The sequence below is a fragment of the Phalangium opilio genome, unplaced genomic scaffold (assembly GCF_054372755.1).
Source record: "Phalangium opilio isolate 3A_F unplaced genomic scaffold, DU_Popi_V2 ptg000077l_1, whole genome shotgun sequence".
Taxonomy (NCBI): domain Eukaryota; kingdom Metazoa; phylum Arthropoda; class Arachnida; order Opiliones; family Phalangiidae; genus Phalangium; species Phalangium opilio.
The window spans coordinates 11,288,131-11,410,026 of NW_028324185.1; the positions used below are offsets into that span (position 1 = coordinate 11,288,131).

The following is a 121,896-nucleotide window of genomic DNA, read 5'->3' on the forward strand; positions in this document are numbered from 1 at the left end:
TATTTAGTCTAATTCAGTCCGTAGACCTTTAAACTACGATCAGTTCAAATCCGTAGATAAGCAATTTCCTTTATTTCAATCCGTAGATGTTATGCTTTATGTTCATGTATCTTTTTCTCCCTCGTGGTGATGTAAGCCTTGGCCACATCGTTATCACCTCCAGGTTGTAAAGTCCGTAGGCTCTCCTTGCCCGCAAGTTCGATTCGTTGGTAAGCCTTGGCTCGCGTTACCCGTAGGTTATACGTAAACCAACTAACCTCACGCTAAAATGGTGTATCTCGCCTCCGTCGCCATTGTAATGTTCTTTTGTCGGTTTAATAATGAGTCAAGATTAAACAGGAACATATTTAATAATACTTGAATGATAGTTAGTAAGAAAGGTACATGGTAATTAATAAACAGTCTGATCACGAGCCTCGCCTTGAGAGGTCTGTCGATAAAGTCCCTAGTCCCAGTCTTGTCCCCTTAGCGCCCCCAAGCAGCTACAGTTCACAATGTTTATTTGCTTCACCTACTGTAGTTTTATATATAAAGGGAACATGAAGTTTTGAAGCAAGTTAATTTCATTTGATATAGAATAATGAAAATCTGGAATTAATTCAACTCTTGATTTTAAAGCCAAATCTGACCTGCACTCACATTGGACATAGGTAATTGTACTGATCATGCTCTCCTGAAAATGGAGCTGTGGATTTTAAGTTAACCTTGTGGAGACTACTAATGGTTCATATTCACCAGAGCACCATAATTAGGTTTAATTATGGTCTAGGAGAACGCCGGTTAGATATGGCTTAAAACCGAGAGTAAAAATTAAATCAAACTTGTTTCAACAGTTCGTGGTCCCATTAAGAAACCGCTCCCCGAGAAGCAAATATCCTGCAAATATAATATTTGGGTGAAGGGGCTGTCATTTTGTTCAAAGTTTCAGCCGTTTGTACTATGATTAAAGGAAACCCAATAACTTTTATTTATTTGTTTTAATTGTAGTTACTTTGTCAAATAAATTAGTGTAGGACGATTATTTCTACTTCTATTTATGTGAGATCAGGAGTTCATATAGAAAGTTGCAATAAAAATATTTCCTACCGAATCTCCAAGATAAGGAAATGCATTAATCAGTTTTGCTGACACATGGGCGTGAGATGGTGGATATCTAAACATGTGTAATACATTTTTAGAATATTTTTACATAAAATCATAAGATAGGTTCCGTAAATTTGTAACTGGTAGACCTTGTCATGAAGTGACGTAGGTCATAGATTATCGTTAAGCGACACCTGGTGAGGTGCTGTCAAAGGGTTAGTACAGACTAAATAGGAAGATGGACTGCAAAACAGAGTTAAGTTAATTCTCGCTTCGTTCTCGAACTAGCTCCCAGTAAGTCTCTAGCATTACGAAGTATAGGAAGTGTCATACTTATGGAAATATACACTTATGATAAAATCAAGAACAAGGTTATAGTTTGTTATGTTAATATTGCAAAACTATGAGAGGATGATCACTTCAGGTTAATCGGTGTACATTATAAAGCTTGAAACGAGCGAAGGGCTTTTAAAAATTATGCGTTATCTCTTTAATAAAGTGGTAAAGCGTGTACACAGATTACGTCAATCGAGGGGCACATCACTTCCATGTTTAACGACACACCCTCACCTTACTTCCACTGAGTATTGATTAAATCACGTTTATTTGTTTAGATTCGTTAAATACCGATTCAGATTGACCCACCGTAGAGCCAAGTGAATTGTCCCTAGTAAGCTAGATCAAGCCTCATACCAGGCAAAGGATAAACATTTAGTAGAAATGTACTTACACTGAATTAAACGTGTTAATCAAATCATGGTATAAAATGTTGACTATTTCCCTGTTAGTTCGCTTCTTCTCTTGTTCAGTTGAAGCCACATATTTTTCTTTTTGAATTAAAACCATTGGAAATTCGGGAAGCTTGTATTGCAAGGAAAATGTCGCTCTGCTTATTTTTGTGGTTTCCTCAAGGTTATACCTTTCAGCATTCATAACACTAAAAAGATTTACGCAAGGTGTTTGAAAAAGGTTTTACTTTTTAATTTGGGACAAAATTGACTGGAGACAACATCAGTACTAATTATTTTAATATTTACCATGTTTCTTTATTTTCGGTACTTGAATTACCCACCGTTGATTGTAGAGTTTTATTTTCTTTCTATTTTATTATATTTTTGAATTAAGGAGACTATACGATGAATGTCACTAACGCGGTTCCCCCCCCCCCACTCTCTCAGCTTTAACTTCAGTGCACCCAAAACTACTATAGCCTTTCTCGCTGCAGTCTATAGAGCTATCTCAGTTGTGACGTGAGTGCCTAGGTAAAACGTCATGAGACCAGCTTTGCCAGTGGGCGGCCATGTTTGATTCCGCTTAGGTTCTATGGGCAAATAGCATGGGTGACTTCACACTAAGGTGTCTGAGATAGCTTTATTGACTCACCAACACTTTGGGATTGGCAAAAAACCCGTTAGTGAAAAGTATGTATAAAAAGAGAGAATTCTTACCACAATTTCAATAACATCATTGGTGATTGAATCTATTTCTATTGTTTTCATCATTTTAGCAGCTGGAGGTGTACAATCTAGTTCCTATAGGCAAAAATTAATTATAAGCATGCAGTATAACGTCTAAAAATTAAAGACGGTTTCAAACCATGTTGCTTTTTCTAATAACTTTAATTAGCATTTTATCTTCAATTTTTGACTGGTTATTTAAATCCACAATTTGGTTAAAGTCAGGGTCGTACGCCTTGAAAAATCAACTAATTTGGACTATTAAAAAATAAAAATACATTACATTTTTACAGTAAAAGTAAATGATTATTGACTTTAAAACAGGACAGTATACATAGTTTACAGACTAGAAGGATTCATACCATTTTCACTGGGATGCCAGGATTCGGGTGTTACACAAGGAGTCCTGACTCACTGGGTGAGTCTAAATCCAGACCTCCTTGTGTAAATGGTATGAATCCTCCTGGTTTGTTGGTCCCCTGGATTCCGCCCACTGTAGAAGACCGTTACCCAGTAAAACCATGGATAAAGACTGCGCGTGAGGATTTTGTTTTCACTCTATAGGATAGACAACTCCCTATCTCGAACGACAGGTTAATCTGTATATACTCTGTTACGACATCGGCTGGCAGCACGCGAAAAGCTAGGCCTCTATGTAACCTAGCTTTGTGCGTGCTGACAAGGTACGAAAAACTTCAGGACTTCAGGGTTTAAAATATCCACGCGTTTTTTTTATCTCGAGTGCACGGACCTCTAGGCCTTAGTTTCAAATTCGTGTGAGATTTCCTTCAGCCTACTACACGTATTTGAAACAAAAGCCCAGAGGTCCGTGCACTTGAGATAAAAAACTCGGGGATATTTTAAATCCTGAAAGTCCCGAAGTTTTTCGTCCCTTAAAAGCTAAGTTACATAGAGACCTAGCTTTGCGCGTGCTGACAACCGATGTTGTAACAGAGTATATACAAAATAAGCTGTCGTTCGAGATAGGGAGTTGCCCATCCTATAGCGTGAAAACAAATTTTCTCACGCGCATTCTTTATCCATGGTAGAACCAAGGGTACCGACCCTATTGTTACTACCCCTCTAGACCTCCTCGATAAAAAATAATTCCAAATAATGCATAGCTAATTTATAGAAAGGAGTGGCTAATCTGACATGAGCATTTTACTAAACTAACTAAGATAATATTTATAGAGTAGACAAATATTAGCATTCGGTGTTTTCGCATGAGATAATAATTAAATTCATAGAATCTAAACAAAGGCATCGGAAGTACAGTGAGACCTCACGGGGCAGTTACTCATTACGGGTTACGCGTAATCATTATAGTACAGTCAATAGTACAGCTTGTATATCGATTACGCTGAATGACTGCCCCTCGGTGAACTCAAGTAAATAAAAAATGTATTGAAACATTTAATCTTACCTGGAAATTAAAATCTCCATCTTTGATATCCGAGAAGAAAGAATTAGATTGAATCATTTCCTTTAAATCCCATAACGTTGGATTTGGCACTTTGAGAATCTTTTTTCTTTTGCTTTCGCCATAGCAAATTAAGCAAAGAACATTTGAAGTTGAACTCATAATAATGGCTAAAAAACGCGTTATACCGTCGGTGACTTTCCTAATCACGAAAAACCAAAAGCCGAAAGTACATGTTTAGCAGTTCTGCAGCCTGCCGGGTTTAAAGTATTGTTGACCTAACCAGTGTACACGTACAGCGTCGATTCAATCCCCAAAGGCCAAAGCTTAAGGTGTGGAAAATTTTAGGAATGAATAGCGGAATTCCCCGAAAACTCTCTTTCTATATCTTCTTCAATGGGGTGGTCTTTCAACCCGTTGTTAATTCTAGAGAGCCGGTAGGCCCGAACCCACACCCTCCCGTAATCTTATCTCTAAAGTAGAGTGGGATATAGACCGAGTGGGGAAAGGTGAAGCCCCGCCCATTGACATGCGCGGTAACCACTGGATGTTTTACTTCCAACAGCAACACGTAGATGGCGGGAAAATCTACACTTTGGCGCGAAATTTAAAATGCTTCGTTTTACAACATTGGTGTTGATATAGATAATGTTAGTTCAAATCTTAATAAAAAGGTGAATATTTGTGTTAAAATATAGATTTTAAAATATATTTCCCACCATGTTTTAAACACAACATACATATTGTTTATTACTAAACAATAAAAGTAAATATGTTTAAGTTCATGAGTTTTGCAATATTAAATGTATAATTATGGAAGTAGTTTCTCTGTAGGATTTAAAATTATTTGTTAAATAAACATGGGTTGTAAATGCCCATTTTCGAGTTTCAGAAACACAGAAATGAATGCATATTTCCCAAATAATCCCAACGTCAGGAAATTTATCAGTGGACCGAGCAATGATGCCTTAAAAAGAAAGTACCGGCACTTCCGTCTTTGCATGGTAATGTTTTTTTCTATCAATGAGAGAAAAATAGTTTTCTTATAACCAATTCGTTTGAATGTCGCTGAACTCCTACTTAATTGACTCCTAACACATCCGCACAGCAATTCAACTAAAGATTTGGGTACTGTATTCAACGCTATGTTACATTTTTGTAGGAACGTCAGCAAGACTATTAGCTTATGTCGTCGTTTCTTAGAGATTTCGTTTAAGTTTTGTGGTCAGTTGAAATCTCTGCGTCATTTCCGCATCTTATATTTAAGCCTAGCCAGGGGACCCCTGGCCTAGCTCGTTCCAGGTTGCTGTTTGGTTGGGTTGCCTGTAGCCAATTTCTCCTAAAAAAAGTAGAAGCAGTACAGCGTAATTTTATAGAGTTCGGGCATAAATACTTTTTACCTAAAGCTATATATATAAATATGGACTATTATTGGCAATCCTTTATCTCCTCATAACTAATGACTGAATCATGTTACTTTTATTCACAAGTTAGTTCATAACATTCTCCAGCCCTCAACTCTATTAAATGCTCTTAATTTTTCTGTTCCTAAACATTTGCGCAGCCCAAAATACATTTTACAATAGCAGTATTACAATTAGGATACAAATGCAATTCCTTAACTAGCGTTTTTGATCTTTTTTCGAACAACGTATCTGATGTACATAAAATAATTCGACTTCAACTTATTGAAGGTTACTGAATGTTAAAAGAAGAGAGGGAGGAAAAAATCACTGATTTACTACTTTCTTTTTTCAAATTTAAATTTGTACTATTTCATTTATGCGTAATTCTCTTGATATTTTGTATTGAAAATGTGTATAGGTCCATTGGAAAAGATGCAAAGCAATTAATCAGAATTTGTTTAAAAAAACATCGATTAGAACCTAGATTTGTACTGTAAAATGAATATAAAGTATTCTCTGTACGGCAATTATATGCAAAAACCATTTTAATTAATATTTTTAAAGTGAAAAACTATCAATTTATTTAAAAACGAGAAAAACTCCTGGCTAATAGCAAAAGGATTTAATGAAATAAACAATTACATAGATAACTAAATATGCAGTTAAATATATAAATTATTGTAATTAATATAACTAATGAAACTACGAAAATTAACTATAATATAACAACGAGTATAAGAAATGTAAAAAAAATATTAAATCTGAATACGGTCGCTTTAAATGGCGTAGTAAATTATGGATCTTAAAAGCATTATGATACTGTTTCTTTGGAGCAAAAATGTAAATTATTTTACGTAAGTCGAAAAAATCTTCTAAATTGGTTGCAGAGTGGTAATATCTAACTAACAACAGAAAATTCATTGCGCGACTTTAAAAGTACTGAAATATTTATTACCTCCCAGGCATTCACAAGATTCGTTCCATTTTTTTAAGTTCATACTTTTCGTTATAAACAGCGTTAGCTTCTGAATATCCGTTTACATCTCGAGCTGAACAAGTTTCTCTCATTCGTCCAATGGAATTTTAAGCCAGCCTTCGAAGCTTAGTCAAAACAAACATGGTTTAATTAGAAATGTATATTGGATGCCAAGGGATACATAAACGAGTCTCTATGCAAGTTACACTAGTTACAATGTAAATGTACAATAACAATGACAAAATACAAAAACTTCTCTTTGAAAATCACTTCTACTTATTTTGTATGTTACGCTCTATCGTGCTTTCAAGTAATGATGATGCTCGTGCGTAAACTAACCTACGCTTAGCAAAGTTTTCGTAAACTAGAAGTGTCTGACGATCCCGATTTGAAAAATATTATTTGAAATTTTTTTACCTCTCAGAGTGACGATGACGTCACGGAGAGGTATTACACTATGCGTGTGTGTGTGTCTGTCACCGCGTTCGCAGTTGGCAAATCGGAGCAAACTAGTTCGCAGAAAGCAATTTTTGGCGGTAAATCGGCTAGGTTAACGAGACACGTCTAGCTTCCCAATGGCACGGCTTCAACCAAAGGTTCACGCAATTGCTGATTTTTTTATAATTTATTGTTAATCAATCGCTTTATGTACCCTAAATTTACAAAAATTGTTAAAAAGGCATTCGCTTCAATTAAAAAGTCAACAATAGCTATACTTAAAATTATTTCAGGAATAAAGTTTCATAAAACGATTTCCCACAAACTATGGTAAATTAATGAAGATTAAAGTAGTTAATATCAATTAAATGTATTTAATTATTTATCAAAAACCTCTTAATTACATCTCAACTCGGAGAGGTTTATTTTGTTTTCTCAACTTGTCTTCTTTACGACATTCCATGAAGACTGTTTTATTCTGCTGCCGTTCAATCTCAAGTATTAGATGTCAAACATGTGCTTTAAAACGTAGGACAGTCAAGCGTCCCTTTCTGACCCAAATTATTTTTTCTTCGTCAATTTTTACTCTACGACTGACGATGACGTCAAGGAGCGGTATAATACTGGACGTGTCTGTCTGTGTATTAGTCACCGCGTTCCCAGTTGGCTAAAAAATGGAGAAAAATAAAAACTTTGTTCACAAATTCCAGACCGCGTTCGCTGTTCACAGAAATTCGGAAAATATTATACTAAAATACGATATCTATCTCACTTACACTCCACTTACTAACTAGCCATTGCATGGGCAAGCTATTCTCCAATTTTTTCACCTAATATTTATAATTTATCCTACATACACATCAATATGTACCTATTAACTTGATTCGGCATTACGATTCTTTTCATAGTTTTGTAGCTATAAAGCTCTGTTTCATTTCTATAATTCAAGAACATCTTTTGATATTAATATTTCCAATGCGGTGTTTACGTTTTAATTTAGATTTACTACATTTATATGTAATCTAAATGTAGACTTAAACTAAGCTAGATGCAATGGAAATTAATGCTTTATTGTAATCCTTCCATGGCTGTTATATTGGTTCGGATTAGATTTAGAATTGAAGGCGCACCCTCAGGCCGAAACTAGAAATGGCTTTGTTTCGTCCAATCTTTAGTGAAGCCTAAAGGGTCCAGAGTGAAACGAAAGTTAAATTCACAACTAAATAATAATACTATGTCCTCAATAAAACCATAGAGTATATACGGTAGAGGAGCAGACAATATTACTCGGAGTTATATTGAGACAAATTTAACCACGTATCAACCAAGAAACTGCGTGCCGGAAGCAGTTTCAAAAAATGTAAAGAGAACTGAACTCAACATCTGTTTAAGGTTCAATTGTATATTCTATACGATAGAACCACGTGATAGAACCAGAGTCGTGGCCGCAATTAGATTGCCGCGGGTAAGCCTCCATTTTTTGTTGCACGTTCCCTTTTGAGCGTTTAGAGATAATTTATCTTTAATATTAAGAAACGTTAACAATCATGATGAATTACTAAGAATATTGTTGAGGAGTAACGAGAGGGTAGTGTTTACAGACCAATTGATTTTAGTTTTCAGAAATTCAAGTGGGTATATAGCCCTTGTCTCGTCTCGGAGAGATTCATTTTTGTTTTCCAACTTATTTTTTACTAAATGTATTTGTGGGAAAATAAATAATTACTAAATGTATTTGTGACAAAATAAATAATTACTAAATGTATTTGTGGGAAAATAAATAATTACTAAATGTATTTGTGACAAAATAAATAATTACTAAATGTATTTGTGACAAAATAAATAATTACTAAATGTATTCGTGGGAAAATAAATAATTACTAATTGTATTTGTGGTAAAATAAATAATTACTAAACGTCCTTGTTGGAAAATAAGTAATTACAGTTACCTATATTATTTTTATTTGATTGTTAATGTTTCTAATTAGTCGTTTATTTGGATCTTAGACTAGCTTGTCACTCGCCTTATTCTTTTGTTTTAGAAAAAACTGGAGTTTTTTGTCGACAAATAAAATCGTCTGGATAAAAGTGTGAAATTAAATGTGTAATCGTGTTAGCCCGGGGTTTAACATGATAGATTATCCGGGTTTCTGTTGGAAATCACGAAATTCGATATAGCTAATGAAGATCTTACATCTTTTGTCGGCCTCATCGCTTTGTCTAGGTACTTACCTCTAGTGTTTGTTTTGTAATTTCTTCGCACCTCCTCTGACAGCTCGATCTTTCGCGCAGATAGGATATCCGCAAAATTAATCACGCCTCGATGTCTCCTACTAAAGGGAGCATCAAACGCTTTCGAGTCATTCCGTTTGCTCAATTACTCGGGCCCTGATTGATACCTCTCCGAGTGACGATGACGTCACGGAGTGGTATTGTCCGTCTGTCACCGCGTTCGCAGTTGGCAAGTCATAGTAAACGTGTATGCTATATCAGGAACGCGTTGCAATGAGATAGAATACATGTATTAAACCTAAAGTCACAACGTGCTGGGATCTCGAGATCTACGTTTCGCGATACACTTTTTGTAATTTGCATGAATCTTTATCAAATACGGGTGGCGCCACCTGTTAATAACTCGAAGAACTCTTTTATTACCGTCTGCTGCTATAATCCGCATAACAAGCTGCCAAGATAGTTTTTAAACGTGTTAAATAAAATACGCGAGTTAAATAATAAAAACTCGTCGTTTTTAATCTAATAAATAGATGCAATAAAAATCCTAACGATGTTTCTTATTGCAAATAAGCGAGTAAACGTTGTAATTGGTTCCACTAGAGGCTCACAGATAGCGCCGTCACGTTTTGATAAACGTCCTTGACGAAAACAATGTGTTTCGTAGTAAGCCAATTTGAATTGTAACTCTGTCTATCTAATGGCACGTTCCCACTATCCAACTTAAGTCAGCTGACAACGCCAATTTGACAAGTCGGGCCGACTGGTCAGGTAGTGTGAACGCCACCCCTGACTTGACTATTGACTGTTTCGAGACACGATTTTTGTCGGGGAAGTACCCGATCGGAGTCAGGCCGACATTTGTCTTGGAGTTAAATAGCCAATAAAATCGCGAGGTGTACTCACGTGGTTAAGGACGTCCTTTCGAGATATTTTCCTCTCTTGGATGCTAAATTTATTGCGACGGCCGCGGCCATAAGGAGATCCGAGTCTTAAGTTTAATAGCGTGTGCCAAGTATAAAATATATTTTGTGCGTAAAAATAGCAGGTAACCATATAGGCTAAGCCTAGTCGTGGCTTCAAAAAAGAACACTGAGGTAAAAAACTCGTCTCAAAAATATGCCTTGTCTGTACATTATTTGAAAAGTTAAATGGTGATTTAATAAATGTTTGTTTAGAAATTTAATTGGACCTCGGTTAAAACAAGGAAATTAATTGATTATGTGAAGGAAAAAGAACATATACATAACCCCAAACATAATGACTACAAGAAAAGTGGGCCCAGAGAAAAAGCCTTTCAGGAATTTGCAGAAAGCATTGGGTGTTCAGGTAATTTATGTCATCTACTCAATAAATAAGCAGCGTTTGATGCTTGTTGCATTATAAATAGCGTAATTAATATTAGCGGCTGGTCTGAAATTATGCCTTCGAATGTTTAGTTTCTGATGTGAAGTCTAGATGGGAGGGAAGGGCTCAGGACACATTTTCAACGGGACTTCGCCAAAGTATCGCAATCAAAAACCAGCGGTGCTGGCACTGATAATATTTATACTCCGAAATGGGAGTTTTTTTGAGACATGGAATTTTTGAAAAGTTCAACCCAGCCTCGAAAAGGGCGTACAAATTTGGATTTAGAAGTTCCCGAAGAGGTATGTAATATATTCCAAGGGCTCAAATGGATCAAGACGCATAAAGAAGCTCTTTTTGAAATTTACAGATCACAAAAGACATAGATGCACCCTCTACGTCAGGTGTATTTTTTCATGATGAAATTATTGAACCAACTGAGGATGATGAGTCTTCAGTTATAGATGAGTTGAAGTGTGCGTCTCGTTCCTCGGGAACTAGCACAAGCTCAGGTGGCGGTAAACCAAAAACAACTCCAAGAAGAAAACGAAAGAATGATTAAGGCCCACAATTGAAACAAAATATGAACATGATATGTTTGCAGCCTTTTTAGCTTCAAAACTAAGGATTTTAACGCCACAAGATTCTGATGAAACTTAAATTAAAATTTATGCAACTTATTTTTGAAAAAAAACATCAAAGAAGTGATCTCAATCAATAAAATTATATTTCGTTAATCATTAATTGAATAAACATTTTGTTTTAATTACATGTAATTTATGACTAATAATCATATAATCGGTTCCATTGTTTTTCGAAAGCTCCTTCATTACAGAAAAACTCCATAAATTCATTTCTTATGGCTTTCGCAGCGTCAGATGCGTGAGATCCTTGGTGATCTAGCGGCGTTAATTTCGTCCCATTATTTATTTCCTTTTTGTTTTCGTTATCTTCATCGTCATCATTACCATCGTTCTCCGAATTTGACTGATCTCTCAAAATAAAGGACATCGGCTTCATTTGGGTGCCCTTTTACGATGTGAAAACAAGGAGCAGTTTCAAAAACAGTACGAGAAATATCGTAGAAAATGGTCGCAGCATTTTTTGCCATAGGCCGAAACGTTTTTGAGAGTTGACCTGAAAAATAATGCGATTGCGGTGCAGTTCAAACGTTTTCCTGCGTTTCAATCAAACACTCCAACAAATAATTTAAGCGAATCGTTCCATAGTGTACTAAAATCAAGTACTAAAGAAAGGAACTTGATTTTTCTGAGTCATTTGGAGCATTCTGCTTTGAACTCGTTCAGCAAAGCATACAAGAATATTCAGGAAGACCACCCAGTGAAAGAGCGCGTTAAAGATTGCAACTATGAACTGAAATTGAATTTCCGCTCAGAGTAGGAGATAATCCAAGAGGTTAAATCTAAATTAACCTCCTATATCGAAGTCAAACTAGAACATAGAGGTTGTACTAGGTTTTTGGCAGAAATGTGTTTAGAAAATGGACTAGTTGAGTTTTTTCAGCATTTGTTAGTTTACAAAGTCGGAGATCCTTGTAGCGCAATTAAGTTCATATCGCCGGTCCCTGGTTCTACCGAAATTATTTTTATGTGGGAAACGATGGTAACGGACTGAAACATTACCAACGCCAGCTCTCCTTTGAAGTGTATGTTTAGGTTAAATAAAGCACACTTTTGCTCTGCACATAATTACTTTTATTAAGCTCGGTTCTTGTTTAATTGTTATTTTGAACTAATTTGCTCTTAGACTTTTTAGTTAATGCTCGCACGTTACATTTATTTTATTTAGCTCGCTCTTCCTATTTTTAGTTCTTAACAGCTCGGACGCTCGATGCTCAATGTTCGAATACTTATTCTATTCTAAAGGTTTCCCTCTTTTTTTTGTTTTTCTTGGAATCATGCTGGCTTCCATGCAGCACCGATTTTAACCCTTCCTTGCCCTTAGGGCAGTAAGCTCAGCCCGTGACACGTTATCACCTCTTTTTATCTATTTAGACAAGCCCCGACGCCACAAAGTCGGTGGCCGCACCTGGATTTCTATATAGCTCTAAAAGGTTTCTTTTTGTTACAATTTTTACAAGTTTGCATGGCCATGCACAAGAGAATTTAAATACAAAAATAGATTAAACAGAAATTATATACAACAATTATTAAACCAAAGTTATGCACAGAAATTATATACATTTAACACACTATTTTAATTAATTAAAGTTTATAAGCACATTATTTTACAATCCTTTTCATGAGAACAGAATAAACGTTGTTAATTCCAATGATATTGAGCCATCTAGCACGTGCAAGTGGGGAAAGAATCAGTGTTTCCACATTTTAGATGTTCAAGTGCTTTGCCAAAGAACAGCTCCGACCGAGGGGTCGGACGCTTGTCAAAATCCCGTACAGTTCGTTTGAAATCTATTAAAATCTCTCTCGAAAGTCTCGAAATCCCGAAATCTTACCCTTGAAATCTCAAAATCCTGAAATCTTACCCTTAAAATCTCAAAATCCTGAAATTTCTTGTCAAAATCTAGAAATCCCAAAATCTCACGTCAAAATGTGAAAATCCCAAAATCCCTACCTCAAAATCTGAAAATCCCGAAATCCCTACCTTAAAATCTGAAAATCCCGAAATCTTCACCTAAAATCCAGAAATCCCACATTGAAATATATAAATCCCGAAATGTTAACGTAAAATCCCGAAATCTCACCCTAAAATATCAAAATCTGAAAACCCCCACGCTTACAATACACGTTTTGAATCTATTTAAGAGGGGAAGACACGAGGGTAAATCTCTGCCTTCCATCTCTCTTTTTGGCACCTGCGCTATGTAAGAGTTCTGTATTAAAAACTAGACTATTTTTCTTGATTTTTCTCCAGTATTCATTACGGTAATTTAAAACAAATTTAAAGTCTAAAACCTAAACCTATATTTCAAAATCTCGAACTATTCTTTGAACACCGGAAGTTAATAGTAAATCTTGATATCCCCTGCAAATACCCAAAATTTCATCAAAAATCCGAAAATCTCCTCGAAATCTGAAAATCTCCTCGAAACCTGAAAATCTCCTTCAAAATCTGAAAATCTCCCTCAAAATCCCGAAATCACCTTCAAAATCTGAAAATCCTGAACAAAACCCCGAAATCTCCTTCAAAATCTGAAAATCCTGAACAAAATCCCGAAATCTCCTTCAAAATCTGGAAATCGCGTTCAAAATCTGAAAATTTCATTAAAAATTCCGAAATCTTAAAATCTTGGAGTAGATTTCAAGATTTCTAAAATCTCAGTCAGAATCTCAAAATCTGGGGAAAATCTCAAAATCTTGGTCAAAATCTTGAAATCTCAAAATCCCGTACACTAAAATGACGAACGTCCGACCCCTCGGCTCCGAAAATGAGAAATCCGAATTCTAAATTAAGTGATCGGTACAATGGAACAACCACGGGGAAGCGTGGAAGGAAAGGTTGTTATCCTCAATTGCTTGATTACAGTATTTTCGATGCTCCAGATTGTATTAATGCAAGATGTAACGTAACGGATGATTTTTTTTCAGAAACGCCGAAAGGTTTTCTAACCATCTTGTCTCGAAAATCAAATTAAATTTTCAATTAATCACTAAATTAATAACGAAATGCCCTAAAATTAAACTTAAACCTATCCCTTTAAAATAAGCTGTAAAGAAAGTTCTTTCGTACAATAGAAAAGGAACTAGCCCATCAATGTTGACTCAGAACTTTCTAGAACTATCCTATAGCCCTATATCCACAGTCATGAGTGAATCATATACTAGCTCCCTATAAGTTACTCAGCCACACTGGCCTAATGTATCCAGCATTTTCTTCCCGCCAAAAATGTGTTACCTATATGCGACCCCCAGCGAGAGAAAATAACACTACTCTCGGCGCTTACGAATTTCCGGCAAAAAAACCGGAAAAGGGGATCAACCAATGAATCTTTGAACTGAAAGGTAGTATAAGCAGACGATGTTTTAGAAATGTTGTGATTGCTTGCGGACGGTTCACAGTCGTATTTTATCTTTGAAATTATTTTAATGGATTAGGGTTGGCGCAAAGTTTTATTTTTTCGCATTAAAATGGCAGAATTTTGGATATTTTTTGACAAAGCCTAAATGAATTCAGAGCGTTGCCTACGTTCAGAGGCAGGAACTATTTATGGTGAGAGAACGAAACTTTATCTAAAAATAAGAAAAACAACAACTTAATAGTTATCTCGAAAACCTTAATAAACTTTTTAATAATGCGTCTAAAGAACTAATAGAAAAACTTAAAGAAAGGCCCAACCCATTTTTAACGAAGCCTGTTGTGAAACCAAAATTATTTTTCAATAAGCAAAAGAATGAATGTGACGCAAAGAAACCAAAACCGTTAATACCATTTGGAACTATCGTCACTTTCAAGTTCTCGATACATTAATTTCAAAGCCCTAAGAGAGGGCGCCGTCTACTATCACTTTCACCCGCCTCCCCTCCTCTCGACTACTATTCGGAAGAAAATGCTGGATACATTAGGCCAGTGTGACTGAGTAACTTATAGGGAGCTAGTATATGATTCACTCATGCCACACTGCAAAAGAGAAATACCTAGCTACTAAAGTATTTTCCAAGAACCCAGAGAAATGTCTCGCCTATTTAGACCCGAAGCAACAAGACCTTGATTCGCTATCCTGGTACCTGGCCCGAGAAACTTCTAGAACATTTTTTTAAACCCTTAAACTGACCAATCCGTATTGGGTCCCAGACTTAAAAGTTTTGCCTATTCGTTGATAACATGAATCCGCCCGGCTACGTCATAAATTGACAAAGCGTGTAACGGCGAGTAACGGTTCAAGCTTTAGGTCAAGGTACAATTCTGCGTTTATTCAGAGTAACATTGAACTGTAGTAGTAATAAAGTATTACTTGACGTTTATAAACTTGAAAGGACGGCAGTAACATTGTTGAATTGGACATGCTTTGTTGTCTGCGTAGTAGTTTACATTAGTTTTGTTACGGCGAGGCTTAGCGGAGTATAGTCAATCGGTTGGAAGAGCGCCTCTGTGGGCACCCAGAGGTAAAGGCGCCACCTTTTGACTATAGGGTTTATAGAAAGACGCGGTAACCAGAGTGTAAATAGAAAACTTTAACTTAGATCGCCGTGACTCCGATTATATAAAATGCCTATTTCCAAAAAATATAACAAGCCGGGTAAGGAAGACGGGTGTAAACAACTGTAATACGTGCGGCGTTGTAGATTGTCCGAAAAATAAAGGGACAAAGAAACCGAGTTCATGGATTCGGTGTATTTTGTGTGATGATTGGCACCATATAGAATGTGTCGGAATAGAAATCTCAATGATACAATCAGTCAAAGGCTCATTCCTATGCCCTACATGAAACACGCCAACAAAAAAACAAGGATCAAATAGTCACACTGCTGGGGAATGTTCCCCGATCAAGAGGCAGCTTGCTCTGGAGAGGTAACAGCCTCGACTGGTACAGAAATTAACTCCTATATCTTATTCACAGGTGGGCAGCAAAATGCCCCCAGGACATTTCGAGGTGGGACCCACCTAATATAGAACCTGCTCATTGTCAGGGAACACTTACATTGGCCAACCTTACCATGGCCCTTGAAAGCATTATAGACCGGCAATTAGTGGCTCAACAGACCCATATTATGGGCAGATTGGACCAATTAGCACAGATGGATACAACATTGAAGGAGAATCTGGAGCTGGGGCTACAACACATGCAGCTTAGTTTAGCGGCTGAACTGGCTAAAAGAGAAGCCGCGACAAATGGCCGGTTTAAGAGCTTAGATGAGGTTCAGGTGAAGCAGGGAGCGATGACTAGTTCACTGAAGGAGGCTGTAGAATCTCTGCAATCAGATGTGGGGAAGCTTAAAACAGAACTGGTGCAGGCTCCATGTGTTCAGAAGTCTTCTGAGAATTTGAATGTGATAATATTTGGGGCTGCTATGGTGTGTATGGAATCTCCGGAACAGGCGGAAGCGTGGCTTCGTACAAATTTGCTTTTGAAAGCTGAGATCCAGTTCAAAGTGACTCGTTGTGAACGATTTGGCCGAGCAGAGCGTCTGGAAGATAAACCTATCAGAATTACCTTTGATAGTTTAGAAAGTAAAGGTTATATTTTGGGCAAGGTCAAGAACCTACAAAAAAGTGACTCTGAAGTGGTTCGAAAAATGGCCATCCTTCCTGATCTCACGGTAGAAGAACGTGTGGTGAAGTGGTTCAAACGCAGACGGTTCTCTCAAAGAGGGCGACCTAATAAGGGTAGAGGAAGAGGCCACGGAGACGCGGGGAACCATACAACCCCGGAAAACTAGAGCTGGGGCCTGGTTAACACCAAACAGGCCCCGGTAACCCTTTTGTAAATAAATTGTTTGTAAATAGTTCCATCAATGACTGTCATTATGTTGTTAACTCTGTCATAAGTAATGGAGAGCGAGTCAAAACTAATGCCAACGCAATTCCTAGTCCACATTGCTCAAATAAATGCATTTTCCCTGCACCAGACGATAACCTTTCACGGGCTAATTTGAATAGCAGGAGTTTCAGAGGTAATAAGAAACGTAAACGAGAAGATGTCAGAAGAATAAAACTCCGGGATCTCTTAAGTTTGCACGCCTTAATATGCAAGGTGGACGTACAAGCCATAAATGGAAGGAATTAGCAAAAATTATGTGCGAAAGGGGTTTGGTATTTTTTGGCCTAGCTGAGACGCATCTTAGAGATGGTGAAGAACCCACACTTCCATCAGGAATGAAATGGTTTGGCCTAAATCGGCAAGGGAACGATAAGAAGGGTGGTGGCCTGGGCTTCCTGGTACCTAGTAGCGAGGTTATTATTAACCGTAAAGAGTGTAAGGAGCATATGTGGTTCAGCTTGGCTGCTTACCCACAAGTAAGCTTTGCGGTAGTTTACTGTGCCACTGGGTCCACCAAGACCACGGACGCGTGGAATGCCAAGACTTATGACTGTTTGGACAGAGACTGCGCAGAGATGACGGAGTTGGGGAGACAAGTTGTAATTTTCGGGGACTTTAACGGCCATTTTGCCGAGTTTGGGAATGAAGATGTAAATGGGAAACTGTTAAAGTCATTCGCGGACAAGCATGCTTTGGTGATTGGTAACTTATTGCCGGTTTGTCAGAGCCGTTATACTTGGCATGGCCCATCTGCGAGATCAACTATTGATTATTTTCTGTTCAGCGGCCCCCTAGTTGAAACAGTACAGCCAGTCCACATTGATGAATTAGGTGATATCAGTCTAGGGAGTGACCATAATGCACTAGTGGTTGACTGCCTTGTTCCCCAGAATATTAGGCCTCCACCGCAACTTCCAAGCAAGTCGACCTCAAAGGTTTTCTATGACTTCCACTACGATGACGCTTTAGCGAAGTTTAAAAATAAAATGGAATTGGAAGTGCAGGGCGCGATTTACACATATGATGAGTTTGCTGATGCTATTCGTAGGGTGATGGACTTGACCTTGGAGAAATTTAGGGTCTCCAAAAGATTACCTAATGGCCTGAAACCTAAAAAGTGGTGGGATGAGTAGGTTGCTGAAGCTATAATAGCCCGCCAGGCTTTGGCCAGGAAGGAACCTTTAGAAGTAGTGAAGAGGTTATGGTTAGACCTGCTAAAAGCTAAATCTCAAACTAGGTCGTTAATACAGCGGAAAATACGACAGCTAAACTTTAAAGTGGAGAAAGACATTGAACAAGCTGGTAAGGAGAAGGGCAAAAAGTTCGGGCGATTTGTCAAAAAGCTCCACAAAGAGGGACACGAACTAGTCCGAAATACCCTTAGCGTTAAATCAAAAACTGGCGCATTGCTCATGGATAAACAGGCTATAGCAGATAGGATAACCGAATATATCTTAGATGTAGAAGATGAGTTGTTAGGATTGCGAGCTAATACTCCGCCAAACAGTGAATTAATGGCTGTGGGTCCTATGGGTCTTATCCAGAATACAATGGGAGATGGGAAGTTGGTCAATTACTTCACGCAGGAGGAGGTGGACCAGGCTATTCATCGACTTCGTACTGGTAAGGCGGCTGGCAATGACGGGATTTACGCTGAGGGCTTGAAACACCTCGGTCCTAATGCACCGTCCTGTCTAAGAGTGGTTTTAAATGACATAAGGCGTACAGAGCGCAGTCCCGAAAGCTGCCATGTGACGAGGGTATCATTAATTTACAAAGGAAAAGCAAAGGACGAAACAGACCTGAACTCATACAGGCCGGTTGCGGTTACCTCTGTCCTTTATAAGCTGTACACAATGTTGCTTAAGGAAAGGCTCGGGGCTTTCATGGAGGAAAATAACATCCTAAGTGAAGCTCAGGGTGGGTTCCGTAGAGATCGCAGGCTAGCCGACTACATTTTTACATTGGCGCATCTCATTGAATTCTCTCGCAAAGAGAAAAGACCACTGAAAATCGCATTTCTAGACCTTAAAAATGCGTATGACAGCGTACATCGACAGAAGCTCTGGGTTTGCTTACGTAATTTGAAACTCCCCGAGGTGGAGATCAGTTCTATTTTTACGTTGTATGTATGGTCACTGCAGTTATACATACAGTGTTGGAGAGACGGTGACAAAACCAATACTAAGCAACGTGGGTCTCTGCCAAGGATGCCCTTTATCGCCGATATTATTTATAATATTTCTGGACGGTCTGTCTATGGAACTAAATAAAGTTGGGCTAGGTGCGATCCTAAAGTGTAAACATAATCACCCACGAATGAGAATAGATTGTCTGCAGTACGCGAAAGATATTGTTTTGACGGCGAACTCCTCAAGTAACATGCAGAGGATGCTGGATATATGTTCTACATTCGCTACGCGCAGAGGCCTGTCTTTCGGCATGGAAAAATCTAACTGTATGTCTCTGGGCTCCGGTCGCGTGCAGGGGTACACATTACAAGGACAGCCAATGACATGGATTGACTCCTACACCTATCTTGGAGTTACTCTAAGCGCTGATGACAATTATCTGGGAAAAATGGAAGAACTAGTGCTTAGAAAGAGCAGAAAGCTTCGTTGGGCAGTGGAGAACCTTGCAAAAAACTCTTGAGGTCGTCAGTTACTCGAAACGCACAGTTGAGCTTTCGGACCGGGCCCAACGCGACGATGGAAAGGCGGCGTTAAGCGCTGGCCCGTACGCGGCGGATTTGGCCGTACGAGGGGAAATGGGTTGGTCTCTTATGGTTACGAGAGAAGCAAGGAGCAAACTTACTTGGGGCGCCTTAAATTTATCCCTGAGGAACGGATGGTGGCGCGCATGTTTAGTTTTATGCGTGCTAATGGTTATGACTCAAATTGGTCTCGACGGATAACCCAACTAGACCGTACATACGCGATCGGAACTGAACGACATACATCGCAGTCATATAACGTCTGGGCCCAATGGGCCCAATATGTGGACAGAGAAGTTATGGCTGCTGAGCAGCAAAGATGGAGGCTAGCGGTAACGAAAAAACGCAGTCTTAGCATGTACGCGGTGAAGGAGGCACCGCCTAAAGAAGGGTGTTATACGGGAACGGTCAGATGTGGCCTTCTGTTCAGAGCCCGAACCGGCACTCTACTTTCGGGTGAGAGACAAGCGGCTATATTAGGAACATCCCCGGAATGTAAACTATGCGGTTATGCCATTGAAAACCTCGAGCATATTTTATTGGAATAACCTGTTGTGGAGCGTGAGTCGCGTGAGTCGCGTGAGATGAGAAACTGGAGAGGCGACAAGTGGGGCACCCCGGTGTCAGAATTAATAGGATTAAACAAGGAGCAGGCTAACTGGGACCCTAATATGATCCGGTGGATCTTAGGGAATTGGGAACAGGAGAAGAAACTATGGAGGAAGGCCAACCTGCATTCAGATGCCCCCAACTAACTAGCTACTTTTTTTTACGCTGAGCTCCTTTGGGAGACGCCCTGTTTCAAAAGGGTGTATATTTGTTATACGGCATCTATAAACCTGTAAACCTGGTCCACTATTCGCCTAACCAAAGTCAATCAACAAACGTCATTGTCCCAGAGATACTTCGGAGAAACTACAAGTTATATATACGAAGTCCCTCCTGTCCCACCCTCAGTCGATACCTGCTGTCGGCTCATCCTTAAGAAATCGTTAGACGTACGGAGTAAATTTTAAATCGAAACTTTTATTTTATTCATTTTGATACCTTTATGTTCAATCTATTTGAATCCTTAATTTTTCGGAAAAGAAACTCGGAGATATTTTTTTAAAACCCTTAATTTTAAGAAGAGAAGGAGCGTGAGTGCGCAAAATATTAAAAGAAAAAAAATAATAATTAACACTTAAATCGAGAAAGAAGAAAAAAGAACCCTTAACCCTTAAAAAGATTATGGAAGAGGAGCAGCTTGTCGTAAGAAATAAAAAACTTGAAACTATTTTGATAAACTGACTTGAAGTTGCAACTATGGTAAAAGAACTTAGATTATGGTTGACGGATTGATTCAATTTTAAAAATCTTATTTTTTTATTTTTGAACATTATTATTTTAGTGCATAAATATAATTTTTTAACCTTAATACCCCTAAAATTTAAATTCAAAACATAAAAGGAGACATTGCAGTCGGCAGGATACGATCCTTGGAATCTTTTTAATACGATGGATTTTGACATGTCTTGAAGAGAGTGAAAGTTGGTTCAATTGTAAAAACCCCAATATTATTTTTGAGAAAATATTGAAAATAATCGAGCAATAACCATGAGTCAAATTGACACATCAGATGTCCTAATATACGTTTTGATTATTTTAATAATCATATTGTCTTATGACAAATTAATTCTACTCTTGAAAAAATTATTTTGTGACGTGGTTAGTTCAATCCAAAGACCAAATTTAGTGACCCATAATCTTAAGGATGAAATGATATTAAAACTAGTACAACAAAATGCTGAGTCACAACAAATGTTTAAAGCAACTCTAGAGACCCTTAATAAGAGTTAAAGAGAAACATTAGAAGCCCATAGAGGTTCCCCTCCCCAATCTTCGAGATCTAATGCAAGTTCGAGTTCGGAATTAATACGAAACGTACTCATATAAAAGATATACAAAAGTCACCCGAAGAAAATACTATTAATAGAGATGAAAGCCTTAGAAGAGTCGAAAAGTCTAGAAAAGAGGAAGAGAGATTGAACACCATATTTATATCAACCCCTTAAAACCAAAAAGGAACAATCAAGAAAGAATCCCTCCCTACACTATATTAAAGTGAGTCAACAATCCTTTTATAAAGGTAAAAAAGTTAAGTTTATTTTTACAAGTGAATTTGTTCCTTCCGAGTCGCGTTTCGGATTGCAAAAGTGCTGGTTATTCGAGGGCTTTGGTCCCTCGAAACCCGATCTATTGCCCCCTATTGGGCTAACATTTATTTTGAGTTTGTTCAACTTGTAGGCCTAACTGGCAGGTATAAAGGAATGAAAACAAGCTGGGTTTATCCAAATGCTGGTCATCAGCTCGCACCACTCTCCCGCCCCCTAAGTAATCCATTGATGAAAGAGAGATATGAGCGAGGGAAATTCTTTACACAACCCTTGACATCGTACCACCCCTATCATCTCCACGAAAAATATTAAGTAAAGAAGTAGGGTTATATAACGTAAAATAAGCATGGTTTAGAGAACTATTTTTAACACGCGCCTTTCTAAAAGTCTTTCCAATATTACAAAAAAATACTTAATACAGCAATATTACAATTTTTACAAATCTGGGTGCACGGCAGTGCACTCGCCAAGTTGTCGTGCACTACCAGCAATCCTTTACCCGAAACATTTCAGCCTCATTTTGACCCCCTCTTAACTCGGTACTGGAGAATAGTACACCACTCATATTTGCACCTCAAGGGCACAGTGTTAATCCTAGGAAGTCCTCCAACTTCCAGCTTTCTAACTGATTTGGTTTCTGTGATAATCCTATGTGAAAATGACACATTATGAGACTGACTGACTGACTGACTGACACATCGTCAAAACCTCTAGGGCATTTCCGGTGGTGCTAGAATGATGAAATTTGGCATACTTGTACCACTAAGCATACAAGCAAAGGGAAAAGTCCCAAAAGCGGGAGTTTCCCCCTTTTAGCCCCTGAAATGGGGGTTTAAAATTAGAGTCATCATCTAAACCTCTAGGGCATTTCCGGTGGTGCTAGAATGATGAAATTTGGCATACTTGTACCACTAAGCATACAAGCAAAGGGAAAAGTCCCAAAAACGGGAGTTTCCGCCTTTTAGCCCCTGAAATGGGGGTTTAGAATTAGAGTCATCATCTTAACCTCTAGGGCACTTCCGGTGTTGCAGGAATGATAAAATTTGGCATACAAATAGGACTTAGCATACAAAGAAAGGAAAAAGTCCAAAAGCGGGAATTTTCCCCTGTTAGCCCCTGAAATGCGGGTTTTATAATTTATATCCCCTCGTAAGAGGACATTATAATTTAATTTTTTCGTCTTTTAATATTAATATTTTTTACTAATATGATTCTTTCGTATTATTGCAAAATTTATGTTTTTTACATAATGTTTTAGTAATTAAATTTTTTACTCATTTCCTTTTCATTTCGTCTGAAATGGTTCTAAGCGTGTTTTGATTCATTTAGTTTTTCTTAAATCTATTCTGTTGATTAAAAGTGTTACTTGCCACAATATTGTGTTCTTCGAATAGAAATACGCTTAACAATTATCACAGCCTGAGAAAAATAAAGAAAGTTGAATGCCAAAAAGTTGAAAAAGGCAAAGCTAAGTAAAACTCTTGGAAAGAACAAATAAAAATCTAAAAGTACAAATGTTTATTTCACTTCATAATCCTACTTCTATAAATCTACAAGAACATGCACGTACAAAAAGGAGTGAAATCTCACCAAAAACATCTCTGTAAAAATATGCCAAGTTGTTTGGCCGTAAAAAGAAGTGAGATCTAAAATACGGCCAAGTTATTATCTCCAGGTGAACCAACATTTTATTCGACTTAAGTTAAAACTTCTCAAGAATGTTTTTCTGACTTGGCCATTAGCATTCCAAACTTGCATCCTTCTTCTTTGCACCCGTGAAGGTTAATAACGGAAATTACAAGTTTAACCACAAAGGCTTATCAAGAATATTTAACCAATTTGATTTAATATTTTAATTTCGATCCATATCTGGAATTAAACGAACCCTTGATATGCAAATGGCCAAGTCAGAAAAACATTCTTGAGAAGTTCTAAGTCGAATAAAATGTTGGTTCACCTGGAGATAATAACTTGGCCGTATTTTAGATCTCACTTCTTTTTACGGCCAAACAACTTGGCATATTTTTACAGAGATGTTTTTGGTGAGATTTAAAACTTAACTGATATATCTCTTCCAAATTAAAAAAAAATTTCTTATAAATAAATACGTTATCATTTTGTTATTGTAGCGTGTTATATGTAATTAAGAGGACCCTACACGCTCAAAAATTTGCACAGAAAAACGTGGGGCCCGTTGTTTAAGTTACAAAGTAAAAGTAAAACCTAATACAGACTAACATTTGCGCAAAGTTCAAATATAATGCCACAATATTTTTTAGGAAATGGAACCCCATTCGCGGTTATTTTTAAAAAATATTTGCGTAATAAAGTGAAAATATACATTGAATAAGTCTTTTTATTGCTCATAATGTTATTCAAACAATTGAACAATATTTCGCATTCGAATAACATTAAAGTCTGTTTTTTTCGACGCGTTTAGGCTATAAAATTTTACCCGGTCGATGGATTCAATATCAACATTTTAATGTGACCAAAATATATTCAATATACTTGACTAAATCATGTGGAATTTTATCAATGTATTTATGCAATAAAGTTCTAGGGTTTTTTTCTTCTAAATATTGGGCATTTAACATCATGTTGGATTTTGATTTGCACAATTAGTGAAAGGTTTTGGGAATAATCTGTAAGACCAAGAATTTTAAAGATGTCCCCCATTTAATTTGTGCAAAGGGTTACCCCATTTCACCCAATTTAATTCCATAATACCCATTTACCCAAACCTCATTCATCCCAATTGCCATTTTTCATATTCCAATTAACCCAAAATAGCATACCCAAAAAGACTGAAATAGAGTAGAATTTGATGCCTTTATTTATTTTTTCATTCCATAAGGGATACATTTTAATCCATTTTAAAGCCCCATTTGATAATTTCTAGGAACACTTCGGCGGTTTTGGTTCCGTTTTCTAGTTGCATACGCGCGTCGTGTCACTTCTTCACTAATATCAAAGGTATCCTGAACCAAACCAAACCAAACATAACCCAACCAAAACCAAATCTAACCTAACCCCATCTCAGAAAAAGGTATTTAAATATATCTTACGTACTTTGTTAACAGAATCCAGTGGCTTTGAAATAACTCTATCCTTCATAATTAACTTGCATTCCGCTAACGGACAGGCTCGTTCTTCTTCATTCTCATTGCCTTGAGGTTGCGCTACCTCCAACGGTCCCCCTTTTATCGGAATTGTATAATATAATTGTAAATTTTAACCTTTAAGCAATAAATGAATTTTTATACCACGGACTTGTCCTCCGTACCGACATGATCTAAGACGGGCCCGGCCGCCCCGGCCGATACCACGACCTCGGCGTTGTATATTGTCGTCACCATCACCACGGTCTTGTGGGGGCCTTCCACGGCTGCCCCGCCCGATACCACTACCGCCCCGGCCGATACCACTACCGCCCCGGCCGATACCACGGCCGCCCCGGCCGATACCACGGCCGCCCCGGCCGATACCACGGCCGCCCCGGCCGATACCACGGCCGCCCCGGCCGATACCACGGCCGCCCCGGCCGATACCACGGCCGCCCCGGCCGATACCACGGCCGCCCCGGGCAATACCACGGCCTCGTGGTTGTATAATTTCACCATCACCACGGTCTTGTGGATTTGCAATAGGACGGCCCGGGGGCCTTCCACGTGGCCTTCGACGTGGTGGGGGTATCGCCCCAGGGCCTTGGGGCGGTTCTGGGGGTGCTACGGGGCCAGGGACTTGGGGCCCTTCCGCTGGTGGTATGGGGCCAGGGACTTGGGGCCCTTCCGCTGGTGGTATGGGGCCAGGGACTTGGGGCCTTCCAGGTCGACGACCAGGACCTCGGCCGCCCCTACCGCGCCCTCTTCCTCTTACCGCTTCATTCCCGTAATACACTTGCACCGTCACCGTTGTGTTTTCGGTAAATATAAATTGCCGAGACATATTGGCCACTAGATTTTGAAGTAAAGACATTTATTATTATGGTACTAACCTATGTTTTACTCGAGGACTATTTTCACATTAATGGAAGCTTATTTTAATAGTAAAAAATATTAAAGGGACTGAAAAACAGACTGGAGAAAAGGGGTGCATTGGATTAATCTTAAAACATTAATTTCTTGAATTAATCGAACTTAGTTTCTTGAAACCCTGGTTATCTTAATTACGGGCCTGTACCGTACTTTTAATAATTTTTCCCCACCAGCAAACCGGCCCTCTTTTTACTTCTCTTAAGCCTTAGCTGCAGCCTTGAAACTTGAAAGAATCAAAGAAAGCAGCTCTCATTAACCGAGGCTTAAGTTCTATCATAAGAAAATAATATATAGCTCCCTATAAGTATGAAACTCTACATTTAAGCCATGTAAACAGCATTTTTTCCATTGAAATTTGTTAAAAGTTTCTAATGCCACCTATTAAGAGTTTTTGGCGTTAAAAAAGATGAAATATTTGTTTAGAAAATTTTCAAATTTTATATTGTAATTAAATAGTTAAAGGTCTAGACGTTATTATTATGATAATTATAACTGATTAAGTACATGTCAAAATTATCATAATAAATTAATAGATGGCGCGAGATTTTGACGAACGAGGCTCGCGCCTACACTAGGCTGGTACGAGGTAAGGAGTATCTTGTGTCTCTACGGGCGCGGCGATATTTCCCCGGCCCATCGTGCCTTTCGCGGAGACCTTAGGTGGCGGCGGCGGTTTCGCGCCCCTTTTACTCGTAGTACCGAAACTTCTCCTGCGGGGCGTAAAAGCGTAAGCGCGCCAAATTTGGAAGCAAATGCTGTAGTATGAAAATGTATTACGTTTCATCACGGAGAGGAAACTCGGTCTCTTCCCCCTCGCTCTTAGCGTACCTCGGTTCTGCGCACCGTTTTCATTCCTCGCGCGCACCCTGAGCCTATGTAAACAGAGTCTGACGTAATTTTCTTGTCGCAAGGAAGTTGGAACGCGACGCCTGCTGCTTGTAGACAAGGCTTACGCGACCGCCGTTGAAAGTTTGAAGACGTTGAACGTGGTCGTGTAGCTCCGTTGTGCTCTGAACAAATCCAGATTATATTAAGCTCCGTGATTATGTTGAAAATAAAGGTTTTGTGACTATACAAATGGAGACAAAAGCCTCTCTCCCTGCTAAGACTGAAAAGCTACGGTATAAACTTTAATTCCTGGCCATAAAAGGACAATTTATATCGTGAATCGCTTCTACAGCTTCCGTAAACACATTTCTTCTTCTTCCCCTTTTTACAAACTAACTGATTGTAATCGCAATCCATTTAATTTTTAAAATTGTACCAATTATTATTAAAGCAATTAAACATTAAAAAGTCCAAGGCTTATGTCTTTCTACGAAAGAGTGAAGGCGGCCATCTTTGTTGTTTACATAGGCTCCCCTTTTTTACCAGTGAAAACCGAGGGGGGGGGGGTTAAAAATGTGCCCCTTTTTATGGACAAATAGTGTCTACGTTTCCTAAGGGCCTTTACAGTACTTGAGGGGAAGGAAGTTTCCTCTCCCTGTTAATAGAAGCTCCGTGGTTTCATACTTATAGGGAGCTATATATTATTTTCTTATGCTAAGACTAATATTTGAATTTTTTCCCAATAGATCCATGAATTTATCCTTATATTCCCAAACGGGAAGACCAATTCTCTTTCTGAAATGCTCAGATAATGGTTATCCCATTATCTGACTGACCGCCGCCAAAGAGTTGTCCTACAGGGTCAGCACTCTCCCTGGGCCCCCATTGAGAAAGGTGTCCCCCAGGGTTCAGTTTTAGGTCCACTACTTTTCAAAGTATTTATCAACTCCGTCCCTAGTGTTGTTAAATTTTCGCGAGTTTTGCTATTTGCAGACGACACGAAGCTCTCATCCCGTATAAAATCCCCATCTGACTCTCTAAACCTTCAAACTGACCTGGATTCCGTAGAAGCATGGGCCTCTGACCATGGCCTCAGCTTCAATATTAATAAACGCGCTGTACTTCACCTAGGATCCTCTAACCCGCGGTATACTTATCGTCTCTACGGTCAACCCATTCGTGCCACCCTATCTGAATCTGACCTGGGTGTTACAATGGACCCAACCCTTAAATTTACCTCCCACACACCAATAAAGTCTCTAAAAGGATTTATTCCCTATCAGGTTTAATTCGACGAAATTTTAACAACCGCTCCCCAGCCCTCGTTAAAACCCTTTATAATGCTTTGGCCCTGCCTATTTTTGACTATGCCTCCCCTATTTGGACACCATCTTCCTCCCTTGGTATTACTGCCCTACAGAAAGCCCAAAACAAATTTACTAAACTAACCCATAAATTAGATAAACTCCCAGCCCCTTCTCGATTAGAAAAACTTAAAATTGATCCCGTCATTATCCGCCATAAAATTAACAACCTATGTTTACTTCATGACTTCTTTAATAACAAATTGGCACTTAACGTTGAAACTTTTTTCCACCCTGCACCGTATCCCTCTACCCGCGGGCACTCCCTCCCTAAAACTTGCAAAACCACGCGCCCTGACGTCTGTAAAGTCAGAAGCCAAATTAAGAAATCAACTAAATGTCAGTTTTTGGCGGTGTAGCGTGTTTTGCCTCATGGAATGAGAGTCTGACTAGATGTTCTCACATTCGATTCTCAAAACTTGATGAATCGCTGGCTTTTGTTTGCTTTCTTGGCCGGATTGCAACTAACTGTAAAGTTGGTTGGAATTTGGAAGGGTATTAAAGCTGCAAAACGCGCAAGAGTTCAAATTGTAGTGGTTTTCTTTCATCTTGGAAATGTTTATGAATTTGGAAAGTTTATGAAGAGTGGACGTAATAACCCGCCAATGTTTTTCTGTGGTGAATCCAAGAGTAAAAGTAGCATCGCAACGACCTTGACGACAAGTGGCCATTATCAGTTTAGTTTTTGATTAAGCGTTGTAATTAGTGGAGGGCCATACCAGCGCCCTCGAATCGCTTTTTACTCTCTGTCCATCGGGCGCAATACAGCAGTCTCATATGGTTCCAGTAATGTAACCGCGGCAATCAGAAGCAATGCAGGAAGCTTGGAATGAACCAAAGCATTTCCTTGGCGAGGGCGAAGTGGTCGAGCATACCTCTCGCGGATTCTTATTCATCAATCGTTCTAGGCTCAAAAAGCGTTTAACTAAAACTTGCTTTTAAAAAAAGCGGGTTGGTTTCGTTCACTGTCTGCGCTGTTCAAAATCTAATTTGAAATTAGGCTTAAGAATTGTTGGGAAGATCGTAGTCACGAGACTTTAGCACAGTAAAAGGCTGCACGTGCCATTACAAAATTTTTAAATGTTGGCGCGCTTTTGTTTTCGAATTTAATTAATTTTAAGGGGTCATCCGTAAATGATCCTTATCATAACTTCTAAACGGTGGCCTGGATGACAAAATGCCATAGAAAATTTTCGACTTAAAATCGCTCATAGAACCCGCAGTAGTTCGGTTATACCACCATTTTAGAATCACCCGTATAAATACTCTACTTTTCAATGCTAGGTCGTTTTCGGGGAATTGCGCATAACTCATGCAATTTAAAGGTACGTGTAGGAAAATTCACCCCCGTCATAATGAATAACTTATCGCGGTACGTGAAATATTTTTTACCGCGTAACTTACGTACATAAACAGTTATTGTTTGTTTTAGCTACGATGCTTATCTTATTATGCAGAGAATTGGATTGATTAAAGAAGAGAACATTTCTTGTTTTCCGGCAAACACTGAAACATGTATTAGTTTCACTTTAGGACGCCCTCGTTTTATTGATTCTTTTCGCTTTATGCCAGCCAGTCTCGAAACCCTAATCACTAATTTGGCCATGGGTGGACCTGATAAATTTCCCATACTGAGTGCATTTAATCCTGCTCATCAAGTTCCTTATCAGTTAAAAAAAACGAATCTATCCATACGACTATATGAGTTGCGTAGAGAAATTTGAAGAAACCGTACTCCCCTTTCCGAGACTCCTTTGTCATCTGCTCCTGATGAAGCCAATATAGAGGCTAGATTTTTTATTTCACCGAGTGATGATTGTTTTGGAAACGTTCTGTTCTCGACTTATTCATCAGTCTGTGTGTTTGTTGGTCTGTCTGCCTGTTGTTACACCCCAGGGGATCGCGTTCGCAGTTTCATAATCTGAACAAAAGGGTTCTCAATTTCGGATCGTATTCACAGTTGACGGGTATCTGAAAAACTGTACTGACCACTATTCTATTAACTGTCATCAACAATCTAACTACACCATTTTAAGGTCTTTCAGACACTCGCGAAAGAGGCATACTCTAGGAAAAACGTCTCTTAAAACGATACAACTAGAAGTATAATAAGTAACTTCAGATAAAAATAATTAATAACATATAATTTTAATAAATTATTTGAGAAAAACTTCTCTTAACTGAAAAATCTGTAGTCAAAGTTAGTAAAGGACGAGTAACGAAGATTGGGTAAGAAGTCGATAGACTGGATTCAGTTAATAGTTTGTATAAAGCGAAAAATTGAGACATTACTCCACTGTATCATGAAACTCTTTCCAAAGCTAATATAGGATGAGTATTGATATCGTTAGTTAATAAAAACGGAATAGAGAAGTCGTTTTCAACTAAATGATCAAAATATGTTTCGAGTGTGACCTTCTGAAATATAGTTGGCGGTAGGGACGAGTGGATTTTTACTTCTCCTGAGAGACAGGCTTTGTACCTGACGTGTCTGTCTGTGTTTTGTTTCAACTTGTGCAATTGTTCATCAATAAAGAGAAATGATTGCATATCTAGGTAAATAGGTATGTTGGTGATCCTCAAATATTATTTCACTTCCCCTTTTTACTTTAACCCTTTTATATTACACTAACCCCTCTTTGTTCGAGTCTAGGGCGTTTATGTTGAGATAATATGGATGGGTTTCGAAGACATCCATTTTCGAATTAAATCCAGCATTATATATTATCCCCCTCTGATGTTACACATTAATTGTTGTTGCTTTTATCGTCATTTCGACGATACGGTAAGCGGTATCACGAGATCCCTATGGCGAAAATATCACAGATAGAGTCCACTAACGTAATAACTATGGCTTTTTGGAATTGGGTTTTATCGAAAAGATTGTAACAATAATTGAGTTTGGCTATCTGATCATAAATAACTGATACGGAGATAAGCGTATACATGTTAAATTCTAATAAAAAATATTAGTGACAATATTCCAGATGAAAGTCTACTTCAAAAAAATGATTTGCATATTTTTTACAAAGCTTAAATTACAAAATATTACGCTAAAAGTTAGACTTCAAAGCAAGTGGATTTTATAACATAAAATATTTTTAATTTAACCGAACGTAGAGTACGACCCTTTTCTCTACATAATTTATTTTCGAAAAATTTTGTCCATTGCATACATTTGTCGTTTAAAATCTTACTAAGATTATTCAATCTCAAAAAATATCATCTAAAATTGTTGTATTGTTTAAACGAATAAACTTCTGAATAGTTTTCGATTATTTGTAGTTAATCGTATTTTCCGAAAAAATCGACCAAAAACCCCGAGCCCTAGCCCGTACTTCGTAACGAAAAAACTATCCAAACATTGTATTTATGGGATTATTTCATTTATGTTGAATAAAAGATCTGTAAAAATAAATACCGAGTTTGCCGGGACTCGAACCTGCAATCTTCTGCTCCGTAGGCAGACGCGTTATCCTATGCGCCACAAACCCTATGGAGGCTGAACAAAATATATGTCCGTAATAAAATAAATGGAACGGTTTTACCATGATTTATAAATTAAATAAAATAAAATAATTAGACTTAATTGTTCTTAATCAAACTTCAGAAGTTCAACGTTCTATAGTTGCTTGATAATTCAAAAGTGTTCCGAACCCTAACTTCGCAGTAGTTTCTGAGTTATTCGATGGAGTGGACCACCAAAAATCCCATGCTTTTTCTATGGGACGCTAAGCCTAAAATCTGTGAATTATTTCTTTAACATTACGGGCGGGTGTGGGTTCTTATCTAGAAGGGCCTACCGGCCCTCTAGAATAAATAAAGAAAACTAAACTTAACATTTCGATACAGTCTGCATTCTTAGCGTAGTTTGAATTAATAAACCTATGAAAAACATTAACATGTACAAAAATGGACCAAGCCTCGCTTCGTGCCCTCTCCGCCGTAAAACGTTCTGAGATTCCATGTAGAGCCAAGTCTGTCTTTTGTTCTCATTCAATCGCTAATTGATCAATTATGTTATAAATTAAGTCCTTTACCTAATTAATAACCAATATTCTTTGACTCTATCATTATTAGACATCTTTGTTCGTATCAAAAATATCGTGACTTGTCAATCGCAGGTAAGTAATATTAAAAGGAAGTCGAGGGGATATTCACTAAATCGTTGCCGATTTTAAAATAATAGAAGGGATATTCACTAAATCGTTTATGGTCGAGGGGATATGTACAAGTTTATAAGATAAGTCATGCACACCCCATGTACAAATTTTATGGTGACTTATGCATAACCCTATTTACAAGTTTATAAGGCGAGTTATGCATAACCTTATGTACACGTTTATAAGGTTCTTTAGCTTTTGATAGGGTTTTGATTTTCAAGAGGCCAAATTCTTTCTCCTTCTCATCAAACACGAACCCGTCAGAAGAGGCTCCTAAGACTGGTTAACCTGGATTGATAACTAATCCTACGTTGAAAACCTGCACTTCTTGGTTCTTGTAGTTGCAGTATTTGATTTTTGCCTTCTCTTCATTTTCAATTCCTTCTTTGACATACTTCATGCGACTTATATCAGCGCCACTCCTCAAACTATTGAGAAATTTGTTAGTTACTTTAGCACGCCGCTTGATGATTTGTCCAAAATGTGACGCTGTCAGCCTTTCGCGTCTTTCAGCTTTCCACAATTGTGATGCAGCTTGATCTCTCGTTTTTTCCTCAATTAACTGACAGTCATCCGTAGAAACCATTAATGATTCGGGAAATGTTATTTCTTCATTTTCTAACTTCGCTTAGATTATTTGGACCGGTAATGAAATTCTACCAAAATCACATGATGATTGCTCTTCAGGAGGAACTTCGATGCTATTTGTGTACTTTATTGGTTTGAAATCCAACGGAGTATATTGCGTCTCCATTAATATTTGTTGCCACATTGGCCTTCTTTTCATGGATTTAAATTCTTCCGCCAAACGTTTAATTTGCGCCTTATCGCCAGCCACGTTTGATCCCCGAGTTACTGATATATAATTACAAACGCACATCTTTCTAGCGCTCCTGGTACTTTTCTTCTCCCCAGGGTTGTGTTATAAGAAATGTAAAATGCTGAAACGTGTCGTAGACAACGTTTTTTTAACGTTTAACTTACCCCATTTCTGGGCAACATCAGTGGGGGAGACGTCATTTGGTACGAATGTTAAGCGTTCTAAAGTACAATCCAGGATAAACCACAGAGTCGCAGCTACATGGCAACATACACCACATCTTCCCGATTTACAATCACAACATCCAGCCTTGACATCTCCACTCTTTGCATTTAACGCAACATGTACATTGTATATTTTATGCGCTTTGAACGAAGCATGTACTTTTGATTTCACATGTGTAATGTTTTTCGAGCTTTCAAGTGAAATAAACACATTCGCTTTAAACATGCGATACCCTTTAATTTTGTGTTTGCTACTTTTCCTCGCAATATGGTGATCATGGATAATCTTATCACTAAAGCTGAGTGGAATGGCTTTTATTAGCTTCGTCCAATTACCTTTTTTGGCCTAACTAACAATATTTTAAATCGAAATAACATTTCTCAAAGAAATGGTTTTCTTCCTTACCTCTCACCGGGGATTTTTTCGTCCATATTTTCTCGTTCACAACATTAAGTAAATCTATATATAAGTCAAGTCACCTTAAAAATATAATTAATTTGATGTTTTACCGTAATATTTACCACCTCGATTCCATCGAAGTAAAGGTTGTCTGCACAAATTCCCACAAACCCACCATCAAGCATCAACCAAAGACAAAAAACAGTGCTGTGTTATGTTCAGCACTGAATATTGTAACCTGCGTTCAGGAATATTAACCATAAATGTCAACGCCGTATACTATAAGACTTCGGTTTTATCGGTTACAGTTGACTGAACGCAGTTTAAGGAACCAATCAGGTTCGTCATACGGGTTGTCTTTTCCCAGCAAGCTCTGCGGCTACTGGAAAAACCGTTGGGATTTTTGAACGATTAGTTTTAAGCGCGTATTTGGTCTCTCCGAGCCTACTTATACGGACTATGGCTCGGCCATGGGAACTTTAACATTCTTCAGAGGGAAAGGAGGAGAGAAGGTAGGGGAGGGACCCAGCCCATGTTTAAAAATAAAATCTTGAGGGGGTGAGGCTTACGCTAGGGGGAGTGACGACCTTCGACTAAAAATGAAATAGGTACTTATAGTGACATCAGTAGTGAGTTTTTGAACAAGAACCAAAATTATGTTTTAATTCAATATCTCCTCTAATTTCAAATATTTTATCATCAAATTAATTCAGCGGCCGTATTCTGCAGAAAAGTTAAGCTCCTCTTTCTGCCCTTGGCTCGCTGGTTGGACCGTCAACCATTGCCCTTGGCCTTTTAATTGGCTACGTCTACCGATGACGTTCCATGCCTTGGCTCAGTGATTGGAGGTTCAACCGGCATAAATAAGCCTTTGAATTCAGTTCAGTTTGAGTTTCAAGTTGAACCAAATTTCGGTGTAAGGTCAGTGTACAGTGTAAATTTGTCGCCAAAGGTCAGTGCTACAACCTTTCACCCGAAACGTTTAAGCTATTAACGCCACCTATCATATGAACTGAATAGTAATTTCGTGCCGTCTGCTCTTTTTTAATTTTAAATGACGTCAACGTATTTGAGACAGCCGCTTGTTAAGGTAACATCGTTTAACGTTGAGTAAGTTATATATTTTCACGTAAATAATGTGCTTGACATATTTGTATAAAAAATTAAAAATCAATTGTAATTGCTGAATAAAGTATTAAACGTCAAATCTTTCCATGTTGTTACTTTGATAATATCGAACCACAACTACCTAAGCGTAATGAAGGCATATCGTGAAGGGCAAACAGATTTTTGTGTCAGTAGTTTTATTGGTAATGGTGATTGGTGAAACAGTAATTTTTTCTTTCCTGTGTAATTTATCATCAACTTTTGAAGTTGCAATTACATGTATATTTATATGTTCTAACATTGGTAAGATTTATTTGTAGTTATTGTATTGAATTATACATAATAATGAAACATGTTTAAAAAACTGAAAAAGGTGCCGCATTCCCTCTATGAGTTGTTGGTCATCAGTGACTTAGGTAACACGTCCAAAGAGAGGACAAAGATGTGATAACATATCACAAAGCAGGAAAATGATGTCCACCGCCAACAGAGAACCCTTTCCCGAGGTGACATTCCTCAACAATATTACACTTGTTATAGAAGAACGTGAAGCTCTGCGTATTGCAAATTTGGTAAGTTCTCGTAATGTATTAACCATGTTATTAACATTATTTTTTGTTGCAGGTGGGTGCAAGCTTCTAGAATAGCCTTCCTTCAGTTTTTGCTGAAGATTCCTCAAAGAGCCTTCTGCTTTCCATGAACAAGGTGCTCATCCAATTCCACTGAAGAACACAGAAATGTCATAAGAATGGTTTCTATTCGACGTAGGGTATAATAGTCCACCTTCTGAAAACATTTGGACATTTTTTTGAGATAGAGGGTTGCTGCAAAGTCAGTTAACCATTAAGAGTTACTGCGGTGTCCTTTTAATTTTATTCTTCACTTCAACATTTCATTGTCCTTTTTTCCATCATTCCTTGCTATTGTTTCTGCATGCATGGCCTTCCTTTATTGTTTCATTTATAAATGGGCTAAACTTTCTTATAGCTTAGTCGCTGCCTAATAAGAAAAGCAAGAAACGCTCATAGCTTCCGCTAATGCATGTTTGGAGGCCCTACTCATGTTTGCGTCTGTTTGGCAAATAATGATTGAAAATGAAAGGTCTAGGAATGAATAGAAAAGCTTTGACTGGAAACCGAGAATATTCAAGCCAACATCATGACCGAAGTGAAACATTGCAACCTGAAAATAATGACTAGTTCTGATTTTTGAAGACATGCTCAAGCGAAGCATGTTCTACTTTACTGTAGATAATTTTCTCAATGCCATGATAGATTGTTTGAATAACGTCTCCCTGTATTTCGATTATTTTCAATGCTCAATTTGGCATGCACTTTCTTCATGACGGCATGATCTCTCTCTGATTATTGTATTCTCCTTTGTGATTTGATATTCTATTAATTCATTTTCACCAAAGTTTCTTTAATATCCAATTTGACACGTACTTTTTTTCATTCTCTCATTAAATAGTTATTGTTTCGCGTTTAATCCATTTAATTTATTTGCGTGTATTTTATGATTTATTTCTCGCATACGTGTTAGTTTACTGTTAACTTATATTGTAATTTAGTAGACGCTTCATTTAATAAGCCAATTAAATTTATTGCATGGGTTATATGCATGCATTGAATAATTTATTAGATAGACTTCATAACATTTTTTAAGTTATTTGGATTTTTGTTATCATTGACTGTTATTAAAAGGGTTTGTGAGCCTGTGTGGATAGTGCTTGTCATCCTCATAGAGCTAAGTGGGGGAGGGGTTTAAATAAGACAAAGTCTGTTACCGCCTTTAATGCTTTAAAACCATTGATGGCATGTTTTTAATCTGTTCACATTAGAATTATGTTGATGATGTCTAGCCTTTACTCAAGATGACATTATTTATAACCAGCATGCCAGCACCCAATCAGTCCCGATACACTCTCAAACCCATATAAACTCTTAGAAACGCATTGAAACTCATAGAAAGACATAGAAACACATAGAAACTCATAGAAAGACATAGAAACACATAGAAACTCAAAGAAAGATATAAACACATAGAAAGACATAGAAACACATAGAAAGACATAGAAACACAAAGAAAGACATAGAAAGACATAGAAACACATAGAAACTCAAAGAAAGACATAGAAACACATAGAAACACACCCATACATGTCCTACATTGCTTATGAGGACCGAGTTTAAAAAGTCACTTACGGGGACATTTAGAAAACGCAATATCTCCTCCGCTTTTATCGTAAAATCGAAAATATATTTCACTTTTATGACTTGTTTCAAATTGCATCTTAAAATGAATTCCAAATATTTTTAAAGGAAACTTTTACATAATTTTCTTTACATTCTTTATGGGGACCAAAATCTATGACGTATTTCCGGTTAACTTTGTCCCCGTAAGAATAGCAATACACTTATATTCTCTTAAGCTTGAGTTATGGGTAACAAAATGTCTCAATTCAAAAGTAAACGGAATTTAATACGTTAATTCGATAAGCATAAGGCGTAATCAAGTAGCTGATATTGTCAAGATTCATTTCGAAAACTTAAAAATAATACTTGTATAAATTTAGAAAAACCATAAATAGTAATACGAAACCTCAAAAAACAAACTATTAAAAACTTGGAACAATGATTCACCTACCAAATGTCAAATAAAATTCAATTAAAATGGTATATATCAAAATTTTCTTCAAGAACAAAAATCATTAAAGAACGTTGGAACAATGGCCTCATAGAGGATGGTAGAATTCAATTTTAGAAACAATTAAAAAAATATATAGGCCCTATTAATAATAAAAATTATTTTTAGTGCTTTGTACGATACCTTACGAACTTTACAAATTTTCATCATTAATCCCCGTAAAGTATTTCAAAATCAAAAATTAGACAAAAAATGGATAAATTATAAATTTCAAGAAAAAGGTTTTTTAAATAATACTATACACGACAACCTTCGAAGCTAACTTTTATTAATCCATATGAAAGATAATAAAAAAATGTTGGGAATGGGGTCCCTATAGCGGATGTTATAATTCAAATTTAAACACAAAATGTGATTTATTACAAATTTCAATTTAACAGAAAGACATCAAAACACGAAGATATTTCTACTTCGTTATACGATATCTAGATAAATCGCACTATTTTCACTAGAAGCGAAAAACATGAAAAACCGTTGGCTCAAAGGTCCCCGTAAAGGGTTTAAAAATCCAAAACTAGACACAAAATGGTGTAAATTTTAAATTTCAAGTAAAAGTTTTTTTTTGAATAATACTATACACGACAACCTTCGAAGTTAACTTTTATTCATCCATATGAAAGATAATAAAAAAATGTGGGAATGGGGTCCCCATAGCGGATGTAGTAATTCAAACTTACACACAAAATGTGATATACTAGAGATTTCAATTTATCAGAAGGAAATCAAAAACACGAAGATATTTCTATCTATATATATATAGATATACAGGGTGTATCTGAAATGGACGTAGGAGCGGAAGTATTTGGGTTCCTGGGGCCAATATAAGGCGAAACTGTGGTATGACATTTTGTCGTACGCCAACCCATTTGGAAGTTACTTGAACCTCAAACTTGCTAGTTTGCATAAATCACAGCATGTTGACTTCGTATAAAACAGTAGGAATTAAGTTCAACATAGGATGATTATTGCAAATTAGTGGTTGCCAGCTAAAACAAAAAAAGCCTCATAGACAGAGTTTAAAGTCAATTTTTAAGGAGTAGAAAATTGTACAGTTGGTGACTCGTAAAGAACATCAATGTAAAACAAAATGTTACGATTTAGTGTGTTGAAACAACTGACTGATGCTAACGGTAAACTGACAGCGATAAGTAGCGCAAACGAATAAAAAACACCGACATTTTGCTACATTCTTCAAACAATCGAAAGGCTGAATTTAGTTTAAAGATTAGATTAATGTTGCAACTTATCGAAATCGGTATTCGTGAATAAATGTTTGTGGGCGAATGTTTGGGATGGGATGTTGGGCAACGCCTGTTAAAAGTGAGCAGTAAAATGCAAAATTTGTAAAATTTAATCCTTATAAAAATCAACAAATAGTGAAAAAACCTAAATGTTGAAAATGAAATAAAATTTGTTATGGTTCAAAGTGACCAAAAAGGGAACGTTCCTGTCTCCAAAAACTTACAGTGAGGGAGTAATGGCGTTTTTATTCGGGCCTCACCCGTAACAAATTAGGTACGCTATGTTGAATAGCGTACTCAGGAGTGGGCTTCATGAAACCTAGAATTCCTTCTCAAGGTCACACACTACTAAATTGTTCAAGAAAGAGTTGAAAGGCTCGTGATTGGCCTACACTGATCACAAGGTACCACCAAAAGTAATAGCAGAGAAAAATTTTAAGAAGAAAGTTTCGTTCTTATCCTCGGAACCGAACGGATGATCGCAAGTAAAAATAAAGAAAATTTGAGAAAAAACCAAAAGTGGAGGGTTCACTTAAAACTAAGAAAAAACTCCGCTAATAAATTAATAAACGATTAAACCTTAGTAAATTTTTCAGTCGGTTAACTAAGAGAATAAGAATAAAGAGTTAAAGGTTACGACAACGCCGGACATTGCTTGTTGATTTGGTTTTCCGAAAACGGAATTTCTCCACCCACGAAGACGTTCTTGGAACGTTATTTACCCAATTTGCAATTTGAAAGCCTATATTGAAGGTGGCACATCTTCTTCCTGGTACAGCGTACGTCTAAAGCCGGAAGTGAGCGTGACAAACTAACTTAACTAACGTAAGTGCATGTTTCAAGATGTTCAGACGAAATGTTTATTGGCGAAAATCAAATAATGTTAAGATAGGATAGTAACAGAATTTCTTTAATGTGTGCAGGTAATGACAGAAACGATTGTAATTTGTTGGTGTAAGTACGAGCATATGTTCCATAAGTGTGACACTTTCTTACGTCATAATGCGAAAACCTAACTGAGAGCTAGTACGAGAACGACGCGAGAATTCATTACATGCGACTTTGCAGACAATTTCCCTATTTAGACCGTACAAAGCTTTAGGAGAAGCCTCACCATGTGAATCTACGACGTTTTAGCTACGTCCCTAAATGATTAACTTTCTGTAACCAGTGACATTCTAATGGAACATTTCTTCAAATCTCGTTTAAAAAAATTGCTCAAACTGTCCACCACCATTTTGAATACATAGTTCAGCGCGGCGAATAAGAGAGCGCTGGGTTGCTGCGATTTGATGCGGCGAATGTCTAACTTGGTTAAAAGCCACCAAGATTCGTTGATGTAATGTTTCTACATCCGGAAATTCTGTCGCGTACACTAAGGCTTTGACGTAACCCCAAAGAAAAAAATCGAGAGGTGTCATGTCGGGTGATCTTGCTGGAAAGGGAGTTGGTCCAGCACGTCCGATCCATCGGTCTCCAAAGGCTGCGTTCAGATGTGCTCTGACTTGAAGGCCAAAATGGGGTGGAGAACCGTCGTGTTGAAACCATAGATTTTGACGCTGGCGCAACGGCATTTCATCAAACACATCCTTAAGTTCATTTTGCAAGAAATGAAGATATCGTTCAGCATTTAGCCGTTGTGGAAGAATGAAGGGTCCAACAAGAGTGTCACCAACTATTCCAGCCCAAACATTTATCCTCCATTCTTGTTGGTAAGACGCGTTACGAATTACATGAGGGTTTTGTTGTTCCCACATGTGAAGGTTGTGAATGTTTATTACACCCCGTCTTGAAAATTGAGCCTCATCTGACCATAAAATGTGGTTTAAAAACTGGTCATCTTCCACGGTCTGCGCAAGAAGCCATTGGCTAAATTCAAAACGACGAGGGAAATCTTCCGGTCTCAATTGCTGTACCCGCAGATAGTGGTAGGGATGCAGATCGTCAGCATGCAGAGTTCGCCAAACCGTCATAAGGGACAATCCCAGCCTGTCTCCTAATTGCCGCGTACTAGTAGTTGGATCATCAGCAATAGCATCCAAAATGCGCTCCTCTCTCACAACTCGAGCCCGATGCGGTTCCCGTCCTCGGTCAATCCCTAGAACAGCGAACTGTCCTGTTTCACGAAGTCTCCTTTCAGCCCCAAGTATAACGCGGTAGTCCGGTTGGCGCAATCTGTTTGTAAATCGTTCGGCGTAGACACGGACGGCTTCTGCTGCATTACCTTGCGCAAATCCTAGTGCTAACAACATATCTGTATACTCACTCATAGTATACCTAGCCATAGTCAAAACAAATTAAATACGGATGGTTGAACAAGATACTGTGAGAGAAATGGTGGAAGTATCGTAGCATGCGAACGTTTTATAGCGATTTGCAGACCACCCTAAAACTTAAGGCTAATGACGTTTACTAACTGGTAGCAGTCTGCCAGCGTTGAGAACGACAGGAGACCTACGTGCAATGCGAGATGCAATGTAATGTACCCTTAAGGAAATGTACATTCTTACTCCTTAGAATTATTCTATGAAAATTGCCAATAAAAACGGTAAAAAAGGTTCTTCTTTTAAAGGTTCAAAGTGTTTTAAAGCATGTAAAAAATAATTTGCTAATTTAATGGAAACAAGACGTCGCCGGGTATGTAGTCTTGTATACAAACCAAAATGAACGCTTTTGCAACCATTCGATTGATTGAAGAATGAAGCAAAATGTCGGTTTCCTTGTTAGTTTGGCCTACTTTTACAAATTATGCATTTTACTGCTCACTTTTAACAGGCGTTGCCCAACATCCCATCCCAAACACTCGCCCACAAACATTTATTCATGAATACCGATTTCGAAAAGTTGCAACATTAACCTAATCTTTAAACTAAATGCAACCTTTCGATTGTTTGAAGAATGTGGCAAAATGTCGGTGTTCTTTATTAGTTTACGCTACTTATCGCTGTCAGTTTACCGTTAGTATCGGTCAGTTGTTTTAACAAACTAATCGTAACATGTTGTTTTACATTGATGTTCTTTATGAGTCACCAACTGTACAACTTTCTACTCCTTAAAAATTGACTTTAAACTCTATGGCTATGAGGCTTTTTTTGTTTTAGCTGGTAACCACTAATTTGCAATAATCATCCTATCTTGAACTTAATTCCTACTGTTTTATACGAAGTCAACATGCTGTGATTTATGCAAACTAGCAAGTTTGAGGTTCAAGTAACTTCCAAATGGGTAGGCGTACGACAAAATGTCATACCACAGTTTCGCCTTATATTGGCCCCAGGAACCCAAATACTTCCGCTCCTACGTCCATTTCAGATACACCCTTTATATCTATATCTAGATAAATTGCATTATTTTCACTAGAAGCAAAAAACATGAAAAACCATTGGCTCAAAGGTCCCCGTAAAGGGTTTAAAAATTCAAAATTAGACACAAAATGGTGCAAATTTTAAATTTCAAGTAAAAGATTTTTTTTTTGAATAATACTATACACGACAACCTTCGAAGTTAACTTTTATTCATCCATATGAAAGATAGTAAAAAAATGTGGGAATGGGGTCCCTATAGCGGATGTAATTCAAACTTACACACAAAATGTGATTTATTACAAATTTCAATTTAACAGAAAGACATCAAAAACACGAAGATATTTCTCCTCCTTATACGATATCTAGATAAATCGCATTATTTTCACTAGAAGCAAAAAACATGAAAACCGTTGGGTCAAAGGTCCCCCTAAAGGGTTTAAAAATCCAAAATTAGACACAAAATGGTGTAAATTTTAAATTTCAAGTAAAAGGGTTTTTTTTTTAATAATACTATACACGACAACCTTCGAAGCTAACTTTTATTCATCCATATGAAAGATAATAAAAAATGTGGGAATAGGGTCCCCATAGCGGATGTAGTAATTCAAACTTACACACAAAATGTGATTTACTAGAGATTTCAATTTATCAGAAGGAAATCAAAAACACGAAGATATTTATATCTATCTATATATAGATATATATCTATATCTAGATAAATCGCATTATTATCACTAGAAGCAAAAACATGAAAAACCGTTGGGTCAAAGGTCCCCGTAAAGGGTTTAAAAATCCAAAATTAGACACAAAATGGTGTAAATTTTAAATTTCAAGTAAAAGGTTTTTTTTCAACACGACAACCTTCGAAGTTAACTTTTATTCATCCAGTTTTTTCCTCTCTCATGCCATAGTCCACTCGATCACGCGCATCACGACGCAAGCTGCTGCCACTATAAAAGCAAGCGCGTGGGCTAAGCTCATGCTTATACTTAAGGTCTGTTGGAATAAATAATATAAAAGTAAGGAATGGAAACTTTTCCTGATCCCTGCCTTCCGCAGTATAACAAAAACACCTGAAGACCCAAAAGGATTCAAGAATTAAGGATTTTTGGAAATTGCCTTCCAGTAAACTGTGGTTGCTACATTCCTACTGCCTTGTTAGCGCCACGTTTTCTTACTGGAAGTTGTTATGCAAACCAAACCCTGACCTACCGACTCCATTCCTTTCTTTTAACTTCTTTGGTTGGAAACTACGTACTACACATCGTTGGAAATATTTCAGAACACAGTGATGCCTTTTTCCATTATAGATATGCTAAAAACATAAAGCTCCAGATTCACAGTGCTGGATTTTGCATAACGAAAAAATGCGGGACAAATAGCAGACACCCACTATTTTATGGTGAAGATCAGTATATATTATAATAAGTTTCAGATAATTTAATGACAATCGATAACTGCATAAAGCCAATGCTACGGTACTTGACGAATATAGACCGATATCAAAAGGGGCGTCAGTCCTCGGTAGAATGAGAGAGAAATAGATCCGGTGAGAAAGGGGGTAATACGTCAACGGAAAGGGGTACACTCTGTCTGCTTAAACCCCCTTTTTAAATCGGTCTGTGGAAGATAAGTTTAAAGCGTCGCGCTTGCGCAGAGAGAAACATAAACGAGCTTCAGTCTCAACTCAGAAGGTCGGGACGGGGGGGGCGAAAGGGCTATAAACTCGTCTCGTTTGCTCACCGTAACGCGCGCCAGAGAAAAAATGAATTGTGGAAGCTAAAAATTGGGAGTTTTCTCATGCAAAGAGAAATATCAATCCAGCTTCAATCCCTTTTCACTCCCGCATTAATATTTTGAATTTTTTATAGCCAAAAATAGAATTTTGTGAATATTATATAATATAGCTTAATGGATTGAGAGGAAAAAATTCGGTTCGATATTCGAATCAAGAATTAAATTTGTACAGAACTATTTTTTAAAAGAAAGGTTTTTTATGCATTTCCACAGTAAAATAGGTTAGAGCACAGGGATTTTCTATTTATGCTGAATCCGAAATCGTAATTTTAATCACTTTGAAGCTTAACATTACGAGGTGAATAGTTTTTTGCGAGTTAGACGTTTTTGTTGTAAAATTTCGAATCATAGTGAATGCTTGAACTACGCAATTAAAACCAAATTTCTCGTATTGATTAAACTTATATTCAAATTGTAATACAGTAATAATTTCTATATTCTGCGCCTTTGTGGGTTTGAAAAAGTGTCGCCAAGGATTTTCTATATGTACAGTTTTTTTAAGGACTACGAAGAAAAACTCGTTTTTTTATAATATATTTCAATATTTATAATCTAATACACTTTAAAGAATGACAAAGGTTAGAAGGATATATTTACGAAAGGCATCGTTAATTAAACTTAAAATAGGGTTTTTAACAACTTCCTCTTATATTAAAATATTCAAAGAGTCCATTTCAATGCTAATTTTTTACTTCCTTAAGAAAGTGCAAAGTGTTCCAATGGTTTGTTTTTCATATGTTTTTATTTAGGATGTAGCTAGATATTATTTATTGCACTTAAAAAATCATAAATTTCATAAATACCTGTTTAATTGATATTTAAAGTAAATTCTATTTTGTGTTTCTTTGATTTATTACATCTGCAATATTTTAATTCCAACAATTTTTGACTTATCTTGACTTACACTTTTTGCATCTCCTTAATTTATTAGAATTAAAAATAAATCCAAATTTTCATACCCGAGATGGGCATTGTTCGTCTTAACGCAAAAAAATTTATTAGAATTTTTGATATAAACCTGTTTAATAAAATCCCATATTTTGTCCAATTGTGACTATTTACACCTGTTTTACAGACCCTTCTTCCAATAGATTTTTATATTTTTGCTTTAGATAAAAATTGGATATTTTCCGATGGTATCGTATAACACATTAAAAGAGCCTCGAATATCAAAACTTGCAGAGGTTAACGGTAATAGTTAGTATAGCACGCTGTAGGTTAGCTGTGGCAAAGGGGCTAGCCACCACCCCTCTATGCGTTGTAAAGGGACCCACCTGTAAATAAGCCAAAGGCTTAGTGTGGAAATCCCTTCGTAGACAAAGCTTAGATTACTACTATTATTATTATCTATCTCTTTTATTTCAGTTTTCAAACGGTTTTTCATTATTTTTCTTAATGATGAATATTAGTAGTCAGGGCCGGATTAAAGGGGGCAAGGGGGCACTGGCCCCCGGGTGCAAGGCTTGTTGGGGGCGCATTGAGTTTAACTATTCCCCCTTAGGGACATTTGCTGTTCCGTTTATACCGCGCACTCGGCCCCGGGTGCAAAATTACTTAATCCGGCCCTTTTAGTAGTCATTGTAAGTAAATAAAATCAATTTTCGATATATCCCTGTTGAATTGTAATTTTAATATCACCCATTTTACACTATTTTTCAGGTGAATAGTAAACTTCGTAAGGTGTCGTATCTAAAATTTTTAATATATACTATTTTAATTGAAAATTATAATTTACACCATTTTGTGTCTAATTTTGGATTTTAACATCCAACGGTTTTTCATGTTTTTTGCATTAGTTGGAAATAATACCATTCCTTAAGTTTTCGTATAACGCAGTAGCAATAGCTTTGTATTTTTGATGTCTACCTGTTTAATTGAAATTTGTGAAAAATAAAATTTGAGATTAAATTTGACTTACTACATCCGCTGTGGGGACCCTTTTTCCAACGGTTCTTTATAATTTTGTGTCTAATTTTGGATTTTAAGCCCTTTACGGGGACCTTTGACCCAACGGTTTTTCATGTTTTTTGCTTTAGGTGAAAATAATGCGATTTTTCGAGATAACATATAACGAAGTTGTAATAGCTTCGTATTTTTGATATCTTCCTGTTTAATTGATATTTGTGATAAATAAAATTTTCTGTTTAAATTTGACTTACTACATCCGCTTTGAGGACCTTTTTTTACGCTTTTTCATTATTTTTCTTTTGGTTAAACATGGTTAGGTGTCGTAACTAAGATTTTTGATATATAATGCACTATATATATGGGCAGTGCGAGCCTTGATTTTTTGGTTTTCGAGCTACATGTTCAAAATATGGTTTCGGGCTTTTATCGCGCCTTAAATTTCTAAGGCGAGCCTTAACGACTTTCAATTTTAGCTCTTAATTTTCAATGCTATCGTTTTATACATTCAATTACTCTCCTTAGGAAAGAACAGTATTAAGTCGTAAATATAACAGATAGACTTTTTAGACTATAAATACACTTTAATCCTATTATCACTTATTGAAAGTACTTACGTGAACTGACAATCGCATTGATAATTCAATTCAATCGTATTTTTCTATACCCAAAATGGGCCAAAAGTAAAAGTAAAAATAAAACTCCAATTATTTTATATTTTTTCTATGCACAAAAGTGGAAGTAATTTTTACACCAGTCAAATTTGGGCTTGCAAAAAGGATACGAGCCTTACCAAAAAAACCAGAATAATTTTCTTCTTCGCTGCGCTTAGGCTATAAGGCAGTAATAGTGCAGCAATGAATCCAATATATAAAAAAACTGCAACTCGGTAACCAGCTGGCTAAAATATAGCAGAATCGGGGTCAGCGCTGCCTCTGCTAATTGAAGTCCAGTTGAAGCCCTCTCACTGACTATTGCCCGTACGAAAATGTTCTATGAAATTTCCATAAAAATATATAAAATTCAATAGAGTGCAGTGCGTAAGGGGCTCTATTCCAATTGATATATCTTTAGACTTTTCTATATCTTCATTTTATAGATTTTATATAAAACAGAAACCATGCGTTTTTCTGTAAGTGTTATGTTTATATTCTATAAGCATATTTTATAAATTATATTAACTTATTTTCCACAACTTTCTATACGATTTTTGCAAATTTTCTATTAAAGTTTTCAGAAAATCTTGTAAAGGCGTTTGAATTGTGATTCTACTGTTTTCTACAATACCTTAATGGAAAGTCTATACAATGTATATATTGTACAATTTATACAGTTTCTTAACATAAATTTATAATATGATTTACTTTTCTACTTAATGATCGCTCAAGCCCACTTTCAGTTCGCTGCACACTGTAAAAACTAGAGGTTTAAAAATGGTCTCTTCATGGTTTAAACTAAAACATCATACTAGTTATAGTTTAAATTTAGATGTATTATGGTTTGAAAATCGATTGAGTCAAAATTAACCATAAATGGTTTGTCCATAAAGCTAGATTATACCAACAATGTTTAGGAATTAGACATGGAACCGTTATGTTCTATTATCAGACCCTTTAACTAATGTTCTGCTTTCAGAATATGATTCAGAAATGTACCGATTTTAAACTATATCTCGTTAATTTTCCGTCTTTAAACCATATTCTGTTAATGTCCTAATAATAGAGGTTAAGTTTAAATGTTCTAGAATGAGAATGAAAAATTTACTATTCTGATATCAGAATTAAAGTTTAAACGTTCAAACAGCACCTATGATAACTTTCTAATCTGGTGTATCACCCTTAAGCTCTACTGCCAGTTCACTTAAGGAGAATAATCCTTACTATAAACCCAGTGCCCGGTTAAGATGGGATGAATGAATGTAATGAAAACTTGTCTGTTCTGCAGGATTCTTAGGGCACTGCAGTATTCCATGTAACAATGAATTACATTAAGTAATACACGTTGATACAAGTGCACTTAAACATGCAATAAACCAAAGCGGCTGAAGACCACTGACACCTATCTCCACCCAAACTGCAGTCTACTTACAGCTCTTTTGCAACTCACTGTCAGCTAATCACTGAAGCCCCATTGGAAGTACCGTTATAGTTGTTCTATCCCTTTCAGGGCCCTCATTAGAGACGAGTCGGGCCCCCGATATAATCGGGCTTTTTCGACCCGACCCGACCCGAACCCGATTCGGGTCGGGTCGGGTCGGATTTTTATTTTAATTTTTTTTTCCGGGTCGGGTCGGGTCGGGTTAAGTTTATAATTTTAAAGTTGGACTCGGGCCGGGTCGGGTCGAAAAGAAAGTCGACCCGACTCGTCGCTACACCTAACTAGAGACGAGTCGGGCCCCCAATTTAATCGGGCTTTTTCGACCCGACCCGAAACGGGTTCGGGTCGGGTCGGGTCGGGCAAAATTAATTTCAAAATTTTCCGGGTCGGGTCGGGTTTTTATTTTAATTTTTTTTTTCGGGTCGGGTCGGGTCGGGCTAAGTTTATAATTTTAAAGTTGGACTCGGGCCGGGTCGGGTCGAAAAGAAAGTCGACCCGACTCGTCTCTAGCCCTCATGTAAACGAAAAGACGCAAGATCACATAGAAGTGTGCTAATAGTGATAAGCTTTAATTATAAAACTTTTATATAATTTAACCTATTTTTGCCCCTATACCGATAATTTTAATTGGCTGACAGATATTACGTGCAGAAATTTAGCACAGCTTCATAAAGTCTGTTTTTAAGATACAGCATCTTATTTTAAGGGCTGCTTACAGATGTAGTTGATGTTTTATTCCAGTCAATGAGATTTGCAAACTCCTTCCTACTAAGCTTGAGTGCATCTATATTAAGGCATATCACATGGGCTACCATTACAGTTTGAATTCAGTCATGTTGTAGTATCATCAATTTGACTTATTTGCAAACCTTTTCCAACCATCTAACAGGGATAACTTGAAAATGGTCCAAAGAAACATTCAATTTACAGTATTTTAATACCTGCAGCTATATGGCTACTTAAAACTTTTGCAGCTAGATTTAAGTCAGTTAAGCTGAACTATCAGCTGTAGTGCAGCTCTTTATCAACTTTAGCAGAAAAATGAAGATCAATTTTTTAGCTAAATAATTTGCGGGATGAGTCTGCAGTCAAATGTAGTCTAGGTTCAGAGAAGGTTCAGCCAACTATTCTAAAAACAGCTATAGTTTACACCTTTTTAACAGCCCCAAATTTATGTTCGGGAACGGTTTTCCATAACCTTTGTTTTTGATTCAAATTAGTCATATTCCTAAGGTATCGCATAACGCACAAAAAATAACTTCATACTTTTGATATATACCTGGTACACACTTGTAGAAAGCGGTTAGTGTCAACATGGGATGATAGTTGGGGTTGCAATATTTGTTTTTGTTAGGAAACTTGCAAGTAAACGAACTAGATTGAACTTGACGCGAATTTCGAAACATGGCGAGGATTTCAACGTGACGTCAATGTAAAACCTGTATGATGGATGAAACAGGGATTAAATGGACGACGCCAAGAGTATAAAAGCCTGGCGTGTGCTCAAACTCAAATCACTTTTTGTTCCTGACTTCAGACGAGATCCAGCTCAATCACTTTTTGTTCCTGACTTCAGACGAGATCCTGCCTGCCTCTTAGTTACTTATAGTATTTTTCAATACTTTGCAACTTTTGCTGTTGGAAGATATTTTGCGGAGGGTAATAACCAAGAAATGGACGACATCAAGAATATGAACTCTCAAGGGTGAGTAGAAATTAAACCTTATTATTATTATTATTATTATTATTATTATTATTAACTGTATTTCGGACCTACTTCCTTAAAATCTAATTTTACCGGCGTAGTCTGCTTTTTTTAAATTGAGCGTTACGGACTCTTCTTAACTAATTTTTACTGATGGCTCCGGCAAAAGACACATGTCTTAGCTGTGAGAAACCATTCTACGGCAAGCAGGCCATTACTGTCTGCTCTGGTGGCTGCCATAGGCGTGCGCACAAAAATTGCAACGGGGACTCCTTTACCTGTACGAACTGTAAATCTTCGACGCGTTTGTCGCGAGGCCGTCAACAGTCTCGCATGTCTCCCAGTTCATTATCTGAGCGACGAGATGTTTCTTCTACCTCCAATGACGATCTCAGAGACTCTAACCATAGGTCCCAACGACCTTGCTCGCAATGCCATTGCGCTTCAGTTGAAGAGATAAATGACGTACTAACTCACCTCCTCCGTCCGGCAAGTCTCACTAGGGAACCAAACTCCATTTTGGACATGATGTTCCAGAAAATGAAGGCCCTCGAGACCTTGGTGATGACCTTGGACTCACAGGTGGTAGAACTAAAGAATTCCAACCTCAGTTACAGAAGGAGCTTTCTGAGCTGCGTGAATCCGCTTCAGCGTCCTTTAGCCGAGGTGACACCGCGCCAAAGTTCCCACCGGGGCGACCATTTTCTGCAGCTGCCTCACACTTCCCGATGCTTGGTTTGCTGCCACCCTCTACTTCGGCGACTTCTGGGCTTCTGCGACCACCACCAGTGGTTATTCCACCAACGTTTCCGGCACAACCACGCGTACGCAAGCCTACTAAATCTGGATCGGCCGTTAACTCAAAAATTAAAACTGCGAGTCGCGAGCCTCGACAACCACGGAAAGCCCTTTTCGTCAGCTGGTTAGATCCGGATTTACTATCTTCAGACCTGCGCACTACCTTGGTTGAGGACGTGGGTATTCAGTCGGCTATTTGCGTTCGTCTTCGGCCAAAAAATCCCAACGCAACGCACTCTTCATTTTACGTTTCCTGCACTGACGATGATGATTTCTCCCGACTCTCCGATCCGGACATCTGGCCAGTCGATTGCTTAATCACGGACTTTGGTGGGCCTCTTCGCGATGCCTACAAACATAGTAGCGAGATCACTCCAACGCCTCCAACTACTCAACAATGATGCCTATATCGATAGCATACCAGAATTTGCGCGGATTAAGAACCAAGGCTAGTGAATTTATGCACAATGCCATATCGCTTGACTTTGACATTATATGTCTTACAGAAACATGGTTTAACCATGAACAATTTAATTTCAACTTTTTTCCCGACACTTACCTTGTATATAGAGCAGAGAGACAGGACATTGATTTCAAAAACGTGCGGGGTGGTGGCGCCCTAATTGCCATTAAAAAGTCAATAGGTAGTATAAGGCGGCATGATATTGAGGGCGTTGCGGAGTGCGTCTTTGCTCAAGTAAAATTGCACTCCGACGAGTCCCTCATTATCGGTACCGTTTACTTTCCCCCTTCGGCCAATGACGATAATTATTCCACGTTCAGGCAACGCCTACTACAGGACTTGCCTAACCAGGATACTAATTTACTGATTCTTGGTGATTTCAATTTACCCGGCGTGCACTGGGCCACTCATGACACTCTGGGCTGCACCACCCCTACTATTAAAAAGACTAGTCATATATTTGAAATTTGTTACTATTATAATCTCAGGCAATTCAATGATCTAAAAAACTCTTGCGATAATATCTTGGATCTGTGCCTAGCTAATGTTAACACCTTGGATATTGTCTCATTGTGTGATCCTTATGTCACCCCGGATGCCTATCATCCTCCCTTTCTAGTAAATTACCCTATACCGTCGTCTCCTCCACATTTCATGCCGAACAAATTTTATAAATTCCTGAAGGGGAACTACAATCATCTCTACTCTACCTTGCGCGATTCAGATTGGCCGAGCATTTTAAATTCCCAGGATGTTAATAATTGTGTAACCTTGTTAACACAATATATTAAACGCGCTATGGATGCTGCCATACCTATGCAAGTCGGTAGCAGATTATCTTCGTATCCCAAGTGGTATTCCCCTGAATTACGCTCTGCCATTCGTAGGAAGAGGTACTACTTTGAAAAATTCAAGCGTACTGCTTTCCTACCAGATTTTATCCACTATAAAAGACAAAGGGCTTTAGTTAGACGCTTTGCTAAGCGTGACCGCAACTTAGAAAGTAAACGTTTTTGTGAGGAAGCATTGTCCCATCCTAAGAAATTTTGGAGTTTCGTCAATGGTAACATTAAGAATAAGACGCATCATATCTCCCTCAAAATCAACAACGAAATGATTACTGATACAGACACACTTGCCAATCAATTCGGTGATCATTTCTCACGAATATCGATCGATAACACGCCTGCCCATGATCAGTACAATTATGACTCGTCCCATACTGAACATCACCTGTTATCCTCCATTATTATCACACAACATGACATTCACAAAGCAATCTTAAAACTACCCAATAAGTTGACTACAGGTATAGATAGGATACCGGCATTTATTATAAAGGGCTGCGGCGACATTTTACTTCCTGTACTAGCTCACATTTATAATTTATCACTCAGGAAACAGATCTTTCCAACTGTTTGGAAACAAGCGGTGGTATCACCCATTTATAAATCAGGCGCTGCATGCGATGTTAAAAATTATCGACCAATTTCACTTTTGTGCACCCTTGCTAAAATATTTGACATGCTTGTACATGATAAGGTGCAGGTATGGTTCAGTAAATTTCCCTTTGATAGTCAACATGGCTTCGTGCCGGGTAGGAGTGTAGACACTAACCATGCAGTGTTCATGAACTATGTTGCTCCGGCGGTCGAAAATCGTGGCCAGGTCGACGTTGTCTATCTCGACCTGGCTAAGGCTTTCGATCGCGTTTCTCATTCTTATCTTCTGGATAAAATGCGAATCTTGGGTGTTGGCAATGAACTGCTTGGATGGTTTCGCTCCTATTTATGTGATCGCACTAACTTAATTAAATGTAATGGTGCCTTAAGTTCCTTTACCTACCCTATTTCATGCGGTGTGCCACAGGGCTCATCTTTAGGCCCTTTATTATTTAACATATACATATACGACCTCCGGTACTCTGTTAAATCATCCATGCTAATCGCGTTCGCGGACGACCATAAAGTTTGTAAATCTATTATTTCGCGCGATGATTGCACTCAACTCCAAAATGATCTCAATGCTATTGCTTTGTGGTGTGACGCCAACAACTTGCCAATTAACCCTACCAAGTCGACTCAGGTAACCTTTACGAGGAGAGTATGCAGAGAAATCGTTCATACCTACACCATCTCAAATTCTATTATACCTCCGAAACTTCAGGTAAACGATCTAGGAGTTATCTTTGATCGTGCCTTGATTTTTCGTGAGCAAGTGTCGAATACAGTGAACCGTTGTCGCCGGACTTTAGGAGTTTCATTAAAAATGTCTCGTGCTTTAAGATCGTTAAATCACTTTAAACTACTCTACCTCAGTCTAGTTCGGTCGCGACTTGTTTACGGTTCCTTGGCATGGAGTGGCTGTAGTCTCTACTTACGAGAACGAATAGAGTCTGTACAACGTAAATTTATTTCGTACGCGCATACTTTTTTCTTGCGAAATCTCGCTTATGATTACCAATTAATACTGAATCATTTAAACCTACCGCCTTTGGCTCGCCTATTTGATTTGATTGACATTAAATTTCTCTCCAAATTAATTAATAATGACATAACACTAAGCGACTTACTCGCCACACTAAACTTTTTAATTCCTAACTCTCTGCGTCATAACAAGACTTTCTATGTACCGCCTAAATATCTTAATCCAATTATTCGCATTCAAAACACTTATAATAAACATTCCCAGGCCATCGATATATTTTCGGTCCCAATTAAAAATATTCGGTAATACCATATAACCTCCGTCCCTAAATATTTATATATTATAATTGAAAATACTCGGTAATACCATATAACCTCCGTCCCTAAATATTTATATATTATAATTGAAATACTCGGTAATACTTCATAATCTCTGTCCTTAAATATATATATTATTTAATTAAAAATATTCGGTAATACTAAATAACCTCTGTCCCGAACTATACATATATCTGGTTGTATATAACACATATATCAATTATGTAATTCTTCATAACTATTGTATAACGGCTAAGCGACAACGTGTGTGTATATTCTAGTGAACTATCTGTAGTTTTTTATATACACATTAAAAACCTATTTCATTTCATTTCATTATTATTATTATTATTATTATTATTATTATTATTATTATTATTATTATTATTATTATTATTATTATTTTCTCCTCCATGAATTGACTCTACCAGTTTGTCAGAGTTTACTAATTTATATTTATATTTATATTTATATTTAGGCTGAACACTCTTTCGGATCCTCCTCGACCTCCGCGCATCAGGCTACCACGTGCAGGCTCGGCAAAACGGCGGGAAAAAATGATGAGGAACGTTTCAGCGTCGTCACTACCTCCTCCGCCTCCAAACTCCGAGTCATCAGGGAGGGATGCCCGACCACCACCACCATCGTCACCGTCGGCGTCGAAAACAACGTTGATGTCACCTCCACCGCTCGACCCTATACCTTTGGATCTGCCGACAACACCAAGAGGTGCACCTTTGTGCGAGAGGACGCTCGGCATGGGTGCATCGATAGCCTACCGCGACGGGTTCGAAGAGGAAGTCACGATCGGCAAACTATTGTCCGAGTTTGAGGGGCTTTACGAGGAAGGGAACAGGAGACTTCCTCGTAAAGTTTTCTACGTTTGCGAAAACCAAAACTTTTTAAATTATTCCTATGGGACGACATCCCATAGGAGTATAGCTGAGTGGCCTAAAAGCCTGCGAGGCTTAAAAGAAAAAGTGGAGGCGCAGTGCGGGGTACAATTCAATGCCGCGGTTGTGAATTTGTGTCGGAATGGGAGGGAAAGTGTTGGGTGGCACTCCGATGATGAATATGTAGTGCACTCAACTATCGCCTCCCTATATTTCGGTGCTGAAAGGACATTTCAGATGCGGCCTAAAGGCGAATCTCGGGCAACCATTTCGGTTGTTTTAAAAAACGGTTCCCTTCTTTTAATGAGGGGTTTGAATTGTCAAAAAGATTGGGAGCATTCCGTTCCCAAGGATTTCAACCCCTCATTAAAAGAAAGGGTAAATGTTACCTTTAGGTACATGGGGGACATAAGACGTGGATACGCGAAAGAAAATCCCTCGTGCGTGTGATTTTTTTTATATATAATAATATGCTGTAATATGTCTATATATTTAAATAAATGAGATAGTATTAAATTCGAATATTTATTATTTAAATTCAAAGTATTATTTACAGGATGAGTTACATACACTTTTAGAGAAACCATTTGCCTACAGAATTGAAAACTTAAGTACAATTATTAAACATCTATTTTAACCAATAAGTTAAATAAAGTCTGCGAAATAATTATTGGCGAAATAATGATTCGAACCGTTGGATCTCATATGATAATGAACTTCGTAAAACATTAAACTGTGGGTGTTATCATACAGACACTCGGCTAACTTGCAAATATACATGGCCTTGAACATATAATGCATGGCCGTCTCGTTTTTATCCTTATAGTTTTTTCTAACTGCTTTGTTAGTTTTATAAACCATAAACATACACATATGAAGAGCTAAGTTCAAAACTCTTAAGTACTGGTAGGGGCAATGAAATTCGTATCCCCCGTAGTAAAAGGTGCGAAATTTACATTCCTCCTCATTGCGAGGATGGCAACTACCTAACTGGCAAATATTTGGGTTGGGCATTCCGTACATTTTGTGGGGGGAGAGATGTACATAATGTGCATAGATAGAATCCCCCTCGAATTCTTTCAATTTGAAATAATGAGTCCTATTATTTATGATACATGGAAACTGTCTAGCAAACATGTCGATTAATGTCCCTGGTGGGAGTTGGGCGGAGAAAGTTAGTAACTTGTACAACGCTAAGTGCTTCAAACCTAAATTTATGTAAGGGGCATTAACGTATTGTAATGTGTAATATTCGCCACACTCATATAAATTAAAGACTTCATTCGGTATGGGGTTTATTACTAAATCCCCCGCTTCTGAATCTATGGTACGTTCGGCTCTCCCGTAATCCTTATCCTGTCCGATGGTTTCGAATTTCCTAATTCTTCTTAAGTTCTTTTGTCTTACGACAGATTCTACAATAATCGGATAATTCTTTCTCGGATTCACATTACACCGATTAGAGTTGGAAAGCCCGTTCTGTGTATTACTGGTTTCAAAGGATGTTAAAGGTTCAACCCTGTTGTGGTAGAAAACCATATCCATAAATAAGGGCGAAATTAACTAGCATAAATATATGAAAATAATTATACTTACATTTTGCGAATCTGGATCGGTACTTCAAGGAGGGATGTAGAATGTCTTATCTTTAAACCGTCCTCGTCTTTTATACTTTAATGTCACGTGACTTTCTGACCATGTAAACATGTCACTCTTTTAGACCAATCATGTTCTTATGGTGAAAATGGCGTTTAAACCGCGTGTTGATAGAACATAATTACAGTGTTAATTACGATAACGGTTCTACCGTCATATACGTTTGAACCAATATATCCGAAAGGTAATATGACGCATAAGCCTAACATTGACGCCATGATTGATTCACTGACGCCAGACACGTCATGTACGTTTCACTGAAGTCACAACAAGATTGTGAGAAAAATGTTTGATTCACTGGCGCCATAAGAAGAAAAAATGCTGTGGGCGCCATGTTTGATTCATTGACGCCATATTTACTGGTGGCAGATCATGTGGCAGATCTGCCACACTGACGCCATGTCCCCAATTCGGTACTTTCTATCTACTCACTTCTAAAAACACTTCATCGCTATTGATAAGGTTGGTTGGCAAATTGAACGTCTTTTTCAAATTTGCCTTTACAACGCCCATATCTGGCTTGGCTTTAATCCACTCAGTTAAAATTATTTTTATACAGTTTTGCTCTTCATCAGCAGTTGCCATATCTTCCTTATAATGACTTCTCGAAAATCCACTAAAACAAACAAACATATTCAAAATTGACAATGCCCTCAAATGAAATATGAAAACCCACAAAATAAAGAAATCATTTAAAAAAACTTATCTAAACATAATATTTATAGGATTATTTAATTTATAATGTATAAAAGATATTCTGTAAAAATAAACATCGAGCTTGCCAGAACTCGAACCTGCAATCTACTTCTCCGCAGAGGCGTAGCCAGGGATTTTGATGTCCAGGGCGGTTGTGGGTGTTAATGCCCCCCCATCCATTACCCCTTGATAGTCGATCAAACGGTGAATGAATTTTGTTTTCTCGAAATTTCCTGCCGTGGGAAGGGGGGCTACGATTGCGCAGCGCCACGGCCGCAGCTACACCGCGAAAGGGTACTGTGGCGAAACACGCGTCACGCGTGCGTTCAGTGAATCAGTACAGTTCTGACAGTCCGTCTCTCATACGTTCTATTAAATTGTACCAGCTCTATCACACATGAAGATAGCATTTTTCTCTTGAGAATGGTAATATCAAGAACGGATCTAAGCTAATAAGAACATATAGGGCCATAGCTTTAGCCTTTAATACCATCCTCGCATACTTGGTTGAGAAGATTCGCCTTCTAATATTAGCGGTTACCAGGACGCGCATATATATTAGCAGACGAATCTTCTCAACAAAGTATGCTAGGACGGGGACAATTTGTCCTGGGCAAAATATCATTTGTCCTATCCATAAATCTATTCTTGGTAATACCATTTTTAGCAACATCGTACGATGAACATCTACGATGTGGATCTTAGTTTGTCCCGGCCTGTTGTTAGCGGTGGTGGTGATGGTGGCGTCGTGAAAGAGAACTGCCTTAGGCAGTATAAAATATTTCGTTCGTCATTGAAGGGAGAGTGAGTGGAAGAGAATTGGGGTGAGGTGAAATTTTTCGTTCGCGTATTTTAAAAGGAAGGGAATTATAATAGTTAAGTTTAAGCATTGGATTTATTTGTACTAGTAAAGTTTAGCATTGAGAATTGTCTTTTACGTTTGCTCGATATATTTGAAGCGAGACAGAGGATTATGGTATTACCTTAATTTAAATGGACGGTTTAATATTCCCTTTATAATTCCTGTCACCCGTCGACAAAAAGTGTTTCATGCTTTCAAAATTCAAAGAAACCGAGCGTAATTTTAAAAAAGCAAAAGCAAGTAAATACCGACGTTATATTTAGAACGGACTTAAGGTGGTGTTTATTGTTAGAAGTTAGGTATATTTCTCTACAAATCGAGAAGAATTTTAAAAGAAAGTACTAGCTTGGGGTCACAGACATTGCAATTATAACTCAAGTAAATTTATTGAAGTAAGGATTAAGGGTTTAGTTTTTTGCTAGGGCATCGAGGGGCTATTCAGTCCGATATTCGGAACTTCTTTTAATGGGTATTTCGCTTTACCACTGTTAAAGGATGCGCATCGTGGGGATACTCACTCACGTTTTCCGTTCGTGTCACACTATTTTAATTATAACAGAAGTAAAAGAGTAATAATTTTAAAACAGTTAAAGGTAGTGCATCGAGGGGCTATTCACTCAAATTTTCTTTACGCCTGTTAAGTACGGTACGATGTGGCTACTATTAAGAGCCCAGCCCTTGGTCGTCTTGTTGTCTAAAGTCTAGAACATAATTATCGCGTGAAAAACTGAAACGGTTTCCGCAGTTTAGGGCATCTCGGCGAAGGAGGCATCATTCTATGGACCGTAGAAAACGTTAGAATGATACCCCTTTCGCCGTGATGCCCGAGGCGGGCCGCCCCTCCGCCCCCCCTCTGGCTACTAAACTGCAAGTTCTCCATAGGAAGACGCGTTATCCGATGCGTCAGAAGCCAGTTGGAGGCAGGACAAAATGCTATTCAGTGTAATTTGTAACGTTTTTACCAATATTTACAAATTCATTGAAAAAACATATTTAGACTTAGAAAATTCAGAAGTTCAACATTATATAGTTGCTTGATAATTAAGAAGTGTTCCGAACCTTAACTTCGTTGTAGTTTCTTAGTTATTCGATGTAGTGGACCATAAAATCTCTGTATTTTTTCTTAAACACTGTGGAAGTGTGTGGGTTCTTATCTAAAAGGGCCTACCGGTCCTCTAGAATTGGGCCAGTTGATACAATTAACTCCCAGCCGAGACAAGTGTCCATGATCATTAACGATGGGTTGATACGTTCCATTTTTTGTCTATTTTCCAGTTAAAATCCGTGCCTACAGGAAGTGATATCTCTTCTGTGTTCTTCTCAGCTGTTTAATTCTTGCGAAATCAATTATGTCTTGACCAGGAACATTCTGCATGGAGTCAGATATCTTCGGTGCTTCCAAAGCCTCGATACTTTTGTTTCGGAATTATGGAAATTCCCAGGTTTGAAATGGACTCTTTGATTTTGCGACTGTGTACTACAGCTCCAAAAGTTTGTATAATTAGTTTTTCATTTCCGATGTATAGTGAACCCAATTTCTTCGAAACTTCTTCCAGCAGAAGTTTTGATGACTCCTAGAATCTAGCAGTACTCGTGCAGTGACCTTCTTCCCCTTGTAGACTGCTCTTGCCCACGCAAATGGGCTTCGCGGCAAAATAGGCATGTTGCGACTCCTTGATCACCCATCTGTTGTACTGAAGTACTGAAGCATATTCTTCTTGAAATGATTAAAATCCCTCGGTACCGTACGTTTCATCCGATCATAGCATCCCTTAGGTAAGAGATAAGGTTTTCTTGGTACTTCGACTGGGCGAGACTTCTTTAATTCTCTCACCTGTTCTCGGCTCTCTACCACTTCTTGGAGAAAATCCATGAGAACACAGATCTTAAGGGTTTCCTTTTTCCTTATAGATTAAGCATATCGGAGGACCATGTCGTCTGGTAAGCGTTCGGTGACAAGTGGTATAATGATGTTTCCATTGACCTCATTATCCATTTCAAGAAACTAAACTAAATCGAAACATATTCGCGATCCTTTTACGTCCGACGATCTAGCTACCGGTTCCAGAGATCTGATATTCTGCGTAGGTACTCTAACTTTATCTTCGCGATTAGCAAATCTCTCCTGCAATAGTTTGACGTTGACTTGATAATTTTCACTGGCGAGCTGCAGTTCAGTTATGGTCATTAAAGACATTCCACTGCGGTAAATCTTCAAGTAGCTGAAATTGTCCCCATCCGTTATACTTTGATTTTCATAGATTTTACTTGAATATTGTAGCCAGAACTCCTGCCACTTGGATTTATCTTCTCCGGAAAACTTATCCATATTTATTCTTGGGAGTTTCACTGACTGCGACGACGATGGAAATGACGTGCTCAATCGACATATTTGAATCATTTCCTGACACATAGCTTTAGCAGTGACATTCTTGTCTTGCCATGCTTTAGCTTCCAGTATTTCCTTCTCATATTCGTTTTCATTCCTGATTATTTCATCTATTAGCGTATTTACCTCCTTTAGCTTTCCATCTTTGTCTTCTAACTGAAGAGTGAACTCTGTTAGTTCATATGTCATAGGCATCTTTGTAAGACTGATGTTATTGATTAACTTTGTGACAAGTCATATCAACGTCGATCGCTTCTTTCATAACTTCGTTAACTGCTCCATAAACGATGACTGGAACCAAGTAGATATTGTGTCAATTATCCAATGTCCCTAAAAAAGTAACAGTTTTTCTTATTATTTAATCCGTCGGCACCATAAAACGTAAGAGATGATAATTCTAACTACGACTGAATTTAATCTAAAGGATAGGATTGAAAATAATAACGAACTTCCTAAAACAAGGCTTATTCTTCAACGATATAATACGGCGGTACATTATTGCCAGGTTGAATTATGAAAAAGATCCCTTTTCTCTAAAGGTATCTCGTATTTATACATTGTAACTTTCTAAAAAATATCTCGTATTTATACATTGTAACTTTCTAAAAAATATCTCGTATTTATACATTGCAACTTTCCAAAAAAAAACGTATATTAAAAAATATGAAAGAAGAAAAAATAAAATTAACTACGGTTTTTTTCTCAGTATATCCTTCCTACAGATGGTCCTTTTTCCTCATGCCCATCTAAAAGTAGAACTACGGGTTTTGAAGGTGAAAAAGCATGGATAAAGTGATTGACTAGTCAGCCATGGAAAACTTCAGTATTCGTCCAACTAGAATTAGACATTTGAAAGCGAACACACAATACTCCTATATCCAAAGGGCTGAATGTCATGCGAATACCGCTGTACAATTGATAAGGTGGTATGATATCTCCACGGTGTCCCCCCATGTCACCCAATCTCATTTGTCCCAATCAGAAGAATTTAACCCAAATCATATATTCCTGATTCACCAAAATGTATTTCTCCCAATTCCCTTTTGCCACAAAAGGCGATAACACAGGAATTTGGCACGAATAACATACTCGTTTTATTAATTCGTATTTTCCATTAAAAAAGAAATATTTTAAAATTATTATATAAGAGACTGTTGATCAGTGTAATTTATTAAATATGGAAGTCGAATGGCTGAAAACTTCGAAAGGAAAATATGCCCCCGTAATTCTGAGCTAGGGTTAGGTAGGTAAGGTTTGGTTAAGTTAAGTTAGTAATATTTTATAAATCATTTAACTATGATACGCCTTTTCCAAAATATTGATGTTTAGCTTCATTGACTTCTCAAATAATATGCCTTTTCCAAAACACTACTGTTATGTTAGGTTAGGTTTGGTTTGGTTTGGTTTGGTTAGGAGGACGTCTCTTCCTCTTTGGAGCAGTTATACACTTCAAGTAAGTGTATCACTTATGTTATGAAAAAATAAATAAATAAAACCATCAAATTCTACTCTATTTGAGTCTTTTTGGGTATGCAATATTGGGTTAATTGGAATAGGAGAACTGGGAATTGGGTTAAATGAGGCTTGGGTAAAAGGGAATTGGGTGAAATGGGGGGTAACCGTTCTCATGTTTCAGTGTGGAACTAAAAATCCTCGGGCTGGAACATCTTGTTTTTCTGACCGTAATATTTAATACGGAGCTAAGTTGATAGAGATAAAATTAATACTCGTTAGGCATATTTGCTATTGTTTTAAACATCACGTTTTTTTGTTATAACCTTTTGATTTTCTGAACCGATGTTCAATTTTAAAACAGTTTTGGATTCTACGTGACAAGACGCTTTCAATGATGGTATTGTTGATCCATTTAAAGCATTATTTTGTGACGTCATAATCGGAGGGCTTTACTATTTGCGCTATGGCTAACGCCCTACAAGTGCCAACGTGTCATTTTTAATTTTAAGAGTGTTTTGAGAAGTCAACCTATCTAGAAAGTCCTATTTTGTTACTATAGCTCAAATAGGAAAAAAATGGCAGCCAAATGAATACGTCCAGAAACGTTTGTCCGGGACTGTACTGCTGAACATTTGAAATACGTCATTTACTAATGACGGATCCCCTTCTTCACTAATTTTACGTTTTCGGCCCTTTTTAGGGTTAAATGTATCTCAAAGCAGTTGATGAACGACAGCATGTTGCAGATGCACCAGTATCTTTAGTTTGTTTACTTTCGCAGGCAGTAGTATTCATTTCAATTTCAATCTCTTCATGAAGCTCAGAATCACTTGCAAATACTGTGTCTCTTGACTGTGTAAGCAAATACAAAAAACTTAAAAAATATCATATAGGGCGTGTCATCGGTTTAAATGATAAGAGAACCTTAGGAGGTCGCGCGTTTTGACACGTAGAGGTCAGTTCGGCGAGAGCGTCCGTGATGAATAGCTGTATTAACTCTAACTCTTAGTTGCGTACGACTTTAAATAAACTATTCTTTTAAACTTTTAAAATGTTGCCCTGACTTATAAATTTATCCTGGCACACAAACGAAAAACTATAGCTAACATCTCAGAAGTGGGATTGAACGGACCTGAACGCCAACGACAAGCGAAATCAACCTAATGCAAACGGATTTAGAAGTCGGGTTACGACGAGAAACGACGAGACGACATGATTGTTAATATCAACGGTCCGCATGCAACGAAATAAAGATTCTTCTCATGTACGTCGAAGTGAGCGAATAAAATCAACGATATTAACAGTGGAGTCATGCAAAACGTGCAAAGCGGATTATAACGAAAGAAACGGTAACCAATTAGCCAAGGTCCACGAAGGAAACGGTAACCAATTAGCCAAGGCCCACGAACGAACAAGTTTACGGAACAGAGAAATCGCTATCACGGACAATTCGAGACATCAGTTTCACGACAAAGACAAGGACAACGAAAAGTCCAACGACTATTGGTCAGAAACTGGGAATCTCCACGAAGACAGTTTGGGAAGCGAAGATCCTGCCGATTACGAACTTAATAACGACAGCTACGAAGACGCTAACGATTACGCTTTTAATAACGATAACTACAACGACGATAAGTTACATTCACGATACGACCACTACAGCAATTCTAACGAAAAACTAACGAACTCAGCGCAACTTACTGGATTCACGAAATATCCTACCGTAATTCACAAAATGGATGAACAAGATTTGAACGGTACTCCTCCAGCGGGATTCATATCCTTGCCTGATTTTCAAGAAGCCATACGATTACCCGTCGCTAATGCAGGACCGCAAACTATGACCGCTCTAGGAACAGCTCAAGCAAATCCAGCTCCGGTCAACGCGAATCAAGGTGTACACGGAGGCAATAATGTACACCCCAAACTCCATGAATTCGTTCTTAAAGTCTTAAGAATAGGAGCCGGGTTTAATTGAGAATTATGGTCAACTTATTCAATCCAAACTAAAATTATTGGACAGACGGGACCAATTGGATTGTATGAAAAAAATAGATGACATACTTTTCGAAAAATTATCACAAGAAAAATATTTTGAGTAAAACAATGTATTTTTATTTCTAATAAAGTTTTTCTGAAATATTTTGAAAAATAATGAAAAGCATTTTAGCTCAGTATGTTTGTGGAAGGCCACTATAAACCATGCCTTCTTGCCATGGCACTTTTCCTTCGTTAATGAAATATTTGGATAAAGTGTCTCGCAGAACCATTGCGTCTTTAGAATACATATTTGAACCAACACGTTCAACTCCTTCAATTTGCCTGCTACAACATCGTGGTTTTCTTCGTAATCAGCGTAGCCATTAGGACTATAAACATCCGCTGTTACAGTTAACACGAAACTGTGCAGAGCAAGGGCGGCCGAGACCATATTACGAACGGCATCCACGTGGTAGTTTATAGTCTGTCAAACGAAAGAAGAGCCCTGAGAAATTTGTCCAAATTGGTGTCGCCACCATCGACCCCATATAGTACTTTATCAACTTGTTTTGTTTTGTCATTAGTCGTCTGTAATATAGTCTGCTATAAACAGAAAGGCTTAATCGCAATAGAACCAATACATTTTGCAATATATATTTAATATGTTTATGTTTCATGGTTTTTTACCATCATCGAGTATTAAAGAATATAAAACAAAATTAACGAAGACTGATGAAGTCATGGACTGAAGACGCTTTGATGCTGAACTACTTAGACTTATGGACAAGTACTTTAACTTATGTCATTAAAATATATTGCAATGCTAGTCCAACAAAGATAAAACTGGTGTCTTGTCGTTAATTTTGTTTTATATTCTTTAATACTCGATGATGGAAAAAACAATGAAACATAAACATATTAAATATATATTGCAAAATGTATTGGTTCTATTGCGATTAAGCCTATCTGTTTATAGCAGACTATATTACAGACGACTATTGACAAAACAAAACAAGTTGATAAAGTACTATATGGGGTCGATGGTGGCGACACCAATTTGGACAAATTTCTCAGGGTTCTTCTTTCGTTTGACAGACTATAGTGGTCTTTTGAAAATTCTAAACCGCGCAGATAGTATGCCAAAACCGTGTTCAATGACTCTACGGCCACGGGACAATCGATAATTATAAATTCGTTGATTATGGCTAAAGTTTGAACGCCTGGGATATGGTCTCATTAAAGTAGGTCTTAAATGGAATGCTTCATCCCCTGCAAAATAATACGGGAATGGAAGCTTTTCGGCAGGTGGGAGGTTTAGCTCGTTCCTAAGTAGCTTTTGACCGAATAAACACTTTTGAAATATTGCACCATCACTTTCTCTGCCATAATGACCAGCTAAAAGAACCTTGCTGAAGGTGCCCTTGTAATTGAAATTCAAAGTTCCAGTGTTCTCTGGACATTCGAACCAACATGTTTCCCATCTATACTTCCACAACCGTGTGGAAGTTGCCATTTCACTTCAAAGCGTTTAGCAACTTCTTTCCAGCCTTCTGGGGTTTGAGTCATCGCAACGTACTTGGTTTTCAAATTATTCCAAATAGACTACATAATGTTTGGCAATTATTCGACTTATCAAACCAAAATGTTGGCATATTTTGTAGACTTGATCAATACCTCTGACGTTTCTTTAACTATGACTGATATTGTTGACCGGCCAACTCTAAAAGCAACGCTTAGACTTCGGTATGTTTCACCAGATGATAGGAATCTTAACAAATCATGATAAGACTTAACATCAAGTTTTGATAAATTTATTCAAATGGGTGTGCTGGAGTCTACCGCAATGTAATGCTTATTTTATCACTTGGAGAAATGGCTTTTCTAAATCTCGTGTCCTTTTTCTGTATTGTAGGTCCTAAAATTCCCAGCAGTTTGTCAATCATTTTTGGAGTCATCCTCATGAATCTAGAGATGTAATATACACATGTAGATTACATATTTATACATTACGGTCATAAATCACCAATATGAACTTACTGGAAGAAGAATGTTTGGTAGTTTAAGCGATGTTGTGGGATAAAGGTGTTACAAAAACCATATTGGGATCTGCCCTGAAAATTAATGATTTTGCTAACATATGAAATTGGGCTGCATATAGCCATCCAACCACACATACATCATCGTCTGTTGCCATTTTCTCTACTTTTCAAATTAAAATCTTAACATACGTTACGTTTTCTGTTTTGCAGTGTGGCCTATTGTTTTGGAAGAGCGTGAATTCACGCGCAAATTAGCGCTAGAAGGCTTGCAGGTTCATTTAAATATTCCTTTGTTCACTCCAAAATTCGGGTTGTTCACTACATATGTAAGGCTCAATAAGGGGAATACTAACGAAGAAAATATATAATATTATTTATATATATTTTAGTATATAAGATAATCTTCTTTTTCAACTCAAATATAATACAGAAAGAGTTAAACAGCAGTCTTAATGTATGCCTGGGTGTTTCTGTCCGTTGTTAGACTAGTGCACCGCGTTAGCAGTTCGCCTTGTGTTGATGTGTAAAGAAATTCAACAAAACCTTAATATTTTCTTTTTTCATAATATAAATTGAATATATGGAAATAATATTCGTAATTTCGATGGCTTTAGCAGATTTGTAGCTTGAAAGCTCTGTTTCATTTTGATATCCCAAGGAGAATTTTTATATAATTGTTTGAAATGGTTGTTTATATATTAGTTAAGCTATACTACCTCTGTATATAGAGCAATCCCTTCTTTAGAGATTACAAAAAGAACGCTAAGTCTAAAGCCGCATTTTCATAGAGGCTAGAAGCGTGAAAAAAAACGCGCAAGAGCCACAACATGTCGCCAGATTTCAATCTCGCTTCTAGCAGTAGCTTTGTTATTTTCATTTACGCTGGAAGCATTTACTAGAAGACGGAAACAGGCAAACTAAAGCGAGAAAATGAAGCTAGCTCCGATCGGTCTGAGATAGATATTTCTAGCATCTCGCTTAGCGAGCAGCAAGATGCTGCTGCCACCTGATGTCGTTTTAGCGAATCATTATCGACATAAACAAATGTGGTTTTCCGCACGTGATTTCTTCTGCATTTGAAAGCACGTTATTTGAGTTTTTGTCGGCATGATGGCCAGTGAGAAAGATTTAAAGAGAAGGCTAAACAAGAAAGAGAAATTAATAAAAGGATATAATTTGAGAAGAAAGAGTAAATCATTAGTTCCATAAGAATTAGAGAAGGCTTATGGAATCGAAAGTTGAAAGAGTATAAAAATAGAGAAATCAATGAAACGTTGTGGGAGGAAGCAGCATCTTAAAATAATCAAACCAGTAAGTTTCGTGTTGGCCTACTTTTGCCATTGTTTTTGTTTTGAAACGTTATTTCAGAGGAGAGAGTTAAATGAATTTGGAAAGGTCTTTTTGACCAATTTCGAGAAATATTTAACACCATAACAATAAAATGTAGTGGCGACTCTACAAAGCGGAGTGCTATTACAAAAAGGAATAAAATGAGCTTACTTTTAGCAATTACTGATTTTGAAAGATTTCATCGAAAGAAGAGAGTAAGAAACGTTATAGTTATCTTATAATAATGTTAATAATGATTGTGGATGTGTTTTAGAACAACTTCCAATAATAAGAGTAAGATGTTTGAGGAAGGAAGTGGATTTTCTAATTACAATTCCATAACTCAGTCCACCGAAACTGTGATTGATTACAAGTTGGGTTTGAGTAATTTATTTGCTATGCCATATTAGGTAGTGCAATTTTGCTTTAACTGTTCTCAGACTACGTGTCTAGTTTGATTGATCAATTGCCTCCCAAAAAGAAAAGGAAATGTGAATTGCACATAATACAAAATATAAATGACCGAATTGATTCTGATTAATTGTTTTATCCATTTTGTATATACATGATCATAAAACATACTTAAAACCAAAAGGGAGACTGAAATATTTTTAACTATTTCCGTATTAGATCATAAAACATACTTAAAACCAAAAGGGAGACTGAAATATTTTTAACTATTTCCGTATTAGTGTTTTTTTAGTTTTATTGGTTTTGGAAGCATAATTAACTCCCACTGCCAATCAACTTCACCTTGAGGTGAATAAAAATAGTTGGCAAACATGTCCCTCATATCTCTAGCTCTCTCGCAAGAGTTTCGAGTGGCAGTGCCCCGTGGTTTAAGTAATCCACGAGAAAGGGAATCACGCAATTGGTCTTCCAACTCGCTGATAATAATGTTCCCAAGTGAATTTTTGTGATCAGCAAAGGTTATTGGGCAGTAGGTTTATGTTGGGCTCATTTCTTCTTCTTTCATCAGGTAATTGTGGAAGGCAAATGGTGGCTTTACAATTCTGTACACATTTTCAGGTTTCATTTGCATTGGCAATCTGAATATTCGCCACCCTGATGCGAGGATGCCAAAGGGATTTCCACTACATCTTCTACACCACGGGCCACTAAACTAAGAGGACATTTCAGCTCTTCTATCGGGCGGCGCTCAAGCTAAACGGTTTTTACTAGTGTCGCCTCTAGCGGTAGTTTATAAAAGGCGGAACTACGTCATTTCGGTAACAAGGTGAGTGAGGCTGGAAAACAGTATTTTTTAGACTAAGTAGTATTGAGTACAGCTTACCATCTGTCTTTTTAAGGCATAGCTTACTTTGAAAACAATCGTCTTTTAAATGTTTAGAACACAGGTACGTATTAGGTCCAATGTCATCTACTGTAAATCCGTTCTTATACTTTGCTAGCCAGTTAACCCATTGAATGCAATTTACTTGTTTAGTTTTATATTTGGGAAAGGGTATAAACCGAACTCCTTGCATATGAGGCTTAGTGCTGTAGCGACTATCGATGTTGCAGTTAGGGAATACACAATACTTTACACCCATTATAAATAATAGAGTTAAATTGAGAAGTAAACGTCAAAACTAAAAAGCGAGACAGGCCTAAAGCTATTATAATAGTAGCAGAAGACAGACTGGCAGAGTAATTAGTCTATTGTACGGTAGATGGCGTTGCGGTACGTGTTACACGTTCCGGTTCGACCCCCTTTTTCCCTCCTAACTCACATAGATGCCCGTTTCTTTGAAGAGGCAAAGCTAGAGCTGAAATGTCCTCTTAGTTTAGTGGCCCGTGTCTACACCATATATATGTAAATTCTTTAATGTCTCCCAATTGACTCAGAATAACTGTTACTAACCTTGCTCGACTAAGTCGGTAATTGAACCCTCTTCGTTTTGCATTAAGTTGCTTCACCGAGTAGGGTCTTTAAAAATTAGGAAGCGGCTGAAAAGCTTCATCACGGAGTAGCACATGCCCAACCTGTAACTGACTTTCCGGTAGGAAGCGATCCTTAGGAAATTCCAGTAGTCCATTCTCAACAGCTATACCGAAGCTGTAGGATTTAAGCAGTCCTCCGTCAGAGATAGAGCCATAGCCCCGACATCAACAGTAACAAAGCAGTATTTTGCATCAACTACAGTCATTAACACTATCAAATTAAAACCCTTTAGCAACGTAAAGTATAGATATTACGATTCGCCTATAGCAATTCTACACATTTTTATAATTTAAATACCTTATAATTATAGAATTTTGTTCCACTTTTGGCAGGCTGCTCGACTGCAACGTGCTAACAATCAACGGCTCCGCAGCACAAGGGAAAAGTCGAAACGTTTTCAAATTCCATCGCTGCGACTTTCCATGTTGATAGAGTTGGTTGCTATTCACGATATGCTTGATATCAATGTATGGTACATAAATTACTATAAAAACAAAATCAGAGTATGCCTATCTGCAAATATATGGGCTTTAGTACATCCAGGAGTCCATCGCATTTTGAGTACAAAAATCAAGCTTTACCCATACCCTCTTCTGAGCTTGGTTCAGCCAAACACCGCGACGCTAGCGCCACCACACAAATTCTCGCCTCTGAGAGAGCCGTGCGATAGTGGCGGTCCCAAGAGAAAAAATTGTCTCTAAAAGGGTGTTTCTTTTTATCTTTTCAATTTCCCGAACACAAGGGAGCCTATAAGAACAGAGGGCGTGTCTGAGAGGTAAAAAGTGACAACGGAAATTCCCCAGAACGCCACGCGGCGCAGAGGCTAGCGTGGATATTAGGGTTAGGGACCCGGTAGTTTTTTTTAAATACGAGAAAACCTTTTTTTGTCGTTTAAGATAATATAATTTTATGAAGAATATAATGTAACTTAGTAAATTTAGTCTTCTGAATATGAGCAATATATTAAAAATTGAGAGGAAGCATTAACCGAAAACTGATAAAAAATACAAAGTTCAAGATTTTACGTACGTGAAAAAAACAGAGCACCTGTGGAACTCTCCCGCCAAGCCTTATTCTACTCCCCCCCTATACCATTTTTTGTCGTCGGGACAAGTGGCAAGAGGAAACTATTGAGATGGGAACGTTTCGATTGGACAAAACTAACTAACGTTACCACGTTCGTGAAAAAACTACTCTCAGAAATATTTTTGGCGCCAAGCCCGGCTTGAAACAGGGGAAAAATATTACCCCAAAACTAGTCGGAAAACAGGGGGGGGTTTGAACCAAATTTCCACACTGAAGACGGCCAGGGTATAAACCGTTACATCTCAGTACTTTGAGGGGGGTTGTGGACTTCAGGTACAGTCTGTTAGAAAAGTCTTTGCCCGTTGATTTTTTTTCAGAAAATTTTGAATAATCACAGAGAATTGATATTTGACACTAAGATACATATTTTAGTTTTCCATCAAATGAGACCAAATTTGAAGTCGTAGGTCCAAGCACGTGCTAAAAAACGCGAATTTTTCGAAAATCTGAAAATGTTCAACTTTTTAAATATTAGTTTTTGGAGAAAATAAATGAGATTTTCGTTATCAGGGGGGTCAATTTATATTTAGAAAGTGTGTTCAATTTCCTTGTATCTTTAATATTTCGAAAGATATTTCAATTTGTTTAAATTTATAAAATTGAGAACCCTCTAAGTTCCACAAAAAGTGAAAATGAAAAAACCCAGATATCTAGAACATCCCATATAGGCTATTTCTACCTATCTTTTTGTTGATATGACGAATTAGTAAGTTCCAGCTAACTTGAACTTTTCATTTAAAGGGATACATAAATGATCTGAATTTTAAGAATAACCAGAAAGGTCGGTCTACTCAAGCCAAATATAACCCAAAAGGTGAAGGTTTAAGGTCGGTATTTTCTTAAGTAGCTGTGATCTTATATTTGAAAAGGTAGTTTGTTTATTAGTTTATTTAGGCTTTAGGGACAGTCACGGTTAGTTACCCAATTTGACCACTAACAATAGAGGATGATTTCACATGTGGATTAGCTGAGTCTGGGTCTACGAATGTCTAGTTATTCACTCTCTTAGGGACGTCCTATTGTAGACCCGCAACATATTAGTTTTATGAATAAACCCTGGTTAAGCATTGTTATTTTGAATTTGAGAGTTGTCAAACACCTGGTTTAAGTCAATTTTTACACCCGAACAACGCCGCGTAGCTAGAATAGTTTGAAATCCTTAACCACCACACTAACTTATTCATAGAAAGAATCTTTTTTACGATTGCTGTGACGATCAATTTCTGAATGTCTTGGGTCATGAGTGAAAACGGTACTTTCAAATGATCATTGGTATGAAATTTCGGGCTTTTCTATTGCCAGGCCTATCGCAACATTGTTAGTACGAGAGCAGTTACCACAAATACAAGTGGATTTTTAGTTCCGAATCTCAAATTTACTTCGAAACGGTATACGGACTAAATACCCTCAAGACCGAAACCCCAGGTCATAATCCCCACTATGGAAAAAAAATAAAACACCCTCCTTAGACAAAATCCCCGGTCGTTTTCCCCCATCTCAAGGCAAAATCCCCCGGTCATTTTCACCCATCCTAGAAGAAAGTAACCCCCCTTCCATTCTCAAGGCAAAATCCTCTGGTCCGTTTCGCCTATCCTAGAAAACCCCCCATTCTCTAGGCAAAATCCCCCGGTCATTTTTCCTCATACTAGAAGAAAGTAAAGCCCTACATTCTCAAGGCAAAATCACCTGGTCATTTTCCCTCATCCTAGAAGAAAGTAAAACCCCATTCTCAAGGCAAAATCCCCCGGTCATTTTCCCTCATCCTAGAAGAAAGTAACCCCCCTCCCATTCTCAAGGCAAAATCCTCTGGTCCGTTTTACCTATCCTAGAAGAGAGTAAAGCCCACCCCATTCTCAAGGCAAAATCCCCTGGTCATTTTCCCTCATCCTGGAAGAAAGTAAAGCCCCCTATTCTCAAGGCAAAATCCCCTGGTCATTTTCCCTCATCCCAGAAGAAAGTAAAGCCCCCCCATTCTCAAGGCAAAATCCCCCGGTCATTTTTCCTCATCCTAGAAGAAAGTAACCCTCCCCCCCATTCTCAAGGCAAAATCCCCCGGTCATTTTCCCTCATCCTAGAAGAGTTTAAAGCCCCCCATTCTCAAGGCAAAATCCCCCGGTCATTTTCCCTCATCCTAGAAGAGTTTAAAGCCCCCCATTCTCAAGGCAAAATCCCCCGGTAATTTTCCCGCTATCCTAGAAACACCTCACTTGGATAGACTATTGGATTTCTTACTTGCGGTTTCAGTGTTACTTTTGCCAAAAAAAAATTCCTTTTTATAGAAAAATATTTTATTATGTAGAGCGCCAATAAATTGATAAAAGAGGCAAACAAGACAGAGACTGCGGCAGTTATAATAAACTTCCTGCATGGTTCGTGTGCCGAAATTACCAACATCTACTTAACATAATTTATAAATTTTAAATTCCAATAGCTCAACTCGGCTCGCATTTTGGCCTTTCCGGAGGTGCCCTCGCCCGCCGCTGCCTTTCCGGAGGTGCCCTCGCCCGCCGCTGCCTTTCCGGAGGTGCCCTCGCCCGCCGCTGCCTTTCCGGAGGTGCCCTCGCCCGCCGCTGCCTTTTCGGAGGTGCCCTCGCCCGCCGCTGCCTTTTCGGAGGTGCCCTCGCCCGCCGCTGCCTTTTCGGAGGTGCCCTCGCCCGCCGCTGCCTTTTCGGAGGTGCCCTCGCCCGCCGCTGCCTTTTCGGAGGTGCCCTCGCCCGCCGCTGCCTTTTCGGAGGTGCCCTCGCCCGACGCTGCCTTTTCGGAGGTGCCCTCGCCCGACGCTGCCTTTTCGGAGGTGCCCTCGCCCGACGCTGCCTTTTCGGGGGTGCCCTCGCCCGACGCTGCCTTTTCGGAGGTGCCCTCGCCCGACGCTGCCTTTTCGGAGGTGCCCTCGCCCGACGCTGCCTTTTCGGAGGTGCCCTCGCCCGACACTGCCTTTTCGGAGGTGCCCTCGCCCGCCGCTGCCTTTTCGGAGGTGCCCTCGCCCGCCGCTGCCTTTTCGGAGGTGCCCTCGCCCGCCGCTGCCTTTTCGGAGGTGCCCTCGCCCGCCGCTGCCTTTTCGGAGGTGCCCTCGCCCGCCGCTGCCTTTTCGGAGGTGCCCTCGCCCGCCGCTGCCTTTTCGGAGGTGCCCTCGCCCGCCGCTGCCTTTTCGGAGGTGCCCTCGCCCGCCGCTGCTTCTTGTTGGGGATCTCGCTCTGTTTTGGTTTGTTGTCCTTCCCTACCGTCTGTAACTAAGTTACAGACAGTCTTTCCTCTTTTTTCATCACTAGAAGAGTTTCCTGCTTTGCCTTTAGCTTCTGCCCCAGTCTGGGTATCGCTTTCTTCCCGTTCTTCTCTCCCTGCCCCGGTTTCTTCTCGCCCGGCCCCGGTTTCTCCTCGCCCGGCCCCAGTTTCTTCTCGCCCTACCCCAGTTTCTTCTCGCCCTACCCCAGTTTCATCTCGCCCTTCCTTGGTTTCTTCTCGCCCTACCCTGGTTATATCTCGCCCTTCCTTGGTTTCTCCTCGCCCTACCCTGGTTTTATCTCGCCCTACCCCGGTTTCTTCTCGCCCTACCCTGGTTTTATCTCGCCCTTCCTTGGTTTCTCCTCGCCCTTCCTTGGTTTCTCCTCGCCCTACCCTGGTTTTATCTCGCCCTACCCCGGTTTCTCCTCGCCCTTCCTCGGTTTCTCCTCGCCCTTCCTCGGTTTCTTCTCGCCCGGCCCCGGTTTCTCCTCGCCCTTCCTCGGTTTCTTCTCGCCCGGCCCCGGTTTCTCCTCGCCCTTCCTCGGTTTCTTCTCGCCCGGCCCCGGTTTCTCCTCGCCCTTCCTCGGTTTCTTCTCGCCCGGCCCCGGTTTCTCCTCGCCCTTCCTCGGTTTCTTCTCGCCCGGCCCCGGTTTCTCCTCGCCCTTCCTCGGTTTCTTCTCGCCCGGCCCCGGTTTCTCCTCGCCCTTCCTCGGTTTCTTCTCGCCCGGCCCCGGTTTCTCCTCGCCCTTCCTCGGTTTCTTCTCGCCCGGCCCCGGTTTCTCCTCGCCCTTCCTCGGTTTCTTCTCGCCCGGCCCCGGTTTCTCCTCGCCCTTCCTCGGTTTCTTCTCGCCCGGCCCCGGTTTCTCCTCGCCCTTCCTCGGTTTCTTCTCGCCCGGCCCCGGTTTCTCCTCGCCCTTTCTCGGTTTCTTCTCGCCCGGCCCCGGTTTCTCCTCGCCCGGCCCCGGTTTCTTCTCGCCCGGCCCCGGTTTCTCCTCGCCCGGCCCCGGTTTCTTCTCGCCCTTCCTCGGTTTCTCCTCGCCCGGCCCCGGTTTCTTCTCGCCCTTCCTCGGTTTCTCCTCGCCCGGCCCCGGTTTCTCCTCGCCCTTCCTCGGTTTCTTCTCGCCCGGCCCCGGTTTCTCCTCGCCCTTCCTCGGTTTCTTCTCGCCCGGCCCCGGTTTCTCCTCGCCCTTCCTCGGTTTCTTCTCGCCCGGCCCCGGTTTCTCCTCGCCCTTCCTCGGTTTCTTCTCGCCCGGCCCCGGTTTCTCCTCGCCCTTCCTCGGTTTCTTCTCGCCCGGCCCCGGTTTCTCCTCGCCCTTCCTCGGTTTCTTCTCGCCCGGCCCCGGTTTCTTCTCGCCCGGCCCCGGTTTCTCCTCGCCCTTCCTCGGTTTCTTCTCGCCCGGCCCCGGTTTCTCCTCGCCCGGCCCCGGTTTCTCCTCGCCCTTCCTCGGTTTCTTCTCGCCCGGCCCCGGTTTCTCCTCGCCCTTCCTCGGTTTCTTCTCGCCCGGCCCCGGTTTCTCCTCGCCCTTCCTCGGTTTCTTCTCGCCCGGCCCCGGTTTCTCCTCGCCCTTCCTCGGTTTCTTCTCGCCCGGCCCCGGTTTCTCCTCGCCCTTCCTCGGTTTCTTCTCGCCCGGCCCCGGTTTCTCCTCGCCCTTCCTCGGTTTCTTCTCGCCCGGCCCCGGTTTCTCCTCGCCCTTCCTCGGTTTCTTCTCGCCCGGCCCCGGTTTCTCCTCGCCCTTCCTCGGTTTCTTCTCGCCCGGCCCCGGTTTCTCCTCGCCCTTCCTCGGTTTCTTCTCGCCCGGCCCCGGTTTCTCCTCGCCCTTCCTCGGTTTCTTCTCGCCCGGCCCCGGTTTCTCCTCGCCCTTCCTCGGTTTCTTCTCGCCCGGCCCCGGTTTCTCCTCGCCCTTCCTCGGTTTCTCCTCGCCCGGCCCCGGTTTCTCCTCGCCCTTCCTCGGTTTCTCCTCGCCCGGCCCCGGTTTCTCCTCGCCCTTCCTCGGTTTCTCCTCGCCCGGCCCCGGTTTCTCCTCGCCCGGCCCCGGTTTCTCCTCGCCCTTCCTCGGTTTCTTCTCGCCCGGCCCCGGTTTCTCCTCGCCCGGCCCCGGTTTCTTCTCGCCCGGCCCCGGTTTCTCCTCGCCCGGCCCCGGTTTCTCCTCGCCCGGCCCCGGTTTCTCCTCGCCCGGCCCCGGTTTCTCCTCGCCCGGCCCCGGTTTCTCCTCGCCCGGCCCCGGTTTCTCCTCGCCCGGCCCCGGTTTCTCCTCGCCCGGCCCCGGTTTCTCCTCGCCCGGCCCCGGTTTCTTCTCGCCCGGCCCCGGTTTCTCCTCGCCCTTCCTCGGTTTCTCCTCGCCCTTCCTCGGTTTCTCCTCGCCCGGCCCCGGTTTCTCCTCGCCCGGCCCCGGTTTCTCCTCGCCCTTCCTCGGTTTCTCCTCGCCCGGCCCCGGTTTCTCCTCGCCCTTCCTCGGTTTCTCCTCGCCCGGCCCCGGTTTCTCCTCGCCCTTCCTCGGTTTCTCCTCGCCCGGCCCCGGTTTCTCCTCGCCCGGCCCCGGTTTCTCCTCGCCCGGCCCCGGTTTCTCCTCGCCCGGCCCCGGTTTCTCCTCGCCCGGCCCCGGTTTCTCCTCGCCCGGCCCCGGTTTCTCCTCGCCCGGCCCCGGTTTCTCCTCGCCCTTCCTCGGTTTCTTCTCGCCCGGCCCCGGTTTCTTCTCGCCCTTCCTCGGTTTCTTCTCGCCCGGCCCCGGTTTCTCCTCGCCCTTCCTCGGTTTCTTCTCGCCCGGCCCCGGTTTCTCCTCGCCCTTCCTCGGTTTCTCCTCGCCCGGCCCCGGTTTCTCCTCGCCCTTCCTCGGTTTCTCCTCGCCCGGCCCCGGTTTCTCCTCGCCCTTCCTCGGTTTCTCCTCGCCCGGCCCCGGTTTCTCCTCGCCCGGCCCCGGTTTCTCCTCGCCCTTCCTCGGTTTCTTCTCGCCCGGCCCCGGTTTCTCCTCGCCCGGCCCCGGTTTCTTCTCGCCCGGCCCCGGTTTCTCCTCGCCCGGCCCCGGTTTCTCCTCGCCCGGCCCCGGTTTCTCCTCGCCCGGCCCCGGTTTCTCCTCGCCCGGCCCCGGTTTCTCCTCGCCCGGCCCCGGTTTCTCCTCGCCCGGCCCCGGTTTCTCCTCGCCCGGCCCCGGTTTCTCCTCGCCCTTCCTCGGTTTCTCCTCGCCCTTCCTCGGTTTCTTCTCGCCCGGCCCCGGTTTCTCCTCGCCCTTCCTCGGTTTCTCCTCGCCCGGCCCCGGTTTCTCCTCGCCCTTCCTCGGTTTCTCCTCGCCCGGCCCCGGTTTCTCCTCGCCCTTCCTCGGTTTCTCCTCGCCCGGCCCCGGTTTCTCCTCGCCCTTCCTCGGTTTCTCCTCGCCCGGCCCCGGTTTCTCCTCGCCCGGCCCCGGTTTCTCCTCGCCCGGCCCCGGTTTCTCCTCGCCCGGCCCCGGTTTCTCCTCGCCCGGCCCCGGTTTCTCCTCGCCCGGCCCCGGTTTCTCCTCGCCCGGCCCCGGTTTCTCCTCGCCCGGCCCCGGTTTCTCCTCGCCCGGCCCCGGTTTCTCCTCGCCCGGCCCCGGTTTCTCCTCGCCCGGCCCCGGTTTCTCCTCGCCCGGCCCCGGTTTCTCCTCGCCCGGCCCCGGTTTCTCCTCGCCCGGCCCCGGTTTCTCCTCGCCCGGCCCCGGTTTCTCCTCGCCCGGCCCCGGTTTCTCCTCGCCCGGCCCCGGTTTCTCCTCGCCCGGCCCCGGTTTCTCCTCGCCCGGCCCCGGTTTCTCCTCGCCCGGCCCCGGTTTCTCCTCGCCCGGCCCCGGTTTCTCCTCGCCCGGCCCCGGTTTCTCCTCGCCCGGCCCCGGTTTCTCCTCGCCCGGCCCCGGTTTCTCCTCGCCCGGCCCCGGTTTCTCCTCGCCCGGCCCCGGTTTCTCCTCGCCCGGCCCCGGTTTCTCCTCGCCCGGCCCCGGTTTCTCCTCGCCCGGCCCCGGTTTCTCCTCGCCCGGCCCCGGTTTCTCCTCGCCCGGCCCCGGTTTCTCCTCGCCCGGCCCCGGTTTCTCCTCGCCCGGCCCCGGTTTCTCCTCGCCCGGCCCCGGTTTCTCCTCGCCCGGCCCCGGTTTCTCCTCGCCCGGCCCCGGTTTCTCCTCGCCCGGCCCCGGTTTCTCCTCGCCCGGCCCCGGTTTCTCCTCGCCCGGCCCCGGTTTCTCCTCGCCCGGCCCCGGTTTCTCCTCGCCCGGCCCCGGTTTCTCCTCGCCCGGCCCCGGTTTCTCCTCGCCCGGCCCCGGTTTCTCCTCGCCCGGCCCCGGTTTCTCCTCGCCCGGCCCCGGTTTCTCCTCGCCCGGCCCCGGTTTCTCCTCGCCCGGCCCCGGTTTCTCCTCGCCCGGCCCCGGTTTCTCCTCGCCCGGCCCCGGTTTCTCCTCGCCCGGCCCCGGTTTCTCCTCGCCCGGCCCCGGTTTCTCCTCGCCCGGCCCCGGTTTCTCCTCGCCCGGCCCCGGTTTCTCCTCGCCCGGCCCCGGTTTCTCCTCGCCCGGCCCCGGTTTCTCCTCGCCCGGCCCCGGTTTCTCCTCGCCCGGCCCCGGTTTCTCCTCGCCCTTCCTCGGTTTCTCCTCGCCCGGCCCCGGTTTCTCCTCGCCCTTCCTCGGTTTCTCCTCGCCCTTCCTCGGTTTCTCCTCGCCCGGCCCCGGTTTCTCCTCGCCCGGCCCCGGTTTCTCCTCGCCCGGCCCCGGTTTCTCCTCGCCCGGCCCCGGTTTCTCCTCGCCCTTCCTCGGTTTCTCCTCGCCCTTCCTCGGTTTCTCCTCGCCCTTCCTCGGTTTCTCCTCGCCCTTCCTCGGTTTCTCCTCGCCCTTCCTCGGTTTCTCCTCGCCCTTCCTCGGTTTCTCCTCGCCCTTCCTCGGTTTCTCCTCGCCCTTCCTCGGTTTCTCCTCGCCCTTCCTCGGTTTCTCCTCGCCCTTCCTCGGTTTCTCCTCGCCCTTCCTCGGTTTCTCCTCGCCCTTCCTCGGTTTCTCCTCGCCCTTCCTCGGTTTCTCCTCGCCCTTCCTCGGTTTCTCCTCGCCCTTCCTCGGTTTCTCCTCGCCCTTCCTCGGTTTCTCCTCGCCCTTCCTCGGTTTCTCCTCGCCCTTCCTCGGTTTCTCCTCGCCCTTCCTCGGTTTCTCCTCGCCCTTCCTCGGTTTCTCCTCGCCCTTCCTCGGTTTCTCCTCGCCCTTCCTCGGTTTCTCCTCGCCCTTCCTCGGTTTCTCCTCGCCCTTCCTCGGTTTCTCCTCGCCCTTCCTCGGTTTCTCCTCGCCCTTCCTCGGTTTCTCCTCGCCCTTCCTCGGTTTCTCCTCGCCCTTCCTCGGTTTCTCCTCGCCCTTCCTCGGTTTCTCCTCGCCCTTCCTCGGTTTCTCCTCGCCCTTCCTCGGTTTCTCCTCGCCCTTCCTCGGTTTCTCCTCGCCCTTCCTCGGTTTCTCCTCGCCCTTCCTCGGTTTCTCCTCGCCCTTCCTCGGTTTCTCCTCGCCCTTCCTCGGTTTCTCCTCGCCCTTCCTCGGTTTCTCCTCGCCCTTCCTCGGTTTCTCCTCGCCCTTCCTCGGTTTCTCCTCGCCCTTCCTCGGTTTCTCCTCGCCCTTCCTCGGTTTCTCCTCGCCCTTCCTCGGTTTCTCCTCGCCCTTCCTCGGTTTCTCCTCGCCCTTCCTCGGTTTCTCCTCGCCCTTCCTCGGTTTCTCCTCGCCCTTCCTCGGTTTCTCCTCGCCCTTCCTCGGTTTCTCCTCGCCCGGCCCCGGTTTCTCCTCGCCCGGCCCCGGTTTCTCCTCGCCCTTCCTCGGTTTCTCCTCGCCCTTCCTCGGTTTCTCCTCGCCCTTCCTCGGTTTCTCCTCGCCCGGCCCCGGTTTCTCCTCGCCCGGCCCCGGTTTCTCCTCGCCCGGCCCCGGTTTCTCCTCGCCCGGCCCCGGTTTCTCCTCGCCCGGCCCCGGTTTCTCCTCGCCCGGCCCCGGTTTCTCCTCGCCCGGCCCCGGTTTCTCCTCGCCCGGCCCCGGTTTCTCCTCGCCCGGCCCCGGTTTCTCCTCGCCCGGCCCCGGTTTCTCCTCGCCCGGCCCCGGTTTCTCCTCGCCCGGCCCCGGTTTCTCCTCGCCCGGCCCCGGTTTCTCCTCGCCCGGCCCCGGTTTCTCCTCGCCCGGCCCCGGTTTCTCCTCGCCCGGCCCCGGTTTCTCCTCGCCCGGCCCCGGTTTCTCCTCGCCCGGCCCCGGTTTCTCCTCGCCCGGCCCCGGTTTCTCCTCGCCCGGCCCCGGTTTCTCCTCGCCCGGCCCCGGTTTCTCCTCGCCCGGCCCCGGTTTCTCCTCGCCCGGCCCCGGTTTCTCCTCGCCCGGCCCCGGTTTCTCCTCGCCCGGCCCCGGTTTCTCCTCGCCCGGCCCCGGTTTCTCCTCGCCCGGCCCCGGTTTCTCCTCGCCCGGCCCCGGTTTCTCCTCGCCCGGCCCCGGTTTCTCCTCGCCCGGCCCCGGTTTCTCCTCGCCCGGCCCCGGTTTCTCCTCGCCCGGCCCCGGTTTCTCCTCGCCCGGCCCCGGTTTCTCCTCGCCCGGCCCCGGTTTCTCCTCGCCCGGCCCCGGTTTCTCCTCGCCCGGCCCCGGTTTCTCCTCGCCCGGCCCCGGTTTCTCCTCGCCCGGCCCCGGTTTCTCCTCGCCCGGCCCCGGTTTCTCCTCGCCCGGCCCCGGTTTCTCCTCGCCCGGCCCCGGTTTCTCCTCGCCCGGCCCCGGTTTCTCCTCGCCCGGCCCCGGTTTCTCCTCGCCCGGCCCCGGTTTCTCCTCGCCCGGCCCCGGTTTCTCCTCGCCCGGCCCCGGTTTCTCCTCGCCCGGCCCCGGTTTCTCCTCGCCCGGCCCCGGTTTCTCCTCGCCCGGCCCCGGTTTCTCCTCGCCCGGCCCCGGTTTCTCCTCGCCCGGCCCCGGTTTCTCCTCGCCCGGCCCCGGTTTCTCCTCGCCCGGCCCCGGTTTCTCCTCGCCCGGCCCCGGTTTCTCCTCGCCCGGCCCCGGTTTCTCCTCGCCCGGCCCCGGTTTCTCCTCGCCCGGCCCCGGTTTCTCCTCGCCCGGCCCCGGTTTCTCCTCGCCCGGCCCCGGTTTCTCCTCGCCCGGCCCCGGTTTCTCCTCGCCCGGCCCCGGTTTCTCCTCGCCCGGCCCCGGTTTCTCCTCGCCCGGCCCCGGTTTCTCCTCGCCCGGCCCCGGTTTCTCCTCGCCCGGCCCCGGTTTCTCCTCGCCCGGCCCCGGTTTCTCCTCGCCCGGCCCCGGTTTCTCCTCGCCCGGCCCCGGTTTCTCCTCGCCCGGCCCCGGTTTCTCCTCGCCCGGCCCCGGTTTCTCCTCGCCCGGCCCCGGTTTCTCCTCGCCCGGCCCCGGTTTCTCCTCGCCCGGCCCCGGTTTCTCCTCGCCCGGCCCCGGTTTCTCCTCGCCCGGCCCCGGTTTCTCCTCGCCCGGCCCCGGTTTCTCCTCGCCCGGCCCCGGTTTCTCCTCGCCCGGCCCCGGTTTCTCCTCGCCCGGCCCCGGTTTCTCCTCGCCCGGCCCCGGTTTCTCCTCGCCCGGCCCCGGTTTCTCCTCGCCCGGCCCCGGTTTCTCCTCGCCCGGCCCCGGTTTCTCCTCGCCCGGCCCCGGTTTCTCCTCGCCCGGCCCCGGTTTCTCCTCGCCCGGCCCCGGTTTCTCCTCGCCCGGCCCCGGTTTCTCCTCGCCCGGCCCCGGTTTCTCCTCGCCCGGCCCCGGTTTCTCCTCGCCCGGCCCCGGTTTCTCCTCGCCCGGCCCCGGTTTCTCCTCGCCCGGCCCCGGTTTCTCCTCGCCCGGCCCCGGTTTCTCCTCGCCCGGCCCCGGTTTCTCCTCGCCCGGCCCCGGTTTCTCCTCGCCCGGCCCCGGTTTCTCCTCGCCCGGCCCCGGTTTCTCCTCGCCCGGCCCCGGTTTCTCCTCGCCCGGCCCCGGTTTCTCCTCGCCCGGCCCCGGTTTCTCCTCGCCCGGCCCCGGTTTCTCCTCGCCCGGCCCCGGTTTCTCCTCGCCCGGCCCCGGTTTCTCCTCGCCCGGCCCCGGTTTCTCCTCGCCCGGCCCCGGTTTCTCCTCGCCCGGCCCCGGTTTCTCCTCGCCCGGCCCCGGTTTCTCCTCGCCCGGCCCCGGTTTCTCCTCGCCCGGCCCCGGTTTCTCCTCGCCCGGCCCCGGTTTCTCCTCGCCCGGCCCCGGTTTCTCCTCGCCCGGCCCCGGTTTCTCCTCGCCCGGCCCCGGTTTCTCCTCGCCCGGCCCCGGTTTCTCCTCGCCCGGCCCCGGTTTCTCCTCGCCCGGCCCCGGTTTCTCCTCGCCCGGCCCCGGTTTCTCCTCGCCCGGCCCCGGTTTCTCCTCGCCCGGCCCCGGTTTCTCCTCGCCCGGCCCCGGTTTCTCCTCGCCCGGCCCCGGTTTCTCCTCGCCCGGCCCCGGTTTCTCCTCGCCCGGCCCCGGTTTCTCCTCGCCCGGCCCCGGTTTCTCCTCGCCCGGCCCCGGTTTCTCCTCGCCCGGCCCCGGTTTCTCCTCGCCCGGCCCCGGTTTCTCCTCGCCCGGCCCCGGTTTCTCCTCGCCCGGCCCCGGTTTCTCCTCGCCCGGCCCCGGTTTCTCCTCGCCCGGCCCCGGTTTCTCCTCGCCCGGCCCCGGTTTCTCCTCGCCCGGCCCCGGTTTCTCCTCGCCCGGCCCCGGTTTCTCCTCGCCCGGCCCCGGTTTCTCCTCGCCCGGCCCCGGTTTCTCCTCGCCCGGCCCCGGTTTCTCCTCGCCCGGCCCCGGTTTCTCCTCGCCCGGCCCCGGTTTCTCCTCGCCCGGCCCCGGTTTCTCCTCGCCCGGCCCCGGTTTCTCCTCGCCCGGCCCCGGTTTCTCCTCGCCCGGCCCCGGTTTCTCCTCGCCCGGCCCCGGTTTCTCCTCGCCCGGCCCCGGTTTCTCCTCGCCCGGCCCCGGTTTCTCCTCGCCCGGCCCCGGTTTCTCCTCGCCCGGCCCCGGTTTCTCCTCGCCCGGCCCCGGTTTCTCCTCGCCCGGCCCCGGTTTCTCCTCGCCCGGCCCCGGTTTCTCCTCGCCCGGCCCCGGTTTCTCCTCGCCCGGCCCCGGTTTCTCCTCGCCCGGCCCCGGTTTCTCCTCGCCCGGCCCCGGTTTCTCCTCGCCCGGCCCCGGTTTCTCCTCGCCCTTCCTCGGTTTCTCCTCGCCCTTCCTCGGTTTCTCCTCGCCCTTCCTCGGTTTCTCCTCGCCCTTCCTCGGTTTCTCCTCGCCCTTCCTCGGTTTCTCCTCGCCCTTCCTCGGTTTCTCCTCGCCCTACCTCGGTTTCTCCACGCCCTACCTCGGTTTCTCCACGCCCTTCCTCGGTTTCTCCTCGCCCTTCCTCGGTTTCTCCTCGCCCTACCTCGGTTTCTCCACGCCCTACCTCGGTTTCTCCACGCCCTTCCTCGGTTTCTCCTCTCCCTACCCCGGTTTCTCCTCGTCCTACCCCGGTTTCTCCACGCCCTACCCCGGTTTCTCCTCTCCCTACCCCGGTTTCTCCTCGCCCTACCCCGGTTTCTCCTCGCCCTACCCCGGTTTCTCCTCTCCCTACCCCGGTTTCTCCTCGCCCTACCCCGGTTTCTCCTCGCCCTACCCCGGTTTCTCCTCGCCCTTCCTCGGTTTCTTCACTTCCGGTCTATTCTGTTTCTATAAGTAATCGCTTTGATTGCCTTTCAATGGATATTATTGATGGAAGTTCTGGGAAGTGCTCTTTTGTTTCTTAGCAGGGTGCCAAGAAGAACTCTGCAAAGACGAAGAACTCTGCAAAGAAGACCTCGAGGAAAAACTCCTTTGTTTCTTTTGAAGATGCAACTTTTCTAGGTGGAGGAGAGGATGAATCCAACTGCCACCCGAAGGAAGATTCTTCAAAAGTTAGCAACTCGCCAGTGAAGGAAGCAAGCCTGCCAGACGCTATCTCAGTAGGAAAGAAATTTCCTAATTTTAAGGATTTTGAAGAAACATTGGCCAAGTGGAGTGAAAGTAATAGCCACCCTTTGACTAAGCTCAGAAGCCAATTAGCAGGAGGTGAGTATAAATCTATTACATATGTCTGTAAGCATTATGGGGAAGTTAAAACCAAGAGTAAAGGCTTAAGGCCAAATCAGCAACACAATGCACGAAACTGCTTATTTAGATTTAAAGTTGCACGTAGAGGGTCTTCTTATCACATTAATTCTGCAAATCTTGTTCACAACCACCCTCTAAATCCTTCAATATTTGATAAATATCCACAGAATAGAAAATTAGGTGAAGTTGGGGAAAATGATGCTAAATTGTTGTGTGGTTTGAACGTACCAACCTTAAAAATTAAAGAATATGTTTCTGATAAGTATGGTAAGGTGGTCACGTCAAAAGATATTCAGAATTTAAGAGCGAAAGTCAAGTTAAGTAATGAGGGAGGCAGAACACAGGGACAGATTTTAATTGACCAGTTGAAAACACTCTTGCCGAAAGATTCTGTAATTGATATTTGTACTGACGAAAACGATGAGTTGGAATATGTGTACTTTCAAACGCCTACCATGCGAACATCATGTGAAAAGTTTCACGATGTTCTGTTTATGGATGGAACGTATAAGCTAAACATAGAAGGGTTCCCTCTCTATGTAATTCTATGCGAGGATGCAAACCTCAACGGTAGACCCGTTTCCTATTTCTTTGTTAGACGAGAAGATAGTGAAACTCTAGATAAGTGCATTTCCAAATTTGTCAAAGTTAATAGTTGTATTAGAGAAACTAAAGTTGTCATGGTTGACAAAGATTTCATTGAAATGAATCTAGTTCGAAAACATATTCCTTCTTCGCAGGTTTTGTTGGGTACTTTTCATGTTCTGAATAATTTTAAACGCTAAGTGAATCAATACGGTCAAAATAAGGATATTAAGAGGGAATTAATGGTGTATTTAACGGGTATGGTTTATTCTTTTGATCAAGACAATTACGAATTACAGAAAGAGAATTTTAGATTATTTGCTAGTGATGAATTTTTCACGTATTTTCAAGTAAATTGGGAAAGTTGTAAAGAGAAAGGGGTTAAAATCTTTGGGAAACAATACTAACAATTAAGTAGAAAGCCATAACAGTAAAATTAAACATTACCTTAATTCGCGAATGAAACTATCTGAAGCTATTGGGGAGTTAATTAAATTTGAAAAGAATATAGAAAATGATATGGCTTTTAAATTATATAAAGAAATTAAAACCACTATTGATACAAGGCGCGTTGATAGCTTACATGTCCAAATTGCTGAGGTTTGTTCGGTGGGAGCGACAAGAGTTGTTTATTCGCAACTTTGCAAATTGGAAGCGTTACAGAAAAACTATGAGTTTGATCAATTAAAGTTAGAAGTTAGGGTCTTTAAAGGTAAAGGGGTAACTAAAACCTATTCCATCATTAATTTGGTGGAGTTTTCTTGCTCATTTAACATTAATTTTGGTCTTCCTTGTTCGCATATATTTTTTGCAAGAAGAGAGAGTTTAGCAGATATGTTTAGTGAAGACTTAATTCTGGCAAGATGGAAGAAAGCCATTATATTTGAAAATGCTCCTGGGTTAGAACTTTTACCAGTGACTGTTTCTAAATTCAAGGAGGGGAGTAGGGTTTTAACCAAGAATCAAAAATTTAACAAACTCTTCATTTTAGCAAAGCAAGTTGTCGATTTAGCTTCTAGTGGGGGTATGTTAGAATACCGGGAAATGTACGAGTTTTTATCAGATGTTCTTAAAGCCAAACAGTTGAATCAAAAAATATTATTATCTAAAGGTAAAATTTCTAACAGTACGAGAAACTAATTTAAGTGTTAGTAGTCAGGATGATGTGGGTGTGTCCGAATTAGAGGGTGTGGGTATTAGTAAGGGTGATGATGTGGGAGATTCCAAATTAGAGGGTGTGGGTATTGGTAAGGGTGATAATGTGGGAGATTCCAAATTAGAGGGTGTGAGGATGGAAGTTTCTAGAAAAGATCTTAATGGGCAAGATGGCGATGTTGGGGGAGAGACAGGATTAGAGGGGAAATCAAAGTTAAATGTATTGGGAAGGAGTAAAAAGGTACCAAATTTAGTAGAGGGTGGGGATGATGTTGTGAAAAGAGATTTTTACGAAATTAAAGAGTCAAATTTAAAATATTCTGAAAATTGTGAAGCCCCAAATCCCTGTCAAGATAAAGATTGGTTAGAGGAAGAGGTAAGAGATTTTAAGATGTTAGTTGATTATTCTTGTTCTTCTAAAGAATCTATTTTGAACAATCCTGTTTTAGCGATAATTAGTCATGAAGATGGGGAATGTTTTACGAATAGCTCCATGTTACAAATCAAGGTTTGGAGAGGGTAAGTTTTGATAGTTCTGTACCCGTATCGCAAGTTATAAATATTGATGAAGATGATACCAGTAAACCATTACATAATTGTAATATAGATTCTTTTATCGCAAACGTAACTAAAATAGCACCACTTTCATTTGAGGGCGTTGAAAGTCATCTGCACTATTGCCATTAGCTAGAAGCTCACCCAAGATTTTAGAGGGCCACAATTCCGAAAATATTAATGTCAGTTCGGGTCTAGATAAATTTAAAACAAGTAATCTATTTATTAAAGCCAACCCTAAGTCCAAAATTTTAAAATCACCTAGATTAGTTACAAGTAAAAGGATGAGTCTAACAGGCCTTAGAGACAAATTAAAAATACCCATTGTTAAAAATCGTAGAGGTAGAAGTAAAAACAGTAAAAAAAGCAGAGCCACGTTTTCAAAGACAGGTTATAAAACTCCTATAGCTAGTCAGCATAGGGTTAAACGGAAGATAGACCAACCGCCTTCGCCTGCCAGAAATATTAAACCTAAATTAGATACAGTAAAACCAATTAAGTTAGATAACCAGAAGCCAGGAAAACATTGTACTTCTGTTACACAGGAAATTCAGGAAAGGTTAGGAAAAATGGGATAGTTATTATTGCAATAACATAATAGAGAACTTTTGTAGTTTATTACCTACGAAATTTCCTAAAAAGAAAGGCTTTCAACTAATAGGTAGAGGTTTTAAGTTAGGATTTGAAACATTTCGAATAGATATGATACAGGTAGTGCATTGTATAACAGCTGGACATTGGTTAGTAGTGTCGACAGTTGGATGTCCTGAGGGAACTGTACGCGTTTATAACACACTACCAAATTGTTTCACGACTGAAGTCTATTACCAGATTTTTAGTATCTTAAAATTTAAAGGTAGAATTTGTTAGCGTACAAAACCAGTCCGATTGTCATAGTTGTGGTCCTTTATCACTTGGGTATGCGTATGTTTTGGCAGCAGATTTAAATCCCAGCTCAGTTAGATTTAACAAAACTGAATTAAGAAAACACATAAAATCATGTTTGGAACAGCAAAAATTCTAGAATTCCCTGAAACAGTGTTTGAAAGGCCCGTAAAAGTGAAAGATGTTTTAATTAGAAAAACTGAAGTAATTGAGCTGTATTGTACTGAGTGTAGGCAAACTTCAGCTTATTTTGAAAAGGTAACTCATCCCTTTTTTAAAAAGGCGTTAAAGAACATGATTTTATGCATGGTTTGTAAAAATTGGTATCATCAAAATTGCAAAAACGTTGATGAAAAGTATTTTGAAAAAGGTTCCCCAAATTTTTTTTGTAGTTTGAGGTGTAAGCAGAAAGGTTATTTGAAGTAACAAAACATTATAGTATATTAATTTATAGTCATAATCTAATATAATTTATAGTCACACTCTAATATAATTTATAGTCACAATCATAATATAATTTATAGTCACGATCATAATAAAATTTATAGTCACGATCATAATATAATTTATAGTCACGATCAAAATATAATTTATAGTGACAATCATAATATAATTTATAGTCACGATCATAATATAATTCATAGTCACGATCATAATATAATTCATAGTCACGATCATAATATAATTCATAGTCACGATCATAATATAATTCATAGTCATAATATAAACTGAATAAAAATAATTATTTCGTGTATCCTTTTAATGGATACACGAAATAATTATTTTACCAGCATCTTAATTAAACAAAAAGTGCTTTAGTAACTATCTTTAGAACTGGGAACTTAATCTCTCAGAATGAAGTGGCTGGTTCTAGGGATATTATATGCTAAAGAACTTTTTTTTCATTAAGAATATTGATATCAGAAGGAAAAAGAATAACATTTTGACTTTTTGGTATCAATCTGGGTTTGCTCTCGAAAGTGTGGCCTCCCCGTGGCGAGAGTGGAAACACTTGATCATTAGTTATGAACAAGTGGCTAACAACACAATTTAGTTCTACTATTTATTTGTATGTTGCCTACTACCAGAAGAAAATATCTTCTTTTGCTTCAACTAAGCGGAACAATTTTAAAAAACCCAGGAATTTTTTTTAAAAAAAAGTTCAAACCTGTTGCATGCAGCTTTAATAATTTTTACTATTTTATAGTTATGTAAACTAGTTTGTAGTACTGCAAATATCTCTGATAAATTTCACAAATAGTGAATGGAACTGGATACTATAAATTTGGTAAATATTTTTATGATGGGAACTACCTAAATTTAAGTTTTTGGAACTTGACTACTAAACTACTATTAATTTCAGCAGAATTTGGCTTGATTATTTATAATTGTATATCTTAAATTCTTTACAGCTTTCAACAGGATTTATGAAATTGTTCCTTGGTTATGAAGAGTAAGCGGAAAACCTCATCAAGATATTCATATTGTAGACGATAAAATAAAATATTAAGGGTGTGGTAGTATATTTTTTAATAACATTAAGAAAACACGGCATGAATAATTAACTCGCCTCAATTTTAATCTTACTCAAGAAAAAGTGAAAAACCCAGAAAGAGAAATAAATCTATACAATGGTACAATCAAAAGAACCACAGTGTACAAATACTTGGGATTGTGGATAGATGAGCGACTAACCTGGACCAACCACGTAGACTATGTGATGAAAAAAGTCTCTGGACTTTAAGACCTCTACAACAATTCCTCGACATAAATACTACACGGATTGTGTTCAACGCCTGTATACAACCTCTAATAAGTTATGGCAACGTCTTCTACCAGAATACTAATAAAACCAACATGGCAAGACTGGACTCCCTCTCCACTAAGTGCGCAAAATTTATAAGCAAAACAAGCAAATACTCTTCGGCCACGGACGCGAAACGAACGGCCAATATTGCCTCCCCGTTATACAACTACCATCTTGACTTACTGACGTTCATGTACAAAATAAAATATAGACTGTCCCCCGATACAACTCTTGATTGGTTCACTGAAAACAACAATATAGAAAGAACAAGAGGAAACACTACCAATTTTACAAATGAAGCTTTTGACTCCAACTTCAGAGACAAAATCGTTAAATTTCGAGGCATCAAGCTCTGGAACAATCAACCCCATCAACCCAAAACCCAAAAAACCCTCCAGAAATACAAACTAGAATTTCAAAAATATATCAACATTAATTATACTTGAATTTTATCTACCATAATAGAATTTTATTTACTTTAATTTAAAACAGACTGGACATCATTGTAAATAAGATCTTATCTTAATGATTGCTCCAATAAAAAGCCTTTTATTATTATTTATTATTATTATTATAATCTATTTTGTACTTTCTTATTTATCATATCTAATAAAATAAATATTGTCCTTTCACTAAGTTATTACCGAATATAATTGCACATTCCGATTAATCTATCGCGGCGCTCTCTCCTCAATGTTCCCAATGTTTTAAGTTAAATATTCAAAAAGGCGTTTTAAACGCAATTGTTTAGTTATTTAGAATAGAGAGCTTTCAGTTGGAGGAGGAGCTTAGTCTCGTGACATAATTTACGCTGCCATATTGGTGGGTTTAAAGCAGGAATGAAGCTGAGGCCAACCAATATGGCTACCAGAACAGCGGTAAGACTTGGGAGGGTGTGACGTACTACTATCCCATCTGAAAGCTCTATAATGACAATTAGGCCTAAACATGTCAGGGAAAATCATAATAAAAGTCAGGGAATTTGAATCTTAAAATTTCGTGGTAACCCTGAACTAGTCCAAATTCAAAAGTACCTGACATTTAACATAATTGAAAACAGTAAGGTAGTTAACTATAAAAATTTCATGGTAAATAATTTAACACTATTAACTACTCGTCCACAGTAGATTAAATATTGATCATATTTTTATAAATATGTTTAAAAGTTCTGGTCTACTCTAGAATATACAGAGTGTTTTTGAAAGGTCCTTTCAAAACCACCCTGTATAATATACATCCTGTAAAACTCCAATAATTCGTTACTTTAAATTATAAAATTTACATAACATGTTTGAACCTATAAATTGATCATTTTTGGACCTATAAATATCCTATAATTTTGGCGTTTCAGACCTATAATACCCATTATTTTTTGTGCACTAAGCGCTGGGAGCCCTGAGTGTTTTAAACAGCCCTGACCCAGAGATTTTCTGACCTATTTGTGTATCCCTCCCACTGGACCCTGGTATGTAGTTAACAATGAGCAAAGAGACAGAATGATATGACGTTGATAGCTAACACGCCTATCAGCATCATAAAAGTGTTTTCAACTGCCAACCAGAAAGGTGAAACATCCAATAAATTTATATGTCTATAGGCCTATTAATCAAAACGCGTCTTGGATTTAACCAAGACCTAAAAAGTATCGATAAGAACAAGGTTAATCACTTGACTGAATGCGCAGATATTGAAACTTTTTTTTAATTAAAACTTACATGTTTAAGAAAGTAATGTTCCATCACCCTATTCCATTGAATAAACTTATTTTACTGGTAGTAAATTTTTTCCCTCTCAATAATTTTAAAAATTTACTTATCTCGGGTTTTCGAGCACAATTCTATTCCCCGAAAACATTTTATAACTACATTTATTATCACTTTTAAGAGAGTACGTGTATGACATTGTGTCGTTAATAGGTTGCTAACATATCCCCGTTCATGCCCTGTACGCTTCATAGTGAAACCTTTTTTTTAGTGCAAATTTCAACAATGGCAGCACATTCAATAGCGACGTTATGATATTTACTCTTGGTTAAACTGAATTATGTAATAGACCACTTCGACATGGGGTAAAACTTTGCCTTCCATCTCGCTCGATGGAAAAATCATAAATAGAGCAGAGACGGCGAGGGGTGAACCCCCTGTATGTACTGATACTGAGGATTGACATCTCTTTTTTTTTACGTAGAAAGGGTCTATAGCAGCGATGGTTCTATGCCATGGCGTTTCTATGGTTCGCAAGCAGTAGGGGCGTCCATGATATTCGTAATTTTTTTATTTTCTTTGTTGTAATTGTTAACTTAAGCACGGTCGTAGCCTGAAAATTCTGACTTGGTTATTTTGCAATATAGCCCGCGTTCACCGAGTCGCGTGATCTAGGACGCTGTGGCTCGACTCCGCTACTTAGTCTGTATATCTTCAGGAACAAGGAACATGTATTAACGGTTTTTAAAGGAAAATGGGATTTATAAACTTGTCGCTGCGAATCTTCCTATAGAAAATGTAATATTTCTAGTAGCCCCAGAGACTTCTGGTAGCACTCTTTATGCATTTGGTAGAACAGTTTTATAGAAATTGAAATGGTAGAAGATATTTATAAAATAAGATTTGTTCTAATATTTTAACTTCAATTTGGTCGAATTATTTCGTAGTTGTCCTATTTCAAGGCGAGGAATGCTCTCAAAAACAATTACTATTTGCTGACGAATACCTTAAAAAGTAATTCACACAGAATTCTCGAGCAGCTCAACGCGTAATTGAGTGGGCTATTGCCTTGGTGACGAGGCCGGCAACAGGGTGAGAAATAAGGAAATTTTTTAAACTGGTCATTTGACCAGTAGAGCCCAAGGGTTTTAATTAAAAAACTGGTCAATGACCACTTAATATTTCTACATACTGCATGAGCTGCACTAAAATGGATTAATTTCTATAACCCACTGCTGGGAATTTATTTTTACTAAAGAAGGGGAATTTAAAAAGTGGTCATGGTGACCACTGGACCCCCAGCCATTTAATAAATAAACTGGTCAAAGCAATTTTTAAACTGGTCATTTACCCAGTGCCACCGCCTTATTTCTCACCCTGGCCGGCGAAAGACAAGGCATGAGAATGGCACAAGGCGTACTTCTATCAAGGGGGGTATACAACTATACATCCTCCTTGTTCGTATTGGGCGCAGCAGAAGCTAAACCAGACTACCCTAAATCGTTTTGTCATTGTTACGTGTAGTTACTAGTTATAAGGTATTTTTCCACACGAAAACTCTTAAAAGTGATAATAAATGTAGTTATAAAATGTTTTCGGGGAATGGAATTGTGCTCGAAAACCCGAGATAAGTAAATTTTTCAAATTATTGAGAGGGAAAAAATTTACTACCAGTAAAGTAAGTTTATTCAATGGAATAGGGTGAAGGAACATTACTTTCTTAAGCATGTAAGTTTTAATTAAAAAAAAGTTTCAATATCTGTGCATTCAGTCAAGTGATTAACCTTGTTCTTATCGATACTTTTTAGGTCTTGGTTATATCCAAGACGCGTTTTGATTAATATCTGTTACTTCGGTCTTAATTTTTATTAATTTTGCGTACATGCGGTGGTGATTAATTTATTTCAGTGCTCATTCCCGCTAGCTGCAGAAAAGGAAATAGTTTGTCATTCAATAGACTGAGAGTTATTAGCTAAGGGGACGTCACATCAATATTTTTAGTCTTAATTTAAGCTGATGAAATTCGTAGATATACGAGGGTGTGATGTCATGACAAAGATTTTAGTTCGACTATTTCTGATGAACCCAGACCAGAATATACCAGTTGCTTTCACGTTAATTTTGAACCCCATTTCCAATGTCATTGTGTCAACAAGATCTTATTCAGAACGGATATTTCTCTTAACCTTTACACGAGATTCAACATATAGATTACCATCTTTTGTGATTAACTTTAACCTAATTTAAGAAACTAAAATAGTAATTTTTTTTTGTTAAAAGTGGCATTAAATAAGACAACTAGCAATAATTTGGCAATATTTCAGGGGAAAAGAAATACAATTTTGTACTGTTTTGGAAAAGCTGGCAATATCATAATAATTATAATATAATATAAATATAACGCGTCTTAAAAAGATTTTCTCTTCCGTATAGTGTGGTAGTTTGGCATAATTTATTTTTCGCTCTGTCCTTAAGTACAATTTTAATTGGATTTAGCCATTGGGATAGATGATAAATGATTAGCCAGCGTACTACGGGAGTCTGGCAATGGAACTGTGCTTAGATTTATCATTGAATATAGGAAATAATAGGATCAACAAATTATTTAGTAGTATTTATGAAACTAATGGTAACTATTTTACCTTTGATAAATAAAGTGAAATAAGAGTTACAGTAGTTTATTGATGACAAAAGTTAGGGTTAATAGTATTATTTATTTTATATAATAGTTAAAATATAAATTGTAATTTTTTAAAGTTATGGCTGTTCAGTAATTACTTAAAAGTCATTAAAACAATAAATTGCTTTAAGAATATTTTTGTTAAACTTTTTTTTCAAAGTTAAAACACGTATGATTATTATTTTATTGGCATGTGCTAAAGATTTATTTTAAAAACACATTTGGTTTGATAATTGCTACATTTATTTATAGGACGCAATTTGGAATTGAATTTCCCTGGTTGTTATTTGTATTCATTATAATTATTTTCCAGTAAATAAAAATTTTATTTTTCACGTTTAAAGCTAATAGTTGCGTATTTTTTAAAGGGTTTCATTCGTAACTTTATAAGGAAAATTATTTTGGACACCAGAAAGGCTTTTGAGAATAATTAGTGATAGCGTCCTAACTGTCAAAAAATAGACCTTAACAGGGAAAAGCTAGGAATAACTATAATTAATTTTAACTGAATCTAAAATGTAAGTTTCACTATGAATACATGAGAGGGATTAAAAAAATGTTCAAAGAGAGTCATACGTGAAGGTTGGATTTAAAAAGTGTGAAAAGTTCAACATTAACGTTAGAGCACCAATAATCATTTTGTTAATCTCTCAAGTGAATAATTCAATGATGAAAAAATATTTATACACATGTAATCCTAGGACTGTAAAATTGAGAATATATAATAGCCAGAAAAATAGTAAGCATGGGTTTTAATGTTAAATTATTTTAGGTATAAAAAAGGGAAGGGGGAGTTTGTTAAAATACTGCTAATATACTTAAAGATGCTTTTTAAAAAGGGTAGTGATTTGTTGGTGTAGAATCTGCAGTTTAGCTCAGAGAGTTAATGAAGCGCCTTGTATTTCGTTAGTGACATCTTCAATCCAGTTGATTTATTTTTTTTTCTATATTTAATACTATTGAACTAAGATGGCGTTAGTGGTTAATGTCATTAATTGGTAGCTTTTTTACTGGTTCCATCGCGCTTGGTTTTGTTTTATTGATGTAGAGTCTGCAGTTTAGTTCACAGTTAATGAGGAGCCTTGTGTTTCACTATTGAACTAAGATGGCGTTAGTGGTTAATTTCATTAATCGGTAGCTTTTTTACTAGCTCCATCGCGCGTGATTTTGTTATGTTAATGTAGAATCTGCAATTTAGTTCAGAGAGTTAATGATGTGCCTTGTGTTTGGTAGCGACATCTCCAGTCCATTTTATTTTGTTTTGATATTTATTACTTTTGAACTCAAATAGCATTACTGCTTAACGTCATTAATTGGCAGCTTTATTTTACTAATTCCATCGAGCTTGTTTTGTTTGGCAAACGTCCGTAAAATAACGTTCATAAGGCGTTTCGATGGAAATTTAAATTGAAGTCCAAGGTGATTAGGCGGTTAATCACAGTTGGGTTTTTTAGAGTTACGAGTGAAGTACTTGAGGTTTAATCGGGTGGTGAAGGAGGGGGGATTTGGGGTATTTCACCACCCGAGAACACGGGGTAGTCAGTTCCTGTAGGGTAGGCATGCTGACAAGTCCCTTATTCCCTCAAAACTTTGTCGCCCAGAAGCTTGGCTTACAGGAGTGCGCCCAAACTCCCAACATAGTAAAGTACATAATTTTAGTAACAAACCATTGCTGTTCTAAATTTTAATAACGTTGAAGCAACTTTTGTTCAAAAAAGTTTTTTTAGCAAAATCATATCTGTTATGAACTTCTATTGTGTTGATGAACTTGAAGGCAAGGCTTGCCAAGCCGTTATATAACTATGCAGGGAAATTAAATAATTGACACGTATTATTTGGCCTTGGTACAGTTTGACGTTCTATAGACACTCACTCAACAAATACGAGGGTTATTTCTTTGAATATCTTGGCTGTTTTTAATCCAAAGTCGCTCTCATTCTTTGCACACGCCAGTCTAAAGTGTCTGTTATTTCGGCATAGAAGTTGAATATTTATATTTCTTGATCTGTCTATCGAAGTCTTGTGGTGTTGTTTTATTCTGAGAGAGCGGTAGCTCTCTTAGATAAGACTTCATACTGCTTTTAATGTATAAGGAGGGTTTTTTGTTTGGATGTAGTTTTTTTTGTATTGTATTAATTCATTCGAAAAAATTCCACAGAACTACAATTCGGGCCCTTAATATGTGGTTAAAATTTCAAAGAGATCCATAAATTAGTTTATTTTATAAAAAATAAAGTTGCTAAGGGTGGTTTTCATTTCCATAAAATTAATCACACCTTTTGATGCAAAACAGAAATTTTTCCCATAGAAATAACATGGGAAATTTTTCGAAAAAAACAAATCGGTTATTCGTGATTTAGGAAAACTATACGTTGGTTAGTTTTGGGAACGGTCTTAAATTAAACTTTAAACTATAATCTAGGATCATTTTTCTTGTTATTAAGAAAAATTAATTTTAAGTATGTTTAACTTAAATTTTAAAAACTACCCCAATCTGCGATATTTTAGCATTTATCCACTGTTTTATTAGGAAATATCAGCGAGACCAATGTTGGCCTTTTTTAACGTATAGTTGCCTCATAATAATCCGATTGTTTCTTCTTAATGCCTTTTGGTTGGAATGGCCTATCGATAGTGAGATAAGACGGCTTTAATATTTCTGCAGTGACGTTGACGCGGCCGCTACAGCGACGCCTTCAAAACACACGGGTCTAAATTGTCGCGGATATAGTCAAATTCAGACTAGCTTAATAAACATTTTAACTTTTCCCTGCTAATTATTCTGGATTATCAAAAAGAGATAATTAAACTAGACTCCCAATTAAAGATAAATAAACTAGATTACGAATTTAAGTAATTAAAGTAGTTTACCAATTAAACGTTCTTAAAATAAATTATCAATTAGAGGTAATTAAACTAGACTACCAATTAGAGGTTATTAAACTAGATAACGAATTAAGGGTTACTAATTAAATAACCAATTAAGGGTAATTAATCTAGATTATCAATTAAGGGTAATTAATATTATCAATTAAGGGTAATTAATCTAGATTATCAATTAAGGGTAATTAATTTAGATTACCAATTAAGTGTAATTAATCTAGATTATCAATTAAGGGTAATTAATCTAGATTACCAATTAAGGGGTAATTAATCTAGATTACCAATTAAGGGGTAATTAATCTAGATTACCAATTAAGGGTAATTAATCTAGATTACCAATTAAGGGTAATTAATCTAGATTACCAATTAAGGGTAATTAATCTAGATTACCAATTAAGGGTAATTAATCTAGATTACCAATAAAGGGTAATTAATCTAGATTACCAATAAAGGGTAATTAATCTAGATTACCAATTAAGGGTAATTAATCTAGATTACCAATTAAGGGTTACCGACGACCGGTAATTAAGCTAGATTACCGACGACCGGTAATTAAGCTAGATTACCGACGACCGGTGATTAAGCTAGATTACCGACGACCGGTAATTAAGCTAGATTACCGACGACCGGTAATTAAGCTAGATTACCGACGACCGGTAATTAAGCTAGATTACCGACGACCGGTAATTAAGCTAGATTACCGACGACCGGTGATTAAGCTAGATTACCGACGACCGGTAATTAAGCTAGTTTACCGACGACCGGTAATTAAGCTAGATTACCGACGACCGGTAATTAAGCTAGATTACCGACGACCGGTAATTAAGCTAGATTACCGACGACCGGTAATTAAGCTAGATTACCGACGAACGGTGATTAAGCTAGATTACCGACGACCGGTGATTAAGCTAGATTACCGACGACCGGTGATTAAGCTAGATTACCGACGACCGGTAATTAAGCTAGATTACCGACGACCGGTGATTAAGCTAGATTACCGACGACCGGTGATTAAGCTAGATTACCGACGACCGGTAATTAAGCTAGATTACCGACGACCGGTGATTAAGCTAGATTACCGACGACCGGTAATTAAGCTAGATTACCGACGACCGGTAATTAAGCTAGATTACCGACGACCGGTAATTAAGCTAGATTATGGACGACCGGTAATTAAGCTAGATTACCGACGACCGGTAATTAAGCTAGATTACTAGATTACAGACGACCGGTAATTAAGCTAGATTACCGACGACCCGTAATTAAGCTAGATTACCGACGACCGGTAATTAAGCTAGATTACCGACGACCGGTAATTAAGCTAGATTACCGACGACCGGTAATTAAGCTAGATTACCGACGACCGGTAATTAAGCTAGATTACCGACGACCGGTAATTAAGCTAGATTACCGACGACCGGTAATTAAGCTAGATTACCGACGACCGGTAATTAAGCTAGATTACCGACGACCGGTAATTAAGCTAGATAACCGACGACCGGTAATTAAGCAAGATTACCGACGACCGGTGATTAAGCTAGATTACCGACGACCGGTAATTAAGCTAGATTACCGACGACCGGTGATTAAGCTAGATTACCGACGACCGGTAATTAAGCTAGATTACCGACGACCGGTAATTAAGCTAGATTACCGACGACCGGTGATTAAGCTAGATTACCGACGACCGGTGATTAAGCTAGATTACCGACGACCGGTGATTAAGCTAGATTACCGACGACCGGTGATTAAGCTAGATTACCGACGACCGGTGATTTAGTCGCATTACCGACGGCTGGTATTTAAGCTAGATTACCGATGAACGCGCAACGCCCTAGGACTTTTTCTCCCATATTTTCTAAACAATTTTAATTAATATGAAGACTGAAGTGACAGATATTAATAAAAACTGTCATTGTAGACAAAGACTGGAAAGTGTAAAAGATAAGGTTTGAAAATGAACTGCCTGAAGTAACAGATATTAAAATTTTCACTTTTGAAGACATCATTATAAAACATCAATTATTTTAAAAAATTCTTATCTTACTTTTTTTCACCAAAATTTCATTTTCGCAAAATATTTTTCAGCAATATTTACCCAAGTATTTTGTCCTCAATAGTAGTTGTCACCTAGAAGGGTTTAAGGGATACTATCTTGGTACTGGTTTTACTTTCAACTAACATTTGATTCTAGGAGATTCAAATGCTTGGATATCTGAAAAGATTTCTCTTGAAGAGTTTAAATTTTTATATTTTAAAATTGAAAATATTGCGAAGCGGAAAATAATATAGGCCTTTTCTTTGTGATTTAGTTATTAGTGTCGAAAAGATCTGTAGATTGATCGTGATCTTTGAGAGAAACACAGCACGTTAATATTTAATACTTTGAAAGCTTTACAATTTAAGAATACGTTTTGTAAAGTTTTAATACGGTTTATATTTTATAAGCTCTCAACGATTTTCTGTCGTTATAGGGTCGAATTTTCTACCTAATTTTAAATTTTTGATAAAAAATAAAATGTAAAGCCGTAGTATTTTCAAAATAACGCGCATGTTCCTTTTTAAAATACTTTCCCGAAGTAATTTTGGTGAAAAAAAGTAAGATAAGAATTTTTTAAAATAATTGATGTTTTATAATGATGTCTTCAAAAGTGAAAATTTTAATATCTGTTACTTCAGGCAGTTCATTTTCAAACCTTATCTTTTACACTTTCCAGTCTTTGTCTACAATGACAGTTTTTATTAATATAATGATGATGTTCATACTTTTTGGCTGTGTAGTTTTAATCTTTTATTATACTGGTAAAGGCTATGATGAATTATCTTTCTGTTGAAGCTTAGCAGCTGGCACGTGTTGATACAATACGCTTGTAGTTGTACGAAAATAGTCTTTAAATTGCATGTTTCAAAGTTGAACATATGAACTGCTCGTAGCATTTTTGTCGAAATAATTTTGTTCTTCGGTATATTAGTTATGTAAAGGGGCGGAGGGGGAGGAGGCGAAAGAAAACTTTACCATTTACTGGCTATTATATGTTCATTTAAATATGAGATTTTGAGGGTCAATTTTTATAAATTATGTCAGGCAACTCTTAGCTTTAAGTTTGAAAACAGTGCTGCTAGAACATGACAATTATTGTTTTGCGCGTGGGTTACCAAAGGGACAATGAAAAGGTTATAAAATTTTGAAGAAAAAAAATTATTCCAAAAGGCTTTGCAAATTCTACCCCTGTTGGTTTTAATCAATGGCACCCGTCACTCAGACTACTCCAGCTGGTGAGAAACACAAAGAGAATATGCAAAACTTCCTGGAATATTAATTGAAAAAAAAATGTTTTAGTTATTTTATTTACACGGGTAATGTAATATATATATATATTTTTTGGTAACCGCAATTGGGGAAATAATTCTCAAACTTTATAAAAACAAATTATCCAACAATAGTAGGATATTAGTTAGTGGGACAAATTAATAAGTTCATATGGCTATTAAATACTTTAAAATACATTTTTGTAAGTGGTATTAGATTGGGTCGGGTACACATTATTGATAAGTTATACAAAGAAAAGGTTATATTAATAAATAATATTTAAACACAAAATCTTCGCTACAGGGGTTGAAATTAAAACAGTATGATATTAGATTAAATTAATTTTGTTTATAAAATCTCGTGGACTTTTTTTGGAACGGTTTGAAATTGTTAATGCAAAAAAAAAAATTATGAGCGTCTTAATGTAAAAAAAATATAGCGCGCTTAAAAGAGAAAAATGGTAGTTGCGAAACTGATATTTAGAGAACTCTTGGAATATATTAATTTTAATCAGTATTTATTTAAAATTTGGGTACGAGTGTCTAAATCTCAGTTCCAAAAATCTGTTCAATGTTAACTAATAATATGAGTTTGTCTCAATAGTAACACCAGCTTATTAAAGAATTATATTTAATCACATAGCATTACCAACAGGGGCTACGTTTTTAACTTGTTTTTATATAAAATACCATTGGGGCAAGGCAAAACCCTTCACTAGAAAATTTAAAAATTAATTCAAGAATCATCGCCTTTTTTCGAAACAATAGCATGGCCCTACAATCCTCCTTCCTCTCCCATTCACGGTTATTATAGTCTGGGCAACATCAAAATTTATCTCGAACCATTGTAAACCTTTAACTTGCTCGAGAATTAACAAATTTACCCAATCATAAATTACTTTAAAGGGAATATGAAACTATTAGTATATCTTTGACAGATATGATGCTCCTTTCTGGTACGAATATTGAAATTTTAAGCTTTACCCGGGGTAAATTTGATATGGATTCTTCAATCACGTTAGATCCTTTAATGTGTCTGGACTTTTTCCAAGAGCAGAACAGTGACGTCAGTCAAGTTACTGACGAATCTCTCCCTTTTTCTGATTATTGCATCACTGACCTCGTACCAGCCGTTGTCTTTTCTCACAAAGTTCACATAATGTCCCTCGGCCAACGATTGACCTTTATGAATAATCACCCCTTTAGTTTAAAAAAGCATCTTACTCATAGTGACATTTTGATTTTCAAAACTTGATATTTTGGTCGAAATCTTAACGGGACGACCATCTTTGTAATCGCCACGGAGAAGACACAAAAATACGTACTTCCCGCTGGATATCAATACATCACGCTCTTGTATTTTTGGGTTGTTACAAAATACGCATGGCACCTCTGTTAATCTCATCCTTTTTTCTAGAGATTTCCAATCAATTTTATCTCGGTTTTCTAGTGGAAGATTGAAAATGTTGCTTTCAACAATATTTTCCGAATTTTGTTCAACTTGACATTTGGGGCATTTGGTAAAGTTTCGCGACTTTGACCAAAAAAGATCTTTTAGAGCCTTAGAGTAATTGGCTTCCATTTCTTGACTTAGTGTCGTCAAGAGCACCATCAAAAATTCACTGGCGTCTTGTTGAACGTTTTGCGTAAAATGATTTCCGACAGCCATTCTCAGTTCCAACCCTTTACGACTGAAACTTCCTTGAGAACTCTCGATGTCGTTTATCGTGTCATGGAGGCAACGTAAAACTGGTTTTTCAACGAATGATCCATTGTAAGATTTAACCAATTCTCTTAATTCCGGCACTAATAAGAGTAGTTGCAAAACGCTATTAGAATAGCACGTTACTTGATCATCGTTAGCTAAACCTTTCAAGGGAAAACTATCCAAACTCTGTTGGGCTTTCCTTTTCTTCTTCGGTGTTTCTTCACATCTCACTTCCTCGCCTTCTAAAAGGCTTTTAGATAGTGTAGGCGCACTTCTTTTCCCACCTCTACTTTCTTTCGACTCCGTTATTTCCAAAAGAGGCAGATCTGGCCTATATTTTTTGCGAAGCCTGTTATATTCCATTATGGCTCGTCCATCCGCCTTAATTTTAGTCGGATCGAACTGTAATAGATGGAGTCCGGCTAAGGACGTCACTCTCGATAAAGCGACGTACGCCATGCCCGTTCCAAATAAATTCGGACCCAAATCCATAATGGCGCATTTTAAACTCATGCCTTGGCTTTTGTGTATCGTAATTGCGTATGCCAGGATGACGGGAAACTGGGAGCGCTTAACGTAAATCTTTGTCATGAGCAAAAATTTGACGCAAATTTTCTCAACTAAAAAGTCAGTGTTAGCGTTGTCGTTGTCGTTATTCGGTTCGCGATCTACTCTGAGAAAAATACCAACAACGTTTCCTTGTTCGTCCTTCTTGAATCCAGTTACGAAACCCATCGTACCATTTACAACGCCTTTTTCAAAACTGATATTCCTTCTGACCATTATATGGCAGCCAACGCAAAGAATTAACTCGCTCTCCAAACCGCCCGTTTTGGACGGTTCGTTTTTTAGCCATATCGTAGTATACGATAGGCTCTTAGTTTGACCCGAGCCGTAGTAGTAGTAGTAGTAGTAGTAGTAGTAGTAGTAGTAGTAGTAGTAGTAGTAGTGGCCGGGGTTGTCGCTTCGTTATCGTCAGATTTTAGCTTAAAAGGAACTTTATATTACCACAACCCACCCATAGGGGTTACTGGGCTCGGTTAGAGATTTAATTATAATTAAAATTTTTTCAGGTCAGACCCGGGAATCGAACCCGGGTCGCTGGTGTAGTAGACAAACGTTCTAACCACTAAACCATAGAGACTTGATAGAAACTCCGAGTTTTTTATTATTTATTTTTATCTCTAAAATGTCGGGGTGATATGGGGTGGGGTACCTCTTAATCTGTGGGGTCGGAAACTTTTGAATTTTTATCTGTGGGGTCGGATACTTATGAATTTGTATGTTTGGGGTTTTTAGATTTATTTTCTTTTTATGTATGTGCTAATTAAATAGATAACGATTTTTCTACCGCGCTCCTCATGTGTTTCGTTCTCGTTCGGTAGCTATCGTCATCTAGGTTATATTTGACTGGAACGTTTTGGCGGTTAATTCAAATGTGGGTTTAGATAGAGCTAACATAGTGTTAAATGAGCGTTATGCGTTTGATCATTTTAGCATTGCTAAAGGTAATTCGAGGGGATAATCACTAAAATGCGTAATCACTATAACTAAACTTTCTCTTTCAAAAGTTTCTGGGCATAAGTCCTTGTTAGAAATTTATAAGAGGCGATAAGTGTGCATCGGCATAAGTCTATGTTGTAAACTCATCGAGGAGATTATCACTAAAAACTATCTGTTCTTCGATTCGCCGGAATATTAGAATTACAGCATAAGTAAATTTATACGGTTATAATTTAATCACTGTTTAGAGTGGGGAATCGAGGGGCTATTCACTCTGATTTTATGCACGGTAAATCATTTAAGCATTGTAAAAGATAGCGCTATTCACTCATTAGGGTAAGGTATAGAGGGGTTATCCACTCATTAGGGTAGGGTATAGAGGGGCTATTCACTCGTACGATATGGCTACTATTACGAGCCCTTGGGCCGTCTTGTTAGACTTTGAAGTCTCCTCAAAATGTTTTTATTCATTTTTTTCCATAGTCAGCGAGTCTATCCTGGCAAGGAATGACTTCAACTTTCTCGCCGTTTTTTCGCAGCATTTCGCCGTTGAATTTTTCGCACATGGCTAATTTAGGCATCAAACAAATTGGGCGAAACCCTTCATTGGACAGTTTAATGAAAAGGTCCATAGCCACCTCGATGTTTTTTCCTCGAGCAACCAATCTACTTTCTAAGGTTGCAACATCAGCTTTAGAAATATTTCCAATTCTAACTCTGCTTAAAATGTCGCCGTAACTTTGGTCGTTGGCTTGTCTAACATTTTGCGTTAGTTCATCGTATTTAAAAAACTTCCAAAGATCACTTCCTCCGATGCAATTGAATCTAAGTCTGGCTTCTTCGGAAGTGATTTTGATGAACGCGGGATTTCCTTGAACCGGAGGCAATTGGAAAAAGTCACCCAAAACAAGGATAAATACAACTCCACCAAATGGTTGGTTCATTTCCCAAAATTCGTTCAGCCTCAAGTGAACGTGAGTCAGTAACACCGACGAGACCATGGAAATTTCATCAATAATTAACAGTTTTAAATTTCCCAAAGTTTCTTTCAAAATGCTCATATTGTCAGAACTTAGGGAATGGTATTCGGCAATACGCCCATGATCTACCGGCAACATTAGTAATCTGTGTAATGTTACGCCATTAACATTCAACGCTGCCAAACCCGTTGGCGCGGCAATTGCCACGCTAGCAGGATTTTGAAAGCGTCGCCTTACTGCGTTGGCGAGAGTGTCGATAAGAAACGATTTGCCAGTGCCACCAGGTCCCGACACAAAAAGGCACTTGTTTCCAGATTTTTCTCCCTCTTGGGAGAAGTGATCCATGATGTGATCATATATTCGCCTTTGATCCGAGTTTAGTAACGCCACATTGTCATCATCAGTCTCGAAATTGATTTCCATGGCAGCTTCCACATCAGCCATCGCGTGTTCAGTTTCGATAACAATTTCTTTCCCTTGTAGCGCACTTTCATCGTCTTCACTTTCGGCCTCCGATACTATGGTTTCTAGCTCGTTCGCCTTTTTAGAAGCCTTCCGTTTCTTTTCAACTTCTTTGGAAACCGACAGCTTCTCGTGATATTCTCTCATGTCTTTTAACACCGAAAGCGAGTTTTCGAAAGCATCGGCGTATGTTTCAAAATCGCCCAATAGCTCAGTTTCGTCACGCCACGGTTTGAAGAGGATCAGTAGAGCGTGACAATACTGTTCTTTCTCCTCCATCGGGTCGTGAATAAAGTGCTCTATTATGTACGGCTTAATTCTCTTTCTCATGAAACCCAGATTGTTTTTCAACTGGATGAGATTCGCATTTTTCTCGACACCCTCGGAGCGCATGGCATAATCGTAAAACTGACCAAATTCCCGCAAACTAAGATTTTCCAAGCTGTCGGGACGATTCGGATACTTGTCGTCGACGAACCCTTTTTGGCAAGTGTCCTTGCTTTCGGGGTCAGTTTCCCTCAAACGAGCGAGTTCCTTGTAACCTTTCAAAATTCTCGATCGGTTTTCTTTCAAGTTAGTGTTTATAAATTTAGTGCTGTCAGACTTGTTGTAAAGGTCTTGGCCCAAGATCAGTTTGAATTTCGGCAGTTTTGTATGTATTATTGCTTGTCTGACTCGATGCCTCCACCATTTTAACATTAGCTTGAACAGATGCATTTAAAAAAAGTGGTACGCATTGACAAGCAACTTCAGCTCTTCCAGAATCTTCAATTCTGTCTTCAAGAATGCTTATTTCCATAATCACAGAATCATCTAGACTGTCTACTGTTAACACAGAATCATCTTGACTATCTTCCGTTAACACAGAAACGAAGAGATCATTTCCCAATGATGACATTGAGATCGCATTTTCACTTTTTGATTCCAATTCTCTCTTCTTCTCAGAACGCTCTAAATACCGATTATGTAAATCTAGTCTAGATTTTGGAGATCTTAAGCTTTGCACACTTCTATATCCCAGGAAAAGTGATGGAACCCAATCAGGGTGCGTCTCATCTTCCAAATTTGATGGTTTTCCTAAATTAAAATACATTGCATTAATGAAAAAATTTTAAAACTTGTACCATTTCTTTAATTTTAGTATTTCTTACCTGAAATAAAATGACGACTACATATTCTATGCCATTTCTGTATTAGATCAAAAGTTGAAAATTTTTTTTCAAGATGAAGGGCGTTAACCCAAGCCTGCCTTCTTTTACGCGAAAGTTCTTCAATATAAGGCCCATATTTCTTATTTACACAAGGAAAACAGTAAAACGAAATCCCCTTATCTTTTTCCGTGCGACTTTTACACTTAAAAACTGAACAATAAACCATTTTTAACTAAAATATTAATTAAAATTGCTAAGCCTGTGCCACTCTATGAGGATTTTAAAGGAAAACTCATTTGTCGTCTGCTACGTCAGACTCACTCAGAATCTGGCAGCCCGAAACCGAAAATGAGCACAGGACAGTGGACATCAGGGTGGGAAATAAGGATTTTTTTTAAACTGGACATTGGGCCAGTGACCCCCCTGGCTTGGAATAAATAAACTGGTCCATGACCATTAACCAGGGTACGTCGTCTGCTAAACTACAGAAATGGATAATTAAAGTATTTGAGTTAGTTTCTGAACTCTGGCCATTAGCTTACTAGTTTACTACACATATTTTAATGAAAATACTTGTTCTGTTATACCAAAGATAATTGGTATATTCTCTTTGGTTTAACATAGTTACAAAAATTACAATAATTTACAGAATAGGATTCATACAACTGGTATGAATACCCCTAGTCTATTAAAGCATTGACTAGTTTACAGTTATGAATTATGATAGATACGATTTAGCCAGGTACTAAATTTTATCACTATTGCGTCAGACGCAAAAATTTAGTTTATATGAATTTGGCTCTAAGGCTTGCAGCATTAAAATTAGGAACTATTAATTATCAGTATCAAAACTTTTGACTATAAGTAAACAGTTAATCATCACAATTATATCACAAAATTTTTGACTATAAGTTAACAGTTAATCATCACAATTAATTATATCACAAAACTCGTCTATTAACTCATCGGGTACATCATCAAGTTCATGATCATCATTGACTTCTTTAGATACAGAATTTGTTTTAGCGAGGGGTGTTTTATTTCTGGTTTTAAATCTTCTGTTTGCAGCCTCAAACCAAAGGTTGAGGGCAGGCTGACAGTCAAAATCGTTGACAACTAGTTTTTCCATTTTAATTCTAATGGAATTCTCTAGGTTATTTTGAGTTAAGTGACCCCTATGTGAATTTTTGGTAATATTACACAAACTAAAGCCACGTTCTGCTTCAGCAGATGTTGGATTGGTTATTAATAACACATTGAAAAGCCTACTGAAAATTGGAAATCTATCTTTAAAGGAGTCACAAACTAGCTGAAAAACTTCTAACATGCTAGATTTTGTTTCCTTCGGAAACTGACTTGCTACATGCCGTTTCAGACTCTTAAATTCTTTGCAAAAGCAATTCAAATTTATGCTATCTTGATTTTTGTATAAACTCTGAAAATAGTTCCAAATATCTCCAATTTTGCGTCTCTCACGAAGTGACGAAAGCACGAGCTAACGAGTAACGACTAACGAATATAACGAAAACGAACGGAACGTTCCCAACAATAAGCCTCGGCACAATCGGCTGCCGGCGGCGGCCTGCCTCTTTCTCGGAGTCGGAGTCGGAGAGCCAGAGTCGAGCGGCGCGCGCCTGCCTGTCTGCCTGACCGTTTATTCTCTAAGGCCACAGACCACAGAGTCAAAAAGACTAATAAATTGGCTCTCAAGTCTCAACGACTCAGACTTACAGGGTACCTACAGGGTACAGGCTACAAAATTTGTAGTTCAAAATTTCAAAACGCCAAGTTCCAAAAATTTTTTTTAAAAATCCTCGAATTTTTTTAGTGGTCCCGTGGACCACTGACCCCCCTCCGATTTAATTTTTAAACTGGTCCAGGCAATTTTTAAACTGGTCATTTGCCCTGTGCCACCGCCTTATTTCCCACGCTGGTGGACATTGTCTAATAAAATTTTAAAATGTCCCATAACTTTTTTTTAAACTATGGACAGTTTGACCAATGAGTATCCCGAAATTTTGATATCTTGACTATGGAGAAGCGACAATATTTTGGCACGCACACTCCAGTTACAATGTCCTATAAATTTTCGAGTCAAATAGGGGGTCACTGGACACACGTCCTATAAGAAATATTTCTTATTTCCAACCCTGATTGCAAACCAGCAAAAACAATTTTGATTGGTCGGTTACGAAAGTTCTAAAGACCACCACTAACCTAGCTAGCGCTGAAGACGAATTATTGGGGGCAGCACTGTAGAGCGTCTTTTTTCAAAAAAATTAATAATCATAACTGTCAAAAAATATAAATTTAATAAACCAAAACTTTTTAAAATGTATTAAACCAAAAATATTTAAAAATGTAATAAAACAAAAAATATTTAAAATGTAACAAAATAAACATTAATAAAACTTGTTAAAAGTGTTTGAGATAAATTATAAATCTGGGGTCCATTAGTTAACAAAATAAGGTGTGCTGTCATTACTTTCCTTGGAAAATCACTGTTAACGACAGTGCTTTTTCTTATGTTTAATAGTTTGCAAGATAAACAAAGATGTTACGTTGGCGAGAAATATGTGGATATCTTCTGTAGAAAGCGTGGTTTTTCATAAAGCCTTACCTAATTTAAGATTTTAATCATTTGGGTAGAATTATTAGTTCAAAATATTCCTAAAGCCAATTACAGTCAAAGCTTCCTGACATTTAAAATGTAGTTTGGTCTAAAAGCTATAAGGAGCTAACAACTGGCTAGGGGGAACAGATAGTCTGACGTCACACAGCCCCTCTCTGGTTGGAATTTTTGCGAGTAGAATACTGTTTCCAACCGTTAGGGGGGATGAAACTCCAGTAAGAGATAGAAGGGTGTGACGTTTCAGGGTCAGAACTGTTAGCTCCCTATTGTCTCCGTCATGAGTTCCCATATCAGAAGGGGAAAAGAAGTATTATATTCTTCCCCATAATATTTATCAAATTATTATTAATTTATTAATTTCTTTATCAACTTGCGTTAATCATTTCCTTCCTAACATAACTAATTAAAAGATTATTAATTTCTTTATCAACTTGCGTAAATCATTTCCTTCCTAACATAACTAATTAAAAGATTATTAATTTCTTTATCAACTTGCGTAAATCATTTCCTTCCTAACATAACTAATTAAAAGATTATTAATTTCTTTATCAACTTGCGTAAATCATTTCCTTCCTAACATAACTAATTAAAAGATTATTAATTTCTTTATGAACTTGCGTAAATCATTTCCTTCCTAACATAACTAATTAAAAGATTATTAATTTCTTTATCAACTTGCGTTAATCATTTCCTTCATAACATAACTAATTAAAAGATTATTAATTTCTTTATCAACTTGCGTTAATCATTTCCTTCCTAACATAACTAATTAAAAGATTATTAATTTCTTTATCAACTTGCGTTTATCATTTCCTTCCTAACATAATTAATCAAAAGATTATTAATTTCTTTATCAACTTGCGTTAATCATTTCCTTCCTAACATAACTAATTAAAAGATTATTAATTCTTTATCAACTTGCGTTAATCATTTCCTTCCTAACATAACTAATTAAAAGATTATTAATTCTTTATCAACTTGCGTTAATCATTTCCTTCCTAACATAACTAATTAAAAGATTATTAATTTCTTTATCAACTTGCGTTAATCATTTCCTTCCTAACATAACTAATTAAAAGATTATTAATTTCTTTATCAACTTGCGTTTATCATTTCCTTCCTAACATAATTAATCAAAAGATTATTAATTTCTTTATCAACTTGCGTTAATCATTTCCTTCCTAACATAACTAATTAAAAGATTATTAATTTCTTTATCAACTTGCGTTAATCATTTCCTTCCTAACATAACTAATTAAAAGATTATTAATTTCTTTATCAACTTGCGTTAATCATTTCCTTCCTAACATAACTAATTAAAAGATTATTAATTCTTTATCAACTTGCGTTAATCATTTCCTTCCTAACATAACTAATTAAAAGATTATTAATTTCTTTATCAACTTGCGTTAATCATTTCCTTCCTAACATAACTAATTAAAAGATTATTAATTCTTTATCAACTTGCGTTAATCATTTCCTTCCTAACATAACTAATTAAAAGATTATTAATTTCTTTATCAACTTGCGTTAATCATTCCCTTCCTAACATAACTAATTAAAAGATTATTAATTTCTTTATCAACTTGCGTTAATCATTTCCTTCCTAACATAACTAATTAAAAGATTATTAATTTCTTTATCAACTTGCGTTAATCATTTCCTTCCTAACATAACTAATTAAAAGATTATTAATTCTTTATCAACTTGCGTTAATCATTTCCTTCCTAACATAACTAATTAAAAGATTATTAATTTCTTTATCAACTTGCGTTAATCATTCCCTTCCTAACATAACTAATTAAAAGATTATTAATTTCTTTATCAACTTGCGTTAATCATTTCCTTCCTAACATAACTAATTAAAAGATTATTAATTTCTTTATCAACTTGCGTTTATCATTTCCTTCCTAACATAATTAATCAAAAGATTATTAATTTCTTTATCAACTTGCGTAAATCATTTCCTTCCTAACATAATTAATCAAAAGATTATTAATTTCTTTATCAACTTGCGTAAATCATTTCCTTTCTAACATAACTAATTAAAAGATTATTAATTCTTTATCAACTTGCGTTAATCATTTCCTTCCTAACATAACTAATTAAAAGATTATTAATTTCTTTATCAACTTGCGTTAATCATTCCCTTCCTAACATAACTAATTAAAAGATTATTAATTCTTTATCAACTTGCGTTAATCATTTCCTTCCTAACATAACTAATTAAAAGATTATTAATTTCTTTATCAACTTGCGTTAATCATTTCCTTCCTAACATAACTAATTAAAAGATTATTAATTCTTTATCAACTTGCGTTAATCATTTCCTTCCTAACATAACTAATTAAAAGATTATTAATTTCTTTATCAACTTGCGTTAATCATTCCCTTCCTAACATAACTAATTAAAAGATTATTAATTTCTTTATCAACTTGCGTTAATCATTTCCTTCCTAACATAACTAATTAAAAGATTATTAATTTCTTTATCAACTTGCGTTAATCATTTCCTTCCTAACATAACTAATTAAAAGATTATTAATTCTTTATCAACTTGCGTTAATCATTTCCTTCCTAACATAACTAATTAAAAGATTATTAATTTCTTTATCAACTTGCGTTAATCATTCCCTTCCTAACATAACTAATTAAAAGATTATTAATTTCTTTATCAACTTGCGTTAATCATTTCCTTCCTAACATAACTAATTAAAAGATTATTAATTTCTTTATCAACTTGCGTTTATCATTTCCTTCCTAACATAATTAATCAAAAGATTATTAATTTCTTTATCAACTTGCGTAAATCATTTCCTTCCTAACATAATTAATCAAAAGATTATTAATTTCTTTATCAACTTGCGTAAATCATTTCCTTTCTAACATAATTAATCAAAAGATTATTAATTTCTTTATCAACTTGCGTTAATCATTTCCTTCCTAACATAACTAATTAAAAGATTATTAATTTCTTTATCAACTTGCGTTAATCATTTCCTTCCTAACATAACTAATCAAAAGATTATTAATTTCTTTATCAACTTGCGTTTATCATTTCCTTCCTAACATAATTAATCAAAAGATTATTAATTTCTTTATCAACTTGCGTAAATCATTTCCTTCCTAACATAATTAATCAAAAGATTATTAATTTCTTTATCAACTTGCGTAAATCATTTCCTTTCTAACATAATTAATCAAAAGATTATTAATTTCTTTATCAACTTGCGTTAATCATTTCCTTCCTAACATAACTAATTAAAAGATTATTAATTTCTTTATCAACTTGCGTTAATCATTTCCTTCCTAACATAACTAATCAAAAGATTATTAATTTCTTTATCAACTTGCGTAAATCATTTCCTTTCTAACATAATTAATCAAAAGATTATTAATTTCTTTATCAACTTGCGTTAATCATTTCCTTCCTAACATAACTAATTAAAAGATTATTAATTTCTTTATCAACTTGCGTAAATCATTTCCTTTCTAACATAATTAATCAAAAGATTATTAATTTCTTTATCAACTTGCGTTAATCATTTCCATCTATTATTATTATTATTAGTTCCAAACCATTGTTTGTTGGATGGCTCACTAATAGTGGTTTTGTTCGAAACTGAGCTTCATCCATCAAATATTACATATAACCACAATTAATATAACTGGTTAAAAGTGTGTTTGAGTTAAATTATAAATATGTAAACTATTAATTAAGAAAATAAGGTTTGCTGTCAATACTTTCCAGAAAATCACCGTTAATGGCAATAGTATTTATTGTATTTAATAGTTTACAAGGTAAACAAACGTGTTACGTTGGTGAGGAATATGTGTATAAATCTTCTGTAGTGAGCGTTGTTTTTCATAAAGCATTACCAAATGAAACATTTTAATCATTTAGGTAGAATACAAGGTTTTAATTAATACAATGGAACCCTGATTTGAGTAAATAAATAACGGCATTTTTAACTATCACTACTGTTACCTATGCTTACGAAATAAATAAAGAATAAATTCATAGCATAATACAAAGCAGACTTCGAAGACAGAGCATATATGAGGAAACCAGGATGGGAAATAAGATTGACGGGCCTGGTGCACTATGGATATTGTTTTGACCAAGGCTTAGAGAAATTAATTCACCATGGCTGCGCACCACGATTAGAAGCATTAAAGGGGCTGAAGCGACCAAGGCTTAGCGCAATTTCACGGGTTTCACCGCCTTAAAAAAAGTGGCAAGTTTAGAAACAGATTGTGGGACAATAGAAAGGTGGAAAATTATGAAATTAGGCTTATATTAAAACTTGAAACCTACTTTATATTATATTTAAAATCTATCCATCAGCAAATCCTCAAAAAATATGAAAATGACAACGATAAAGGACCCACTCTCAAATTTTTTCCCCTTAAAAAAATGGCGACCACAAACGGGGTATTTGTCACGGCGGCAATATTAAAGCAGTCTTATCTCACTACCGATAGGGCATTTCAACCAAAAGGCATTAAGAAAAAACAATCGGATTAATATGACGCAACTAAACGCAAAAAAGGCCAATTTTGGTCGCGCTGCAATTTTCTAGTAAATCAGTCTATCCGTGCTTAAATAACGCAGATTGGGGTAATTTTGAAAATTTAAAATTAAACATACTTAAACTTAAAATTAATCAATGAAAGCTGGAAAGCACAAATACTAAATATGAGGCTTTCATTTGAAACCGTTTTCAAATCAAACAAACGTATAGTTATTTCATGACGGCTTCCACAAAAAGGCTATCTGTTAAATTTTTCCCATGTTATTTCTATGGAAAATTTCATGATTTTCATCAAAATATCGTAAAATTTTTATGGAAATGAAAACCACCCTTAGCAACTTTATTTTTTATAAGAAAAACTAATGGATGGATCTTTTTGAAATTTTAACCACATATTTAGGTCCCGAATTGTAGTTCTGTGGAATTTTTTCAAAGCAGTTAATACGATACAAAAAAAGTTATAACCAATCAAAAAACCATCCTTATACATTAAAGTCGGTATGAGGTCTTATCTAAGAGAGCTATCGCTCTCCTAGAATAAAACTTGTATAGTGAAGTTAGGGGCCAAGGCCTATTTACAGCTAGTTCTTCTAAATTCCAACGAAGCGATTCAGGATCCATCTTGATGTTATGAAATCTAAAGTTTGAAAGCGAAATTCTGTTGTTCTCATTCGTTATTTTATACTAAATTTCCCTAGGCTTATTAGCAGGGGGTAAAGGGGTGTAGGGTTACCTAAGCTTCTATTGGCCAATGGTACGTTGACCTTTCGGACGTGTTTAAACATGCCTAATATTGTTTGTAAATCAACAATAGGTGACATAAGATTGGCATCCGATTGATTTTAAGAGGTGACAGATGGTAACAAAAGGATGAGTCGTCAATAAATTTTAAAATTCAACAAAAGGATTATAACAAAAGAGCTGATGCGTCATTTCATGGGTTTTTACGACAATGCATGAAGGTGTAAGAAAAATATTTCTTCAATCAATCAAATATTGACAGGTCTATTTAAGGAGTAATAGACAGGTAGGTCAAGTTTACTATTGTATAACTTACTTACTCGTAAGTGGTTATGGAGTAAAGTACAAAAAGGATGTCTAGAATACGTCAGATCTTGGAGATAAATCCCCAAAAACTACTTATTGGATTATTTATTTTATTGATTTTGGGAATGCTGGAATTCCTTAATCTCTGGTTTCAGAACTTTGACATAAAAATACGCTTACAGTCTAACAATGTAACAGTCAAGGACAATAGATATTTCGCAATAGCTATATAAGAAATTCAGTATAAAAACCCCCTGACTCAATTGAGAAGAGCATCATTATTCGAGAAGATCTTAAACTTACCTGATGGAAAATCAAGAAGCTGGCAAAAGGAAGATAGGTGTGACTTACGAACGTAAAATTAACGGGAGATTCCACATATCTAAAGAGTTTTTCTTAACAACGGGGTTTGTAAACGGTACGCTGGAACCAGAGGTTCGTCTATGTAGGAAACAATCTGTAAAAAGTTTCGCCATTCCCACAAGTACATGGGAAAAGCTGATTCCACGTTTACCAGTATTAGCAGGCTGAACTGCCGCCAATGAAGCCAACAATTTTGAAATGGGGGTTCCCATTCAACCGAATCTCGTTGGACAGAATCGCATTCGACAGAAAATGTTTGGATAGAATTTCAAAATCTAGCCCAACGGCGGGTTTCAATTGAGGTGGAATATTTTATAACATTTTTAAAGTCAGTTTAGGTTAGGTTTGGTTGTAATTGGATTATTGATAGGTTATAGGTTTGGTTTGGTTTGGTTAGGTTAGGTTTGGTTTATTGTAAGCTGTGGATTATTGAAATAATAGGTTCTTAAATAATGCTATGTTTTTATTGGTTTCTTACAAACTTTGATGTTCCATTAATATTTATTCTGTCAATTGTAATATAGGTAGCTATTATCAAAACGATATGTGAGCATTGATTGCTATAGCGTCAAGTAATTTCATTGCTGTAGTTATTCGGCTTATTTTAGGATTCTTGATGTCGTTTTGATATGCGGAAACAGAATTAATATACCTTTTATTGAATTCGATGGTTTCTTTTTTGACGGGTTTGGGTGGTTTTCCGATATCGTTGTCTTGTTTGGAGGCTCGAAATCTCTGCTGTACTTTGTGTAGTTCTTGCAAAAACGGATAGAATGAAGGTTTCACACTGAACTTGCTTTTGGAACTTCGATGCATCGCTTCCAAATGGTTAGTCGTTCGTAACTCATAATCGGCGAAGTGATTCCACATTTCAAGTGGATGGATACTACTTTGTAACCAATTGTCAACAAAGTAGTGCAGGAATCGAACAACGTTAGGCTTATTACTAGGAATTGAACTTTGTAGAGCAAGCCAAAGCTCATCGTATTCTTCAGTTGGTACCAAAGGTAGAGCCATAAGACGACGAACCAATAGTCTGATTTCGTTATTGGCTTTGTACTGGTTTGCGAGGTGATTTTTGTTCACGGCTCTCCAAACAGCTTGGGTAAAGTGAAAGTAGCATCCCTTAATTTTTGATGTTGGAAACGAAAGTTATATTGCTGAAATCATGGCTGTTTCGTAATAAATTAGAAATTGTGATGGTGAAAAGGTTAAATTTCTTTCTTCAGCTGCTTGATGAATAAGGGAGAACATTCGAGAGTAGACTGTTCTCGAGTGGCCAGGCGTGAAGACGTACAAAATGGGTAGCACAAAACCGTTGCATGGTATGTGAAGAATGTAAAGCTGCTTGAATTGCTGTGGACACACGTAGTGAGTTCCGTCCATAAGTACCGATTGAGATTGGCCTAGTAAAGTGAAGAACTCAATTGTTGCGAATCGAGTAATTTTGTCTTCTGCGCCATTGTCAAAGAGTAAAAACTGTTCCTCGGAATCCCCGACATTTAATCACTTTCCGTCTAATTCGATATCTTGTCTATGCTTTGGATTAGTAGGGAGATGTTTACCGCGCCAACGGTACATAGAAGAACGTACGCATTTATATAGTGGTAATGAGGCTTGCGCTTCCAAATCCGACATTTCCGACGACATGGCTTGTTTTTTTTCTTCCCTGCATGCATTGCTGTATATGTCGTGAATTCGTTTTCTGTTGTTTCTATCTTGGTCTAATTCATAGGCCTGTGCGAGCCCAGTTTTTTGGGGTTCGAGTCGAGTCTACTAATTAATTCTACTCTTGAAAAAATTATTTTGTGACGTGGTTGTTTCAATCCAAAAACAAAATTTAGTGACCCATAATCTTAAGGATGAAATGATATTAAAACTAGTACATCAAAATAATGAGTCACAACAAATGTTTAAAGCAACTCTAGAGACCATTAATAAGAGTTAAAGAGATTCATTAAAGGCCCATAGAGGTTCCCCTCCCCAATCTTCGAGATCAAACGCAAGTTCGAGTTCGGAATCTGATACCCATCAAATTAATACGAAACGCACCCATTTAAATGATATACAAAAATCGCCCGAAGAAAATGTTATTGATAGAGAAGAAATCCTTAGAAGAGTCGAAAAGACTAGAAAAGTGGAAGAGAGATTAAACACGATATTTACATCAACCCCTTAAAACCAAAAAGGAACAATCAAGAAAGAATCCCTCCCCTCCACTATATTAAAGTGAGTCGACAATCCTTTTATAAAGGTAAAAAAGTCGCTTTTTGCATTGCAAAAGTGCTGGTTATTCGAGGGCTTTGGTACCTCGAAACCCGATCTATTGCCCCCTATTGGGCTAACATTTAGTTTGAGTTTGTACAACTTGTAGGCCTAACTGGCAGGTATAAAGGAATGAAAACGAGCTGAAATTTCTGCTTGATGTGAGTCAATCAACAGTTAGCCGTAGCGTTACTGCTGTGAGTAAGGCTATCGAGGACATCAGAATAACATTTCCAACAACGGAACAAGAAGAAATGGAAAAAAAGATTGGGTATGTAGATTTAAAAGTTAATGTTATACATCATGTCCATTAATTTCTCACTTATCTCCTGCTTTAATTATTATTTCTCCCTTATCGAGAGCGCTGTGGTGGGCAGATCGCAACTCTAAAAGGTAATTGCTTATTTTAAAGGTAATTGCTAAGGTTTTAATCAGGCGTGACAATTGACTAAGGAAAAAAAATTATTCAATGATTGTACGCCTGTTAAAATTAATACAACCATTGAAGAGTATAAGCCCCCAGCGATTATATAGTGATCTTCCCTCCAATTTGGTAACCTAAAAATAAATCTGTCTGAAAAATAAAAATAAGAATTGTATTAACTATAATTTTTCTTAATAAACATTGGCAATAGACAACGTACAATTTTGAATGCTGGGGGCTTTAGGTCTATTATGAAATAATAATGGCCTCTATCTGGAAGAAATGAAATGCATTTACTGACACAAAAGTTTTTTTTTAATTTTTTTTTATTATTTTTTGTTTTTTTAATTTTTTTAATTTTTTTTGTGTTTTTTTTGCTTTTTCTTATCTTCCCCATTTAACTAGGTAACCGCTTCCCCTATGCCCGTGCAAAAGCTATACATTACGGAAAAAAATTCGCCTAAACTCTGAATTAGGATGTCTTCAATAGGGACAACTTGGTTCATAATTAGTGTGATCTCGTAAGTTATTTTCGATATTTGTGATCAAGACCCGGTTAATACATCTTTTTCAAAAATAGGCATGACTGCACGGAAGTGCAATCATACCTGTATTTTCAATCTTACATATTACGTATATCCTATTATTTAGGGGTGCATGATCCCCCTCTATTTCTAATTCCGCCCCCTTGTCCCTCCGCCCCATCACCAACCCCCTCTTGTCCCTCCGCCCCTGGAACTTCACGTCCGGTCTTTGTCTTAAAATAGTACATGGACTTTCTCACGTCATCGTACACGATTGAAGCGTTCGGGTACCTTGGTAATAATAAATGGTTTTAGGTAAAATACATCGTTCAAGCCGAATTAAGGTGGCGCTTTCAATTATGGCGTTTAAAACTTTTTAGATTCTTAGACAGAAATTTTTCTCGACATTTTCGTACATTAAACGTTCATTTTGTAATTTTTTTTATTAAAATAGTAACCCCGTTGTATTGATAGTTAAAAAGCATCTTCATTATTTTTAGCCAACCACTATGTTAAAAAACACAATTAATATTAATCTTATCTTTGTACACTTTGACCTATCGTATAATCATGCGAGGTTTCTTTATGACTAATGTAATAAACATCTAGCAGAGTTGTCTGGGCTGCGGACTAATAAACATGAGTTTTATCTAACTACAACCTAAGTCTTTGCTAAGTTAGAACTAGCTTCCCAGTACCGTATAGGGAAACAACACATGGTGTCAGAATAGAGCACGGATCCTCGCCGTCACGTTACGCCTTCGCTTTCGCTCACCTATGGACGGACTGAAAGCTCCACCGGAACTCTCGTTCACTGGGAACGCCGACAAGTCGTGGCGGGACTTTCGACAACGGTTTGAGTTGTTCGAAGCTGCAACAGCCTCCGGGGACGGCCGTCGCGACGCACAGAAACTCTCCCTGTTCCTGCACATCGCCGGTCAGGAAGCCATCGACGTTTTTAACACATTCACATTCTCAGGGGAGGATGGTAACGATCCGAAGACTTATACGAACACGCTAGCGAAGTTCGAAACGTACTGCACTCCAAAGAAAAATGAGACCTACGAGCGGTTCATCTTTCGCAGTCGGATGCAAAAGCCGGGCGAAGGCATCACCCAGTTCGTCGGCGACTTGAGACTCAAGGTCAAATCCTGTAATTTCGGGGATTTAGAAGAATCTCTCATCCGGCATCAAGTAGTATACGGTATCACTGATCAGAAAGTGAGACGGACATTGCTGGCAGAGGAAAGCCTCACACTCACTCGGGCGGTTCAAGTATGTCAGGCGACAGAAACAATGGCGCAGCAGATGCGAAGCTGGTCCGATGGAACCGTAGCACCCAAGGAGGAGAACGTCGATGCAATCACACGATACGGTCACAAGCCTAGTCACAAAGAGCGACCACCGACGAAAGGATACCGACATCAATCGTCCACGACCAAGACCAGTCGCTACGACCAGGACAGACACAGTCGTCCCATACTCGTACAAGACTGCCGGTTCTGTCACAAGGCCCATGAGCGAACTAAGTGTCCGGCATATGGGAAGAGTTGTCGAAACTGCAGGGGACGGAATCACTTTGCGGTGGCTTGTCCAGAAGCACAAGTCGATGAGATACAACAGGAATCGGAGAGTGAGGATGACTTTATAATCGATATGGTTGAGGCACCACGGAGAGACCGGAAGGATTGGATAGTACCCATACTCATCAATGGAATTTCGGTGCCGTGCAAATTGGACACGGGCGCTCAAGCCAATCTCTTGCCGCTAAATTATCTCGAGGGCATGTCACCGAAACCCCGGCCGCGCAGAACAGTCGGGCTCAACGCATATGGAGGAAGCAAAATCAAAACTTTCGGTGAGATTAGCGTCCAAGCTCAAGTCAAGTCCAGGACGATCATCACGGAGATGGTCCTGGTAGAACAGGGGGAAAGACCCATACTAGGTCGGGAGACCTGTGTGGACCTTGGACTTGTAAGACTAATCTACGAGGTGGTAGAAGACGTTAGCAAGCCGGAGACGGGAAAGGCCCCGGACAGCAATGAGGGGTTCCGCAAAACAATCACGCAGGAGTTCCCGGAGGTATTCAAAGGCATTGGATGCTTGCAAACGTCATGCCGAATTCAGTTGAAGGACGACGCAGTTCCAAGGATTGTCCCACCCCGGCGAATTCCATACTCGCTGCGAGGAAAACTACGAACCGAACTGATTAGACTGGAAAAACAGCGAATAATTCGCAAAGTCAACGAGCCAACGCCGTGGGTTAGTCCTCTGGTCATACGTGAAAAGAAGGACGGATCGCTACGCCTGTGTTTGGACCCTAAGTCGCTAAACGAAAACATTCAGCGAGAACACTATCAATTGCCGACGAGAGAAGAAATCGAAGCCGAACTAGCCGGTGCCAAGTATTTCACAAAACTCGATGCAGCGTCGGGCTTCTACCAAATCCCGCTCGATACAGAGAGCCAGCTGCTAACTACATTCAACACGCCATTCGGAAGGTATTGTTTCGAGCGGCTTCCGTTCGGAATCGCGTCCGCACCGGAGGTATTCTTCAAACACTTCAGCCAAATCTTTGACGACATACCAAACGCAAGACCGCTTCATGATGACGTTATAGTATGGGGGAAGACAGGAGCGGAGCATGATAAATGTCTCAGGCAAGCGCTGAGAAAACTCAAAGAAGCCAAAGCGACACTAAACTTGAAGAAATGCGTCTTCAAGGCAGCTGAAGTAGTCTATATGGGAGAAATCATCTCCCGAAGCGGGGTCAAGCCAGACCCCAAGAAAATCGAAGCAATTCTAAATATGCCCACCCCGACATCAAAGATCGAGGTTCAGCGAGCTCTGGGCGTAGTGAACTTCGTGGGGAAATACATACCACATCTTTCGGCACACACCACGCATCTACGAAGTCTAAAGAACAAGAACGTCGACGACCAGCTGATCTTACCAGAACACCACCAAGAATGGGAGCAGATCAAGAGGGTCCTAACAAACCATCCGGTATTGAAATTCTATGACCCGGAGAAGCCCACGAAAATATCCACGGACGCGTCAAAAGATGGACTAGGCGCTGTTCTAATGCAGCTGCATGGACAGGATTGGTGGCCGGTTGCGTACGCCTCACGAACCTTAAGCCAAGCGGAAACACGGTATGCTCAAATAGAAAAAGAGAGCTTGGGACTCGTATTCGGATGCCAAAGATTCCACAACTACATATATGGCAAGGAGCTGATTCTGGAGACAGACCATAAACCGCTGCTGGCGATGGCCAACAGAGTGCTGGCCGAGGTACCACCACGTCTGCAGAGGCTGTTCCTAAAGTTAATGAAGTATCAGTTCAAAATCATCTTCACTCCAGGGAAGTGTCTCGTACTGGCCGACGCACTATCCCGATCTAGTCTGCCAGCAGCAACAGCAGAAGACGAAGACACTCAGAAGGAAGTCGAAATCCACGTAAACGCAATAGTCCAATCATTGCCGGTGACTCAAACCATGATGGGGCGGCTGAGAGATGAAACGGCTAAAGATGAGGAACTTCAAGAAGTTATACGACAGATACGGAGCGGCTGGGAACAAAAGGGCCTAGAAGCAGCCGGTTACGCAAGTGTGAAATCGGAGCTCACGGAAGCGAATGGCCTGGTACTCAAAGGGTCCAGAATTGTGGTTCCAAAATCATTAAGAAGTCACATGCTCAAAGTAGTCCACGACGGACACTTGGGCATCGAAAAATGTCGGCGAAGGGCTCGGCAGTGCATCTATTGGCCTGATATGAACAACCAGATAGAAAGCCTATGCAAACAATGTCCCACGTGCAACACGTATCAGTACACACAGCGGCAAGAACCATACCTTATCAGGACGGCGCCGGTTAAACCTTGGGATCGTGTCGCCACAGACATCTTTCATAACGCAGGGAAAGATTTTCTGGTGGTAATAGACGCGTACTCAAACTATGTAGAAGTAGAGACGTTGCCATCCACATCAGCTAAAGCCGTAGTAACCAGCTTAAAGCGAACCTTTGGCCGTCACGGGATTCCACGGGAAGTACTATCAGACAACATGCCGTTCAGCGCGCAAGAATTCAAGGATTTCGCGGAAGAATACGACTTCGTCAGCACGACGTCGAGCCCACGATATCCACAGTCGAATGGGCTGGCAGAAAAAGGCGTGCAAATCGTGAAGCGCTTACTGGAAAAAAGCTTGGACTCCAACGAAGACTTTCAATTAGCCCTCCTTAGCTACAGGAATACGCCGTTAGAACATGGAAGATCTCCGGCCGAACTCCTTATGAGAAGATCACTTCGAACCCGATTACCTGAGTTCGAAAGCAAAGAACGAGTATTCACACCACCCAAGAGGAAAAAACAGCGGCGCAAAGGCAAAGAGCTACCATCTCTACAGACAGGAGCGGTTGTCCGAATACAAAATCAACACGGTCTCTGGCGGAAAAAGGGCCGGGTCATACGAGAGGTGGCCCCAAGATCTTACGAGGTTGAGCTGGAAGAGGGGGGGAAATGGAGAAGGAATAGACGGCAATTAAGGGAAGTCATGGAACCATTCAATAAGAGTGGGGAACGAGATCACGAAGAAAGCATGGGAGAGACTTCCCTTACGTACAAGGTGCCTATAGCCATCCCCAGCAAGAAGGGAGTAGTCACGCCAGCACCTGCAACATCAAGAGTCAGAGAGTCCACACCAGTCTCGTGTCCAAGCCAGGCAGGGGAAGCAGACATGTCTTCGCCAGTACCCACAACTCCAACAGTCAGAAAGTCCACGCCAGTCCCTACGCCAGTCTCGTCTACAAGTCAGGCAGGGGAGGCGGATATGTCTTCGCCAAAACCCTCAACTTCAACAATTGGAAAATCCACGTCAGCCTCGTCTCCGAGTCAGGTGGAGGAAGCAGACCTGTCATTTCATTCGCTTCCGGAAGAGGACGCAGAGTTCTCCGAGTTACAGACAAGACACAATGGGGAGGTCACTATTCCAACGCCCGTACCAACAAAAGCAAGCAAGGTCACAACCACCGTCAGACGATCCCAACGTAAACGGAGAAGCCCCGATAGGCTTATAATCCTATGACCAGAAGTCACACGGACTCGGAGGACCAATAACCCTTAAGAACAAGCCGAGGGAAATCAAACCTTGCATTCAATAGGAAAGGGAAGATGTATTGATAGTTAAAAAGCATCTTCATTATTTTTAGCCAACCACTATGTTAAAAAACACAATTAATATTAATCTTATCTTTGTACACTTTGACCTATCGTATAATCATGCGAGGTTTCTTTATGACTAATGTAATAAACATCTAGCAGAGTTGTCTGGGCTGCGGACTAATAAACATGAGTTTTATCTAACTACAACCTAAGTCTTTGCTAAGTTAGAACTAGCTTCCCAGTACCGTATAGGGAAACAACACACCCGTGTTGAAACTTTCCATAAAATCCTACAAAAAAAACATATACTCACCAAATACGGAAAAAATAAATTCAACCCGGGGCTTAACCCTTCTAGAGCACTAACCTCTAGTAATACCTTCGAAATTTCACTCCCCCACCCCTTTTTTTTCTTCTTCTTTTGAAGAACCTCCGATGCTCTTTAGAGCGACAGATCGCATGTTGAAGTCGAAGAAACTATTGCGATAAGGTAGCGAGCCCCCAAACCAAACCCGGGTGTTTAAAATGAAAATAAACTTAAAATTTTAAAACCAAAAACTTGTAAATAATTGCGACTTTCGAGTAAAGACCAATACTAAAATTTTGCAA

The 121,896-nt window shown here is 39.8% G+C and overlaps 2 protein-coding genes and 5 long non-coding RNA genes across 7 annotated transcripts; 3 read left to right on the top strand and 4 right to left on the bottom strand.

Annotated features, from left to right (window-relative positions):
- Positions 1-4,777: 4,777 nt before the first annotated feature.
- LOC149658476 (uncharacterized) lies at positions 4,778-5,754 on the bottom strand. Its single transcript, XR_016370076.1, has 3 exons — positions 5,364-5,754; positions 5,044-5,302; positions 4,778-4,980 (listed from the first exon to the last, which is right to left on the bottom strand). It is a non-coding gene; the product is annotated as an uncharacterized LOC149658476 (long non-coding RNA).
- Positions 5,755-67,809: 62,055 nt separating this feature from the next.
- LOC149658477 (uncharacterized) lies at positions 67,810-68,436 on the bottom strand. The gene is made up of 2 exons (XR_016370077.1): positions 68,016-68,436; positions 67,810-67,941 (listed from the first exon to the last, which is right to left on the bottom strand). It is a non-coding gene; the product is annotated as an uncharacterized LOC149658477 (long non-coding RNA).
- A 16,136-nt stretch (positions 68,437-84,572) lies between these two features.
- On the top strand, positions 84,573-85,182 carry LOC149658478 (uncharacterized). The gene is made up of 2 exons (XR_016370078.1): positions 84,573-85,085; positions 85,159-85,182. It is a non-coding gene; the product is annotated as an uncharacterized LOC149658478 (long non-coding RNA).
- A 5,977-nt stretch (positions 85,183-91,159) lies between these two features.
- Positions 91,160-92,687, top strand: LOC149658479 (uncharacterized). Its single transcript, XR_016369999.1, has 2 exons — positions 91,160-91,337; positions 91,568-92,687. It is a non-coding gene; the product is annotated as an uncharacterized LOC149658479 (long non-coding RNA).
- Positions 92,688-103,782: 11,095 nt separating this feature from the next.
- Positions 103,783-104,675, bottom strand: LOC149658480 (uncharacterized). Its single transcript, XM_089844510.1, has 2 exons — positions 104,336-104,675; positions 103,783-104,261 (listed from the first exon to the last, which is right to left on the bottom strand). Exons 1-2 carry the CDS (start codon positions 104,559-104,561, stop codon positions 103,783-103,785), a joined length of 705 nt encoding a protein of 234 aa, XP_089700636.1. The 5' UTR covers positions 104,562-104,675.
- Positions 104,676-110,708: 6,033 nt separating this feature from the next.
- Positions 110,709-112,038, bottom strand: LOC149658481 (uncharacterized). The gene is made up of 2 exons (XR_016370000.1): positions 111,286-112,038; positions 110,709-111,192 (listed from the first exon to the last, which is right to left on the bottom strand). It is a non-coding gene; the product is annotated as an uncharacterized LOC149658481 (long non-coding RNA).
- An 8,084-nt stretch (positions 112,039-120,122) lies between these two features.
- LOC149658482 (uncharacterized) lies at positions 120,123-121,494 on the top strand. The gene has a single exon (XM_089844815.1). It carries the CDS (start codon positions 120,191-120,193, stop codon positions 121,208-121,210), a length of 1,020 nt encoding a protein of 339 aa, XP_089700941.1. The 5' UTR covers positions 120,123-120,190; the 3' UTR covers positions 121,211-121,494.
- The last annotated feature ends 402 nt before the right edge of the window (positions 121,495-121,896 follow it).

Excerpts from the sequence above, each read along its gene's own strand:
- LOC149658480 (XM_089844510.1), bottom strand. The coding sequence starts at position 104,561 with ATGGTTTATTGTTCAGTTTTTAAGTGTAAAAGTCGCACGGAAAAAGAT. Across the intron at positions 104,262-104,335 it reads TAGTCGTCATTTTATTTCAG|GAAAACCATCAAATTTGGAA; the intron begins GTAAGAAATACT and ends ATTTTAATTTAG.
- LOC149658482 (XM_089844815.1), top strand. The coding sequence starts at position 120,191 with ATGCCGTTCAGCGCGCAAGAATTCAAGGATTTCGCGGAAGAATACGAC.